Source organism: Drosophila miranda, chromosome 2 (genome assembly GCF_003369915.1).
Source record: "Drosophila miranda strain MSH22 chromosome 2, D.miranda_PacBio2.1, whole genome shotgun sequence".
Lineage (NCBI taxonomy): Eukaryota > Metazoa > Arthropoda > Insecta > Diptera > Drosophilidae > Drosophila > Drosophila miranda.
The window spans coordinates 907,175-1,043,548 of record NC_046675.1 but is presented as its reverse complement, the minus strand read 5'-3'; the positions used below and the strand labels follow the sequence as shown (position 1 = coordinate 1,043,548).

Sequence of the window (136,374 nt, the reverse complement as noted above, 5' to 3'; positions counted from 1 at the left end):
TTGTTGTTTATAAGTGGAGGAGCCCCCCTCTCCGTATCCGTCTCCGTCTCCGTCTACGAAGTGCAGCTGTACCTAATAATCATAATAATTGCGCCATGGGCGTCGACATCGTCGTCAACTTTAGCCAGACGCCATTGCCCATGGGCCATGGGCCATGGCCATCTCCGTGGACTCCAACAACAATTGCTTATAAAGTGCGTGTGACACATTAACGAGAGAAAAAAAGCGAAAGAAAAGCGAGGAAAAGCGGGCGAAAGCCGAGGAAAAGCGCGCTAAGAAAAAGGCAAATAAAACTCGCGGCCAGTGGGCGAACTTCAAAAGAAATAAAAGGAAAGAAAAGCGGGTGGTGGGAAGGGAAGGAAAGTCCTTTAATGCCGTGAATTTTCCGCGGGATTTCTATAAAGTGCAGCAGAGAGTGGGGTCCTGCGGTTTGTCCGCCGTAAATTGAAAAAATGTTCGTGCGTAAATTGGCTTTTGGAAGGGGACGTGGACGGAGGTCTCGGCTTCTGGTATAGGCATATCATCTACACAATTTAAATGGAAACAAGGCCTGACCACGCCCTGTTCACCTCCGGATCCGCGGCCGTTTGGCTTTGCCGTAGCCGTGTCCCGGGGTCGGGCACTTTTTCAAATTGAATTTCACTTCGAGAGGCCGCTCGAAGAAAGGAAAACCGAAGCGAACGAACAGCGGAAGCAAATTAAAAAGAAATTAAGCCAATTTGCCTGTAGACCCCTGGACCAGGACTCCGGACCAGGACCCTGTTCAGGAGGATGCCTTGTGTTGTGGCTCGTAAATCTTGGCCCATAAATACCACGACAAGTGTCCTAAGCCCCGACTCCCGACTGCCAACTGGCAACTGGCAACTGGCAACTGGCAACTGGCAACTGGCCGATGTCTTCATTTCCGCGTAAAATTCTTTAATCTCATCTCAATTCAATTAGTTCGAGTTGACTAGTTAATGCCGCTCCCGCAAGTGTCCGCCGGGCAGGAGGTGTGCTGCAGGATGCCCTTTCCCGCTCCTGGATTTTGTGTCACTGGGCATTAACTTTTGAAATTTATGGCTCATCGTAGCAAAGTGTGGCACACTGTGGAGGTTTATGGCTGATAAGTAGGCCGCTATAATGTCCAATTAGTTAAAGAACTTGGCCTGTTAGAGGATGCCCAAGAAAGCTATCTATCTGGAACTGAAGAAAGACTACACCTCTATCAAAGAATTCAGGACTGAAGAGGCCTTTTCTCTGCACATGAAGATTTAATTAAACATAATTTCATAATTTATATTTCTGTTTCTGTTTCTGTTTTTGCTGCTATTGATTTGGTGGGTTTCGTTTCAATCTGTTGTGGTTTTCGAGTCCTGTCTGGTTAGTCGCTGCTGGGGGCGCCATTCGGCTCCTGGCGGGGCGAGCATGTGGACGTGGTCTGGTTGGGACGCGGCTTGGCCTTGCCAAAGATCTTCGAGGCCTGCTCGGTGTTGGCCAGGGCGTTGATGGGGTCCGTCACAGTGCGGGGCTTCAACAGCAGCTTCGGGCGGTTGTCGTCGTCAATGCGGTTGGCGGAGCGGACGGACGTGGAGCCCGGGCTGTTGCCGCGGAGGCTGCCGTTGCCTCCGCCGTTTGGGTTGTAGTGGCCCCGACGGTCGCGATTGCGATTCTGGGAAAAATTAGTATAGTTTCCGTTTCCATTGACGTTGCTGCTGCCGAAGGCGTTGCTGCAGCTGTTGTACCGCTGACGATCCGGCGAGCGTCCTCCGCCGCCGCCACCGCCACCTCCTTCGTTGTTGCCGTTGTTTCTCCAACTGGAAGAGAGGAGACATATTTAGAGGGGACATATCTATCGGGACTCGATCTGGGGGATTACCGATTGAAGTTGCGGTTGCGCGACTGGATGCTGCTCGCGGACTGTCGGGGCTCGAGGAAGCCGATGCTGTTGTTGCGACTGCGCTGCCGATTGTCCTCCCTCTGGTAGCGGTTCCCCCCCTCCCGACCGTAGCCACTGGAGCGGTTGTTGTTGCTGGTGTTGCTGGTGTTGCTGGTGTTGCTAGTGTTGCTGTTGTCTCCGACCCGTTGAGAATTTCGCAGCGATATGGAGCTCTGGGTGGGGCTGCTGTGGGAGAAGGGCTGCTGCCCAGGGCCGTTGGTGGCTGCGATGGGGCGCACGATCTGGTGGGAGCCGACGCTGTCGTCGCGCCGATAGTTGCGCCGCTGGTAGTAGTTGCGGCTCCCCGACTGGCCATGTCCTGGTCCTCCTCCGCCTCCGCCTCCTCCGCCTCCGCCTCCTCCGCCTCCGCCTCCTCCTCCGCGTCCCAAGCCTCCTTCGGCCGTGTGGCGGCGATGGTCGGCTATGTCGATGCGCAGCGGAGCGGATAAGTTGTCCAGCTTGATGCGGCCGTTGCAGGCGATGGCGCGCTCCAGCTGCTCCACCGTCTCGAACTCCACGTAGCCGTAGCCCTTAAACTCGTCCGTCTCGCGGTCCTTGATCAGGCGCACGTTCTTCACCTGAAAGTCCGAGAATATCTTCATCACATCGCCCTGGACGAGGCCCTGGGGCAGGTTGCCCACGTAGGCGCTGAACGGCGGCTCTGTGGGCAGCGGCTTCTGGCTGTTGCGATCACGGTTGCGATCACGATCACCATTACGGTCACGATCACGGTCGCGGTCGTTATTGCGGAAGTCACGAGAGTCGCGACAACCGCCTCGGTCCTGTCGGTTCCGGTCGTCTTGATTGTTGTCCCGATTGTCGCGACCTCCGCGATTGTTGTCTCGATTATTCCCACGATAATTGCCACGAGCATTGCCGCCACGATCGTTGTCGCGGTTGTAGTCGCGGTTGAACTCTCTGTCGTACTCGTGGTCCCGGGGGTTTTTGCCACTGTCGAAGTATCGATTGGCCATCGTTTTGCTGAAACCCGAACCACTCAAAAGTTGACGCTTATTAAATATAGAAACGCTATCCAAAGCCCGATAAACGAGACGCTGTTGAAAAGTCTACGAGAGACGTAGAACTGGCAAAACACAAAGGGATATCTCGTCTGGCAATCGACTGACACACTGGAATGCAAGGCCTACTAGGTTTTGAATTAATTTCGAGTCTAGAGAGTGTCTAAAGTTCATTGTGGAGTGGCACTCGGCGCTGGTGTGTGGCAAGGTAAACCCATAGATGATTAATGACTGAGAAAACATGTGTGGAGCAGCTCCATCTTCGGTGGCAGTTTCGTTGTGCGTTTGTTTTGTGGATAACGATGCCAAAGTACATGGAAAAAGTCAACAGTAAATAGTGCAACATGGAGGGGCAGGAGCAGCAGCCACCCGCGAGAACTCATGACTCATTTTTGTACATTTGTCAAAATTTCAGCCATACATCATCTTTAAACAGTGCTTGCAACACAGAGAGAGTGCTCTGGCTGGTGGCTTCTGGCTGCTGCAAAGGTTGCTGGGGGCACACGAGACAATGTACTGGAAACGGAGCTAGAGATATATCGCATACCAGCAACACGGAATTAAAAACTGATGTAGCGATTAATTTATCACTCTCAGGGCGGCAGTGGCACTGGCAGTGGCAGCCCCTAGATGGCCAGCTCTTCTGGCAATATTTAACCAACAAGTTGGCAGGACAACTGCAGAGCTGCATCCAGGACAGGGCAGAGACGTTTGAATGGGTTCGGAGTCGGGCAGTAAATAAATTACGAGCAACAAATAAACGCGCTTCATTGCATCATCGATGGACACAGAAGGAGAGAGAACTCACAAAACAAAAGCACAGAGAGACAGATAGAGACAGGGATGGGGATTGGGATTTGTTAGTGGACAAACAAAGACAAGAAAACGGAAACGGAAACGCTTTCAGCTGTCGAATTTGTATGAGCTACTGTACTCCCCCCAATCCTTCATCTCAGGCAGCGAGAGACAGAGACAGAGAGTGAGAGAGAGAGCTTTTGTTGTAAGCGCTGCTCCATCATTTGATTGTTGCAACAGTGTGCGCTGCACCATCGATCAGAATTAATAAAGATTTTGTCCTCCCAGTGATTGACTGAGTGACCCACCTCGGCCAGATGGTGCACCACCCTCACCCTCACCCTCTCCGGGCTGTAAGCAGCATCGAATGGAGCACTTGCTGCTAATCGCCGCCGAAGACCCACTTGCGAGCCGGGCGGAAGCATTACACTACATTAGCGAAATTAAATTGATTTTGCCATTCGCCATTCGTGGGATATCCAGGAAGGGGGTACCCATCCCGCAGGGTTGACTGATTTCTCACCACCTTTTCACTTACCACTTTCCACTTTCTCTCCTCATCATCAGCATCCCTCTCCCTCTCTTTGACGTCGTAATGATGTCTCTCTGGCTTGATTTATGCCACAGCGCCCGCAAGTATGCAGCGTAAATATCTTTATGACCCAATATATGAGAGCAGCAGAACAGTTCTCCATTAGTGCACTTGTCTTTCGGCTTTCATGCGTATATCCTGAGTCCTGAGTCCTGGAGGACTGGATGGAAGGTCCACACAACACACCACTAATCATATTAAACGAAATTCATACGTCGCCGCATTTATGCGATTTACTCCGGGGAAACCCGCACCCAAAACAACAAGCGCGAAAGAGACAGACACCGGCTGCCAGGGTTGCCAGGGTTTGCTCTTCGTTCTGGCAACATTTCTCCCGTTGTCGTTTAAACTAATTGAGTGTTACAAATTTTATGTGCAAAATCTTTAAGCTAAATTGAAATTTGTTTTCCTTTTTTTCCTCTCCTCCTTTGTTGTTGTTGTTTCTGTCATACATTTTCCACATATGATGCTGCGGGTAGCACAATGTACACTACTATACGAGTATATATCGCGTATATATCGCATACGTAAGTGAACCCATTTAATGTTACGAGTATGTGCACATTTGGCTTGTTCTTTTCATACCCGTAAGTGCGTTGAACCATTTTAAAATGCTCAAAGCTGAGGTATGTTCGAATCCCCCGAATCCCCCGATAAATTGCCTCTGCCACGGATGAGAGTAGTGGTGGATGGGCAAGAAAAGTGTTTAGGGGAAGGGATGTGTACCAGCCGAGTCGCGTTTCACTTTCATTTTCATAATTGAGGTCGAAGTTCGAGCTCAAATATTTGCTAGGAAGGAATACGAGTATGTTAATGCCATTTGTCTTTTTTGGGTGTTTGTATTTCTGTGGTTGGGATTGAATATTATATATCTTGGCGTAGGAATGGGTATTGCAAAGCTGTGATAAAACCTCGATGCCTTTTCGAAGGTATACAACCAATCTGCAGCCTTTAACCTCTTCCCAGTCTTTGAATTTCTTGAGAATTAGGAAAAAGAAGAAGTACTCTTCTTGGATGACAAATAACACCCACTCCATTGACACTGGCGGATGGCTAATTAAACTGCCAACGGAATGTATTTTCGCAACAATTTACATAATTTACGATGCAAGCCGGAGAGCAATTGGCAGAGAATGGAGAGCCAAGGAAAGGCTTGCTTCTTGCAGGCCAATAAACAGAACAGAATTGCATATGAAGTGCCAGAGATTTGGATGAGTCTCCGAGTATGAATTGTGGCCAAGATAAGCAGAGCACAGAATCTGGCGACAGCCTGGGTCTCCGCCAAGGGCTGGCCCTCGAATGTGGGAAGAATAAAGAGAATTTATCATTTGTTTGGACCCGGGCCCATATATCAAGTGGCAGGCCAAATAATATAATATATGGCACTTGTTTAGGGCCCTGGCCAAAAGAAAACTTTGCAATTACCAGAAACTGTCGCGGCATTTTGAAAAATTAACATGCAGCCGGGCAAAAATACATATAGGGTTATAGTTCTTTGTATCGGACGATGCTAGATTTATGCCGATTTGAATAGCCCGAAAATAGTCAGCAGTACGACTGTTTCGAATGATGCTGATTTATGGGAAATACTCGTACGCTCCTACGCTCGAGTCGACTCTCTGGCGGAGGAGAGCCCATAAATAATGCCGGCGATCAAATTGCTACCTTCATGTGTCCGTCCGATGAGAGTTCCATTCCTTGGAAGCACTTCGGCACTTGAGCACTTGGTGCTTTGTTGTACTTCCAATTAAGGCAATTGATTTTAATTAGACCACCGCTTACCATAAACATAAACTCGGGCATACGAGTATTCCAAAGAAATTATTATTAAACACGCGACCAGCGCAAAAGCTGCTGGTGGAACGGAGCAGTGGAGGGTGCAGCCATTAAATGCTTTCCTTCTTCACCTCAAAGTAACTTAATATTTGCTCTATCCATTCCGCTCAATTAATGGGAATTACGAGTGTACGAGTATATATGGCCAACAACTGCAGCAGCAGCAGCAGCAGCAGCCCACATGTAATGCCAACTGTTGTACTGTTGTTTCAGGGAAAAGATGTATAAAAAAGAAAAGATATGAGAGAGGAGGAGCACATTGGCTCCTTAATTGGCCAAACGGGCAAACGGACAAACGGCGACGTGCCTCAATTGAGGTGATCAGCGTTAATTGAAAGCCAACCGCCAACCGGCGAACGGCGACCGGAGACCGGCGACTGGGATGGGAGGACGCTGACTCAGCTGCTGGATAATTAAGTGGATGGGAGGTTGGATGCGTACTTGTATCTGCGGATACAAATCGTGGCAGATCGAGATGAAAAATTAACATTTCGCGCATCATTAAAATTTCAATAGAAGAAGAGCTCTCTCTAGGAGGATGGAGGGGATGGAGGAGGCCTAGGCCATATGGAAATCGTTGACAAATGCCGCAGCAACGTGCTCAATGTCTCCATTTCCATTTCCACTGGCATCTACGGGTATGTGGTGCGAGTACTTGTTGTTTTTGTCAGCTGCTGACGACCGCCTGGCTCATTTGTCGCCTCAAACACACTGGCAATGGGAAATGGGGAAATTGTGGGGGAAAATGAGTAAAACAAATGCGTCAACACCGAATTTTCATTTGGTTAATGTGTGAAAGTGCGAGACTAGAACCAAAAACTACTCACAGTGCGGCCACTGGATCTCTGTATATCTGTATCTCTAAGATGCACGCACATCGGACAGGGCACCATCCGTGGAATAATAACATGAATTTATCAATTTGTCATGTTGATATTTGTTTGGCAATTTATTTTCCATGTGCGGGCCGGGACAGTCGTCGGACAGGCGGCAGGCAGGAAGGGAAGCGCAGGAAGGCAGCCAGAACTGGATGGAGTGAGGATTGCGATGGGATTGGGATCGGAGACAGTTCCGCTTTCGAATGGGGTTTTATTTTTGGAACACCCCACTCCCTTTCTCCCTCTATCTCTCTGTCTTTCTCCTACGAGTAGTGCAGTGCAGTGCAGAGCAGAGTGAGGCAATTGTGGCCCGTAATTGATGGCACTACTTACACACTTACAGCCTGGCACGACTGGCAGACTGGCTGAATGGCTGAATGGCAGACGGAGTTATAGAGAGGTTTCTCTGGGAGATTAGTCGCGATTCAATGGATAATTATCATCACAGATCATGGCTGTCCCTCTCCAATGCTGTCTCTCTGTGTGGCAGAGAGAAGGCAGCAGTTGTTTCCCTCCGAATGAGGAGTAGTTGGTATGTAGAATGGTTAATGGATTAAGAGGTTGTGGCATCTACAATATATGGCCTATCTTCTATCTCTTCCTGATATAATTATTATCCATCTACATATCTACCAAAATATTCTTCCAATCGGTAGCTCTTTTGGAGACTCCTTTATGGAGTGTGTCCTAGTAGGGAAGAAATGGTGTCTGCAATTTGAAACATACGAATCTCTTCTGTATATCGATTGTCTATCTATTCAAATGTATCCTAATCAGATAGGTATTCCCATCAGAATGATGTATAATTATATATTCTATCTTGCTGTCACCTATCTAATGATTCAATAATCATTTCTCTGGATACTCCCGGGTATTCTGGAGTTGTTCTCCCGCACGTTAACCAGATCGAGGGGTCTCTGTCCCACAAATCATTCAACGGCGCGAAACAAACAAACATACAAACGAACAAATGAAGAGAGACACAGAGTTTAAAGTCATTTAACTAAACATATTAAGAGAAGAGTACGAATACAGGGTACAGGGGGGAGCACTCATTCCGTGCTCCACCGAAGGACTGAGGATGATGATGATGTCACCTTGGGGCTGGGGCACAGCCTCGTACATACAATATAGTAAACAGGACCATAAAAACCATTAACATCTGGTGTGATTAACTCTTAACTCTAAGCTCTGAAGGGCGGAGGAGGAGGAGGGTGTCCCCCAGTGTCCCCTCCATTCACACGGCAGGCAGTGCATCGAGAGAGGGGGACTAGGAATTCCACTTGGAGTCGGAGTCGGAATCGGAATCGGAGTCGAGGTTCTCCTTCACTTTTCCCCTTCCCCCTTTTCCCTGTGGCTGTGTTTTGTGTCGCCATCGACTTTTGCTTTTGGGAAATTTATGAGTTTCGCTTGAAAAGTATTTTATTGCATTTATAATTGTGTGAGTGCTCGAGTGTGTGCGCGTGTATCTGTGTGTGGAGTCGACCGCCTGGGAAATGAATGCCACTCCCAGTCTGTGTCTCCCTCCCCCTGCCTTCCCTGTAAATGTTGCACATAAACTCTTTAACACTTTGCCTCTCGTTGCAATTAAACACAAAAAAAGAAGAACAGTCTACTTATTGACGGAGGGGCGGAGTGGCAGAATGTATCTGTATCTATGCAGGCGTATCTGCGTATCTGTCGAGTGCATTTGGGGCTGCTGCTGCTCCACTTCGGTGTTCTCCTCGGGGGCACCACCGCATCATTTGTTTGCGTAACTTTATTAGACTCTCGAATTGCGTGTTTAGTTTTCCGAGCAATTTATGGGATCCGCTGGGCTGCCGTCGGGCGACGAAAATGTGGGAAAACTATCTGTCCCTCTGTGCGCTCACATGTGTGCCCCAGACCCAAGTCGGGGGCACTAACAAGTGCTTCCATCAGTGGATCACTCAAAAGTGTCTAACAATCCGATGCCGCATCTCAAGCGTTCAAGTTTGAATTCGAATCTGAATCCCAGTCTGTCTTTTGACCTTTCCAGCCCCTGTCTGAGTTTCCCCGACGCTCTCCCAACTCCCTTTCTGATTAATAACCAAAGTAAATTTCGAAATTTTTGCCCCAAAAAGTACACACAAAAATTAAAACGTACAAATTGCCAGATATTTGTTTGCCCAGAACTTTTCTCCTTCGCGAAAGACGAAAGACGGCGGCACCTTTCCATCCCCATTCCAAACCCCAAGCCCTGAACCCAAACCCCAAACCCAGAGACGGAATGAGACAGAGAGAGCGCGAAAAAAAATTCATTTTCCACGTAATTACTCTGCTGTGATTAGTGAAATTAAACTTTTCTCTCTGGCATTTCCCTGTTGCCTTTTCCCATTTCCCTTTTCCTCTTTGCTGTGCGTGAGTCTTGGCTTTTCTTCGCTCTTTGGCTCTTCGGATCTTTGATTTCCCGCTGAAATGAAAAAATGGCTGCTGCGTTTGCCGCCGTTTCATTCTCGCAGTTTCATTTAGCGCTACGTTTTTCATGGGAAAAACTAGAAAAAATCTGAAGAGGAAAACGCGTAACGGCCAATTACAAGGATTGATTGTGTATGAAAATGATGTTTGCCTCTGCCGCTGCCACTGCCACTGCCACTGCTGGCTGGGAAAACTTTTCGGTGGAAAGTTGCTCGAGAATGCATAAGGTGTCTAATTTTTCATGGGGCACAGACAGCAGCAGCAGCGGCACCAGCGGCAGCAAAAGATTGACGGCCTTTTGTCGCGGGGCCAATGAAATTTTTAAATATAAAATGAACGAAAACGAAAAGAAAACACTTTTTTCGCAGCGACAGCGGCAGCGGCAGGCACTTTAACACTTGAATAAATATTTGTGCGTCGGTCGAGTGGAGAGGCAGAGGCAGGAGGCACAGGAGGCACCACCGAAAAAGGAGATTTTATAATGCCACAAAATCCAAACTAATTACTCAAGCCGCTCGAGAGTCGACTCGACCGTCGGACGCGCGCATCATTTCACTTGATATCCTGTCACAGGATGCCTGCCATGCCAGTTGGGCCTCGGCCTGCGTCTTCAGGCCCAGACAGCATCATCATTGCCCTCTCCAATCTCCCAAAAAGTTGGGGGAGAATCGCAGACAAAATAAATGTTTTGAAAATAATTTCGTGTTATTTTTCTGGACCGAAAGGGAGGCGGGCCTGCGACCGAAAGTGTCACTGGCGCGTGTGTCAGAAATTAATATTAATTTGCTATGTCAATGCATATCCGTCATACCGTCGTACCGTCAGTCGACGGCGGACAGGCCAGAAAGTGGTTATTTTTCAGAGACCTCATTATCATCATCGCTGGAGAGAGACTGGAGAGCGGGAAACGAGTTCTGCGGAGCCACAGCCACCGAAAAGGGTGGAGTGGAGCGGAGCGGTGATGCAATCCCATGGAGAGATGGAACGCACGTGCGAAAAAATGTTGGGAAAGTTATTCAAATTATTCTCACATTTTCTGGGTCTCTGTTGTTGTTCGGTTTTTGATTAAGAAAATTATTGATTAATGCGGGTTGTTTTGCCTTTTTTTTGCCTGTGCAATGGGTGTGTGGTGTGCAGGTGCAGGTGCCGACTGCCTCGTCCTGATAGTTGTCAGCGCATCGAGCACTCAACTGCTCTCCAGAGACGGCTCCCCTGCTGGGAAGAAGGACCCGGAGAGGGGAATGGGGGGCGGGTCACATGCCAAATGCCACACGTTTCTTGAAATCTATGCCGTGTTCAGTGCTAATGTGTGTTGTGTGTCTAAGGGGTATATCAGACATGCGTCAAAAGGAAGAATAGGAATTCTAAATAATCAAAGAAATATAGCAAAAGATGGATAAGATCGAATTGGTTTAGTACTTTAGTATATTTAATTATATATATATTGGAGGAGCAATTTACTCTTTCATATCCATCTTCAAAGTAAGAATACTTTCTGAACAAAGTCTCCCAAAAGAATATAAGAAAAATCATATCTTTTAGCCATGAAAATACTTGGGAGTACTCTAGAGCAGAAAAAGATCATTCTTTAGCCACGAGGAGCACTCATCTGATCCAAGAAATCATTCAGTGATAAACTTTCTGAGTGAAAAGATTAAGAATAAAGTCCGTTCTAGATTTGATTCCACAAAATAATAGTTCCGTCGTAAAAGGTATCCCTGAGTCGAATACTCACCACCGCTTTTCCTGCATTTTCCACCAGGGGGTCGGGGGATGTGACAATTTACGGTTGGCTTTGCTCATCAACACGCGACTGACTGTCGACAGCGGGAGAGGGAGAGCCATAGAGATGCTTAATTTGGGCGTCCTGCACGTGTCCGTGTGTACGCATCCCTATGCCAGGGCCCAGAGCCCAGAGTCCTGTCGCTGTGTGCGTGGAAAATGTCCTGTCCTGTCCGCTGACAGCAGCGGAGAGTGTTTATGCGCCTGTCCCCTGGGCACACTGTTTACATGATTCTGTTGTTAGTAGTTTAATTTAATTAATGTTTAAATATGCAGGCCTACGGTCCACGATTAACACAGGGAAACGAGGGATAGAAAGCGTGAGAAAGAGTGCTTTTCCACGAAGCTGTTGCATGAGCCCCCTTCCCCTGCCCCGACTGGGGGCATTCTGCTTGAATGCACTTGAGTTTGAGTTTGATTTTTCCGCATTTTCCTCCGACAGCTGGCAACTGTTTCATGTGGCAGCGAGGCGGCAAGACTGTGGCACCTTTCAGACGTTCAGACTAGTTTTCTCTAGTGTCTCTCCAAATATTTTGATTTGCTCGAGTGAGTTGTTTGTGGCACCACCTCTCGGGCCTGCTCTGGCTTTCCATTTGAAGACATGTTGCATTTGGCCCAGCACAAACATGTCCCAGAGGCGGCGACTCTCTTTGTGGTACAGGGGGCACAGAGGCAATGTGGTCAGGGGCTCAATCAAGTGACTGTTAGATCGAGGACTATCTGGACCCCTGCCCCACACAGCGATCCACATGTTTGCTTAAATTACATTTGACATTTACGAGTCTTGTAATAAAAACTTTTACAATGGCCGACGCCGTTTTACTTGGGAAATACTTTACAAGTGGAGAGAGGGGTACCCCCGCGGAGTGAGAGGGGTAAGGGTAAGGGTAATGGATAATGGATAATGGCCATCAAGTGCAGATCGCGTCGTAAAAGGCATTTTACAGTTGGCACCGCGCGATTCCTCCGATTGGGACATCCGAATCCTCCTCCATCGATGCCATGCCCTCGCCATGCCCTGGTTTTCCCTCTCAACCCCCCTCTGGTGCTCGTATGTGTGTGCATTTTTAATTAATTGGGTTTAGTTTTTATGGCTTCATTAATTACCAAACACTGCAGGGCAGCTGTCCCGCCCTAAGGAGGACTGCTGGGGGATGGGCGGACGACACAATCCTTGACTTGACGTCAGCATCCACTGAATAATGCATCATCGATGTCGATGTGGATGTTAATGTCGACTCCAATGGCTATAGATGGCTGTGTGTGGCGATATTTGTGTGCGGAGGAGCTGTAAATATCAATAATAAAAGTGCGACGATATGTTGTGCTGCGAGGGATAGAAGGACTTTGACTTCCACCAGGAACGACGAGTACGAGTGCGCGTACGAGTGCGAGTGCATTAAAAATTTATTTGAATCTGCCTGCGACGCGCGGAGGATGCCATGCCTTGGCCATAAAATAATAATCTTTATGATGGCAAAAATTTTAATACAATATTGGCGCTGCCCCGCCCTGATTGATAGCTCCTCCTACTCCGACTCTTGTATCCATTTATCTATGTATCTGTCATTGGAGGAAAAGATTCATAAATCCACTTTAATTGCTGCAGTGATTTCTGCCATTTCTGTGGGCCTTAGACCTAGCCCGTGGCCCGTGTCTTGGCGAGTGATAAAAGCAGCCCAAGTGCCTGTAAAAATCATCTTCATTAATATTCAACTATATAGATTTAGTGGCCCTGCCCCGATTTACGCTCGCAGATAAAGTTCGGCAGAGCAGCTGTCATTTCTAGGAGGGGAAAATCTAAGAGAAAACGATACGCATATGAGGAGAAAGAGTAGATTCCTTTGTTTGTACAGCTTTGAGAAGGTTTATTGGGTGGTATTCCTACCAAAGGAATTACTGATTACAGCTAAGAAGTGAAAACTATAAGGAAAACTCTCTCTAAGAGAAATGAACGAAGAAGTTTCTAGGAAAACGCCTTTGAAATTACGAGAAATCATTCACCCATTTCGAAACTACCTGTGACTCTTCTTACCTTTAGAAAAATCTAGCAAAAAGCTATAAAGACGTAGATTAGATCGCATAAAATCACTGAAACTATCTACTTCAATCTTCTATATAAGAGTCATTTGGTGGACCCCTTGGGCGCCAGAACAACACTTCCATTGATGCTTCGTTCAAGGAAACCCATTGAGAAGTCCATGATTTATTCAGATTCCTCTGTTTACTTGACATGCAAATTCAGTTGTAATTTATATTTCCATTGCACTTGTCCGTCCGTGCGGCTGGCAGGCAGGCAGCGACCTGCCCGACTGTCCGGCAAATTGTTCCATTGAGATCCCAGATCGCAGACCTTCCTCCGTTCGCGATGGATGCACACACACGCAGCGTGCCCCACAGAGGCGGAGACTTGCTTAGTTTCGACCATGCCTCATTTGCATTTATTTGCCAATTTATTTAACGATCGATCGTAAAGCGTTTGCCGCCTTCCACGGCCGCCTTGGACACTCAGATCTGTGACTGTTTTGGTTTCTTTTTGTGTGTTTTTTCTTACACTTGGAGAAGGGTATTGTGATTTGCTGGAGGTGTTTGTAGAGTGCATTGAAGTATCCCCTTGGAAAGATCTGTCACTGGCTGGATGCTGAAGATCGCCCATAGGTATGTCTGCGAACCATCGATCTTCAGGGGTACCAAAAGCTTCAGTGCCGAAGATACTCTTCTCTTCTGGTTGTTTTTCAATTTTCAGAGACTGCGTCTCTCTTGTTGATTTTTTTATTTCGAAATGGGAAATGGGGATCGAGGAATGGGGTTTGGGGAATGGGAGCAGCATTCACCCCAGAGAGGCAGAGAGAGCGAGAGAGAGAGGGCTAGTGTCTGTGTGGTGTTTGCGTTTTTAAGTGAATTTTCATATTTTAATGTTTGGCAACATTGTTGTCGCCTCAAAAGAGGCATCAATCGCCGCAGAGCGGAACGGAGTGGAGCGGAGTGGAGCGGAGCAGAGGCCCCTGGAGGTCGGCGGTCATAATTTCCGGCGTGGAATTCGTGGAAGTCTCTGGGGCACATCTACATGAAACTGTTGCAACACTCGATCATACCCGCTCCCCCTCTCGCCTCATCTCGTCTCTCTGTTGTGGCATCGTAAAGATCGGACCGTTTTATAGGGGGTGGTGGCACAAAGGTGTTTTCTCTAGTTTATGCTTTCTGGAGATATGTCAAAGCAAAAGCGGAAAAAATCATCAAAACCGTGGGCCCCCTTTGAAGCTCGTGTACACAAACAAATGCGGATGGTCGAGGCGCATTCCGTGGACACGAGTATCTGGCAGATCTGCCCGTATCTGTCCGTACCCACCCGTACCTACCCGATCATCATCTCCTTAATGGCGCCCATCAGCCGCGGATGAGCTTGAAATTGTATATGCCGCCGGCACTCGTCTGGCATTTGTGCAAACATTTCAACTAATTAGCCAAACGCTTCACTACGGATCGGATCGGATCATATAGGATGGGAGTGCCGAGAGGGGCAGGGGGTGCTCTGAAGAGAGAACTCTTGCACTTGGATCGCGGATCCCGAGTGGTGCGTGCGTTGGAGGCCATTAAAAAATTATTGAAATTGAATTTTCGTTGAAAAATAAACTGGAAACGCATTTCGTATTTCGTGTGGCCCAAAGTGTGGCACACGGCGCGCTTCATTTGAGCGTGTGGGCAGGGGCGGGAGGGGGAGGTGCCTTTGCCGTTGCTTCTTCCAGATCCAGATACACACATCGCCATCGATTAAGGCTGCATTTTCACGTTTTCCCAGGAAATGTGAATGAACAATTTGAAATGTAGTTTTTCAGCGTTTTCAGCGTTTGGCTTTTTCGCCAGCCGAGAGAAAAATGTAATTTATTGCCTGCCCCACGACTCGCCCCACGATACCCATGTCTATCCCCCCCCCTTGTCCGATCCGAATCGTGTACGTTGTATTTTTAAGTGAAAACGAATTGAAATGAAATGATTTTTCATTTATTTTCATTTTCCGACGTGGCGACGCCAACGAGACTGGGCAACGCCCCACCGAGGCGAGGCGGGGCGAGGCGCGGCACTCCTCAAAAATGCCAACGAAAATTGTCGCACCTCTCGGCTCTAGATTCTCGATTCCGCACCCGAAATTCTGCCCGGTGCACGGGGAGAAATGTGCCAAACGCCGCCGCGGCATTAAGTGGTTGCACCTTTCTGCATTGTTGATGCTGTCAGCATCAGCCTCGAAATCTTGTGGCAACATCAGCCTCGACATCGACAACGACATCGACATCGACAGATTCAGAATCAGAATCACCGTCAGCGCCAGTCCGAGCGCCACGGCCCCAAAGGTGTGACAATGCCGTCCCCGCATAGTGACAATAATTTGTGGGCCGTGCCACGCCATGCCGTGCCGTGCCGTGGCGTTTATTTTCCGACCATTGGGTACAGTGGATCCCCTGATCAGGGGCCTCTTATCTGGCAATTCTTGCATTTTAGAATGGAATCAATCAACGATCGGACCATGAGATGTTCTCCCTTAAGGTGACGTGGATTATCCCGCTCTCCCTGCTAATTGATCTATCCATCTACATTCCTTCAACAAGCATAAGGTGATTATCCCTGGGGAAGTATTCCTGTACTCCTGTTCTTCCTTTGGGTCTGCCAGTGAAGAACCTTCACTGTCTGGGGAAGTAGGTTGACGCCACCTAAGTATTTGGTTGCCCAAAGGTTTCAGCGCCCATTCGCGGAGTTTGACGTCCGAGGAGGGATTGGGAGTGGGAATGGAAATGGGAATAAACTCAGAGGTGGAAAATGGGGAATGGGAACGAGAGGTGCAGTGAAGATCCGACATGCTGGCGTCAGTGTCAGTCTGTGGTCTGAGGCTCCTTTCTATTCCCAGAGTCCGAGTATGTGTGTTGCAATTATGCAGACAAGATGTCGACGCGAATTGTTGGCATTCATTCGAAGAGTACAGGCAGCCGAACGCAGCTCTCCGCTCCCAAGTGAGTGGATGAATAGATGAGTGGCTGTGTGAGTGGATTCGCAAGGCATTCAGTGATAAGTGAGCATCTCAGCTGCGGCCTAGGTGCTAATGGTCAATAAATATGAAATTTTTATGGACTTACGCAACCAGATATCGGACATGGGGGCCGGGGATGCAATCTAAAATGCAAACACACATCAAGCACATCTTAACGGAGTTCTATTCCATCTTCCAGCAGCATTCCCTGGGCTGTTCTCACGTTTTTTCCGGGCTAACAAGCTAACAAGCTCCCTGGAGTGAAATAAAAACCGAAAGTGCAAAATCATTCGGGCCATCCACTCTGTGGATACACGGATACGTGATGCCATCCATCGATTGGGTGTTGGCTTTCATCGGTCTGCCTCGTCTCTGATTCGATTCGATTCGATTCGAGTCGGTTGTGGCTCGGCTTCGGCTTCCGCTAAGGTTGGGCCTTTTGGGCCAATTAGTTGGTCTGTCCTGGCTAATTGATGGCCGCTCTCTTCTACCTCATTTCGCCCATTGTCGCTGTCTGCACGAAATTAATCAAGACAAGACGCGGCTCCCAGATGCACTTTCTCAGAATGCGCCCCAATGCGTCGAGGCGTGTCCCAAGTTTTCGACTTTGTGGCTACATTGTCTGCGGAGGAGTCTGTAGAGTGCCCGGTGGAGGAAAGAGCCTCTGGGTCTTTGGGCCTTTGGGGATTCGGGATGGCCTGTCAGCACTTTGCCAATTGTTCGTTCGCTCTCCATCTCCATCCTGCCGCCATTTGGAGTTTTCCACAGATGAAATATGAACTATTTTAACGCCTACTTAATTTATTTGTTTGCCGTATTCCGTATTTTCAGTGCGTGTTTCTGTACCGAGACTTTTGTGCTGCTGCTATTATAAATTTAAATTAATTTAGCGTTGAAGTGAAAGTGTTAAGTGATTTGCTCGGTTTCGTGTCTATACCTTCAGAAGATCTATATATATATACTAGTGCTCTTGGGAATAGATGTATGTACAATCTGTTGTACTACATATATGTATATACTCGTGCCCCCATAAACTGCAGCTGTGGTACGAGTGTGCCTCGGTGTGTGTGTGTGTGTGTGTGTGGGTCCCGACCTAAATAAATAAAAACATGTTTATAGGCAGAAATATTAAAGACAAACAATGCTCTGGCCTGCTTTTGCACTGGCCAATGTCCGTCCACCCTCTGGGCCCTCTCGACCGACCAATTCATAAGTTTGCACTTAAAGGACATGGACAGGGACAGGGACATGGGACAACCTGTGCCCAAGGAGCACACACATAAACCCATAATAAAATGTATTTACCCCAGGATCAAATTATGAATCTGCTTATGGGCAGGACCTAAAAGGTGTGCTCCTTTTCCCTTCAGTTAAGAAAGCCGCAGGCTGCCTCCCTCTGTGTCCCTGTGTTCCTCGCCCTGGCCCTGGCCCTGGAAAAAGGACAAAACGCATATTTATGAAATGAACAAAACTATAAAGGACATCCCACACCCCCCTCCCACACGCCCAGGCAAAGGGAAGGACAACGTGCGGACATTGACGGAGATTTTCTTCCTTCGGGTTGTGGGCCATGAAAATTTGTGCACATTTCAGCAGAATCGCAGGGCCTGAGGTGATGGCGGACTCCTTTAAGGTGTTGGCACCGTACTTGGTCCCTTTTTTGGGACCAGATTCGAGAGTCCAGAGTCTATTGCTGGAGTTTATGGCGCACGCAGTTACACCTACGTCCCAGCCCCTGCCCCTGCCCCTGCCCCTGCCACAGCCACTGCCCCAGGCGGCAACATATGGTCACCGCAGCGCACCACCCAACAGCCCAACAGCCCAACAACCACTCGTTTTCTTTGGGGACAGTCGCTACATTTTATAAAGTTTATTTCGCCTTCATTGTTGTTGTTGGCATCATCAACAGCCATCGGAATCATCATCATCATCATCATCACCATCGTCGCCATCCTCATCAGTCCTTTCTTGGACGGCAGGCAATCCTCGAGTGACATCTGCCGCCGCTCCGTCTGAATGTGCCCCAGGGTGTCCAGGAGTCGCTTAAGTATGTGCGTCACATATTCCTTTTCACTCCCGCAGTCGGCTCCGTCCAGGGGAAATCACCTTTGGTGCAGAATTCGGAAGGACTTTCGGGGAGAATTACCTAGAGACGCCTTCCAATTGGCCACCTTCTCGAATCAGCTCACGTATCGTTTTATTAGTCAATCAAAGGATACTTTGGGGGCGCATCTCATTGGAAAAGTGGCACCAAACGAGGCCGTGGGAGGAGTAGGAGGAGCCCTCTTAGCGCCTTTGACTAACGAGCGAAGTCTTGACCGATAGACACCAGTAAAGAGCATCCTAAAATCCTGAATCCTTGGCTACCTGGCCAACAACTGAACCGGAAATCAAGGATGAGAACAACGACGATCGCAGGAATTTCATCTATTCTTTCGATCATGGAGCTGGAACGTTGTGAACGCACTTTCACGCACTTGTCACGAAAAAAGCTGATCCCAAAGAAAGCTGGTCTCCAATGAGAGTCCCAACCTGTTGTGTCTTAGGCCTTGCTGCTACGCCGCACTAGGAATAGTTTTAAGCAAATTAAATAACCAGCTAAAAGCTTTTCTGATTAATTTCAAATCGAAATGGCTTTTCAGAGATTTTTAATATGAATTTGGCAGCGAAAGATGAGGAATTAGTGGATAGAGGAGAATGAACGAATGAATGAGTGAATGGTGCACTTTGCATTAAAAATGCGCTGTCTAAAAGCTCAACAATTAGCAACAATTTCCAAATGCAAATGGAGGCGGAGAAGGGGGCGGAGACTGGCAGCGAAACGAGTGAAATTAAAGCAACTTAAATGGAACTTATTAGATTTGTATACTTTTAATTTGCATTCATAACAGACTGGAGAAGATACCGCACCCATCCCCGTTCCCATCTTCATCCTCGACTTGTCCTTTGGCGGAGTCGAGTCCCTGGGAGAGAACCCTTTTCTTGTCTTGCCGCCAGTGGACATGACGTATTCCTTGGACTCGGTCCACAGTCTCCGTCTCAGCTTCAGCTTCTGCTTCATTCCCTTTCCCCCATTTTTGGGCTGATTTAAATTTTGCCTTTTGCTGGAATAAAAGAAAATTAATTTGTGCATATTTCTCGAGCTGCTGGCGGACCGAAATACGGCAAATGGGAAACGGGAAATGCGAAATACGAGCGGCTTCAGCTGCTGGCTGGACATTTATTAAAAGCCGAAAGCCGAAAGGAGTTGGCCCGCAATGGAACCTTTCTCTTGGCCAATCGCCGAAATAATAATAACAGCCAACAGGAAAATCAAAGGAAGGGGAATACCAAGTGAAGAGAAATTTAATAAAACGAAAACAATTTGCCGAAATGAAAGAATAATAAGAAGCCAAGTCGCAGCCAAGGAGTGGAGAGTGGGGAGTGGGGAGTGGAGTGGAGATCTCTCTAGCGAAATAGAAACCGAGGGAATAGTGCCTGTTCCCACACGAAGGATTCATAATTGCACGGACATTAAAGCTGCATCCTTTGGACGCGGAAACGAGGACAACACACGTGCCGGGGCCTGAGCCGATGACAGCGCTGATATCATTTCTGGATATTGATATACAATCGAACATGGATCGGCTCGAGCGGAGGGTGGGCGGTGTGCGGCGTCCATAAATCCATTAGTCCATAAATAGTATTGATATGGAATGAAAACAAAAATAAAATAAAATTATTTATACGTTTCGCACACGGCGCGCGACAAGCAGGAAAATTAGTCCGAGAACCGGAGACACGAGACACACACAGGACACACACAGGACACACGAGACACACAGGGGATGATCCGATCCGCGGGGAGTGCCGCGAGAGTGGGAAAACGGCAAAGTTTTTCCTCAATTGGCGATGCGCTTCAAATGATTCCGAGATATTCGCGAACAATGCGCGGCGCACATCCCGACAATCGAACAACTGTATCGAATTACCAATCACAAAGGACAAAGGACAACGAAAGCAGAGCGAATCAGCCGAAACAGAAACAGAATCAGAATCGGCAGCAGGGTTGCACTGCGACAAGTTGTGGCAATCGAGGAGGGGGGCGGGGGACTCACCTCTGAACCTGTGCCGACATTAGGGTTACATCTCTAATCCTTCTCCTCCTTCTGGTGCTGCAGGAGCCTCAGCCTCCCATACTCCTGCATCCATGTGGAGCCATCAGAACCATTATGAATGCTCTTTACTATCACTTACGACGCCTCCTTCTGCCGCTAAACAATTGAATCGAAAGGATCATCAAATGAAGTCGGGGGAGGTGGGGACATCTTGGCCAAATTGCCGACAATTTGGGTTAACTGTAAAATTGCTGCAAGCCAGAGAGCAAACAGTAAAACAGTAAACAGCAAACGGCAAACGTGCAAGTTTTGACAAGTACAAATGTGAATGGCGGACACTAAGCCCGGAATAGGGAGTGCGGAATCCGGAATCCGGAATCCAGAGTCCCCGCAAAATGAAGACATACTCCGAGAGTAGTGCCTCCTCCATAAAACCCATTGGGGCGTAAAGGATGCGAATGCCGTTTAATAATAAAATGAGAGGAAAACTACGCCGCCCAGGACTGGGCAGGACTGGGCAGGACCGAGAGTCCTGCATAAACTAAAACTAAAGCCTCTTGTCTATGCCCAGGCACGTCTTAAATGTTCAAATTATGTAAAATAAAATGTGCGCCAAAAAAAAGGCGAAAGCAAGACTAGGGAAAAGCGTTGGAAAGGGAAAGGCAAAAGGCAAAGGGAAACCGGAAAAGCAGGAGAGGGAAGGGCTGACGTCAGCCCTGAGTGACAGCGGAGTGACAGCGACAAGAGCGGCAGAGGCATAGGAGGCAGATGAGGAAGGATTCACTTCACTCGATTCAAGGTGCAAAAAAGCAGGACATCGTTGACACTTCTCCTTCGGTAGAAGGACGGCGTGGCTGTCTGCCAGCCATTTGCATGCCCCAAAGCGGATCCCGCGTGTCCCGGCTAATAACCGTGAGTAAGCAAACAGGTGCAGCTCTCGACGAAGGCTACAAGGCTCGAAGCCTCGAAGGATACTGGCTCACAGCCGCCGACGCTGTGATCAATCTTGCTAAGCTTTTGTTTTCGCCGGGTCTTTGTTTATGGACCAAAAAGGCACCCAAATGCTCGGACGACAGCTCTGGCTGGGGGTCTGGGAGATGCCTTAGAAGTAGTCCCCGGGATTGAGACATCCTTCGGACGGAGTGGAGCGGAGTGGACTGGCTGGCTGGCTGGCTGGCTGACAGGCAAACAACGGCGAGTCCTTTTTTATTGTGGGTCTGCGAGCTGTTTCGCCCTATGATTGATTAGCAATTAATTAGCTACACAAATAAGTGTAATTATATGCGATGCTGGGGACGAAGGACCTCTGATGTCAAGGGTCTCTCCACCTCCTCCTGCTCCTTCTCCCCAGAAGGAATGGGGGAGTATTACCTCGTATCGCTCGCTCTCTAATTTGCATTTTGTCTGTGCTCTTTTTTTATGTCCTAATGAAACGAATCTGCGGCTGCCATTGCCACTGCCATAGCCGTTCCTTTTTATGGCCTAATGACACTTTCAAGGATAGAATAAGATTCGTCACACACACACACACAGAAAGAAAGAGAGAGAAGGAGAGAGTGGAGTGGAGGTTGGGGAGGCCATAGATCTGGCTTCGATTTGCAGTCACCCCGAAAACTGTGGAGAGTCTTTCTTTTGTTTTAAAGGTCCCTCCCAGCTCCCATCTCCCATGCCCCTTCTGGCAGTCGAAAAGTTCCCTATCCGACTCCTGCTGCTGGTGCTTCTGCTGCTGCCGCTGACAGCTCGACAGTTTTTGGCCGGCCAACAATGCATGACTGACCCTGTCAATACTGGATGCCCTCCGACCCCAAATCCATTTAGTCCGTATGAGATATTTAATGCATGCAATACGAGTATGGATTGCACTGGCCGAAGGAGGAAAGGGCATTGTTTCGCCGAGTCCTCGAAGTGGAACTGCAACTGAATTCCCCGCTTTCTCAGCATCCAGCATCGCCAGCATCGCCAGCATCTCCAGCACTGACATTGAGTGCTCCGACATGCGACGTGTGCGTCGTCTGTCCCTAGCTCCTTTATGGCTGAAAGCTTTTGTCGCTGCCGTGCCACTAAACATGTCTCTCGCCCGTCTCCATCGCCTTCTCCATGGCCAGACTTTTCTTCTTTTGGATCTGCTCCAAAATATAACTTAAGTTTCTGGTCAAATGAATTTGGCAAAGGTAGCAGCCAGAGCCAGAGTCAGAGGCAGAGAATGGAATTTATGCAAAAGTTCTCCATCGGAAATCTGCAGAATTTTCGCAGAAAATGGAAAAATATGAACCGAAATCAGAGAACAGCAGGAGCCACCGCAATTGGCAGTTTAAGTGGCTTTTGTTATGAGCAAGTTTTCCGTTTGTTTTTCACCATTTTCCTTCTTTTCCTGTACTGTTTTTGCTTTGTCACCTGTTTTTGTTTTCCGCCTCCACCTCTACCTTCACCTCTACCTCCACCTCCACCTCCACCTCTGTCTTTCGACTTCTGTCGAAACTTTTTACGATCTTGTCAAAATTTTGAGTTGAGTGCATTTTTACGCCTCGCATCGCACCGCATCGTGTGGTGTGTGGCCTTTGGCGCCCCCTGGCGATGGTGGCCTGAAAGCAGTAGCGGATTTCCAGGGTTGCCAGGGCTGCCAGGGGCTGCCAGGGTGCGGGGCACTAAAATCGAAAAGTAATGCAATAAAATTCGCTTTCATTAAAAGCATTAAAATAGGTTTTTGACATGCCATAAAAATTGTTTTCACGTAAACAGGGAAAAACTGCTGCGACCACACTTTTCTCTTCTTGGGAGGTGGGCGTTGGGCGGTGGGGTGTCTGCCGGGTGTTGGAGTACGCGACTTCTAAATGGGAATTTTATTGTTCTGGGAGCTGTGGCCGACGCATCGCCATTAGCCGCTACACGGCGCTCGAACGACGGGCTCCAAGCGAACACCTATGGCATCGTAAATCGAGAAAAGAATGAGATTCTTCCTCTTCAGGGAATCGCGGAACTAGATATGATACATGACTGAGGGTTTTCCAATGACAGAAAAGCTGTAGGAGTGGGGCATGTGGGGTATGCCTCGCCGGAATTGATCACAAATTCATAGGCAAAAGCATTGTTAAATCGAATTTTCGTCTGTCCCCAATATAAACCATACATTTCCCACAAGTTATGACGGCATACAGAGTGAATAGAACGAATACATATTCAAAGCAATTAACAGCAGACTTTATAGGTAGTCCACGATGGTCATGTTTTTGGTCGGACAATTGGGAGGGCGATACAAATCGAATGGGGATTTTATTTCAACGTTATTAACTTCAAATTACACAGAGAAAAGCGTTGCGTTTGTGGGGGCTATTGGAGAAGTCAATGCTCGGTTTGGTCCTTAATTGCCGGGCGACAGGACACACACAGGACACAAGCGACAGCGTGTGGCGAAAATATTTTGGTCGCTGGCCGGCCGGCCCGGGAAATACTCGCATTTTCATGATGTAATAAATGAAATTAATTTCAATAATTGCAGCGATTTCGGCATCGAAAAGATTTCTCATATTCTCCTCTCTCTTCGTTGGCTTTTATTTAGGCCACTTATTTTATTTTATCTCTCGACCATGATTCCGAGTCCGATTCCGATTCCGAATCCAAATCGGGGGCGAGTGCGCGAGACGGGTTCGCGATGACCATGAAAACTGCTTAATCGGAAGAATGAATATGAATATGTTTGGGCCCCTCCTCCTGCCCCACCCCTGGAAAAATATGGATAATAAGCAGAGAACACAACGCATACGCGCACAACAAATAAACGACGAGAGAGGAGAATAAATGTGGAAATCCAAATGTTTTCCTTTGCCGCTGTCTTTTTTATACATATTTCGATGCCACTCTAATGTTCCATTCTCGTAGATACCCTGGCAGTGGTATTGGGTCTAAGGGTATGCTGTGCTCGTGGATCAGCGGATACAGCCATGACCGTCACCGTTTAGGAGACTTTTGGTAGCCGAGGCCCATCGACATTTCGTAGATACTGAACTCTACATACGCCTGATATACGCCTGTATACCTGAAAATTATTATATTATATTATCCCCACTATGACGATCGAATGCTCTCCAGACATACCTCTCCCTCTAATATCTTCTATTTCCAAGAGCATCCTTTTCCGAAAGATTCTTCGTAGCGGGTATCGCTTAGTCGGAATATCGTTATAATTATTTTGTTTTTGTTTCCTTTTTTTGCAGCAACAGCAGCATTTTTAATATAGCGAAATTTGCTGTCATATTCTTCGTCCTCTTCCGCCCCGCGAAACCCATTCCCCTGGACGACTTTTATTGGATATAATGGTAGAGAGTATTTTTCGCATTTATAATGCGGGGCCATATATTTTCATGAACACTAAATTGAGCTGAAAAGCAGGTCGCGGAGTAGGGGAACCGTCCTAGAGAGAGAGCGGGAGGAATCGCTAGAACAGGATTCCTTTGAAATGACAATCATACGGGGGCACAAATGGGAGACACATTTACATAAAACACACCCAGAAAACACACACAAAATACAGAAGATTTAAATTATTGTATATTATCTATAAGAACTCAATTTGTTTTTCTGCCATGGACGAACAGTCGGATTCTAAAGGCTCTCACCGGCCAGCATCCCGTCGAAGATTATGTCCATCCAAGCCAAAGAAGCGGAGGTCCTGCGGCTCAAAGGGATCTACCACTTCGCACGCGGCTAGCTCGACGATCCGGAAGACATACCCTCTGCGGGCATATGCCAGCTATACGATCCGGAATAAGTATCCGGGGCCCCTGCAGACCTACGACGGGCAGGCCCGCGGCGAGAAGCGTCTCATCAACTTCTCGGATCTGACCGAAAGCTACCTTTCCCTGGTGTTCAAGGAGGTCGAAGAGGAAGAGGCGAAAGAGAAGGGAAAAAGGCTGTTGGAGGAGAAAAAGTCAAGTGGCTTGGTGAAGGAGAAGGAGAGCAAGTGCCGGGGGCAAAGTCCGGAGAAGAAGGAGGGATCTTCTGCAGAGAAGAAAAGTTCCAAACAGTGCCTGGAAAAGAAGAAGGAAAGCTGTCCAGAAAAGAAGAAGGAAAGTTGCGTAGAAAAGAAGGAAAGCTGTCCAGAAAAGAATAAGGAAATCTACGTGGACCCGAAGAAAAGGTGTCCAGAAAAGAAGGAGATCTGCACGGAAAAGAAGGAGAGCTGGTGGAGTAAGTTTTTCTGGTGTGTGAAGAAAAAGAAGAGCTGTGGAGGGGGGCAGGCCCGGTCCCGCAGTGCACAGGAGATGGTCAGGCAAGAAATTTGCGCCAAGAAGTACTACGAGATGGGGCTGCGTAGGAGCCGCAAGGATGGGGCGCCTTGGCAGTCACTCAAGCACGAACAGAAGCTGCCCTTCTACTGGACAGCGCTCACCGGAGAGAGGCTGCGGGCCACGGCGTACTCCAACTTCCAGCAGAGCTTCATGCGGCGCTTTCGGCGAGAGCAGCCGCGGGCCTCCCTCAGGCGGGTGCGCTTCGAAACGCGCTCCGAGTGGTATGCCCTGGACCGGTGCCAGCGACTGCCTTTCGTCGTGCTGGCCATGCTCTACCACGTGAGCACCGGAGCCGTGGATCTCCTGGATCAGTGCGCTGTCCGGGCGAAGTTCACAAAGCTGAGGGGCAGGAATTAGCACGAGAAAATGTAGCCTTTTCCATCTCCCAATTTCAATTCTGCATTTCAATTTACAATTTGATTTTCTTTTCTGTTTCAGAATCTTGTACGAGAAACAGATGTTGCCGCAGTCTATTTTTGGGCCAAGAGTTTCCAAATCTGCGACTCTTTCCAGCTGCCGGTGGCAGCAGCTCCTTCTTTATGGACTGCCGCCCTTGAACCACATTCGAGGGAATAATGGATCGCCGTTCCTCCACAGCCATTCCATACTTTTCGCACATGGCCCAAGGTCGCTCCGTTGACATGGCCTTCGGGGGAGGCACTTGATTAACAATTAGCGGTTCACGATTCACGATTCGCGATTGACGATTCGCGGGAAACCAGCCAAGGTCGGTTCCTCCACCCATTCCCCTCCGTTTTCCCCACAGAGCGAATCAATTTCCCATGCGCATACATTAGCCATAAAAATCTGTTGTACAAATAAAACAAAAAGCAAACGAGAGCGGAGAAAGTTTTTAAAATGTAATTTCGATTCGCTGGCAAATAAATAAAATTGTGGCAAATCGAAAGTGAGTTCGGGAAATCAGATCTCTGAGGCCAGGAACCAGGGATCATCCCAGACCGAGAGCCAGACCCAGAGCCAGACATTATGCTAATGGAAATGAGGAAATGAGGGGAAAGTCTGCGGCTGGTGTTGGGTTTTATTGAAAAGTTCCCTTTATGGCCCTGGCCGTGGCTATTCGTTCGTTGACAACTTTCGGCCGGCATAAAACGAAGCGAAATGAAATGGAAAACTAAATCAGAAAATCAGGAAAACAGTAAAGGAAAACTTGATTCGCCACGAGTACGATTCGCCCCCGGACTCCAGCCGATGCTCTGGCTCTGTAACTGAGATTCGCAATTTATTGTTGTTGATATTGACTTTTATAGTGGACCCAAACCCCCGGCACCACTTTCTTTGAGCTCCCACCCCACTGCCCTGTTTTCACTCTTTACACGGATTTCTGCGAATCGAGAAACAATTGGCATTCGGGAATTTCGCATGCCTGCCACTCTCAGGACTCAGGACTCAGGACTCAGGGCTCTGGAGCCTTCTGTCAGTCCCAACCCTTCGTTTCCAAACTCTTTTCTCCTTTTTTTATGGCCTAGCAGCGAGCGACTACTGTTGCAAAGATTTTGTTGTTTTGATATTCGGCAGTTTTATTGCCTCGACCCGAGTTCGCACCTCAATTTGTCTTCGTAAATGTGAAAAATGTGGAAATTAGTTGGCGGTGGGGCAGTCCACAGCAGTGGCGCGGAGTTCCCTTTCGTTCCTCCTCTTTTCGGCTTCGGTTTATGGCCAAACATTTCATCAATCACCCACGATGTGTCACACCTATCAGGCATGAGATGCCATGCCGCTGACGCCACGCCCCGCCCCGCCCTGCCTCGCCTGTGGTCTCGTATCAGAGGCAGATCTGTGCCGAATCGTTGTAAAAAAAGGAGTGCGACTGCCACGCCCCTTTTCTTTGCATTAAGTGTCCTGAGAGTCCCGAGGTTGAGTGTCGTTAATGGCTGCATACTTTCGGGCGCCTCAGTTGAGTTTCAATAGGCAAAAGTTTGGGTTTGTTTTGGACAAATTTAAAGCGATTTATGTACAGATATGAATTATATACAATCTTGTAGGTTATTCGCCCATCATGTAGATAGAAAACATTACAATCCTGTCGCAGGATTGCTCATTCCAACTCCCATTTGCTACCCCAAAAAGTATGATATGTACATAAGGAATATTTTGAATTGCACGAGTACTTAGTGGCGCTACTCCATGTTGTCCGTAATTCAATCAGAGACTACTGTCCAAGTTCCCAGCAAAAGCTAATCCCGGAACCCACTCCACTCCACACTATGCCCCGACTGGGGTCCATTTTTATGCAAAGTCGCAGGGCAAACAGGGAAGATGACGTGGAAACCGATGGACAAACAACATTTGGCGATGGCCATGTCCAAGTCGATGGCTGGATGGCTGGATGGCTTTATGGCCGATACCCAATCAACCCCGATAGCAGGCACGGCCCACTCCGCCCTCGTCCGCTTTCCCCATTAACATAACAATAATTATGGCTACGTTCTGCGTTGACCATTCAGCCCGGAGACATTCGGCAAACACACATCGAGGAGTGGATGGATATATACCCCCAAACTTGCTCGAATACAGAATGGGATTCCGCAGTCATAAGCAGAAACGGCGCTGACAGGCCCGCTGCCGGACAACAATCGACATCCTGGCCAGCGACGCTATGCATCCGGTTGAATTGATTTGGATTTGGACTTGGACTTGGCTTCGACTTGGACTCCATTTCTTGGCCCAGAGGGTGGCTACATTTCGAATGTAAATCGTCATTTGGAACTGTGAATGTTCCACGTAATTAACTTCTATTGGAATTGGGGCAAAGTGCCAGAGAAGAACAGGAGCCTGTTTTCCATGTTCCTGGGTAGCGTTGGCGTTGCCGTTGCCGTTGCCGTTGCCTTTGGCTTGCAGCAGCAGCAGCTCATTAGGGGAGCGGACATAAATTTCGATCAAAAATAAATTGACAGGCGTGCAGATTTAAGATGCTCGATGCTTAACTCGCTTAGAGCTGTGGGCCCTGCCCTGCCCTGCCCTGCACCCAGCAGCATCCAGGACCAGCAAATCCAATTTCCGCGCAGGACTTGGCAGAGGATGGAAACAGAAGATTGCGGCTCACGTACCGCCAGGCAGGCAACACTTTCGGCTCCCACTGCCACTTCCACCGCCGTTTCCACTGCCAGGACTTGGCCATTTATGTGAGCAGGTCATGTCGCGGTCATAAATACAACAATGCCGCCAAAACTTTTGAGAGTGTCGCGAGCGCCATAAATTTTGCTCGCAAAAACTCACGGATTTATGTTTGCGAAACGCACGCGAAGGACATGAGGCAGGCGGACAGGCCACAGGCAGGCAGGCAGGCAGTCAGGAGATAGCACCATGATGTCGCAGGAGGAGGACATCTACGAACGTAATCCACTTTAAAGTTTCGTAGCTCCAGCATCAGCCTCGGCTTCAGCCTCCGAATCAGCCTCGCTCTCAGCCTCGTCTTCAGTCAAGGATATCCGCCAGGATATCTTCTGCCTCGCTTTTGGCAGCCCCACATGCACAGCCACTGCCACTGCACGGCTCTCGAGTCCTCCACGACACAAGCCATCTTATCCAATTTGCATTTAACGCATTTTTTTGGCCAATTTCATTGGAGTCCCACCCTCCATCTCCATCTCCCTCTCCATCTCCTATCCTTCTCCAAAATCCCATTTGCAGCTATTTGCATTTAAGGCGGTCCGTGAAATTGAGACGCGCTCTCTCACAAAAATTAATAAAAGTGCGCTCCGGCTCCGGTCCGGCGTCGGCTTTGGTCCTGCCGGCAAACAGCAAACAGCAGTCCGGACGGAACCACAAGTAAAAATGTTCAATAAACGTCCGGCCAGCGCTGAAGAGCGCCAACCGCAAGCGCCTTCAATGGAGGAGCCACACCCGTTCGGAGGGGCACTTGGGTGGGCGGCAGGGCAGTCTGGCAGTCAATTTGGAATTTTGCACATTTTTAGACGCTCGAAAGGAACAGCTGACTTTGACAGCGGCCGCCCGCTGGCCGTTAGTTACTCCTAGTTTGCGGTTCCCGGACTCCCAATATATTTGCGGGCCCCAAGATGGAGGACAGAGGGAGCTCTTCAATTAAAAGCCGGAATGGAAGGCCAGAATGGAAGGCGCGCTGAAGATATCCATAGATACCCTTGAAGATCCATCGTTCGGATGGAATATGTACAACACTACGATATACTCTTATAGGGCCATGGGGTCTTCTGGCACAGCCACGCGCGAAAAGCAGGAGCAGCTGCCCCTTGGGGACGCTGGGGAGCAGACACGAGTGGGATGAGTGGGCGGAGATGAGGGCACAGAGCGAGACCCATTCCATTCTCTTTCCGTCTTGGCCAACTATTAATTAGGTTGTTAATTTTGCATTTGGCGTGCGTCGCTGGCTTTTCCCGTGAAAAGCGCAGCAGCAGCAGCACACGTGGAGAGGGGAGGAGAACGACATGCGGCATGTGGCACGATGATAAATCTCCGCATTTGTGCGACACCATTGGGGAACATGTGTCGCAGCTTGGCCGCACTTCCCGTGGCCCCCCACTCCATGGGGACAGCCACTGGCACTGGGACTGGGACTGGCACTGCCCCGCCCCCAGTGCACCTGTCTCAATTAAGCGTGCAAATCGCATGCCTGTCAAAATAAAATGTTTCCCGTGTAGAAATAGTCCCCTGGCAGCCAGCAGAGATCTAAGGGGATCATAAAGATGCAGAAGTCCCCCCAGTACCCGCCGCAGTACCCGTGTCCGAGGGACACCAGCCACCAGCCACCAGCCAGGCGCAGACCCAGACCCAGGAGATGTCGCTGTCAGTGTCGCTTTGATCGTGCCTCAGGTTGATTATTTGCGTTGCATTTGCAGCTTGTTCCACATGCCTCTTCTTCTGGCAAGGAATGCCTTTTCGAATGACGTTCATGCGTGTTGGAGTTTCGTGATAATTGACTCGGAGGTGGGGTTGGAATTCACCCAAGTGACAAATTTAATTGGCCGCAAAACTGGGCCAAATCTTGACTGATCTGTAAGTGTTGTTGGGTTCTAGAGATGGTCTATAGGGTGCTACTATTGTACATCCCTAAAGATTAAGGTTTTCCAGAAATCCCTTCATTGCGTCCACAAGATTCAATGGTATTTATATTCATATTCTACTCTCTGCTTACCAACTTCTACTACAATTCTTTCAACATCATTTCCCCATATAAACTCTCTCTTTTATAGAGCTCCCCTTTAGTGTCTTTGGCCTGCTGTTCGTTGACAGTTTTCGCTGATGCTTTGATAGATCTCATTTGGTTCTACTCGAAAAGTAAATTGAGCAAGACTCCACCGACTCCTCCGAATCAAATTGATTTCGTTGCTAAATAATTCCGTCGAAATGTGGCATCAACGCCTCGTTAATTAGAGGATGCTCTCCTGCCGAGTGGCAGCTAAAGAGCCGTGACAGGCTGCAGAGCAATTGACATTTTGATAAATACTAGATACGGAGAGGAGTACGGGTGGAGTATCCGTCCAAAGGAGTACGAGCAGTAGGACACATGTTCTCGTCTCAGATCGGATTTGGGAATGGCAGAGGATGCGGAGAAGCAGTGCAGAACTTAATGATCTGTGCCTAAATGAAGAGAGCCAGAGATATGACAAGTAAAAAAGAATTTATGGCTCTAAACAGCCACAACAGGAGCGGTGCGAGGGGACGGGGGTGTAGACCAAAAACTAACCGGGAACCCACCCCGCTGCTGAGGCCGAGGCCGAGGGCAACCCTCCGACAAGACAACTTTTATCAGAAATTCGCACAAATCACGCAAAAATGTTGCACACTTAACGTGAGGCACTCACTCGCGTTAGGGGTGAATCGCCGAGGGAGGGAGAGGTTGACAAGGGTGACCCTGCCCCTGCCCCTGCCCCTGCCCCCGACCACACCAACATTCGACTGATAAGAACTTGCAGCCTAATGCAGCACGGGAGGCCATGGGTGTGGAGTGTGGGCTGTGGGGTGGCCGGAAAGGAGAGTATCTGGAAATGGGAACGAGCAAATTTTGCAACAATTTCCGGCCAGCAGCCAGGACAAAGGACAAAGGACTCACTATGTCCAAGTGGCAGCATTTCAATTGCCCCGAAATTGGAAATGGAAAATGCTAAAATGGAAAAAAGCGCCACTGAAAACTCATAAATTGTAGATCGAAGCGGCATTTAGGAAGCGTTCACCATGCGTGACCAATTATTGAAATACGACTTTAATTGAATTTCAATAAAATGTAGAACATTTTGTGTATTTTCTGCATTCTGGCCATTCTGTGAATAGGAAATGTGCCCTAAACCAGCGGATGGAACCAGCGGAACCAACGGAACCTGCTCCTGATTTTGTTTCTGTTTCTGTTTATTTATGGCAAAATGGCGAAATGTTTTTGTATAACTCTAACAATTGTTTCCCTCCCCCCCGCCATTGTTTCATTATTTGCCAACGCATTTTACGGATAGAATAGAGAATAGAGAGAGTGCTGCATACGGGCATCAGGGGAATGGGGAAATTTGCTTAGAACCTGATGTCCACGACTACAGATCACGCTCCCCCGTTGATTTATGGCCCACAACCCGTTGGCTGTGTCAATAGTTCTCTCTTTTGATTTATGTATGGTTGTGGCCCCTGGAAAGGTGCTCCATTTGGGGCTCCAAGAGAAGGGGAAATTATGATTACACCTCAACCATGCATCGATGAAGGCAGTCGACTGCAAAATGCCAGGCCCACCCGCAGAGCTTCCTGCAGGACTCCGGTACCCCCAGGACCCCAGGACGCAGAGCCAAATCAACGGATTACAAGCGACACACCATTCACAATTCCACAATTCCACAATGAACAACAATAACGAGCGCAATCGTTGATTGAAGGTGGAAAGCCGAAATGCTTCTGCATTTGGGGTGGAATTGAGTGGAAAACCTTTGGCATTTGGCAAAGGGTTCGGGCATTGGGCATTGGGCATCGGGTAATCGGCGGGGTATCGGAGTATCGGGGTATCGGGTGTCGGGTGAATGAGTGACATCGGCGCATGACAAAAGTCACATGGCATGCGGATTAGTTACACCTTTTGCACAGGACACAGGGCACAGGACATAGGACACACAACACACAGACACACGCGCGTTGCAAAGGATGTTGGCTGTTGGCTGCTGTCGTTGTTGAGGCGGACACGGAGACATTGTTGCTGCCCGCTGAACTGTGAATGGAATGCATTTTCCGGGGCATACTCTGAACCTAGGGCTGTGCCATACTCGTGCCATGATTTATTCCCGATTGTGCAGAGATTAGCGCTAATGGCTGAGGATAGCCCACAGCCCACAGAAACAGCCTACAGCCAGGACTACAGCTGTCCTGCAGGAGGAGAAGTGGATGGATGGATGGAAGGGTGGATGGGTACATAGATGGGCGGATAGAAACCTTTCAGCATAATTGAATTTGGCCATTCCTTCGAGGGACATTCACCTACTTAAGCCCCCAAAAAATGGCCTCTGATAGCTAAGCCAAATATTAGCCAGGCCAGGCCGAAACGAAGCGAAAGACAAATGCCATGTGTGTCAACAGTTCATCGAGGCGTCAATTACTTTGCATAACTTCTAAGGACGGAGATGGAGATGGAGATGTCGTGAGTGAGAGTGAGTCCTTCAGTTGCTTCAGACAACAAATGAATTTTAAGTGTGGCCACAAGAAACGGCCCAGAAACGTGTGCGTACGACTTAATCTGCTCTTGGCCCGCTTAGCGGGTAGCGCGAACCCCATCTGGAAGATGGAAGATGGGGCAGAGTCGCAGGATATGTGTATTTCTGGAAGGAGCCTCTCTCAGATATTATCCGCTTATTTATTGCAGTCGTTACCATATCATGGCCAACTGGAGTTTATCTTTGAGGCAGCTGCTGTGGAGCCCGGGAGTTAAATGAGCCAAGATCTGGACAGGCACTACGATTTGGGCCGGGGACTAAGTGAAATTGTTTAGTTTTTGCACGACTCCATCGCAGTGCAAGTGAAAGCGGAGACGACACATGTCTTATGCTAAGTACGTGACGATTTGTATTATTTTAAGCGAATTAAAATCCTAGAAATCAGAGTCTTAGTCGAGGATAACTTGTGGCCTACTTAGAGCCACTGGCACTCCTCCAGCATTTCAATTTCGGGATGAAAGTGAATTGCAATCCCCCCATACCGAAAAGGGGTTGGGTATCCCTTTGACGGCAATCAATAATGAAGAGTTCTCCAGAATAAATGCCAGGGCATTAGGCCGCACCGCAGAGGCCGCAACATATTTAGAAAGCCATTTTCACATGCCACTGGAGGAATGGATGTCAATGTCACCGCCCTGGCAATCCGTAGGATAATGATTAATTGTCAATTTAGGTGGGACAACAGCCTGGCCACAGGCCGGAGAAATGGCCAATAAACGGCTCGGTCGACAGTTTACCTTAAAAGCCAGCAGCCAGCAGCCCACAAACGGAGCTTCCGGGATAGGCCTACAACTATTCGAAGCCCAAAAAGAGCCACACACTCACATGTCCATCAACATCAACATCCAACCTCCAGCGTCGGGCAGGAGGAAGTCCTCGATGCGGTTGGGCCCTGAGTCCTCCGACTGGCTGACATGTAGAAATAAATGTACTAGAAAATTACCAACTTATGTAATCTTGGTTAGCATCATTTATCAAGTGGACGTTTTGCAATTTTTCTTACTTTTGCAGAGACCCAGAAGCGAAGCAGAAGCATCAGGACATGCCAAAAAGTCGGCACAGGACACACACTCATGTGCGTATGTGTGCATGTGTGTTTGCGTGTAGACTCAGTTCCAGACTCACAGGAAATGACCATTTCTCAGCCTTTCTCTCGCTCTCTCTCTCTCTGGGGGACTAGAGAGTGAGGTAAATTTGTCATACCTTGAGGTCTGCTTTGAGGAATGTCCTTCTAGCTAATTGAAACTCCTTGGGAGGAGCGGAGAGCTGAACAGAGCACAACTTTGATGGGCTTCGACTCAGTTGTCACTGAAAACCAGAAAATTAATGAAATTCCAAATTCTCAATTTGTTGAGCTGCTACTCTGCCTCTTCCGTTCTTCACGCAGTCATTGGTTGCACTCTTTCGTTCGTTCCAAATCGGATCCCCATACGTCCCTACATTCCTGGTCCTGGCCTATATCTGGCTTCTAAGATGCGTGATTATGAGCCAGCAGCAGTTTCAGTTCAACAACAAGGAAGACTACAACACCACCCTCGACGCGATGAGCAAGGACTTCAATGAGCGCTGGAACAAGCAGACGAAGTCCCCCTACACCAATCTGGAGAACTACGTGCAGCGAGCGGTCCTCGGGAATGGCAGCTTCGGCACTGTGGTGCGCCCTCAGAAAGTCCTGACGATCCCCTCTCACTCCTCGAGACTAATCCCTTGACCATCAACCACCCACAGCTCCTTGTCAGAGAGAAGGGGGGCAAGAACTACTATGCCGCCAAGATGATGAGCAAGGAGGATCTGGTGCGGCTGAAGCAGGTCAATCATGTTCACAACGAGAAGACGGTCTTGAGCGCCACCCGATTCCCCTTCCTCATCCACCTGATTGACTCCTCCAAGGACTTTGACTACCTCTATCTCATCCTGCCCTTCGTCAACGGCGGCGAGCTCTTCTCCTACCACCGCAAGTGAGTATTCCCAGCTGCCTGTGGGTCGAGCTCTGAGTCCTTTATTCCCAACACCTAACGATGGCCAAGAATGCGGAAGTTCAGCGAGAAGCAGTCCCGCTTCTATGCCTCCCAGGTGGTGCTGGCCCTCGAGTACATGCACTACATGAATCTCATGTACCGCGACCTGAAGCCCGAGAATATCCTCCTGGACCTGAACGGATACATCAAGCTCACGGACTTTGGCTTCACGAAGGTACCAGTACTAGTGCCAGTACTAGCTAGGACTATATTTCTACCTCTCGTAATATCGATCTGTTTGCAGCGCGTGGAGGGACGCACCACCACCCTGTGCGGCACTCCCGAGTACCTGGCCCCGGAGATCATTCAGCTGAAGCCGTACAACAAGTCCGTGGACTGGTGGGCCTTCGGCATCCTGCTCTTTGAGTTCGTGTCCGGCCGCTCGCCGTTCGCCTCACACAACCGGGACGTCATTCTGATGTACTCGAAGATCTGCCTCGGGGAGTTCCGCATTCCCAATTACTTTAGCGCCCACCTGAAGACCCTTGTGGAGGCACTCATGCAGGTGGACACGTCCAAGCGGTAAGTGCAAGGAGCCTGCCACAGCGTCGGCATCTCATTCGACAGCTGTGAAAGGTGTTCTTTCAGCCTAGGCAACTCGCCGGAGGGGCCCGCGGACATCAAGACCCACCCGTGGTTCCAGGGCGTCGACTGGTTTGCGGTGCTCAACCAGGAGGTCACGCCGCCCTATATTCCGACCGTGACCAACATCGAGGACCTCTCGCACTTCGACCACTTCGAGACTAAAGCCAAGCTCAAGTCTAGGATCAATCGGCATCCGGAGTTGTTTATGGATTTCTAGGATCTGTTGTGGATGTTCCTTTTTTGTCAGTTTATAGTGTCTGAGATTTATCGAATACAATTCAGTTCCGATCCGGAAGCGTGCCTTTTGGGAACTTTTGAATCTACAAAATTCTAAATTCGAATACAACGGAAAGATGGGTCCCCCTCCTGGCGAAACACCCATGCACTTCAGCCCCAAGACGGACTACCTCCTGATCCTGGACAAGCTGCGGGAGGACTTCAACAAGAAGTTTGCGCTGAACGTCCCGTCGCCCGGAACGGGTCTCGACACCTTCGAGGTCAAGTCCACTCTGGGGGCGGGCTCCTTCGGGAAGGTGCAGCTGGTGCGGGAGAGGGAGTCCGGCCAGTACTTTGCCTCCAAGCAGCTGAGCAAGGACCAGATCGTCAAGACCAAGCAGGTGATGCACGTGATGAGCGAGAAGAACGTCCTGCGCTCCATCCACTTCCCCAACACGGTCTACCTGATCGCCTCGTTCAAGGACTACGACAGCTTGTACCTCATCCTGCCGCTCATCGCCGGCGGCGAGCTCTTCTCCTACCACCGCAAGTGAGTCCTCGCTCGCTCTGGTTGCTCCCGTACTACATGGAGAGTATCTTGCATCCTGTATCCGTCTTTCAGGGTTCGCAAGTTCACCGAGAAGCAGGCCCGCTTTTATGCGGCACAGGTCTTCCTCGCCCTGGAGTACCTCCACCACTGCAGCCTGCTCTACCGGGACCTCAAGCCCGAGAACATCATGATCGACAAGAATGGCTATCTGAAGGTGACGGACTTTGGGTTTGCCAAGGTTTGTATCAACCATAACACATGGTTTGGTGTGACCAAAAATTCCCTTTTGTGTAGAAGGTGGAGACCCGAACGATGACACTGTGCGGAACGCCCGAGTACCTGCCGCCGGAGATCATCCAGTCGAAGCCGTACGGCACCAGCGTGGACTGGTGGGCCTTCGGGGTGCTCGTCTTTGAGTTTGTGGCTGGGAGCTCGCCCTTCTCCGCGCACAACCGCGACGTGATGGCGATGTACAACAAGATCTGCGAGGCGGACTACAAGATGCCCTCGTACTTCAGCGGATCCCTGCGGCACCTGGTGGACCATCTTCTGCAGGTGGATCTGTCCAAGAGGTAGGCCAAGCCATAGCCAATGAAAGTGTTTTCTAATCCCTGCCAAATCCTGTAGATATGGTAACTTGATCAACGGCAATAAGGACATCAAGGAGCACGAGTGGTTCAAGGATGTCGAATGGATACCGCTGCTCAATCAGACGGTGCATGCCCCCTATGTGCCCAACCTGGCCAACTCCGAGGATACGACCCACTTTGACAAGATCAACGAAAAGCCGCGATCCAAGGCCAAGAACATGCGTCACGAGGAGATTTTCGCGGACTTCTAGCTTGATTTATCCTCAATCTTCGTCTCTTGATTCTAGTCTGTAACATTTTTCGGAAGCATAAAAAGCTAAACATTTCCACTCTACGCCACTCGATCGGCGATTGGGGATCGGGGATCGGGGGTGACTTCTGCTTGACAGCCAGCTGGTGCTCACATGTGGACTGGATGGAAGCGTAGAAGATTTCCCTGGCATTTTCTGGGAAAACAGCTGCTGCAGAGTACTCCCTCGATTTCCCACACTTGTTGCACGCCCTCGGCTCCCGATTCGACAAACTTCAGTTGTAATTAGACTTGTGGCAGTGCCATAAATCTCCCACATCTCGGGCGACGTCTTTTGTTGAAAAGATCTTTGATGCAATTGGATGGATTTATGGCCACTTTTGTTTATTTATTTATCTGGGCGCCCCCTGAAAACCGAGTGGGAGTACACTCAAGCAAGAGCATCTGTATCTATGTATCTCTCGAGAAGAGTTTCGCAGTCATCTCTTTTGATGAAACTTTTGCACGAAATTATGTTAAACAATATTTAAACGGGCGCTGCTCCGCTCCGCTCGTCCCCCGTCTAGAGAAACGCCATAAATCTTTTATACCTTTTTCTGCTCTTCTGCTCTTCTGCATATCGGGCAACATTGATTTATATGCAAAGACTTAATAAAAATAGAGCAGACAGCACGGGAGAAGCAAAAACTAGACGCCAGACCATGGACCATGGGCCATGGGATACCTTTTCTGCCTCTCCTTTGTGTCCTGTGTCCTATGTCCAGTGGCTAGCAAAACAAAGAGCCACCGAGGATGGGGCCATGGGGTATCCAGCAGGAGAAAGGAAAAAAGTTATGATTATCATAATTTTTGTTACGTGAGTTTTCATGTGGAAAAGATGAAACATCATCGTCTCTGCTCTGGTCTGTTCTTCTCTACTCTCTGGTCTTTGGTCTCTGCAGCAACGTCTGCCCTGCCTGCGTCTCCTTGGGGTGGTTGGTGGCTGGTGGCTGGCAGAAGTCGTCATCACTATAATCATGGCACGCATTTACTCCTGTTTTTACCTCTGCTTTTTGGCGCCCGCCAGGCCGGCGCCAGGACACCAGGACGCCCTGCTCCACCGCCAGACAAGACTCTGACTCCTCCGACCACGCATCTTCGTCCCCAGACACATTTTCCTCTCAATGTTGTGTTTTACTTGTGCGTTTTCGGTGGTTTCCTTCCTTAAGGAGAGGGCTGGTGCTTCCTGGCCAGACGGGGCATCGCAGAATCAGAATCGGAATCAGCAGCGGACTGTGCTTCACTGTACCTCACTGACTCTGACTCTGACTGAGTAAGACATCATGCATTCTAATGAGAATTTTAATTGCAGCCCATTGACCACTTGAAAAGTTCCGTCAGCTTTCGTTCCGGCCCAAAACGGGACACGTGGCGGATGCGCCTCACGCTCGACTAGTCTGAGAATTGATGGAAGGCCATGGCCCAGGCCCAGGCCCAGGCCCCGTGTGCTCTGTCCTGTGTCCAAGTTCGTGGCTCAACCCTCCTCGCAATGCAGTGACAAATTTGCAGCACGGAGGAAATTAGCGATGCCCGCCGTCAGATACATTTCACATTACGGACAGACAATTGCGTCCCGGGGGTTGGTGTCCTTCCCGTATCTTCCCGTAGCACTTCCCCGAGAAGTAAGCGAATTAATTGTTGTTTTGATTGCACAGAATGACGACGAAATCTGAGGATGGGTCCTGAAGTGGCTGGGAAAATCAGGAGACGCGCAGAACGGGTTTTGGGAAAATGAATTGTACGTTTATTGATGCATGAAATGTGCATGTGGATCGGTGAAAATTCGTTACGAAACTTAGAATCTAGAAGGAGCACCAGTCGATGCCCAGGACCTACGACTGTTCCAGCTCAATCTCCACAGAAACACCTGGCAGATCATCCTTGAACTCTGGCGTGTAGACCTTGCCAGAGGCGAGGACGAACTGCTCCTCGCAGTCCATGATGAAGTAGGCGAAGGGGCGGTTCACCTCGAACCGCTCCACGCCCGGCTCCGGCTCCGGCTCGGGCACGGGCAGGACAGAGGCGGAATCCTCTGCAGCCTGTGGAGAGCGGGCCTGGGTGGCCGCGGAGAGGGCGTTGGCGCTGCTGCCGCCCTCGTCCACGCGGACATTCACGAACTGGACAATCTCATCCACATGGACGTCGGGGTCCTCCGAGAGCAGCCCCAACTGGGCCTCGGTGCGGGAGAAGAGGCGCCGCAGGCCCATCTGCTTGAGCATCGACTCGGAGCGCGAGGTCTCCTCCACCTGGAACTTGGGCAGGGACACGTGCATCTGCCGGAGCTGTGCCTTCTCGCGTCCCAGCTGGAAGTCGCTGGGCTGCATCTGTGCGATGACATCGTGGAGGCCCTCCGTCTCGTCGGGCAGCAGGATGCACAGGGCGTAGCGCGAGGTCTCGTAGGGCAGCGACAGGACGCGGGCCCTCAGCTGCGGCAGATCGGCCACCAGGAACTGGCCGCGGGCGTGCATCATCGGAGCCTTCATGGCGTCCTCGTTGGTCATGAAGAAGAACTCGTCACTCCCATCCCTCAGTTGGTAGAAGGGCGTGGCCCAGCTCCCCCTGTAGTACAGGCCGTTGAAGAGCAGCATCTTGGACTTGGCTCCGGCGGAGCGGCCCGTGATGGAGTTGGCGCTCAGAGCAGAGGTGATGTCGTCCTGCCGGAACAGACTGCGGGCTCCATAGACCTGGAAGAGAGTGCTTATCAAAGGATAGCCCAACCAGGGAGCATTCTTTCTTCTTACCCGACTAACCGCTCCCAGATGCGACTCCACGGCCAGCATTATCTCGTCGGCACCGCCCTCCTTGGACGCCGCTGTGTTGACGGCGCTTTCCAGTTTCTGGAGTGGTAGACGCACCTTCTCGGGTTCACCGGCGGTCACAGCCTCAGAGCCGACCACTTTGCGCAGCTTCTCCTCTTCCTGCACCGTCTCGTTCTCCTCCAGATTGAGATTCTGACTTTTATTCTCCTCGTTGTCGCTCCTCTTGTTCTGCTGCTTCTCCACTGGATTTTCCCCAGCTGCGGCGATGGCTGGTTTTTCCTGTTTTTCCACAGCCTCTGCTGCTGCTGCTGCTTCTGCTGTTGCTTCTGCTGCTGCTTCTGCTTCTGGGGTTGTGGCCTCCGCTTCCGCCTCCGTGGTGGTGGTGGGTGCCGCCTGCTCCCTTTGCAGCTGCTCGGCCTCCGCCTGGGCAACTGGTTTTTCCACATACTGCTTGTCGTCCACGTCGCGGTCCAGCTTGGAGGCCTCCTTGTCCAGCACCTCCTCGCCGTAGGTGTCGGCGGGCACTGACAGCAAATCGTCGTCCAGGTTGATGCGCTTCAGGGTCTCGAATCCGATCACATCCTTGCTGTTACTCTGCTCCGTGCTGCTGAGGCTCTCCTCCCCGGCCTCGGAGGCGTCGGATCCGCTTCCCTCTGGCTGGAGCTGGAGCGATGTGTTGGGCTCGTTCCAGTCGTAGTCCTTCCGGTTGATGTCCTTCACATCCACGAAGTAGTGCTGCTGCAGCAGCTCCTTGAACTCCGCCCGGGCGCTGTGGTTGCGGTAGATGTAGAACCAGGTCTGGAACGAAGGCAGTGCCACGGCGGCATCTCGGTTCTGGTAGCGTCCTAGCACTCGCCGGTACACGTCCCGCAGCTGGGAGCGATCCTTGGGATACCCGAAGACCTTGCTGAACTCCGCGTAGGTCTCGCCCTCGGAGGCCTCTGCCAGCACTCCCAGAATGGAGGCCACTCCCAGGGGCGAGTGCACCTGGTTGGCGTCGATGTCTTTGTTGAACTTCAGCAGCTGCATGGCAATCAGCTGCGAGGTCGCACTGGCGAAGGAGGCGCCCTTGGAGGAGCCCTCCTTCTCGGCGGTGGGCAGGGAGCACACCAAGGCCGCTAACAGGGGCAGCACACAGAGAACCGCTTTCATTTTGGGTCGTAACGAACTGACGGATCGCGCGAGTGGAGCGCGAATGAAGCTCAAGAAAGTTGGCCAAAGACTTTTTATGAAAGCCAAACAAGAATCATTTGAATCCGCATCGAGAACCAAGCAGCAACGGCAGCGGCCGCGTCGCCGACTGCGCCTCAAACTGGTTAGCAGAGAGTGGCAGAAGCAGTGGGGAGGGGGCCTCTCTTCCATATAGGGTCTTGGAGCGATCGATCGTTGGTTTGACAAAGAAAGTCGCTTTTGCTCTACTGCGACTTCTGCGACCCCAACGAAAGTGGAAGTGGCGTGGGCCGTGGGCTCTCGAGCACCTACAAATGGGGCAAGCAAACAAACAATCGTTTCGGTATTCAAATAATCGGATGTACGTACACCTCCCCCTCCTTCCAGAGTTCAAAGTCATTGAAAACCCCAAATGGAAGACCCAGTCCCTCCTCCAAATGGACAGTCAACAACAGGTTTCCACACCCGATGACGGCTACGGCTACGTGATTGACATTATACGAGTACCAGTACGAGTACGAGTACGAGTATCTTCTGGCTGGTTAATTGTTAATTGCATTTTCTTGTCTCGTGTGGCAATGGCAATCGTATTTCCATGAATCCGAGATGGGCTTACAGATTGCCTCACAGCATCATCTGTATCTGTAAGATATCTGTAAGTAGGAGAATTTTGCAAGTCCATCCAGAGTTCTCGAGATCCACTACCTGGCCACGCTTGACGCTTGCGGCTTGACCCAGTTTCTATGCAAATCGAGTGGCGAGACACGGCCAAATCGAGCATTTGCTGGCCCAAAACACACAGTTTCAACACACTTGGAGGCCACTGAACTTGGCCGTCGCGTCGTCATCATCATCATCGTTGGCTGCGTCGTGCTTCTGATTACCAAATAAGACTCAAAGCACGGCTCGAAGCCAGGGGAAAGCGGCCAGAACGGAGAGGCACAGAGACAGAGCCAGAGCCAGAGAGCCAGTATACGTACACCAGGTGCCGGCTTGCTAATACAAAGTGCTAAATTTACACGCTGCGGTTAGGCAGCAGCAGCATCGCTCGTGTCTCTACTTATGGGGAACGAGTTTTCCATTTCCAGAACAAGTCTCGGCAAAAAAGTTGCACAATTGCATCAGGCGGTGGTGGCGGGGGGCGGATCAGGGAACTTTCCAGATAGCCAGAGAGCAGACTTACAAAGAGGCTGGGATGCTGGTTGGGTTATGTAATTTATACAACAAGTTCCGCATTTGTTCGAGATACAGATACTCTCTCAGAGGAGCGCAGGTTAGTGAACTTTGTGATTAATCAGAGATCAATTAACACAAGCGGAGGGAGTCTTCCAATGAACCTGATATTATTCGCTTTGTGCTTAATTTGTTTCACTTAAATATAGATTGTGTATTTAGCGTTGTTATTTTGTAGGGCATGGAATCCTCGACTCTTGAGGCTTCTAAGAAATGGAAAAACGGAACAAGTTTATTGTATTTTTATGCCTATGAATAGATTTGTCCAAGTCAAAGGTGAATATCTATAATTACGATTATAGCTATAATTATAGATTTATCGATTAGAATATTGATTTTTAACCTGGCTATAGATACGTATATCTCAAACTACGAAAACTATTGATTGGAGGTTAGATCTCTAGTTCAAAGTATCTTTTTTGGGACTCCAACGATTATTCTGCATATGTTAATGGTGTTTTTCTGCTGTTTAAGGACACTATAGAACCATATCCCAGTTAGCTGCAGAACTCTCCATAACTTTCACACCTCCTGCAAACAGTCTTTATCAGCCTGACATATGATGGCTCTTGAATTATGTAATACTTTATAAAGGTAAAAAGCTAACTTGTTGTTCCTTTCTGCTAAGCGTATTCCATCTTCGGTTCAGCCAAAAAGTTATCAGTACTCTTTCATTTATTTGTTGTCACCTTGGATCTTGGGGCTGTCGGTTTTATTTTGTAACAAGAACAGAAACGGATAGTATTTTGTATTTGTATTTTTGTGTGGCGTACATAAATTTCAATGCCCAAAACCATAAATTAGTGCGTCGTAGTAGTGCCCTGCAGAGTGGTTGAGTGGTGGCGAGTGGCGAGTGGTGCGGTGGTTGAGAGAATTCTTTCCATGTGGGCAGCAGACCCCAGACCCCAGACCCCGAAAGGGTCGTGCGGGTTAGGTGAATTAGAAGTTATTATGGAGACAAAAAAGGAAAGAGAGCAAGAGGAAACTAACAAATGTCGCATAAATTAGAGGAGGCATGGAATCCGGCAGGACACGGACACGGACACCTTCTCGACTTCTTGTAAGACGAGGCCCAAACGGCACCGCGGGGAGACATTAAGAATTAAGAGGAATCTTTATCCCAGAGCTGGACAATAGTTTGGGAAATAGTTTCGGTCTTTATAGAAGGGCGTGACTAATTGTTTGATTTATGCAAATGTACTGCAAAACTTGTTTCGTTGCCTGCTCCTTCGAGGCAGTAATTAGTGACTGGGAGAGATACTTTCTTGAAGATACTTTCCTCTACTATAAATCCTTTGGCTTTAAGGAATCCCATACCGCCTCCCTCTCCCTGGAGGTGGACTGGTGGCTGCTGGCTGTCATCTGTCAGATGTCAGGACGGTGGCAATACATCATAAGTCAAAAGGTGAGCCCTGGCCCCGGGGTCGCCAGCAACTTGCACAATAATTAAACTTCTGTTTATTCTCTCTCTCTCTCGTGGATCTCTCTGGCATAGAAGTTCTTAATTATGTTTGATAAACTAACATCCTCCCCCTCTCCAGAGCCCACGCATCCACACACACACACATACATGTCACGTTGACATTTGGCACTCGACAGGCCTCCCTCCGGGAGAATGAGAGATGATGAATCTCCCCTGCTTTCGGTTTTGTTTTTGCCTCCAGGGCCATGTGTGTGACATAATTACAGAACAAAAGCCTCTCTAGGAGGGGGGAAGTGGGGAAGGGAAAGGTGGTTGGGGTCTTCTTGAAGTCTTTCCCGGAATTCACGCGCTTCATTTGCTTCGCTTACTCCTTGGATCGCGAACTTTTTCCGGCACAGGCATGGCACTTCATTTAGTCACGTTTTAAACTTTAAAAAGAGTGGAAAGTGGAGCTCCAGGAATGGCGCAGGAGCAAGAGCCCATCGTCTAACAAGTTGTTTGCTGTGAAGGCGCAGATCCTGCCCTGACACGCGGGCGGAGCGTAGCGGAGGGATGGCCGGGGAGAAAATCCCACTCGTAATTGATTTATGACATCAAAGACATATTTTTCGCAATGTTGCGTGGCCTACGTGCGTGACAGTTGCCGGGAACCAGGACCAGGACCACGGCCAGGACCAGGACCTGGACCATGGCCTAAAGGACTAAAGTGACTAGGACTTGGGCTGGTCGTGGTCCTGCTCCTGCTCCTGGTCTTGTTGATAATTTTGACTTATGGCCAGGCTCGTGTCGGGTCTGCTTCTGTGCAGGATTTGTCACATAACTCGTTGTCACTGGGCGAGGAGCGTCTGTCAAAAGTGCTACACGAAGATCTGCCTCCAGCCATTGCCTCTATCTCCATCTGTATCTCCATCTGTATCTGTATCTGTATCTCCGTTCGTGTATATGTATCTGCGTGTTTCTGTGGCAAAGTTTTTCTATTAGGCGCAATTATTTCAAGGTATTATTGCTTTTAATTAATTCAATTAAACGCTTCATAAATTTTTACTTTTTGATTTCGTTTTGCCTGCGGCATTGGCGGTCGCCTGGCGCTTTCCTTTAATGGAAAAACTTTGCCCATGGTTGGCCAGAGGATTTCCACCCAAAGGGTTTAATTAACGGCAATTGCTGGCAAGGAGCAGCAGGAGGAGCGGCAGGCGGAGCTGGAGAAGGGAATGGGATGGAATCTGTTACTTTTCTCAAGATTTCCGTTGTTTATTGAGATTCCCGTGGATTCTCGTGGCTTTGGCTCATCGTAAAATTTGATTTGGGCTTTGAATGCCGCTTATTGAATGCCGCGCGGGGTTCGCGTTTATTTGCATTTTTGTGTGCATGGCTGGAGAAGGAGTCGTCTCGAGGAGGCAGGAGTGGGCATTCCACAGAGTACTCTGGCCCCCTGGCTATTAAAAGCAGGACTCTTCCCACCGATGAGTCCTTCCCTGATCGAATTACCTACCACCCAACACAAACCAACAACAACAACAGAAAGGAGCGCAGAACAAAAACTCAAAGTTCGCTTTCTGGCACTTCAATTAAAAGGTCATCAGCAGTCGACACAGCTGCTGCACAGGGGATATCCTCGAGGACCTCCACCTAAAACGTTATTGATATGTAAGAGGCATGCTCACACCTTCCCAGAGAGCGAGAGAGTGCATGAACGAGGGGGGATGGATGCTCTCATGTGAGGACTGGACTTCCATCATTATCAGGGACAGACGGGGAAAGTTTTCCTGTTGTCCTGTCCTGTCCTGTCCCGTCGGCGTCCGGTCGGTCAGGGGCCAACCCTCTGGCAAATAATCGAACTAACGTAGAACAACAATTTGTTTTAAATGCCAAAAGGGAACAATCAGGCAGCCAATCGAACCCCTTAATAATTTATGAAGCAAAGGTGCCAGGGATCTGCAAGGAGCAAGGAGCAACGAGCAGGGAGCAGGGACTGCTGCTCTCCACATGTGGGGGATGTCCGGGCAAAAGTTTTGCCATCTAATAGAGATTAAATGCATGTCGAAAAGGCAATTAGTTGGAGCTTCTGTTTCTCGGGGATCCACCATCCACCCCTCTTCCTCGCCCTCTTTTCGACTCCAACTTTCGACCTTTGTCCTTTGCTCATTGAATCAAAGTGTTGCTCAATTTTTCTTTTGGCCAAATGTGTCCAAGGTGTTGTGCCTTCAGGGGGATGGATGGACGGATGGATGGTGGATTGCTGGATGGATGGATGGAGTGGCAACTGCCGGAAGCAATTTAACCGAACCCTTCTCAAAGGTTTCCTTCCTCGAACATCGGACCTCGAGATCAAGATGGGAATCAGAGGCGCAACGTCAATGCTAATTAAACTCGCGCTGTCGCCGCTAATGAGCAATGAAAACAACGTGTTGTTCCTCTACCCCTTGCAGGGACTCCTGCACAGGACTTCCTCCATCTGGCTGGCCATCAGGAATGGTCTGATAAATCCGGCATCCGCCATCCGGCATCAGCGGTTCTCAGGTTAAATCAGCCATCAAAATAATGAAGGCCCAACCCAGTCCCAGATTTCTCATTACTTTTAAATATTTTTCCAGCAATTTTTCGGGCACTTTTTTCTCTCGACGGTCTTAAGCCATTTAAAAGGATTAGTTGCCTGATGATTTTTTCAAAGGATTCCTTATGGCTTATGAGGGTGGTTTACCCTTTCGCTGCTACCTTTTTCGTGGATATTTCAGGACTTTTGCAGGACTTTTATTCTTTAAAGTACGTGAAAAGAAGTCGCTTAATTCAATTTGCTGCCTGTTTCGAGTGATGATAAGAGCAAGGATCTTTGGAGGGAGTCTAAAGGGTTTCTAATTGACAATCGGAGTAGGAAAGTGCAATCCAGGGAAGAAGTGTTGCCTGTTCTCCTGATGTCCTTCCTTTACCCCCCGAAAATAAATTCACACACATTACGATTGTCATTTTTATGGAGCCCAAAAGTCAAATGTTGCAAGAGAGAACCAATGTTACCTCTCGTTTCCCTCTGTTCGACTCGGCCACACTCTTTCTCCTTCCTTGGAGAACTCTTTGGGCTCCACCTGGCTGGAAGGATGACAGGCTGAGGAGTACCCCAGGGCTATGGTAGGGTATGCAAGGGTATGTAATTCATATTGCGTAGCACTCGGCCATAAAAATTACAATTGACTTTGAACTCTATGGCTCGGGCTGGCAGCGAAGAGCAGCAGGACATTTCCACATTTGCACATTTCCACATTTTTACATTTTGTCAGGCAGCCAACGGGGCAGCGATACATGGAAACAGACTCAACCTCAGACTGGAGTCTCGCTCTCTGCAGTCCTTCCGTCTCCTTTTATGACACCAAGGTACACGGTCGAGACGACGCAACGACAGCGACAACGACAGGGACAACGGGACAGCGAGACAGCGACAATGGAGATGACGGCAATGCAGCTCCGCTTCCAAGTTCCAAGGTGGAGCGGAGCATCGTTCTCCTTTCTCCGAGCCGAGTCCTGGCCAAAATGTTATGGCAGAATTATGCGACGACGACGTTGCCCCTGGTGTGTTTATGGCCCCCCAGCGAAGGGCGTTGATGAAGAGCAGAGTGGAGTCTGGTGCTGGTCCTGGTCCTGGTCCCTGCGAAAATTATAAATTATAACAAAATGCTGTGGGCTCAGAAAGTAGTATTTCTCTCTCTCTCTCTCTTTGTGAAGAAGAGGTTTTTCTTTTTTCCGTGCAGTTGAACACGAGATGCATGACAAATGGCTCCAGCACTCCACTCCACAGTGATCCCTGTCCTGGCAGGAGAGAAAACCCTTTAAAGTTTTCCATTTATCGTCACCGCATCAGTTCATTAGTTGAGCACAAAGATTCCACGGCTAAACGAGTACACGGATACGGGATACGGAATACGGATGCCGTGCCAGATTAATTGCCTCGCTGAGCTCTCCAAGTAAATATTTAATTAATCGCCGATTTGTTCACTGAGCTCTCTCTCTTTCTCTATGGAAACAAATATATCTCCCACTCTTCCACTTCCATTTCCCCTTCCACTGTCTTTTTCTCTCTTAGCTTTGTCTCAAAACGGAACGCTTTGTAACTAATCGAAGCCATCAATTATGTTGATAGATTGGTCCTGGCCAAAGCCCACGTACAGCAGCGGAAGTAGTTGCAGACCCCTGGCCGGGGATTGAGTGGAGAGGGAGGTACACTCGGCGAAAAGAGAAGGGTGCTCGAAATTGGGCAATCGTGAGAAATGTGGACTTCGAAAACTAAGTTTTTCCCAGTGCAGCCAGAGGGAAAGGGACAGTTGCTACTCTCGTCGCTGGTCTCCTTACAGTTTGTCACACAGTTGTGGCAGCTGGAAGATGTAGGATGGCTTACCGCTGCTCAAGGTACTTGTAATTGAATCCATTCGGAGTGTCCAGAGTCCCTTGGGGAGGAGTGGCATGGGCTGGCCAACCTTCCGTACAGCAGCAGGATAATCAAAAGGAGTTCGCTTATTCATAAGCTTGCTCATGCAAAATGGCAAGTGGCTGTTGACAAAGTTTCAAGTATTCCGCAACCTAAAAAAAACCGAAGGATAAAAAAACCACACACACAGGAGGAGAGGGGATAGGGGGTAGGGCAATGGACAGACGTGTGTCTGATCTGAATGCTAGATAAAATTATTACCCTTTTTATTCACGCTGTTCTCTCGCTGGGATTTGTCCGAATTGGAAGCCGTGTCGGGTGCCGCCGGTGCCCTGGACAGGAGATGGCTATGGGCCGTGGATATGGAAGGAAGCCGTTGTCCGAGTTCGAGTTCGAGTCCAAATCCAAGTCCGAGTCGCCGTCGCCTGTTTATTTCCTGTTGGACACTTTCCGTTTGTCGTTTGTTGTATAAAAAGTCGCCATCGCCGCTGCCGTTGCCTTTCTCTGTGTCCTCTTTCTCGCTTTCTCTCTGCTTTTTTATGGCTCACACAATAAGCATCATCAACAACAACAACAACAGCAAGAACAACTACGGCACTCGACGTCATCAGCAGCACATTGTGCTCCAGAAGTCCAGAATCCAAGGAGATGGAGACAGAGAATGGACTCGGAGGCGGAGTCGGAGTCGGAGACGATGGCCGCATGCCGATAATGTGCGGCCATAAGGTAATGAAAATTTTATCTGATTCTCTCTTCTCGGCCATAGTTGCACCCTTTTTCTTTTTCGGTTGTAGCCTTTGATTTGATTTCGGCCAAAAATGAAGGGGAAGGGGCTAAAGATATCCCCGAGCGAGTGCGAGTGCGAGTGCAAATGATACAATACTTTGTGGTCGGTCAGCATATGTGCCCAAAAGGTGCCCGGGTATTGGTCGCATTTGATTGAAATTTGAATTGCAACCACCCCCCGTCTCTGCCCGCTATCCTCTAGTATCCTTACAAAAGGATTGTTGTCATTCGTGGTGTGTATGGAAGATGGGTGTGCGCATACTTTTAGGGGCCATAGCCGAGTACGTGCTGCGGCCAGGCGACAATAACGAACCAACACTATTTCATTTTAGATTTTAATCAATTCCGTTTGATGTGACACCACCCCAAAACCCCCCAGGCCCCCGCAAGGTCTCTAAGAAGGGAATAGGGATACGGATCTGCAACATATGCAGAGAATGCCCGCCAGTTGCCGCCCCGCCTAATGAAGGTACAAATACGAATACAATCCCAGGGCTTCCACGAATAAGGAACAGAACCCATCGACTCGGAGATTGCTTCATTATTTGCATTATTGTTGATAATTCGCTTTTGAGTTGGGGGTTTCTGTTTAGAATGAGGGTATATTGTTTTGGATTCCATGAGGTATATGTAACAGTCGCTCAAAGACTATAATATATGTACATATTTCTGCTTGAAGATTAAATTCGAGTGGAGAGTTGCTTGCAGTTAAAGTGTATTTTTGCTTAACAGAAAACAAAAACCCCTGACTAAACACATGTCATCCTCTAATCGGGCAATTATCTTGCACAACTTCCATCTGCAGGAACCATTTCCACCCCCCAAGAACCCAGCCAACCCAGGGAACCCAGAGAACATCCATCGCAAGTATTAAGAAATCCCATAAATAACAAACCAATTGAGCAAAAGTCCACTCTTTTGGTATTTTCTGTGGAGTGGAGTGGTGTGGAATGGAACTAGTCGTACAATAAATTCCAGGCACACACCTGCAACTTCTTCAGCAATTATCGGAGGAGGTCCCGGCAGAAGTCGAGTCGAACAAATCCAATAAACTTCACAATCGAACAGCACATAAATATTAAACGATGATTGAGCTGCAATCCCCACACAAACAGAGAAAGAGAAAGAGCAAGGGAAAGGGAACCCCCCTCGAAAATGGAGAGCGAGAAAAGCTTAGGGAAAAATTACAATTTATTGGACATTTCCGGGCTGTGACAAAAGTGGACAGTGGAAGATTTATGCGATGCTCGGAACGATTTGCTCCCAGAATTTATGTGGCCAAGGCGAGGGACCCGGGGGGACAGGCCGCTTAATACCTGATCACTTAAGGTTAAGTGGAGACCATCATCATCCAGGGGCAGGGCTTCCACGGGCTTAAAGCCAGGGGCTTTAAGAGGAGCGTTCCGGCCTAGTCCTGGCCCATGGGCAAACTCGATTATTATGCAGGCACCTCAATTGCATTTGCAGTTACTCAAATTTGCATATCATTCCGCACTCCACTCGCCACTCTCCGCTCTCTGGAAAACTGAAAACTGTAAACTAAACTAAAACTAAATAAATGCCAAAACAAACCCAAAACTTTACCCCGGGCTCTGCTCCGTCTAACTTTATTATGAGATCAGCAGTGGAGTGGGAGAGTCCTGGAGTGTCCGTCCGGGGAGTATCTCTGCGGCTGGCCATCGCTCAGAAAAAGTAAAGCGCTCTGATTCTCCGGATTCTATGCTGCCGACATGTGTCACTCTGCAGTCCAGCAGGCATAAAGATTTGCGGGCCTCCACTCGACTCCACTCCACTCGATCCATTGGCCAGTGGCCAGTGGGCAGTGGCCAGCATCCTGCATCCTTCTTTGCTCCTTTCCAGAGCTGGGGAAATTTGCATTTTCTAAAAACTGCTACCCCGTTCAGTAGCAGCAGCAGCAGCAGCAGCTGGAGTGGGGTCTGAGGTGTGTGTGGAGCTGCTGTCCGGAGCAGGACGAGGCTCAGGATGGGCCTTGGTCTTCCATCATCGTCGCAGTCGCACTAATTCCTCAGCAGCAATTTATCAACAATAAACAGTTGCAGACATTTTGCTTAGTTTCAGAAGCCATCCACAGAGCCGAGTGTGTGGCAGTGTGGCAGGGGGGGAGGAGCAGTATCTGTAGCTGTATCTGTGGGTGTCCCAAACAGGGATGTATGAAAAAGTTTCCATTTTCCCGCTGCTGCGGGCGGCAGGCTTTAAGTGCCACATGATTTAAGAGGAACGGAACGCTGTTCTCTGCATATTGGAATTCCTTTCTTGCCAATCGTCTGTCGCCTGTCGCTTTCTACAAAAATGTCGCGCTAATTCGGTAAATTAGCCAAATAATTCGCACATTGTGCGACACGTAGCGCGGATCGTGTAATCCAATAAGAGATTGCATTTAGCATTTAATTCCATTTGCGCCTCGCCTCGTCTTCGTTCGATTCCTGTCAATGGATGAATAATTTGTATGGCAATCGGAATCGGAATGCCTTGCCTCTGGCTCTGGCGCTTTTCTTTTCGATTGATTCGATTTGCAGTGTCACACAGGGAAAGCGATAGGTGGGAGGCGGAGTACCCACTCGAGTGGGGAGAGGCTAATGAAATTCTTCGTAATCATATCCTTGGCTTATGCTAATGAGCATATGTTGTCGTGTCCTGTTGCCAAGGAATCATCGTGACGAGGCAGCATTGACTGGCAGCGAGGCGAGGCGAGGCGAGGCGAGGCGAGGCGAGGCGAGGCGCCAGGCCTCTGTCTGGGACACCTTTGGGCCCGATGGCGCCATCATTCGATGTGGATCTGGATCGCTTTTAATAAACTTGTCGCCCTGTTAACTTTATTAAGATTAATGAGCGTGTGCACTGGATCTGTGCACTCTGCCCCACCATAGGGGGCATCACGGTGCGGGGGGATGTGGGGCGCATTGGAAAGTGTTCCTGTGACTGCCATGATTTCGTCCTGTCTGGGTGCCCGCAATAATAAAAGCACATTTCACTTGCTTTAATGACGTCATTACGTGGCATTTACTTGCGTCCTAGTCGTCCTGGCCTGTTCATCGTCCTGCTGCTGTTGGACGTCCTAGTCTGTAGCAAAGTCAAGACGTTAATGTGTCCAATAATTTAATTTTAAGTACCTTGCAAAAAGAAATACGGCCACATTTTTACAGACAATTTCCTTTAACGGTCGGCTGGAGAGAGAGCGAGAGAAGCTGCAACCGAAGTCGAACCTGGGCCAGCTCCTGTCGAAGTAGAAGGACATTCTCCTGTCTAGTCCGGGGGGCTTTGAGCGAAGGTAATTGCATGGAAAAAGTCAAAGTTGTGCTGCAGTCTGGCATCGGCATGGGGCATGTGGCATGGGGCATGTGGCATGTGGAATGCGGGTGCTGCGCTCTTCGTCTTCTCTGTAATTGAAAATTTAATATTTATTTTTCGCAGTTAGTAAATCAAAGTTTCAACGCAGTGGATAACAGTGCCATTACATATTCATCATACGCCCCGTGGGTTCGTTCTCTGGTGAAATCTCATAAAAAACGAAAGGATCTGGGAGTGTGGGCAAAGTCAAGCACATGTGGATAGCACAGGACCAAGGCAAGGGCAAGGGCAAGGCATCGCATCGCTCTCTGGCCATAAATCAAGTCAACCTTTGCATGAGTTTCGCTTTCGATGTCGACTCCTGGAATCCTCATGAGTCAGCGGAAAGTAATAAAGATTCAAGGGGAGTAAAAGTCAAGTCGGAGATGGAGAGAGTGGTGCTATAAAGGGGGCTATTATTCCATTACATTCTCATACACGGATTAGTGTTCAATATTGCCGGAGGGCTTTTCAGTTTTTCTGCTTAGTTTTTTCCGCTGGTCAGTCCAGCTGTTGCTCCTGGCATACGTTTTGGAGCTACGACCGTCTGAGGTGTTAACATGTGGGAAAAGAGCATTCAAGCAGCGTATAAATATAAATAAACCCACACCGGGGACAGGGCACGGGCACAGGGGACAGGCAGGGAGTGCAAATAATTCACCGAGCGAGAATTTTAGCTGCAAAATCATAAATAACAACATGTAAATAGCTTTTATCTAACAACTCTCGTCAGTGCCGGAAGCGGGCAAAAAGAAAGCCTCACCGAACGCATCCGGAACGTCCGGAAAAGTTGCACAAAAGCCGTGCAGTGGCAGTGGCATGTCCGTGGTGTGTGCTGTGGGGCAGAGGCAGCAAATGACGAGAGTTTTCGTGGCAGAGTGCGAGTGTCCGAGGCCGACACTTCAGCCTGCCTCTCGCTGCTTTTGCTGCCGCTGCTGCAGCTCCTCTCGCATCAATTAAACCTAAATTGTTGCAGTTGTTAACACGCAACAAAATTGTCCGCCGCTGCCGCCGCTGCACTGCAGCTAAAAAACACAAAAAATATGGCGAAAAGAAAAACCAGCGGCAATTGCAACAAAAAGTGTCAACAACAAAAAATTTAACCAACTGGGAGATGATAATGACGATGAAAGTGATGGAATAGGAGATACCCAAAGGGAATGCAGGAGCTTAAGATGCATACTGATGTCGAAGAGCAACAAATGGAGCTAGGACTAAAGTGGAAATTTCCTGTCTTTGGGGGGATCAAAGAACTAAACACAATTACAATGTGGCAAAAGAAAGGGCCACAAAAGAAGCTCAGAATTTGTGGACACCACGCTATAGTTGATTATCAACATGGAGTCACTTAAAGAACCACCTATTCGGTAGCTTTTTATGAAAAATCTTTACTTTTCTCTTTAATAGTGGAAAAATGAATTGCAGCAAGCTCCATGAGAGAAAAATACGACTAAAAGGGGCATTCACTCAACCGAATGGGATTTAAGTTGGATTCCGATTGATGCGAAACCTATAATTAAATTCCAGTTATAGAAATTGAAGATGTGTTAATTTTTAAAGCCAGGGATTGATGTGGGTATGACAATTATCTTGTCTTTGAAGTAACTTCAATGATTACACTCTGGTTAACTGTTCATTGGAGTCCCCTCGTCCAACACACTCTCGCGACTGCCATAACTCCAGGGTGCAGTGTGCCTGTGCCTGTGCCTGCCACAATAAAAAGAACTCTTCTGAAATTGGTAAAACGTCAAGTGTGAAATGGCATAGAACTGCATAAAGCCGCAGCTGGAGAGGATGGGAGTGTGTGCGGGTTGTTTGAGTGTACTTCTGCAATGGGATTTATTTTATGCTGCCCCTTTTTTCGCGTTGCATCTCCGCTCGGCATCGCGTGCGGAGTGGACCGGGTCCAGAGCAATTACGCCGCTTGAAATATTGACAATTACTTAAATTTATCTTTTCTAAACGCGAAACGAGTGCACCTCAGTGTGCTTCAGGCCTTAAGCCCCTTCCCCATGTGCCTGGGTGCCATGTGATTGTGTGGGGGCCAGGCATGGACGTTTGTCAATCAAACGGCAGACAGGACAGGACGCGCTTCACGCGTGATATATTTGAAGTGGCCAAGGGGGGGACGGGGCAAGAGAAGGGGCACCATGCCACAGAGCAGAGCCTCCTGCCACCTGATGCACTCGACTGTGTAATTTTTGCATATTCCAAAAGCCCAAAACTCATGGCGCAGGGCGCAGGGCATTCCAGGCGGCTGCTTTTCACCTGCGGATCGAAACGAAACGAAACTGAACGAATGAATGCGCCGCCAGTGAATGGAATGGATGAATGGATGAGTGGGTGGATGAGTGAACGAGTGTTTGGGTGTGGATGTGTGGATGTGGCTGTGGATGCATTGCGGTGAAGGTGGCTCTGGGGCACCCGCCGCCGGCGGCTGTGAAATGGCCTGGAAATGATTTAATGCGGAAATTGCGGTCGGGACAGAATTTAAAATTTATTCGAATCGTGCTCTTTCGGCCAGGTGAGAGAGAGGTTCAGAAAGAGATTCCCAAGCCAAAATAAATCACTCATCTGCAAATACAGGAGGGATTCGCATTGGAATTGTGGCTATTTCTGGGGCTACTCCGATTTTCCCTGGCAACTAATTAACTCTAGAGTTGGGACTGGCACTCTTCTGGACTATTTCTGGCACTCTCTTGGCTTTGTGTGTGTTTCTAGTAATTAATCACTGTCTGCCTCGAGTGCAACGTGCTAACAAATTAACACCAGAGGAGGAGGCGCAGGAGGGTGCTGCAGGATGCAACAAGACACGGCAACATTGTAGCCAAAAGAGTCCCAAAGAGAGAGAGAGAGAGAGAGAGAGCCGCAGAGTCTCCGAGTGGAAAGTGGAGTGAAGAGTGAAGTCTAGACTTCAAAACTCATTTGGGCACGGAAAATTGCAATTTGCAATTGCGATACTTTTCCCTGACTTCTTTTTTGGTTGGCATTTTGAAAATGCATTTCTCATTTTCAGGCAGCATTTCCCTTCGTTTCCCATCCGTATGAGTTTCAAAAAAGTCATTTGCCCAGCAAGAGCTCATTAGACGGACAGCAGCCGAAGAACCGCGACGAACCGGCTCCCATTCTGACAGTCTATCCCCCGAAAAAAGGGCCCATCTCTGTATCTGTATCTGTGGAGTGGAGTGGAGTGGGATGGGGGGACAAGGCAAGGAGCCAAAAGCATCTTCACAGCTGCTGATGGGCGACTAAAATAGACATCAGGTTGTGTCCACTGGAAAGTGAATAGGAATGGGAATAGCAGGACCACTGGCCATTGTCCATTGTCCGCTCTAAGAGCTAAACCACAGGTCAGGGTGGGGGTTTGCCATATAAGACCCCTTTCCACCTTTCATTTCTAACAGCCGCATCATCGTTTCCATTGTGTGGGCATTTTTATGAGCATTTTCAATGCCGGGCCGGGGCAGGGAAGGCGAAAAAAGCACAATAAAATCAATGAGGTGTGTCTGTGTCTGACGAGCGCGTCTCTGGGAGCTGCACCTCGGATACAGCTCCAGGTCCAGGTCCTGGATGCTAGGTGGGGGGGCTGGGCAAACAATTGGGTATCTGATGGATACACAGACGCAGAACAGCTAAACAATCAAAAGCAGGCAACGTGGCAAGGTCCATGTGTAGTCGAGCCGAGCCACCTACAGTGCAATCAACGATGGGGGCAGGGCAGGGCAGGGCAGGACAGGGCGAATCAGCACACCACACCATGGAGAGCAGCCTCCAACTGGGCATACCCTGTAATGAAAGATGGTTATGAATGTAGATATGTATGGTTCTCTAGAAGAGAATGTAATACCAAAGACAATATAAATAGTGAGAGGAGTAACGGCCATACCCACTTTGAGATATAATAAAAGAGGCCTCCACTTCCTGTAGCTTCTATCTTAACCCTATCCTCCTTTTTCCCTCCCAAATTCCATATTTTTCTGTAAGGTATCAACTATTCGTTGCTGCACCTGCGAATCTCTCGCTCAGTTGTTACCTATTCATAGGTTATTATTATTATCCTTGCACACTCAGCCACACACACACACACAAACAGCCTCTGACAGAGATAGGGAGGGAGACTAAGCTTGCGTAACACGTTATCCTTCTGCCCCTGGCCCTGTCCTGCCTGCCTGCCTGCCCCTATATCCTCCCCGCTTTGTTGAGCACTTTGCGAGCCGAACAAAGAATGTGCTTTATTGGCACTTTTTGCACAATTGCCGTTGCCCCATCATCCCATCCACTTTTCCCCAACTGCCCCTTCCCCCAGCAGCAGTAAATGAGCGTGGCAGCAGGAGAAGGAGTTGTGGAAGGAGCCAGAGCCGCCTCCATAGGCCAACAAGGTAGAGGTAGACGACTCCAACGCCTCATCAGCATCGTCTCATGGTCCTTTGCTCCTTTGTTGGCAACAGCCGGTCTTGATGTGTGCCACGCCCCTCACATCCTCTGCAGCTACCGCCGAGGAGGGGGTACCCGTGGGGAGGGTAGGGTAGTCGCTGGCAAAGGATAAACACATTCATGGTGTGCAATCGATTGGCATAATGTGAAGCATTTTATTAAGGTTATCAATCGGCTATGAATATAGGTATACCGTGTCCGTGTACGTATACTGTGTACGGATAGAGGTAGTAGAGGTTATCCGAGGTGTCTGTGTTTGTGTGCACACCGTACACATGTGTGTGTGTGTGGGTGGGGGTGTATCTGTGGCCCTGGTGTTTGTGTGGCGCAAACAGGGACAGGAAGTGCGACAAAGGACGCTTATCGTGCGGCAAGTGACGCATAAAACGTTCAACGTTCAACCATCGTTCCATCGTGCCATCGTTCAGCGTTATGAATTATGCGGAAATTATTAGAAAGCATTTAAGCGGAATTATTAATGAGAAAAGAGAGAAAAGAAGAGAAGAAAGGTTTCCTTTCTACCAAGATGAGGTGTCATGCGCGTGACTTCTTGTTGGGGAAGAGAATCGAGGGGCAAGAAGATGTCCCCAAGTGAATAATGGAACCATTGACGTTGCATCCATAGGGTGGCTTTTGTGGGGAGTTGATTTGATTGAAACCTAATTTTGTTCCTCTATTAAATTAAGGGATATTCACAGGATGTTTTGGCTATCAAATACGAGTAATAATCAAATTATTTGTGCAGTCTGCCAGGACTCCACACGTCCCGCTCTGGAACAACTCCCGAACAAGGCCAATCCTGGCTGGTGTTTTGCAGTTTACAATCCCAGAAATCGAACCAAATACTCGCGATGTTGGCTGTTGTTTTACCTTTGGAAAATCAACCGAAATTTCTGGCTGGCCAACAGAATGAACAGGGCATCCCATAGAGGGGCCAGGAGAGCAGTGGAGTGCAGGGGAAAACACAATCAAATGCATTCGGCCGGAAAAGCGGCTAGCAAAAATAAATACTGCACATATTGCCAGAGAGAGCTGTCCAGCAGGGATGGCCAGCACGCAATTGGATTAAAATTTACATGCCATCCGACCAGGCGCACCATTATCCCAGCGGGGGCGCAGCGGTGGGGCTGGAGCAGGAGCTGGAGCAGGGGGGAGAACAGGGTATCCACAATGCGTGACTGCGTTAATGTGCTTAACAATAAAATGCAGCGCATTAATTGATAAAGAAACGCACTCCATATGGACGCTGCCATTCGATAGGGCGGACCATCCGTCCGTCCATCCATCCATCCATCCATCCACCAATCCGTCCATCCGTCCATGCAATCAATTAAAAGATCTGCTTGCAGGGTGGCCCGAACCTGAGTCCCACTAAGCAGAGGACCAGGAACTGCAGCCGCCGTGGAGGCTGAGGACACTTCAGTTTCATAAATTGCAGTCAGAGATCTCTGCAGTTGCCGCGAATTAAAAACACTTTTGCATATCATTTTGGAACGGGGCCAACAGACAGACGGACGGACAGAACGGAGGCGTGCAAAAAATTGCTCATTTAATTTGGCTTAATTTCGCTTTCGTTTTAGCCAAATGCATCATCATCATTAGAGCACATCCCTCATTTGATTGAGGAAGCCCCCGAAAAATCAAAACTCATTTTCCCGGGGCCATCTATTAAATGCCCATAAAATGGGATGCATTACACCAGAAACAGGGGGCGGGAGGGGGCATGAAAACACATGTAAGAGGGGGCACCGCATGGCATGCAAGAACAAAGGTCTTAAACCTCAAACGTGGAGGTTAAACAACAGTTTATGACTTCAATAAATTCGCTGTACGCTCGTTTATTTTTTGGCAAGCCCAAGGTGAAATAATAGGAAAATTATGCAGAGACTGCGGCATAAACCACAATTTCCTCGGGGAGCCTGCTCCTTTTTTTTATACCCTCTTGCCGCCTGAGGGTGTATAGCACTCTTGGTGATGTATGTATCAGGAAAGGGAAGGGAGAGAGTGTAAGCGAAAGAGTACACCTGGTGAAAGACTGTTGTATCCAAAATCATTGAATATATTCCGTAAATTATGCTACCCCGCAAAGGGTATCCTTCAGTCTTAACAGTTTTCTTATATGGTTTTTGATTAGATTGTGAAAAGAGATGCCAAGCTTTCATTAGCCGAAGGTGAAATGAGATTGCCAAAGAACGGAATTTATGTTTACGATGATATAGGGTACGTTTTTGGGGAAAATAAATAAATATCCAATCTCCTGATTCGATATTCGATTATTCCGCCCAAAAGTATGCAACGGTGGGGAGCAGGGGCGGAGGAGCAGTGGAAGCCGCCATCAAAGCCACGACCGCCGCTTAGCGGTCGATTTTCGGGGCAATTGAAAAAGTGTCAGAGCGGCGAGTGGGGAGCAGAGAGAGGATTTGTCCTCGTATGTGGGAGCGCACTGCAAATAGATAATAATAAATTATAATCAGAGGGCGACATAATGCGAACAAATCTGGCCACGAGCGCGAGTCGTAAAAAGTGCTTAAAACCGATCCAATTGGTGATTTGATGGCGATTTGTGTGCCTGGGGCCCTGCGCCCTGTGCCAGCCCCTTGCTCGAGTTTTATTTATTTATTCGCAGGCAAACAAATTGATTCGCCTGCCAAAACTAAATCAGAGACTAGAGGAGACTAAGGCAAAGCATAAAGTCGTAGAGCCCCCATATCCCCCCTTTCTCGGTGAAGGCTCTCCTTGTTGTTGCACGCGATAAGTTGCAAAAAAAATAAAGAGTTTTTACATCGTAAACAACAAGAAACAGCAACCCTTCCACCCCCACCCACACATCCCCATGCCCCCTGCCCCATCTCGTGGCATGAATATTGCACGTAGTATTTCAGCATCAGATGGGAGACTGGATGCGATGCTGAGAACGGCTTATCCGGGGCAATGAAAATTTATACAAATTCGAAAAAAGTGACAACATTTTGCTTTTATTGGCCATTAAAACGACTTAGCGACTTGGCGGACTCCGACTCCTCTGCAGCAGCAGGCAAAAAGGAGTGAAGGGAGTGGAAACGAAACGAGATCTGGTGTGATTTGTACCTTGTACTGTCCCCTGCCCCGGCCCCTGGCTTCCCACTTTGCATATGGAAGGATTGGATTGGATTCCTTCCACACATTGTATCGTATCCGTATCCGTAACCCCTGACCAGACATAAGCGGAGTTTACGATGCCCCAGGAATCGGATTGGGAATTGCAAAATGCAAAATGAAAATGAAAATGAACATGTGGATGCCACCGATAAGCGACAGCAGAAATCAATTGCAAATTTTATGTGAATAATTGCACACAAAATGCCAGCCATTTGTCAATGGAATGAAACTCATGTTTCATTCCTGGAGGAGGACACCTCCTGCTCCTGCTCCTGCTTCTGCTCCTGCTCCCCATCTCTGCCTCTGAGGCTCTCCATCTGCTTGTGGCAAGAACAATTTCTTGTGGCACATTAAGCAATTTTCTCCGATTTTGAGACAATGGCCAGGAAGGTGTTCGAGGAAGCAAATGAAGCAGGAGGCTGAGACTGAGGCTGTGCCTACGGGAAAATTGCTTATCGGCGGGAAAATGTTGCCGCAGCCTCAAAGCGGGAGTTTATTGAGTGGAAAATGCTGCAGCTGAAAGGAAAAGGCAAAGGAAAAGCCAAGGAACGTGAAAGTGAAACTGCTGCCTGCTTCGTGCTGCGGCGTCAAATCCATTAACCTGATATTTACTTTTGCACACTCGCACATGAAGGGAAAGTGCTTCTTGCCCCATAACGAGCCATGTCTGCCCTTGCCATACGCCACCCACTCCCTGCTACTGCCAGGCATATTTCCTGTTGTTGTTTTTCCTGTCTTCGGTTGGGGAAAACTCTGGAAAAGGGAGGAGCGTGGAGGGAGGCCAGAAACATGATATTTTTACGTTTAGTTTGCAAAATTGAATAACACGTAAATGTGTTTAGACGTGGGGGAAGAGGCAGTAAATTAAGCTCACTCTCACGCACACACACACGAGAGGGAGATTGTAGTTGAGGTAAATTACTTACATAACATTAGCACGCGGCAGGGGCAAGGGGCAAGAGGCTAAAAGACCTACGGGAAATGGACCAGCAGCAGGAGCCTATGAAACGCAGCTGTTGATGGTTTGGGCCATTCTCTCCGCTTTATTACCAAGAACACACCATTACTCCATTGGCTTTAAAGGAAAACAAAACAAACATTTAGCCGTCTATTTTCTTTAGTTTTCTTTACATCCCATACAAACTTTTGAGAACATTTTGCACAAGTCCTCCCACTCTAGTAAATCCGTCTACATCCTGTACAGAAGGTGAAGCATACTTTTAGGCTCAAATATAAACACATCTCAGAACAGAAGCTATTTTTAATTCATGGATCCAAGCCAACCATTTTCATCCACCTTAACCCGTTAAAAAGAGCCCCCCGTGTCCCGAGTGTGTCTCCCAGCAAAATCAAATTAGGAACCGAACCCGTTGAAAAGTACAAAAATGTTGAAAATAGGACAGACAAAAAATTACCTTGTACCTAGAAAATTTACCCCGTTTTTCCACTCTTTTTTTGCGTTTGTTCGAGCGGAGGGGAGGGGGAAAAAGCAATTAGACGCACTTTTTGATGGACACGCGTTCAATCATTCGGCCGGCTGTCAAGTCGATGGCTGCCCCAGAGTACCGCATCCTCTTCTTCGTTCAACCCGCGACGTGCGCGCCGCGGCATGGGGCAGCATCCAACAAACAAACAAAAAAAAAGGAGCAAAACTCATTACGGGAACTGAAAAACGGGGACCAAAGGTGCGCGAAATGTGGCCATTTTTCAAGTATTTCGAAATGAAATGAACATGAATAATGCCCAGAAAGAGGCATGGCACCAGAGCACTTGAAATATACATGGAATCTACAGAGAATAGAGAAACAGACACAGATCTCGAGCTAATTGTATCAAATGGCTCATCAATAGTTCAAAGGCTTCGCCATTAACGGGGCCACTCGGGACAGCTGGGGACGGATGGGGACAGCTCGGGACAGGTTCATGTCCTCCTCCAGTTTTATGGCTCCGAAAGTACAGGGAAAACTTTCGCTCAAGTGTCTTCCGCTTGTCATAAAAAGTTGTGCGCTCCGCTCCGATCCCGACAGCATATGAATCACGGCAACGGCGATGGCAACGGCAATTGGCATCCGTTTAATAGCCAAACTTTAGCCATACTCGTAGATGTAGCGACAAATGAGTGGCTCTCATTGTGTGAGATGGGATGTACCCCACTCCATGGAGCTCCAGTCCACTCCACAATCGATCCCCATCAAAGCACGCACTTGCATCCACTCTGGTTCCTCCTCCTTGGTTGCTGCGGCCCCGACGGCCGCCAGGCTACTGAAGGCCCTGCGAAGTACATGGCCCAAAGAGCAGCCACATCACGCAACAGAGAGAAAGAGAGAGAGTGCGTGTAACAGAGAGTATGTTAGCAGCTAACAGCGACTGTTGGGGCCAGGCCAACAGCATTTCCCCTTACGATATACGGAATGGGAACAGAAGTCTTGAAGCATCTGCTCATTACCCAAAGAGCTAGGGGTTTCCCCCCTCCATGGGAGATATCTTATAATTTCCATACATATGCTCTCCCACTATAGTGCTATATTTTAGCTCCACTTTTTATAGTGCACGGATGGCCATGAATTATGGGGCACTAAATCATTTATTTATTTACGACTGCGGCCATTTAATGCTGTTAACCTTTGACTCGATTTCGGTTTCAGTTTTTCATTCATTCGCCATTTGATATTAGATTTTTATGCCAGCGAAACAACATCCACATTAACATCAACATTCGGTAATTGCGCAAGAATATGAATCATTTTTGCTCGGCGTAAACATTTTCCACACATTTACGAGGCGCAATGTGCAAAATATAATAATAATAATAATAATATGTTTCGTTCGATATTAGCCACAAATGATAAATAACCGCATAAATTGAGACCCAGTCCATCCCATCCCATCCTTGTACTTCTGCCTCCCATTCGCCATACGTTCTTTCGGGGGCCCATTGTATTAATTTGTCATAAAATTATACAACCCCTACAGTGCCATCCTCAAGGCAAACAGAGGAGGAGACCGCGAGCCCATAAAAATGTTTTCGTTTCGACTTCGTACAATATATAAAAAGTGTTTATCAATGTTCCCCCTGCCTGACACAAGTCGGAAAAGATGATGCCTTGCCACCTGCCTTGATGGCGGTGGCCGGGAGGGGACTCCTTGTTCCAGATATTCCAGCATTCGAAAACACGAGTGCGCGAGTGTACGAGTGTATATTCCCACATAAACAAGATGCCAAGCGAATCAAAACAGAATGCAGCACGTACGGGCGTGCCCCAAAGGTTCTCCTCTGCTGCGCCACGATTCGATTCTCTGTTTAGTTTGTGGTTCGACGGAGAAAGACATCGACAATTGCAAATTGCAATGTAAATACCGTGTAATACTACGAACTAGTAGTGGGAGTGTGTTTGGGTATTATTTGTGTTCGGGGAGATGTAAAACTGACGAAATATCTCAAAATTAGCAAAGATTGAACGAAATATCAGATTGTGTATGGAGTATCTGGAAATCTAGAGGTATCTCCTAGTCGTCCCCTCTTGGCATCCCATTCCCCCTTTTGCATGGCATCTAGTGGGAGGGCTACGGGCGACCGACCCATCATCAACGTTGGCTGATGGCTAAATTTAGATGCAAACGGATGTTTTGACGTTACAAAGTTGGGGCTAACCCATATTCTAGTTCAGATGCGGAATGCGGAATGTGAGATGCAGGATGCAGGGGGGGGGCAGCAGCGCGGTTGTCAGCAGCTAATTAAAAGAGCATTTCCAATGGGCATAACTTCCACGGCAACGGATCTGCATGCGATCTGCATATGGAGCCATAGCCATAGCCATAGCCATGCTCGTAAACCGGAATGGTTGTGCCGTGCACTGCACGGTTTTTGAGCTAATTTGGCTGCGGTTTCCCATTTTCATTTCTTTTTATGGCAACAAAACAACAAAGTTGCCCCACAGGGGGAGGCAGGGGGACCAGAGAGATGCGAATCGTAAAGTCGGATGGCATTAATCCGCGCATAAAACTCCGCCACTCGGAGATTCATTTGTCGACAATGTAGAGCCGTTCGTCCGTCCGTCCCATTACCTTGATTCACTCGCTTGTCAGAACGTCAGATATTGTCAAAGATTGCCGGAGACCATGTCAAATTAGAATCAGATGATTTGTCAAATTTCAAATACGTATATTATTCAATTATTATGTACTGTACGGCAACAGACAGTAAAACAGCAAACAGCAGAAGACGAAAGGACAAGGAAAGGGGGAGGAGGAGAGGACAATGGCATGCAAATAACTTTCGTGAGGACAAACGCTCATTGGGGAGCAATTTGTTGTTGTCGGCTGATGCTGCTATGTGGAAAACAGAACTCAAAAATCACCTATATAGAGCACAGCACCCCCATCCTCCTGTCCTCCTGCCCCCCTCCTTTTGTGTGTCGGAGCAACCCTCGCCCTCGCTGTGTGGCATGTTATAAAATTCAAAACGACAACAAAAAAAAGCACAACCCAGAAAAAATGACAACAGATAGCGGGGGGATAGTTGTGGAAGTCGAAGTAATAGACACCCTAGAAGAAATTTTGTTCGCTAGGGAGATACATAAGCGAGCTACAGTTTAGAAACCTTCGAACATCCGAAGAACTTTCTTGTGGCAGCTATCTGTATTCCAAACTGATTAGATCTAACGATCTACATCATACTGCAAACTGTATTTAAGGAGTGCAAAGATTTAACTTTAAAACTTTGGATCGCTTTCTCATAGAGCTATCATAAATTTATCCATAACATCAACAATATACATATTCAAATTGCAGGAAATGCTTCTTAGTTCCCGGAGCTACAAGGATCTACTCCAATTAGTAGTAATACTCTCTTTAAAGAGTATAGACAAACGAGCAACAAAAAGAAGAGTACTCCAAGATCTAGTGGAGAGTGGAAAAAGGTATGAAAATGGCAGCAAAACCCACTTGTTTATAACTCCTGTGCAGAAAAATCTGACAAGTCAAGGAAGGGGCAGAAGGGGGGTGGCTTTATAGAGGTGGAGGGGGGAGAGAGTTTTGAAATTGGCGCAGCAGCGCAAATAAAGCAATTTGTATTCAAAATATGAAAGCAAAGGAAGCGACAAACTGACACTGACTTTGGTGCTGCCACCCCACCCACCACTCCCGTACCCCCCTTTGGCTGCCATTTCCCCCCTCACCAAACTGGAAATGTTCTTCCTTTATGCGGTTGCAAAATAATTTGCTCGTTCTTTAAAGTAAACTTTCGACTCCGGAGGCGGACGGACAGAGTGGCGCCAGGGCAAAGATTGAGTTTTTGATCCGGAATGGTCGATATACATACTATATATACTATATAGAACGAGAGAGGGAGCTTTAGCCTTGATTGCAGGCACACGCATCACGCATACGCCGCGTTGTCTACAGGAGGGGAGCACCAGCACGAGCAACGGCATCAGCCTGATGTTTGGGGTTTGAGTGGGGAGAAATCAACATAATTAAGCCGGAAATACTCTCTCTCCTTCCCCCCAGAGCACTGCCCTACCAATGTAGAAGCCGCGCTTGTTTTTGTGGCTCATTAGCAGGCAAATTAACGCCGCCATTGTCGCCTGTGGCCTGGTCGCCTGTCGCCTGGAGTCGATGTCTTGTGCAGGTGCTGGAAAGTATGCTACACTTTGGGCCATAAATTAGCGAGACAGCAGACACTAGCTGTCTCTCCCGCTCTCCGGCTCTCTGCATGGATATGGGTGCGTGTAATTACCGCACAATTTGCGGTGCATAATATATTTTGGTTGATTTGTGACTCAATTAGAGTCAACGCGAGGTGCACGAGGCTCTACAGCTCTCCCTGGAAGCCCCCGCATTAGCAGGCGGCACTCTGGCACTGTCAGTGCACTCGGCACTCAAGTGGCTTTGTTGGTCAGAAGCCAGTCTGGACCAGGCCCGAACGGCAGTGCAGTGCAGTGCCGCCGCCGCCTGCACTTTTCATCTGTGTGTGTGCAAAAGCTAATTAAAGCGGTTAGCCCAAAATGCCACATAATGAGGCACGGGGCGCACAAGTGCTGCCAAACACCGTTGAACATTGCCAGTCATTTGTCAACAGATGTGGACACACACAGAGAGAGTGCCACGTCCTTTCCTCCAGCCTCCTCTATCCATGTGTGTGTGTGTGTGTGTATGTGTGAGGCTGTTGAAAGCACCTAATTGGCTGTGAAGTGGCTTACAATTTGGCCTTGACACACGGCATTCGGTATTGTAATTGTGTCTGTGTGGGCTTAAAGGGAAATTAACTGAGAGCCTGAGGCTTAGTTTGCAAGGGAAAACAGAGAGGAAAAGTGTCCTTAAGCCGTAAGCCTGTGGAACAATTAGTATTCTCAGGCACAGATCCCAATCTGTTTGTACTTCTTTCAATGGATTTAATAGTGTTTGACATCCTCCTAAAGATTGACAGAGCTGGATACCCTCTACCTTTTCGTGTCCCCAGAAATGTCTTTTAAAATAAAAGAGGATAAAGTAGAGCATATATTCGTAAATAGATTATAGCTTTGCACCAAAAGGGGAGAGAGAGGAATCCTTAGCTGTGACTATGACTCAACTGATTCTGACATAAGTTTCGATATAATATGACACTAACTATGCAAAAACACAGCCATACCTGTTTGCTATCCACTCCAACACATACAATATATATAAGTTTATATAGTGCTCTCCCTTATCCCTTGGCCAATTGCAGCTTAACTCAATTGAGACTACCCCTGACCCATCCACACATCCATACCCCGTATGGAGCATCCACCTTCACAGCCGAACTTTAAGCCAACTGACAAATGTGTCAAACGACATGTTCACATATGTTCCGCATCGATATTATCGACAGGAGCAGCAGCAGCAGGCAGGCGGGCAGGAACCAGAAAAAAGGAGAGCAAAACGGAAGCAAACTTTCCCAAAAACTTTGGCTCTCCCCTTCCCTACCCCTCTGGCTGCAGTGTCAACGTCACCTTTTCAATAAACTCCATCGAGGGACGAGGGGGAGGGGACAGACCAAAGTATTAATCCCGAAACCGTTTGCCAGCCAGCCCGCAGGACGTGGCGGAGGCCGAGGCCGAGGATGCGCAGGCAGACAAAACGATTGGGCAACAGCTGTCGCCCTCGACCTTTGTCCAGGGATGACTACTCTACTGGGCTGCACCCACTGCCACTCCCACTCCCATCCTGTGGCTGGAGCTCCTGGAACTCCTGGCCGTGGGCAAAAACAAAAGCTGCAAAATGCCAATGGTCAGCAGAAATGCGCATAACTTTGGAAAGTTCACATGCTGGGCAGACAGGCAGGACAGAACAGGAGACAAGGACATACCTACCAAAGGGGCGGAGAGGGGAGAGAGTACGGAGAGTACCTCCTGGTCATAGATAAACTTCGATGTGCAGTGCTAATGTTCGCACATTTGGGGCCAACAGGAAGGAAGGATGCTTAGGACAAAGCGACATTTAGTTACTCTTTTGAAGCCAAAGGGAGAACTAAGAAAAGACCCCTGCCGCTTTCGATTAAGGGCTAAGATTCATCCATGAATGGGAAACGCTCTTCTTGAACAGACTGGAGAATGATAGACGAAACTCCTCCCCCTGAAGACTGGACTTGATAACATGGATATTTCGCTCTTAATCAGTCTGAAGAACACTGAAAGAAACTCTTCTCCGCGAAGAGCATCCCAGAGTCAGCAAATGGTGACCTCAGAGGCAGGACTTCGGTTATGATTCCATCCCTCAGAATTGGAGTCAGGCCAGGGTCTGCTTATCGCACACCCGAAAGAACCACAAAACGGCAACGGAATTACCTGCTTACAACATTATTAAATGCCAGACAGTGGCTCCTTTTCCTCCGTCTCTGTCTGTGCCTCCTTTTCAATTTTCCCCCATCTGCCTGAGCAGGAAGAGAAGAGAGTGAGGGGTAGGGCCAGGGGAGAGTGAAATTTCTTGGCAAACTTTTTAATGCTCGCCACTAAAACGACGCATTAAATTATTATCTGTGAGATTATGAAATGTTTTAACAGCAGGTAATAATCGTAGAGAATTTGTTAAGCAGACACCCCCCAAAGAAGGCCCAGAAACCCCCAGGAACCAGGCAGTACAGATCCAAGGATGAGCCAAATGAAAGACAAACATTGAAGTTCCAAATTCCCCCGAACCATTCCGCTTCTCCCTGTGGAAAAACTTGAATGCTTCGCTGAGCAACTTGAAACGGCATAAATGAGCGGGGAAGCGGCTCGAATGTAACCGTAGCAATCTCCATTGGCCCTCTTTGGCGGGGAAACTCTCTGGGAAACTGAGGTAATTCAAAAGTTTCCTCGAAGGCGGCTCACATTAAGTGCCACTCCCCCTGCCGCACTCTGGAGATGGAAATGGAGGTATTTCTGGAATGGAAATGACAGCGAGAAGTATTTCACTTCAGACTTCAGCCAACAATTAACTCTGTGGCCATGGAAAGGGGGCTCTGTGTGTGCGAGGGGGACTGTGTGTGTGGCACTTAGAATCCAGGACTTGGGGTTTGCCTTTACGCAGAAAAAAGTGCAAGGCACATTTCAGCGACATTTCCTTTGCGGCAATTGGAAAATTGCTTTTTCCTTTTGCCTACGTGTGCAATTGCAATTGTTTTTTTGTTTTGTTCCTTCTGCGAGAGAGAGAGAGGGTTTTTTTTGCCTGAACGAGCGCCTGCCATTTCTTATCACGTGTCATTGGGTTTTGGCTCAGCCTGGAGCTTGGTGCTGGAGCCTGGAACAACCAGAAGAGACTCCAAAGAGTAAGAAACGACCACCATAGTACCCTAAACAGGCGATGAAGGACCTCGAGTGGGTACAAAAATGTAAGTTCTACGAGATTTTAATATAAATATTGATTTAATCCTTGATTTTTGTGTATTATATCAAGCATTTCAATCACATCGCCATCATATCCTTCGGATACCCCGTAAACTTTGCCTATAATAAAACGCTGACATGTTGCACAGACCATGGACCAGAGTCGAGTAATTTGCACTGAACACAACACTGTGCGCGGGGCATGCGACGCCCACAGACAACACATGGATTCCCTGCTCCTGCTCCTGCCCTTGCCTCTGCATTGTATCTTCCACTACCAATACCGCAAATGAACGTTTGTCCGGTGGCCAGGAGCAGCAGGGGGAGGAGGGTGCGTATGCAACATTGACATGAAGTTAATGGATGTTTTATGACCGACTAACTTCCCCAAAATTCTCCCCAACGATAAATCGGTTTTCCATGAGCCCCACCAAATTGCGATTTGATTGTTTCTGTTGGACATGCAAACAATTTTCGTATCTTCCAGTCTCCCTGTCGATTTTCATTTCGGTGAAAATGAATGTCAAAAGTGAGCCAAAGTTTTTCCTCTTTTTGAACAGGCAGAACCTTGATTAAAGGTTCTTCAGGCAGAGCAGAAGATCAATGACCGGTCCTCCCCCTCAGGGGCAGCCACTCCCCCATGGAGAGCGGCAGAAAAAAACCGAAATATGAAATAAATCAAAGTCCGAAATTTATGAAAATTTATTCAAGCAATGCCTTTCGATTCGCTCTCGCAAGATTTGCATTGTCCGGCATTGTCCGGCATTGTCCGGTCACCATCCTCTACCCTCGTTCCTCCTGCCACATCTCTATCATCCCTGGCTCACCTTTTGTTGTAATACACACATCAAGTGGCAGCTGAATTTATGCAACATTTGGCTTTTGTTACTGTCCCCCCTTCAAGGGGAAAAAGCGAGGAAAATTCATATGATAATGCGTGAAACAGAATTTGTTTTGTATCCTCGTATTTTTTGTCCAGCCTGACATTTTCCTTTCATAGGTAAATTTTCCGAGTGATTTATGGGCGGGCCACAAAGCCACAAAATGAAATGTTCGCCCAAGTTTAAGAGAGAGACTCTTTAAGAGGTCTTCTTTGCCTAAGTCCCTTGTCGGTGTAATCGCCTTTTCAACATCAATTTATTTGCTATTAATCCTTCACCTCTTTATCGACGTATCAGCCCTGGGTCCTGAGTCCTTGCTGGGTCCTTGGTCCTGCAATAAGTAGTCCCCAGTGGCCCCTGTATTGGGCTCGTATTTGTTCTGTCCAGGCAATTAGATGTTTGCGCAGTAGAGAGTCCTGCCTCCTGTTCGTTCGGAGGTGAAATGAGCTCACGGCTATTGCCAATCGATTCGTGTCCTGGCATCCTTCGATGGGGCAACGCCCACAATCCACAATCGAAACGTGTTCGCCATGGTTTGTTGCATGTTACCATCAGAAGAGGATGGGAATCGAATGAGGATAGGAACGAGGAGTGGGTCTATGGGAGTGTGGGAGTGTGGGAGTCGACTCTTTCGCCTTTAATCTCGCTGCTTGTTTGACAAGCTCTTAACACTAATTGAAGACAGACACACAATCGAAGCGCACCAGCACGCTCTAGGACGCTCTTTCAACTCTTTTGTCTGTAAGCCAGAATCATTCCTCTTGGCTCTGGCTCTGGCTTTGGCTTCAACTTCAAAAGGCGCTGCTCAAAGGCGCGTGATTTATGCTGCATTGCTGCTCAAACAGATCTCTCTCTGAAACGAGAAGAAAGAAGAAAGCTGCGTGCTTTTCTATAAATCAGTTCAATATGCCGCCACTCCATTATCCATTATGTGCCTCCTTCATTTCCAATAGTTCGTTCTTTCAACACACAAATTGGGAACATCCTCCCGCCATAAGCCACGAGGCTTCCTTTAAAGTTGACTCAAAACTTATGGCTCCTGCTACTGCTGAACTTTATGAACTCACGCGGGATTTACTTGTACCTTTGATTGAATTTCTTTCATTCAGAACTTTCCTCTGGCCACAGCCGCAGCAAGGAGCACCAGGAGCACCGGGAGCAGCAGCAGCACGTCTCAATCCGATAAAAAGCATTTCAAAAGTTCCAACTGAATGCCGAATACTCGCGACTCCTGCCTGCTGCCTGCTGTTTGCTGTCTGCTGTGTGGAACAGATGCCAGACGCCGCAGCCTCTAAGGAGATGGGGCTGGAGCCCGCTCTCTTCCGAATCTCAATCTCAGCAACGGGAATTAGTCGTTTCCGTTCAAGTGGCCCCGGCTAACAATTCCAAAATTTATGCCACCCATAAGGCAGGGTCAGGGGCAGGGGCTGCTTCTTGATTGTGCAACTGGGAGAAGGACTCCACCTTTGGCAGGACGAACGGACGGGCGGGCTTAAGTGGCCGCCACTGCCGCTGCCACAGCCGCTGTTGGGCCGCCAGCAATTGGTCGGAGACTTATTTCAATTAAGGCGCATTACGATCTTTGCTCGACTTTCGGGAACACGGCAATGATTGGATGGAGGCTTGGTGGGGGCCCGGGAGCTTGGGGGAAAGTTTTTCTGGTTTTCTGGCCAGGAATTCCATTAAAAAGTTTGCGCTGAGGTGAGGTCTGCAGCCAGTTCTGGGAATCGGTGGGGCTTCGGAATAGTTTGTGCCGCCGACAGCGAAAAGCGGCGAAAAGTAATTAAAATTCAAATAGCAGACAAACATTTACATTAGCGATTGTGTTGGTTGACTCTCTGTCTCCAGGGGGAGAGGGTACAAGTGGGGTTCTGGCCCTTTTGTCTTGCGGCTGGCGCCAGTCTGCGGCGGTCTGTCATCGCCTTCTAGGTAAAAATCTATAGAAATCCAGAGCCCGTGTGTGTGGCTGCTGTTGCTGCTGTGTCTGAGGATGAGTGGATGACTGATGACTCTTGGCGGGTGCTGCTGTCGACACACCCACCACCCACTCTGGATCCACATCCGCCCACTCCTTTAAGAACAGCCCGCACATGTGAGATTATTAATATTGTATTTAATATCCGAGTATCTGAGTATCTGAGCAGCAAGCGAACGAGCGAACTGTTTCAACATTTCAGCCTTTGTTTTCCGAAGCCAAATGAAGAGCAGAAGCGTGGGTGTGTGTGTGTGTCTGCCGCTTGTATCTGTGTCTGTTTGTAGCTCTGTTTGCGGTGGAGTATATGTATCTGCTTAGCTGCGTATCTGTGGACCTGCGTGTGTGTTCAGGTTTAATGACTGCGTGGGCGCATTGAAAGTGGAGCGAATGAATCTTCGCTGAAAGGATTTTCCCACATGTAGCGTCTTTATGAAGTGCCAATCTTTAAATGTGGTCTTCCCTTACTGCAATCTGTGCTCAAACTCATATGGCAGCGTCATTCCTTCATTAAATGTACAACTTTAAAGCGTTTACATACACCTATTAAGAAAGAGATGCGGGTAGGATAGAAACACTTAAATCTAAAAATGTGCGATACACCAATATACTCAATATACTATATATACCAATATACCAATATACTCTCTTTCTGACGTTCTAGCGTTGGTGCTGCTGATCTGCTGTTACTCTGCTGTTACTCTGCTGTTACTCTGCTGTCACTCTGCTGTTGATCTGCTGTTCTCGTTGCTAATGTTCCTTCAATGGACCAGCTTGCCCTCTTCTCTTACTTGTATAGTCAAACACTTCAATAATCAATTTGTACAACTATTGTCATCTTCATTTACTTCTGGCCTTCCCTTATATATGACGGACCTTTCAAGCTTCTCTTCTGCAGCATCCATTCTGTGGTTTTCAATTGGATTTTCAGTTTCAATGATCATTCAATCACATTTGGGTTATCCTCCTGCTCCTGCTCCTCCTGCTCCTTCTCCTCCAAAGCATAACCATTTCATTAGGGAATCGGAATCTCTGTCAACTGTAAATCACTGTGAAACGGTGATCACGCCCATGCCCATGAACTCCACTCCTCTCCCCGGATAGCCGCTGGTCAGGGCCGGCCGTATTTCATTTCGCGGAAATTCAATATCAAAAGCGGAGGGCTGCCGCCCACTAAGCTCCAAAGTTCAACGCGAAATGAATGGAAGCGCGAGAGAGAGAGCTCCAGGGGCACAGCGTGCAACGGAGAGTCCTGCTCCGCATCCTGGTCCTTCTGCTCCTCCGCCCCATCTGCTGCCACGTATGCAGAGCACGCGCTGATAACGTAAAGTAGAGGACCCGTAGCCGTACCCGGACTGGACCCCGGCACAGCATGGACATAATTAATTTGAATCCTTTTTTCCTGCTGCTCCTGCTGCTGCTGCTCTCCTTCTTTGTGGTTCCCTTCCGTTCCTCTCTATCTCTCCCTCTCTCTGTTTTGCTTTGCATTTTTTCGCGCTACTTTTGCGTGCAACCAAAAATTAATCAAGTGCTAGTTACGCGAAGCGCACAGTTTTTTAATTAAAGCGCAGCAACAGCGGCAACAGCGGCAGCAGCATCAAAGCAAAGCAAAGCAAAGCAAACTTTTCATAGGGAAATATTCCGGCACATACCATCGACCATATACGAGAGCCCTGCTCGAGCAGGGATCCTCTGCCTTATGGACGAAGAGCGGAGCAGCTTTAAGGCAGAGCGAAAGACCGACACTTTGCTGAGGTGTTGAGGTCCGTGGCGCCTCAGGGCTGCGTCTCTGCGGCTGCGAGAGTCTCTGCAAAATGTTCGTAATAATACAAACCAATTTCATGCTGAATTAAGCAGGGGGGTGAGCAGGGGGAGAGCAGGGTGTTCTCTATAGTCTCTACAGCTCTGTGGCAAACAATAGTTGAAGTATCCTGTCAACAGGCGGCAGAGCAATTACTGGCACAACAACCGGCTAGGCGAGGAGCGGGCTGCGGGGAGCCACGTGCATTTTGCGCTTTTTAACAAGGGGAATGCCACACACTTGGCCTTGGGCGAAACGGACCCCAGCCACCTTAAACTGTACTAAAGGGTAGCAGGAGGGTAGCTGCAGATTGCTGGGGCACAGGCACACATTGGTTTCCTACGAGGTATGCCACGGCTCGTAGGGATTCCTTGGGGTTTGTCTAAGAAAACTTTTGCCGCCCTTGGATTATCACACGTATACTCCGTGGCACTCTCCTGCCAGCCAGCAGATGGGAGTCCTGCCATGAGTCCTGCTCCTTGCTCTAAGGCACCTCAGGCACACCTCCAGACACCGAGACACCCGTCCAGTCGAACCGCTGCCTCTGGGACGACGTGTCTCGCATAATTTGCGGCAAAGTGCACAACAATGGCAACGCCCTCTGTCGTCCGCCTGTCACGGCCAAGCAAAGCATTAGCATTGCTCGATGGAGGGAAGGGATGACGCGTGAAATATTAGAAATTAAAAAACACATGACAAGCCGTGCTGGAGCAGTGTTTGGTTCCTGCACTTTGATTTGTCTGCCAGCCGCAGACAATGCCTCTGTCGAGGCCCCAACTCCTGTTTATATCCTTCGCAGGAACAATCGCTGGAAATGCTGTGGCAAGAGGGTGGAGCGGAGTGGACTGGAGTGGTGGGGCAAGAGAGAGCAGGGTGGGGCCTGCAGGGCCATGCCAATAAATTAGGAAACACCTGTTTCTGGCCAAGGAGAGGCAACGCACTGGCGACAGATGTCCTTTCGGAGCAGGGGAATCGAAACTGTTTTTGTAATGAAAATATTACGAGAATTATTCCGCTGCTAGGTATATAATTTGTGGCACTCACCCCTTGCCCCCGTTTGGGGTTTGTGTCTGTAATTTATGTTACGCTTTTTTCTCTATTGCTGCTACTTGGCCGCATTTCGCGGTTTTTTATTGCTACGTGCGGGGACTAGAGAGTAGGAGAAGGAGAGAGAGAGGGAGAGGGAGAGAAGTAACACAGGAACAGGAGCAGACCACCGCCATAATGTCGTCATGACAGACGCGGCCATAAAAGATAATTATGATTCCGGTAATAGGTTTTATTTTTCGCATGTACCTCTTTTGTTCCCCATACAGCGAAACCATTGCCAAAAAGTTGTTGCTGGAGGGGGATGGGTATGGGGATGGCTCGGACTTTGGCTGGCACAAAGGTCGAGTCCCCTGCCCCTGCCCCTCCCAAATGTCTGGGACTTTCGCAGTGTCTACATTTACTTTTCGGTGACCAACGTGGCATAGAAATTATGCGCATTATACGCGGCACGGCGCGCTCCAGCGCCTCGCTAAAAAATTATATCCGCGGAATTATGCGAACCCCAAGCCAGGGAAGAGCCCGAGAAAGCGGGAGTGGGAGATAGAGTGAGAAAATTCCTTTGGACTCCCAGATACCCTGGAGAGAAAGCCTAGATGGACATTCTTTGGCAAGTTGAAATTATTAGCAGCTTAATTAATTTTACATTTATGCCGCTAAAGAACTATAGTCTAGAGATAAGACCTTACCATACAACGAAAAGTTTAAAACAAATGTCAAATTTGATATCTAGCTTTGGCTAGATATATCTTCAGGTATCTTCAGATATATCATATGACAGATCATACAATTTTCTTTTCAATCCATAATCCATAAACTTTTAAGGATAACAACGCTTCTAGTGCCTAGTGAAAAGTCATCATAAGTATAAGTATGGCAAATTCTGGATAGAGTCTCTATTTTAGTCACGCAGTGGTCTGTTTTAAATCGGTATCAATATACCCCTTAGGAATGCCAATACCCTACCCATCCAGCGCTCTCTCCTCTCCTTTTTTTTTCATTCTCTGAGCCTTTTGATAAATTGCAGGCAAACACAGGGTGGGGGCGAACGGATTAAGATGCGTGTTACATATTTAATTAGCAGCCCATCAAGGGGTAGCACCACCAAGTGGGGGGTTTCAGTGACGTGTTTCCCCCGCGATGGTATTCCAATGAAGTTGTCACTCTTTTATGAAGATTAATGCCACCTTTTGGCACAGTTTTCACTAAGCAGTTTTCCGATTTCCATTCAGTTTCAATCCATTCCGTTCCATCTTTCAATCAATCGCGCGACCCGCGGAGTTTCGCCGAGGCGGAAAATGCAAAATGGGGGCGGAACAAAGAGTAATTGTCGTAACATGATAATTGCTTTAATGACGAATGCAAAACGAGACCCCGTGGGGGGCGACCTGTCAGGGCTCGCGTCCCTTCGATGTTGATTAATGTGCTCCATGGAGCTCCATGGCGATGGCCGGATTGACCCAGTTTTCAATTAGAACGGGACTCTGCTGACAGGTTGGAAAATTGGGTATCGTAGCCCGCGTATCCTCCAGGAGGACGAAAATCAAACAAGGAGCAGCCGAAGGAGCAGCAGAAGGAGCTGTAGGAAATAGGGAAATGACAGTCCTGTTGATGTCTAATGGAAAACGTGTGCGGGCATAAAAATGGCCGCTAAGAAAATGCATAAAAATGTACATTTGTGTGCGTGTGTGATCCCAAGGAGCGTAGGAAAGATGGAAGGACATGCAAGGACAAACGGAAGTCACATACGCAGACCACTCTCGCCCACACGAGGAGAGCACAAAGTAACTTTTCCCCGAACCAAAGTCTATAAAATATTTTTTATACACCAGAGATCCGAGGCAGATACTCGAAGGAGAGAAGGAGTTCTGGGCAGAGGCATACCTACACGTAAATGGAGCTGGAAAGGATATCGTGCTCTGGCCTGGGCCCCTGGCCTCTAGTCCGGGGGAAATTGTTTACACAAGTCATAAGCATTTTTTAGCGAGCCATCGCCTTGGACCTCCTCGTCCCAGTCCCAGTCTCCGTCTCCGTCCCTGTCGATGTCGATGTCCCTGTCGATGTCTAGTGTTTGCCGTATAAAAGCGTTTGGCATTTGCATAAACCTTTCCCGCATCGAATCTGCTGTTTGCCCAGAACATTATGATAGGAAGGAGCTCGGCTTCAGCTACTCCCACTCCTCCTCTCCTCCCACACACCTCCCCTCTCATTCCCTGTTCGCCGAAAGAAACTTTCGACAACTGCAATAATCATAGCTGCAGCAACCGCTCGACATTGATTTCAAATTTGAAAAGAGATTGGCGAGCAGATACATTCCTATTCGCATTGCCCCATCTTGAGCGGCGGGCGCCATTAATGGGGCATTGTTTCACAAGTCGTTCCGAGGCGTCTCCGGCGTTTGACTGCTCGCCCGCTTTCCATTTGAGTTTCCACTTGATTTGGTCGGGCCATAAAGCATCTCTCTCTCTCGGACTCGGTCCCGGTCGAAACTTTCCCAAGTGGCGGACGGAAAGCGGCCAAAAGTTTGGCGCTTTAAGTTTTATGTGGAGCGATTCCAGTGGGTCACCAATTGAAACCGATATGCCCTTCCCCGGCCAGCCCTTCCCTCGAAGGTGCCTCTGCCTCTGGCTCTCCCACCGCTAAATGCATTAGCTTTGTGTGTGTGTTTAGGTGTACCTCGTTCAACATTTGCCCGCCACAGATTAAGCGGGAGAGAGTTCATCGGGGGATGTTCTCCAAAGCGGGAGGGAATTCCCTTGAATTCCACTTGGATTTAGGGCGACTGTGGGGTAGTGAGGGGAGTCTTGCAACGAAAGTAAATAGGTTTTTGTGTGCTGCTGGCAGTTTAGGTTTAGGTTAAACGATATTTTGTACCGTGACATGTTTGTGCCCGCCGAACGTTGTCGCTGATTTTGATCCATTCGCCGATGATTGATGACACTTAATTGATGAACATCCCATCCATCCAACAGCTACCATCTCCCCTCCTGCAGGACACACACTGCAAATATTTGCTAATGTCTGGCTTAAAGTGGCCCACCGCCAAAAGGAGCTTAAAGTCTGCTACCAGCTGCTGACAGGAGCATAATCAGGAGCAGGAGCCACACCCGTAAACCGTAGACACGGACATGGACACGGTCTGGTTCTGGTTCTGGTTCTGACTCCTGGCTGTTGGACACTTTCCAGGTCACAGGTGCTTTTGTTGTCCGCATTAGATTCGGTTCTTCTGTCCATCCCCCCACTCGAACCCCCACACACACATACAAATCTCTGGGCCCCCAGCCTCTGCCCTGACATTTGCTTTGCATTTGGTTGTGCTTTTTGTTCGGCTGCTCTGCTCTGCTCTGTCCATTTGGCTGTAAAATTTATTTCATTTGTCCAAACCCAAACCCAAACCTGAACCCCATCCGCATACGATCCCGCACCCCGCATAGGCATGACGCTGACAGTTTTATGGCAAAGTTAAGCCGATATCAACGGCAGGACATATCGTCCTATGACCCGCCTGCGTCTCCATAAAAGTGTAAAATTTAAAGCCTTTTCCGGTCATACGGTCGTACTTGTACATATGTATGTATGTACATACGTACTCGTGCTCGAACTCGTACCTTTGGGCACACGCACAACAAGTGGAACGGCAACGGGCAACGGACCTCTGTTCGTACACAAAATGGTATTGTATTTAGGTTTATCCACAAAAATGGAATCCCCTTTTCAATGGATTCATTCATGGTTAAAGCAGATAAAAACGACTGAGACAGAGAGAGAGAGAGAAAAAGAGAGTGAGTGAGAGAGAGCGCGCTGTGTGACCAGCCCAACCCGATGATTGGGTCAGCAATTGTTCCCAGCATTAACTGGTTAAGCTCTCTCTCACGCTATAGCTATAGCTTGAGCTCTAGATATTATTCCCCACTAATCAGATATACTTCTTTTGTGTTGTGCCCTCTCATAATTCCAAATTAATTACAGCACTTTTCTAATGAGAGAAAGAGGCATTCGAAATGGATGAATACGAAGAGGCAGTCATTAACTCTGCATCTCTATCTTTTCAAGTTTGGACTTCCACAGCTACGTCCGTGACTCTGCATTTATACCCGATACTCAACGTTAATTTTATATACCATGGAGTACAACGTCAAGCGACATGCAGCATCTACATATACGTCTATACATTGATTTGTGTGTTGGTGCAGAACTCCAAGAACCATTCGTACTTCTCCAGCATACCGTGGATCCAGCGGCCAAACACATACAGTGGGATGGGCAGGTACTCGTACTCGTCTTCGCCGCTCTTGCCGTTGTAGTACGTGGTGATCTTGACGTCGATCATTAAAATGGCATGCAGCATGTACAGGATGCCGCAGGTGAGCGAGGCAATGGACTGGCTGCGCATGTAGTGGAAGAAGGGGTGGATGGGCTCGTCCACATCGTACTCTGCCTCCCCCTCGGGGGACTCCTCGCCCGAAAACATGAGATGGAAGTCGTGTTCTGCATCCCACATGGTGGTTATCGAGATCAGGGTGAAGGCGCTGGCGGCGGCCGAGGACTTGATGATCTCCATGCAGACGGTAGGCGAGTGGCCCGTGCAGACGCTGATGCTCTGGAAGAGGGTCAAAACCATGAAGACGTAGAAGGAGCACATGTAGCAGTACTGCAACATCTGCTTCTCCACCGGGAATATCTTTAGATCGACGGCCATGAACCCAGTGATGTGATAGGCCATGCAGAACATGTTGAACACATTCTCCAGGGTGTAGAACACAAAGAGAACGGGCCGCAGGGCGCCAGCTGACACTCTGGAGACAGCAGTGTCCACTGGCATCGTGTTAATGTGTCTCCTAAAAATTTGATTTGATTCGTGAGTGTTTCTTGGTGTCTCTTGACCGGAACTATAAGATATGATATATTTCCATATTCGATAGATCCATCAGGGCCTGCTCCGTCATCGATCAAACGCTTCCGCTGCATTCCATTGCCAGAAGCATCTCTTCCGCTCCCACGAGCGGCACGTTCTGTGGTGACTCTCTGCCCGCTGCCTGCTCTGCGGTCACGTCTGCGGTCCGCTCAGGTGGGGCTCTGCGCCGGTGCTCTTCGGTTTAATTAAATCGGTGCGTGTCGCTATCAATGCGCGCCGCTTATCAGTGGGCCACAGACACAGCACAACATCAGAGCAACAGAAATAGCAATGGAAATACCAATAGCAATAATAATCATGGTAAGCATTTATCTTTGGCGCCGAAAGCGACAGTTGGCTCTTGCAGTCAGACAGAGCAAGACGCCACAGAGCGAGCTATGAAGTGGAGGATTCTGCTTTTCACACTGATCGCACACTGGGGATGGGTACAGGTCCAATGTCAGGTCGAAGGGGAACAGAGCCACTCCACATCGGTGGCGGGAATGGTGAAGCTCCTCAAGGTGGAGGCACAGCTCATTGATGCCCTGAAGGACTATGCGGGGGAGCTCGAGAAGAAGCTGCAGGCGGTACGCAGGTGAGCCTCCATTCTTGGATCCTCGATTGCTATCGGATAACTAATGGATATTTCTTCTTCTCCAGTGGTATAGTCAGCATGCGGCAGGAGAGCAAAAAGGCGCAGGACACTATGGAAGAGTACCTTTCGAATCCGTTGAACTCCTTCAGTCTCATCCGCCGCATGCACCGCGACTGGACGCTGTGGCAAATGTTTTTGGAGGATCCGGTGGGCCCGGCGCAGTTAGATCGCATTCAGGAGCTGCGAGAGCAGATGCCCAGCAGCACAGACCTCGAGGAGGCCGTCACCGCCTTGGACCGCATTCAGAGCACCTACGGACTCGAGGTGGCGGACATCAGCCGTGGCATCCTCGACGGCAGACAGTACAAGTGAGCGACTGCCCGATGGATGATGAAGGATGATTCTCTGGAGGATTCTAATCTCTGCTCTGGTCTTTCGTTAGTGTCAGCCTGAATGCCTTGGACACCTATGCCATGGGGCAGATCCTCTTTGACCAGGCCAAATACGTGGCAGCTGCTGGATGGCTCTACCAGGCCCTGGCGTGGCTGGAGAGTAACAGGCTGCCGGTTCCCGTGGAGGTTTCCAAAGGGGAGGTGCAGGCAGTGTACGCCGAGACGCTCTTGAAATTGGGTAAGTCCTAGCATCTGGCTCCATTCCCTGACCTTCTAATCGATGGCGAATGGCCCACAGACAGGCACGCGGATGCGTTGAAAGTTGTCAACATTGCACTAGGGGGCGATAAGAGGCATGATATTAAATTGTTGCTGAAGAAATCTGAAATAGAAACGCTGATAAGGACGGGCCCCAACTCCATCGGCATAGCACCTACGGTACGTATATGATAAGGTTTCGTATCGTATCGATGGGAGCTAAATTTACCCACCATCCCTTTCCAATCCCCAGTTGAAAAGCACCGCACAACCCTTGGGTGAGTATGAGCGAGGATGTCGCGGCCTGTTCCCCTCCCCGTCCAAGGATGGCAGGCTCCACTGTGTCTACAACTCGACCAACTCGGCCTTTCTCCGCCTGGCACCGCTCAAGATGGAGCTCGTGGGACTGGACCCCTACATGGTGCTCTACCACGACGTGATCTCTGCCCCAGAAATCAGCCAACTCCAGGACATGGCCACGCCCGGGCTGAAGCGAGCGACGGTCTACAAGGCGAGCGGTCGCAGGAGTGAGGTGGTCAAGACGAGAACGTCCAAGGTCGCCTGGTTCCCCGATACCTTCAACGAGCTCACCGAGCGCCTGAACAGACGCATCGCGGATATGACCAACTTCGATCTGTTGGGCTCCGAGATGCTCCAGGCCATGAACTATGGCCTTGGAGGACACTACGACAAGCACTACGACTTCTTCAATGCGAGCACAGTAAGTGGAGGATCCCTAATGATCCACGGATTCCATTGATTCAATCATTCCCTCCCCCTTTTAGGCCTCCAATTTAACTCAAATGAACGGCGATCGCATTGCCACTGTCCTCTTCTATGTGAGTTATCTTAGAAATGGTGATCTTCCAATGAGAGTTTAACCGTTTCCTCTCCTTGATAGCTGACGGATGTGGAACAGGGCGGTGCCACAGTCTTCCCAAACATTCGGAAGGCTGTGTTTCCTCAGAGAGGATCGGCCATCATCTGGTATAACCTGAAAGACGACGGCGACCCCAATCCGCAGACACTCCACGCCGCCTGTCCCGTTCTTGTGGGCTCCAAATGGGGTAAGGTTCTACCCCAAAGAGGAAACTTTTCTTTCTGATTTCACTCTGCATCTTTTCGTCAGTGTGCAACAAGTGGATTCGGGAACGTGCACAGCTCTTCAAGCGGCCCTGTCTCAAGAGGGGAAGTGATTAAATGCTCATGGACATCGAAAATAGTATTACAATGAAATTACCTCATGCCGGAATGAATCTAAAAATAAATAAAGCCACCATAGAAATCGGACCTGCTGTCAATTAAATCCATGTCCAGCTGATTCAGACGATAAGGGCAATCACAGTCAAAACTCCAACAGTGCGTCGATAACCTATACTACGAGTATATTTTTCAACACTCTACAAGAGGCACCCATCCATTCATCAAAGTCTGGGCAAGTTGAAATACCTGTCACATCAAAGGGGTGAATCAGCAAAGAAAGTATAAAAACAGTAGCAGCTACGTGATGCATAACTTATCTCGGTATTCGTATACCCGGTACTTGAAGAATTTGGGGCTATGTATATGTACATTTTTGTTTTGTAGTGGATGTGTGTGTGTGTAAAACCCAGGAGGAAGCGTTTTCGATTGCGCTGCGAGAAGGATCGAGCGGATATTCCTTTCAGGTGGGGGTCGCGGAGAGAGAGGACGAAGCCAGCAGCCAAGATTGGGTAACCGTCGGATGTGGTAGCACCTTTTCTTCTCCTCTTTTGTACTTTATTCTTCTTCGTCGATATAGCGATGTCTAACTGTTTCCGAACGACCGTTCTCCCGATGAGCGCCTAGAGCTTACGGACTATAATAGCTAGAGCAACAAAATTTTTTATCCAGACTTCTGTGATAGCACACTGTTGCAAGTGTGCCCTCAGTTTCACTGTGCCAAGTAGTGGTAGTGAAAATAAAGAGCAAAAATATGCGAAATAAATAATGCCAAATAAATGACGATGAAAAATACGTATCTTTTTGCCATCACTATGATAGAATTTACAGCAATATATCGTACATCACTACCCGAAAAAAGCGGCATCATCGCACGAAAGTTGGAAGCAGCTGGACAATTAGAATCTTTGAGAAGTCACTGAAGAAAAAGATGGCGCCCAAGAAGCAGGCAAAGAAGCGTCGCAGCACTGTATGTATCAAGGAGGAGCAGACCGGAGGAGCCGCTGAGCCCCCCAAAGAGATTTCGCAGCAGGTTGGCTTTCAGCGTAATTTACAACCTGACGAGATATCATGGGCCCAGCGCTCGCAGGACCAAGTCATGTACACGATGAAGTGTAAGGGCAGCGACATTGTCGATATGGTGCCAGCCAAGGAATCCAGAACACGCTGCCCCCACATTGTCATTCAGTTCCTTGAGGAGCGCATTAAATGGGAGACTGATACCAAAGACGAAGATACCGCTGCCACTGCTGGGGGAACAGACGAGCCAGAGGCCGAAGCCGGTCCACGCACCAGCACCAATATCTATGAGGACCAAAATCCTGAGCAAGACGAAGAGTTGCAAACCATTGAAATCGATGACTAAAAATATTTGCAATAGTCGAGTCGAATAAAATAGAGTGCTAAAAAATCACACACATCTGTCTCGTCTCTCTTTGCTCTCTTCTTTTATCACCCCTTCTGCTGCACCTCCGTTTTCTTACTACTCGCAAGGTATATTCGGAATCGATAGGCACTGCGATATTAAGTCGATAGGACACCAGCAAAAGTGTAAACAATTGGCAAAGAAATTCCTATTGACGCTACTTTTGATGAGGTCTGGATCTTGGATTACGGGACGGCAAAAGGTGAGTTGGCTGGCTCTTCCACACAATCCGATTTCCCAGGACCACGTGGTGGTTGATTTCTGGCTGTCAAAGTAGGCCTGCGTAATCAAAGCATACGGAAATTATTTATTTGTCCAGCTTCCAGACGGGAAACCTATCCCACATTCAAGATGCAGATTCAGTGCTGTCTACTGTCTTTATTGCTCCTGCCCCTTGTTGCAGCAGGATCTCTTACCGGAGCGGAGTACTCCCTCTCAGTGGTGTCGATGAAGCCACTCGTGGAGCTGGAGACAAAGCTGATCCAAAACCTTGGCGACTATGTAAAGGCCCTGGAGCACAAGCTGCAGATACTCCGCAGGTGAGGGAAACTTCCGTGCACAAGCGATTCAGGTGCAGATTCTGTAAGAGATTCCTTCTGCAGGCACATTTCAGAGATGCGATTGGAGAACGAGAAGGCGCAACGCAATGTAGTCCTCTATCTGTCCCATCCACTCAACGCCTTCGCCCTCATCCGACGGCTGCACCTCGACTGGGTGCAGTGGCGGAAATACATGGAGCAGCCCGTGGGAGGGGCGCAGATGCGAAGCTTTGACGCCTGGCGGGACCATCTCCCCACGCAGTTGGATCTGCAGGATGCGTGCAATGGGATAGCCCGCATTCAGGACATCTACGGCCTCCAGGAGAAGCATATCATGAGGGGACAGCTGGCCGGCATTAAATACAAGTGAGTACAAATACATGGGAAAAGTGATATATGTATGCCTGATTCCCACACGTATATATCCCTGCAGCATCAGCATGTCCACTGGCGATATTTTCGCTGTGGGCCAACACTTGTCGAGGACCACAAACGCCAAAGAAGCCGTTCCTTGGCTGGAGGAAGTGAAAAGGCGCCTGCGAAACCAAACGCCCGGACCCCTGGCTGTGGATAAAGCAGAGGTCCTGTTGCTGTTGGCAGAGACGTACATCAAATCGAGTATGGAGGATCCTTGAAGAGGAACTGCTTCAACTAATGAACCCAATGACCTGATTTTCCAGAGCACTATGCAGAGGCTCTGCCCATCCTTGATAGGGCCCTGAAGCACAACATCGCCGACGCTGTGCTCCTGCGTCGCAGGGAGGAGGTCCAGCAGCTGATTACGAAGGAGCCCAGCACCGTCTTGGATAACGTATGTCCCGGGATCATCAATCATTACATTTTATAACCCATTCACCCGCAGGGCGAGCCCAAGGACAATTCCAAAGTGGCTATATTGAAGTGGGGATGCAGAGGCTTCTCCAGAGAGCAGTCCCCTAAGGCACTCCACTGCTGCTACAACTTTACGACTACGCCCTTTCTCCGCCTGGCGCCCCTCAAAATGGAGCTACTGGGGGAGCATCCCTATGTCGTGGTCTACCACGACGTCCTCTCCGACTCGGAGATAGCCGAGATCCTCGAAATGGCAGAGCGAAGGATGGCCAGGACTTCGACCGTGGCGCAACCGAATCGGACTTCGTCGCCGACCCGCACAGCCATGGGCGCATGGCTGAAGCGCTCCAGCAACGCCCTGACGCGTCGCATCGCTCGGCGAGTGAGGGACATGAGTGGCCTCCAGTTGGAGGGATCGGAGCGGATGCAGGTCATCAACTACGGTATCGGGGGGCACTACGTGCCCCACAAGGACTGGTTTACCCAACATCCGAAAGTGATGGGCAATCGCCTGGCCACAGTCCTGTTCTATGTGAGTCGAGCACCTGCCACCGATCTCCTTTGCTAATCCTCCACCTTCCAGCTCACGGACGTGGAGCAGGGCGGCGCCACCATGTTCAATAAGGCCGAGCACAAGGTGCTGCCCCGTCGGGGCACCGCACTCTTCTGGTACAACCTTCACACGGACGGGGAGGGCGATTGGTCCACCACGCATGCCGCCTGCCCTATCATCGTGGGCTCCAAATGGGGTCCGTACTGTCCCTGGATGTGGTTGCCATCTGCTATATCCCTCCCTTTTATTGCAGTGTTGACCCAATGGATACGCGAACGTAACCAGATCTTCATCAGGCCATGCCTGGGCCGCACCTCCGACTAGGATTAGCCCTCATTCAGCTCGTATTTGGCACACAGACATGGGTAAACGGATACTAACAGGGACACGGATGCGGCGGAGCAGCGGGCGGGAGATCATAGACAAACAAATTTCCGGCATAATCACTTTACACACTTAACAAAATCCGACAGCAGCCCCCAACCAGATCCAGCTCCACCCAGCAGCTCCATCTCCTGCTTAAATGCCTTTTAAAATGCCAACACGGAAAAAATAAAGTGCTGAGTGGTTGATAGTCGTCGTCCATGGGATGTGGCTATGGCTATGGCAATTGCTATGGTTCTAGGGCGAAGGTAAACCCAAAGGCAACCGCAGCCACATTTTAGCATACTCCTAGAAGGAGGCCGCTGCCACTGCCACTGCCACCGCCACTCCTGGTACTCCTCCTGGCGATGGCGTCTAGTGTCTGACACCGCGTACGTGACGTGCAACTTAATGTTTCAATTAGAGGTGAAGTGGCGCCCACCAGTGGGGCATGTGGCATGGTGGCATGAGGTTATCGTTACCGTTTGGCACCGTATCTCCATCTCTCGGCACGGGGGCCATGTGCTTTGGGAGTATCTCTATCAGTCTCTGCACTTATCTGCTTTTAAAAACTTTTAATAATGAACTCTCGCCCACCGCCAAGCGACGTGTCAGTGGCAGCCATCAGACCTTTGGCCCCATCCCCTTCCCCTGACCCCAGCACCCACGCTGACTCTGCAGTTTTGTTTAGTCTCCAGTCTCCCGAAAGCACCTTTTTGCGTATTTGCATGCAGTTTGGAGTGCTATTTAATTAAATGTATTTAACAAGAGATTCCATTAAAGGTCGCCAGACTTCAGTTGCGATAGAAGCTATCCTCAAATATTGCTCCATCTGGGAATCATTCTAAAGATCTCTCAGTTGAAGCTACAGTATCAAAGTGGGCAGAGAGAAAGGTTACCCTGGCCTTTGCCCAAACACCTTTTAATAAAGCGAACGCACTGTCTCTCAATAAATAAAAAATTGCCGACATATGCGAAAAAGTCTTGCTGCTGAATGCTGAATGAATCAAGTGGCTAACGAATGAGCCACCATCCAACCAGAGGGACTTCCAGGAGCACTTCTTCATAGCAAAGGGCAAGCCCTTGAGGGAAGCGTCCTGCTGGCAGTCGGCTATGCCTAGACTAGATGTTCGCACACCGGAATTGTACCTAAAAAACGAATTTCGTTTTGATTGTGTGCACTTTATGTGGTGTCCTGTGGACAGTATCCTTCCCCCTGGAGCCACAGAGCCACATAGATGATTACATATGCGCAGACCAATAATTTTGCCCAACGTGAGAGAGGGAGAGAGAGAGAGGGAGGAAGGAACGTATCCTATCCAACAAGGTTAAGAAATCCTGCAGCAAGCGGAGGCTGAGGCGGAGTCGGAGGCAGCATTGATTGTATAAATCTAGTAAAATGTTTTATATGCGCATCGAAGACGAATGGGGGCGAAAAAGGGGCAGAAGGAAGAGCGGAAAAGGGTTACATTTTGTGGTCAATGAAGGAAATATGATTTGGATTTTCGTTACTTTGATTACACACATTACATGCGAAAAATGAAAAAGTAGCAGACCCACCCGCAGACGCCCAGACCCCAGACAGCGGAGAGACACACACAGGCCAAAGGGGTCAACCGATGCAGCTATATATATGAACATGTCGTCCATATATATACGAGTGTATGCGTATACATATGTATTTGGATATCCCAATGTACACGCCACAACGTGTGTTAAATTTCAAGTTGCGGTCTGCGGCCCATCGTAAAGCATTTGATGGGAGGAAATTGAGTTTTTCTTTTTGAGAAGCAGCTGCTCGAAGGAAAGAAAAAGCAATAGACATGCCTGGCCCCCTGCCCCTTCCTCAGGGTCATTTGGGTTGCGAAAATCGATAAATCGATTCGAACACATTTAAATTTAAATCCCAAAAGATATCTCAGCGATATGCCAACGATCGATCGACACCTTTCAACACCTTCAACAGGCCGCAAGGTGAGCTGTCGCTATTTATACCTGAACAAATCAATGAGGTGGGGGCAATGCGCCCGATCAATCGATCGACCGACTGACGAATCGTTCGGAGGTGCTGACAGGTGCCAAGGCTGCAGCCGCCCAGAGACGAGAGCATTGTCCCCCCCTCTCGATCGATCGATGGTCTCGATGCACTACACAGCGAAAAAAAACTTTCGAAAATCAAATTTATCTGAAAATTAAGTAAAAATCACTTGAAAAATTCAATATTTGGGGAATCTAACATTAAAAAAAAATGGGTTTTGAAATGAGTTGAGATTCACACTAGACCAGACACTCCTTTTTCGTCGAATCAAAAGCCTTCCAGTGTTAAAGAACAAATTCTGGATCTTATGTGCAGGTCCACGGTTCTCATATCCTCTTGTCCCATAGTGGGTATCACCAAAGACCAAGGAATGTCATCTAAATTTTGTTTTTGGATTCTGTGGACCGACTCAGCTGCTTAGGCATTGGTGAGCAGACGACGTCGAGTAGGCATCGAGTCCGCGGTCAGAGACAAAGCATCCTCTGTCCACGGGGCATCACGAAAAGCTAATGGAAATCTATCTAAAAACTGCAGTCTGACCCCTCATTGTCTGATATTAGACACATCTTAGCAGTATTTGAATTAGTTTATCTACTTGACTCCCCGTGGAGGGAGTATTTGCCATCAGTGTGGGCCACGTCAGACAATTGGCCGGAGAGTCCGAGTCCAAAACTCAGTCCCGAATACCGTTTCAAAATTGATTAAACGTACAGTCAGTGGAGTGGACGGTCGACGGCTTACAATCAATTATGGGACGACAAATTTGACATGTGTGTGTCCCGAAGAGAGAGAGAGTGGAATGTGGAATGGAGACTGATTGCATAATCTGGGGGCAGTGGACAGTGCCTCACAGTTGCATACAAATCGCAATCAGAATAGAGCCAGTCAGTGGAAATCAATGCCAAAGTTGATTTACGTGTGCGGACTGACGGACGGTCGGAGGGACGCGTTGACGGAGGGACGGCCAATTGTCCTCCAGTGGAGCGCAACAGTCAGTCGTCGCATGGCATGGCCATATCGCAATGATTCGAACAGGGACAGACCGAATGCAGCTAAACGAATTATGTCTAATGGCATTTCAGGTTGAAATGCGATTAAAATGCAATTTGAAATGCAAAACATTTCCCTCTCCCTCCCCTCTGCGAATGTGCGAGTGGGGAGGAAGGACGACTCCTCTTGTTCGACACTTTAAGAGTCTGTGGCGTTTGGCGTCTCGACATTGTCTGGCCAAAGCCAGAGGCTGGCCGTTGGCCAAAAACTACTCATTCTTCAGGTCTATTCTGTTTTTGTTCTGTTCTGTTCTGCTCTGGCATCCAACATTTGTTATGTGTTGTGGTCATGTTTTGTGCTCTGCGCCCTACGGCTACGTCTGGCACCTGGCTGACCGACCGACCGACCGACCGACCGACCGAACCATTAAGGGGCTGCGATAGATTGACTTCAAATGTTTTAGAAAATCTTAAATCGCGCAGCGCAGATTTATGTGCAGTCCGTGCGACAATTAAAACTCCATTGCGCTGACAATGAAGCCAGTGATGCAGGGTGGCAGGGGGAAGGCCAGGAAAAACCAGGGAAAACTATTTTCACTGTGCCAAGAAATTCTGTTGCCAGTTCTTCCTGGGTTTTGTTTGTACCTTTTGTGTCACCTCAGACTGCGGCTTCCCTCCTCGACGACAACGAAGCATAATTTATGCGTTGGCCAGACGCCTTGGATATGGAGATGCAGTTGGAGATGGAGAAAGAGGATGGGGATGGGGATGGGGATGGGGATGGGGATGGGGATGGGGATGGAGATGGGTATGCAGAGACCTAGCCAGCGGACACATTGCTAGACAAGCGAACATGACAGCGGCTATGTCGCTCGTCGTCTGCTTTGTTCGCTCCTCCCCAAGCTTCTGGGGACATTCACGTGGAAAAAGTGCAGCCAGCAGCAACAAACGTGGAAATTATTTTAATTAAAGCAGCGGCAAAAACACCCAGAACTAGGAAGGAGAACCAAAAGGAGGCAAGTCGAACACTAAATGCCCTGGCACTGAGACGGGTAGATCATCTACAAAGACAGGGAGAGTCCCAAGAACAAAGTACAGAATATTGCATCACAAGAGACTGAGTGGTAGATGAATACTGATTTCTTCTCTACTCCAAGGCACATGTCTCCTTGAAGCTATTGCTTTTCCCTATTGAATTGTAAGAAAAATACGATTATCTATATATATATTTTATAGGTATATGGTACAAATAACATTGATCCTAGAAATCCTGATAAATTATACAAAACAAAAGACATTATCCCGAAAATATGAACAAATCAAGTAAATAATTTGTACAAATAATGTCAGACAATTAGCGGCTTATCGTATTCGATATGTGATCATGCTATTGAGTGCCATCTCTAGAGCCAGCGATACTCAGAGCGATGCCAATTAGTGGCATCCCACCTTCTAGGCAGCAGTCGTTGATAGAGTATCTATATGTACCCCCTATCCCCTTTCCCCTTAGGTAGACAAGACAGAAGCAGACAATGGGCCCGAGGTGTGTGCCAGCGGAATGGTACGTATACTTTTGGGAGAGAGAGTAGGGTATGGGGGCGGGGGGTGGTATCCGCATGTACGCTCGATTTACGCTCTGCATTTGTCATGATCTGTTTGTTTTGATGTATGGCCAAGTGATTAATTTAGCCAGATCGCGGAGTTTGTCGCCGAGTCGTTTGCCGCAGGCGCAGTGCAGGGCCGCGCAGAGGCCACTTGATTTATTTCGCTCGATTTGCACTTTGTTAGCGGAGTGCTCTCGTTCTCCCCTCTCTACTCTCTCCACCCGTGGATCTGCGGATCAGATCTACTTGCGAAATAAATGCAAACTTAATAGAACACTCTTCTACTCCTCCCCGAAACCATGCCACACGATTTTCCTCCTGCTCCTCCCCCTCACAAGGGCGGTGTGTGTGTGTGCTCGACATATTGATTACAGTTTTTATGGAGCCATCACCTGCCTCCCCTGGTCTGTCGCCCCTCATTTGCATATCTATAGACTCGACAGACAGGCAGATACTCCCCTCGCCAATAGGTAAACCGATTCCGAACGGAATCAAATCAAGGCAAATGCTCGCCCGGCAGCTGTGTCCCGCGCACGGAGCGAGAGCGAGAGACACCTTCTTCCAGGGCGAAAGTATCTTCGTGTGCGAATGTATCTGCGCTGTGGTGTAACATCTGCACACACCTCCGCACACAATTTGATTTTATGTTTGCACACGAAGCAACAATTTCATTGTTTGCAAAATAATTGCAAACCTTACCAGCAGCTGCGTCCCGTTCCGTCTCCCCGGCAAAATCTCTGAATCCACTCCGAATCCAGCAGTTCGCAGGAGAGTGGAGGATGGGCTGTGGCACATGCCACACTTCTAGAGTGGAAATAAAAAGAGAAAAGTCCCAGAGAGCAGCCCCAAACAATTAGCACGGAAACAATGGATCTGCAGTCCGATATTTTTGGTTTCGTCTGATGGCTCCCTAAAAATGGATTATTGGGGGCATTGCGGCATAAATTCAGATGCACTCGTTCCCCCACTCGATGTGTGGCTTTCAACAGGCGGAAGTTCAGTCCATTTAATGCACGAATTTCGCGCCACTCCCGCCTGCCCCCAAATGCGTCTGTGTCTTTTTTTCAGCCACCGGATGGCCGGATGGCGGGGAGTGTCACAAAAAGGTGAACCGCAGAATGGTTTTTCGCCCGGCAACAAAAAAATATTCGGCACTGGAAACGTTTCCGCTCTTTGGGGCTTCCATCTGTACACAGAAACAGAGCCTCCGAAAAGTGGGTCTAGTTTCGGGGCCCCCAATCGATACGAATCTCGAGAGGAATGGCCTGTGATTCTCCTCCAATAAAGGAGCAATAATCTTCATAAAACTCAAGTGACTTTTATGGGTGCCAGACCACCTTAACAATTAAGCTTAATTTGAATAATCAAAAGCCAACAAGCGGCGGCAGTGGCAGCAATAGAGGCAGAGGCATAGAGGCGTGCAATAAAAACTTTTGCCAGCCATCGAACCTGACGATAAATTTCCGAGTGAAACAAAAACAAGCGCAACTAATGAAAGGAAATCCCTCCATCCACCAGGAGGCAGAGGTATACGAAGGGGTAGCTGAGGGGTGGCATGGGATGAAGGTTGTTTTGTAAGAAACTTAATTGAAATAATTTTGGCAGGCGTTTCCCCCGGAGAAGGCGGAGGGGGAACCACTCGCCAAAAGTTTTACGACAAACTGAGCAATCAAAGGGTCCAACCCAAGGGAGTATGAGTGGATGGATGGGTGCATGGATGGGTGGATTACCTTTAATATTCGATAAACATCAATGAAGTGAAGGATTTGAAAACTTGTGGAACACATGTAAGTCCCATACCAGGGCGAACTTTTGCAGACAACCAACTCCTTCGGAGCCTTTGGCTATTTGTGCGCCAAACTTTGCCCGTTCTCAGCCTCCCCCATCCTCTCCGTGGAGCAGAGCATCCCGCTTTGTTCTGCTGCTACCTCCAGAGGGAACAGAACAGAACGGAGCGGTACGCGTTGAAGCGCAGCTCGCATCGCGGCTAACGAAGCGCCGGAGGCCGCCAGATACGCGGCGTGTCTTCTGCAGCTCATTAGAATTCATTATAAATTTTGCAGGAGCAGCCACAGGAAACAGAAACAGGGATACAAGCCATAAGGGGAGGAGGAGAGTTCCAGGGGGGACGTACAATCCTCAGACAGATAAATAATCAACACCTGTTTGCCGTTGGCTCTCTGTTTTTGCGCTGTTTCCCGCATCACAGAGTACCGGTGACTATTCGCTAAAAATCGCAGATGGGATAGGGTCAATGGAACTGCAACACAAAGACAGAATAAACAGATCGAACATCCACAGAAAATATATGGAAAAAAGGTATATTTTACATGAATTTCCTATTTTTCTACAGTAGAAACTCTAAACTTTATTCCAGTGTACTTTTAGTACTGCTCCTGTGGTCATTGTCCATAGCATAATGTTTCTATTAGCGGACTTCATGGCTCTTCTGATTTATGCGTCTCGTTTTGGCGGAGTCGCGTTCCACGCTAACAAATTGTGGCACGAACATAACAATTATGAGAGTATTTTTCCTGAAGAGGAAGCTTTAAGTCCGTAGCAGAAATTAGTCAAGAAAATGAAAAGGAGCCACAGAAACAGGAGTAGAGACAGAGACTGGAGACTGGAGACAGGAGACAGGACTCGCATGGCTTATTTAACTTAAACGCAACTCAAAGAAGGAGACAGGAAGAGATGAAGAGATGGCGAGATGGAGAGGCAGAGTGGAAGAACTGCCGAAAAGTCTGTGGCAAAGTAAACGATTAAAATATGCACAACACGAGTAAACATATTCTCAAGAAGTAAATATCCTGAAGGAACAGCAGTAGCAGCAGCAGCAGCAAACGGAGCTCAGGAGCGCATGAAATGTATTTAAAATATGCCAAGTGGCAGACATCCCAACCCCTCATCCCGTCTTCCCTGTCCTCTGTCCGGGAACAGGTCTGGCCTGAGAGGCACGTAGCCAGGGAGCGACGACAGGGAGCACACAATTGGGGAGCTGAAGTCTAAGGAAGAAAAAGGCCAAGACGCAGAAGGAAACGAAACTTGCACGTGGGCACAAAAGGCGCAAGGTAAATAAATATTGTAGCAGAAGATGCCTTTCCTTCCAAAAAGGCACTCTTCCTTCCTCTCTCCCCCCTCCCCTGGTGGCACGTCCTGGTCTTGGGGTCCTGGTAAGATACTTACAAGGATTAAAGAGTCACTCAAGTTAAATGCATTGAAAATGAACCAAAAGAAGCGTAAAAATGTTGCGCACTCTGACGGAACTTGTTCTTCAGCAATGGGAAAGTCGGGAATCGGGATTGGGAAATGGGGAAAATGTCTAAGGAAGCGGTCTAAGGAAGTGGGTGTCCTGTAGGTGTACTGTGGCTGTTCTGCTCTAGGTGCTCTCCTTACTCTAGTACTCGTGCTCGTACTCTCCTTCTGGCACTTTTAATTTTACTCACAGTTTATTCAATCTTCTTGGTACGAGTATCGTGGTATCTTCGAGAACGTTTTCTGTCTCCGTTCTGGAGATTGCCCTACCCTCCTGCCTCTGCCTCTCCGCTGAGTGGCAGTTGTTGATTTAGCGGTGCTTAAATTGAGTCGTATTAGTGGGAGTCGGATTAAGGCCCCAGAGCAGCTTCCGGCTTGCGGTTTTACTTCTTCAAGTTTTCTTCTGAAGTTGAGGCTGGAGAACCCGTGATGGGTTCAATTCATCAGGAATAAGTGCATTTTGGGGTGTTTAACGTTCAAACATTGTACCTACCTTTTGATGTTTTAAGGAATTTCTGATTCACTCTTTCTCTGCTTTTCTCTGAATATTGCCATTGCTATTGAGCTGTTGAAGCTCAATTAAAGGTCGAGCTTGTTCGATTCTTAGATGCACATTTATTGGTCAGAGAAAGTGAAAGTATATGCTTTCCCTTTTCGCATATTACCTCTTACCGTTTTCATTTGAGTCGCTTAACCCTCGAGTAGGCGCAATTAAAAAACAAACAAAAAACGAACCCCCAAATGCCAGTTGGTGGGTGGGGTTTCCTTTCCCATTCCCTGCACTCGGGGCTCCACTTGCATTTTCCATTTCCATTTGCATTTGCACTCGCAATGTCTGTTATTATTGCTGTTGATAAAAGATTGCACAATGTTTACTCCCCTTTTGTCCCTTCTCCCTGCACGTTCCACCAATGTGTTGCAACATTTTTCCCGAATGTGCAATGCAAATTTGCGGCCGATGCGGGGTAATTGCCGCTCATTATGGTCAGGCAAATGTGTGTGGCCGACCATTTGGCCATTCCATTGCCATTTGCCAGTCCCAGTCCCAGTCCCAGTTTCTAGAGAAGAGGGATGGCCGAGGACCAGAACCAGAACCAGGAGCTGATAAGACAAATGCTGCATCCACCTGCCACTCCCACATACACACACACACACTCTCCTGGCCATCCCCTCCTCCGATGGCACTCGCTTTTAATGCAATTTTTACATTTCTCCCGCACCCAAAAGGAGAGGGGGAACGGGACGAGGACGAGGTCTGCGGACAGTGCATCGGAACGGAACGGAACGGAACGGACTCCCCGACTCATAAGTCACTTTAATGGGCTTTCAATGAGGTGTGTGCCCCGGGAGGAGGCTGTGGCAGGGGGCGGGGAGCGGGGAGCGTGGCAAACATTACGCAAATGCATTAATGGCATTTTAATGTTGAGGTATTCCAGCCATAGGCCACTGTCCATAGTCCACAGTCCCCAGTCCGGGGCACACCCCCACCTGGGGGAAAAGTCCTCCCTCTCCCCCTTGGAAGAGAGTTCTCCCGGAATTCCAACAATTCCAAAATTACAGAACTATAAAAACAAGCGCCAGGCGGCGGAAAAACTTTAAATGACGATAAAACAGTTTGACAAAACTTGAAACCACACGAAACCCTGGAAAAGGTAGAAGGAACCCCTCCTTCTCACTTGCAACCGCAGCAGCCATCCACCACTCCCCCCTCCAACCGTGTGGCACAACCAGGGAATTTTCACACACTGAAATGTTTCAGGGAAAAGCGTAGGGAAAATGATAAATTATTTCTGAGCAAAGGCCGCAAGAATTTTCTGCTAAGAAGCCAAAAGTGCGACATTCTCCAGGAGGGGGTGTACTGCAGGGGTGGGGGGCATAGTGGAAATGTTGGGAAATCGTTTTCCATGAGATTTATTGTGGAAGCTTCGGTTAACCGAAAGGTTCGTTGTCCTTTTGGCCCAGGAATCTGGAATTTATGCGACTCCCACAGCGTTTGTCATGTCTGGGGATTCATCTATGAATGGAATGGAATTCAAGACTTGCACCTACAAAACTACTCTACTCTATATCTTTTGATCTGCTTTAGAATCCCATAAATATCGCAAATATTTATTTATTTATAGAATGATAGAAATATATAAATGTGGAGCTCTAAGACTTATCAAATCTCCCACTCCATCCAGCCCACACCGATCTCATCCCACAGAAAAGCTTAATTTCCCGGAAAATGTCCACAATTAACGGGGGGGGGGGGGGGGGGGGGGGGGGGGGGGGGGGGGGGGGGGGGCGAAACAGCGGGGGTGGTTTGGCATTGGAATTAATTCACAGCCACAGCCACGGAATGAACTTTGACACCTCATGCAACAATTTTGCGGTGAACAAACCTTTTTGGGACTTTCACAACTTTTATGTGGAAATCTCTCTACGTTTTCTATTTTTTTGTTGGGTTCGTCTCCTGCTGGCAGCATTTGCTGGCATTTCACTTGGCATTTAATGAGCCCGGACCGATGTCGACAGCAACATTATTATTCCAAATAAAAGCGCATTATGCTGGATTATCAACTGAAAAAAAGGGAGGGAGAGAGAGAGAGAAAGCCCCGAAATGCGAGAATCCCCATATGGAAGGAAAGGTAGGAAATGCGAAAACTTAATTTCCATGTGGTATGCGATGGTCCCCCCTGCAGCGCCGCATTCCACTGTCCTCCCACTGGACATGGGACACATGGGACACTTGACCAGTAGTCGCCCCATCCCACCCTTCTGGCAGGGGTTTGCTTAATGAATGTGCCGAGTGTCCCGTCCTGTCCCGTCCGGAATCCTCTTTCATTCTGATGCTGCTACTGCTGCTGTCCCCTGTATCTGCCTCTGCCTCGCAATTAAATGTGAAAATGTTGAAAATAATTTGCATTACGTATGCGCCCCGTCTCCCGTACTACTTCAGGACACCCCATCCCCTGGCCCTGGCCGAATCTAACGGCTTATCGCATGCAATTAAGGTAGTTCCCCGAGAAAAAGGGTTTTATTTGCTTTTTTGGGGAATTTAATTACTGCAAGGATTTAATTATGTCATCCTGCCTCTCTCTCTCTCTCTCTGTCTCTTTGGGGGCGAGGGAAAGGCGAAGCTTAGTCCACTTTGGGGCATATGTCAGCAGGGATAGAGCCTGGAATCGGACTCAAGGACTGCGTTAAGCTCCCGGCGAATTGTTCAATGAATCGTCAAGTATTTTTATGCAGCCTTTGCATGGCAGGAGCAGTCGAGAGGACAATTTGTGGAGGACAAAGCCCGGGGATCTGCCACAGTCAATTTACCTGCATTGTCCTGCAGCCTCCTGCCTCCTCTCCTGATCCTGGGGCTCCTCTGGTGTTTTTTTCGCACTTTGAGGATTCTTTTCATGGGTTCTGCTCTGTTATTTTAAATCCTGGCTCCACAGAAAAAAGAATCAACTCCTGCGCTGCACTGCGCTGACAATGAGCGGAAATGAATTATGTTTGGAGGCTCGACACCTAGCCAGGACCTCCTCCATTCAGACTCCTGCCGCTCCTGTGCATTGTGCGAGTGCATTTCGTTGCGTTGTTGCACAGTGCCTGCCAGTTTATTGTTGCACGCAGCAGAGGCAGAAGGGGCAGCAGCAGCACCACCAGCACCAGTAGCAGACAAATAAATCAATGACAGCGCGACTTTATTGTTTCGCTCGCAGAAATATTGCCTTTATATAAAATAAAACAGAAGCCGCCAGCCTCGAACAGGAGCAGGTCCTGCGATCGTGAATGGCTGATAAATAATAAAATACCTATAGGCTGTGTCTCCTGTCCCCTGGGTGTCCAGCGGCAGCTCCTCCTCCCTTTCTATATACGATATATATTAAATGGCCTGCGGTCTGGGATCTGGGCTCTGGGCTCTGGCAGGGGTTCGTTCTATTGACAAATTTTGAATGATGAACGGGGCAATAAAAATGCATTAATTGTGGCTGCCAGACCAAAGGATAGCCAGGATACCCTTCAAGCCAGTATAACTTCATCTGACAGCCCCACTTCTAAATATGATTATCCTCGGCAACACTTTCACTCTCCCCGAAAGAGGAAACGGAAACATCTGGCAGAGTCCACTTTTAGGGGCAGGAGCTGCGGCAGGAGACAAGTTTCCAAGTGAAAACAAACTCCGGGAAGAGCTGCTCTCTATTGGAGAACTCGAAACTTAAACTCAATTTTTCGCACAACAATGCGCTCATAATTACTACGGGCAGGCAGGCAGTATGTCTGTCTTTCACTCTGAAAGATACAGGATGCAGGAGGTTTCAGGAGGTGGCTGCGGGTTGAGCAAATCAAATCAGAAACTTTAAATCTTGAGGAAACAGGACACTACTACTACTACCCCTTCCAATGCCTCCTTCTAATACACGACAAATACACGAGAGAACTCATTCAATCGTCAGTTCCAGCAATTACACGCATTTTGCGCAATTTAAGCCAAATGCTAACGACAGGACGAGCCAAACGACCGACCAGCAACCGACAAGCGACAAGCGACAACCAGCAAACGACATTCGACCTTTGGGCTGCACCTTCGAACAGAAGAGGAGGGAGCTCCGTGGGGGAGTAGGGGCCGGGGGGGGGGGGGGGGGGGGGGGGGGGGGGGGGGGGGGGGGGGGGGCACTCTTTGATGAACAAAAAGTACCGGAGTGGCAGCATACTGTAAATCACAAAAGTAACTTCTTGCCATACGCCTGCCACACGGATACGGATGTCATCCGTTGCAGATCGTTCGAGCGCAAAATTTAACAATGACACACAGACGCACACAGAGGGAAAGTTTGCTCCGAGGGAAACAGCGGGATGTGGGTGTGGGTGTGGGTGTGTGGATGGACCAGAGAGATAATACCTAACACACCTAAAAACCCAAACAGAGATACAGATACAGAGTGAGAGGCGGAGTGGGGCTGTGTCAGGGGGGAGATACTTTTGGCTTTCGGCCTTTTGGGCCAGGCAGCAACATGTTTGCCTCTGGATAGGGGCAGAGATTCGCATTCGCTCAAGCAGAAGCTGTCATGTCCAGCAGCAGGGATTCTCTACAGAGAATCTCTCTCGTTCTCTCCACAGGAGAAAGGGGTGCAAATGAGGAGCATGGTGGATAGGGGAGTGTGTGGCAACACTTAAAAGTCACACGGGCGTGGCAAGTTAAATGAAATGCACAATTGATGTGGCCATTGTCCATCTCTCCCCCACACATCTCTCTCTCTCTCTCTCTCTCTCTCTCAGTGTATCTCTGTGTTAGGTCCTGCAAGTGACAGGATGTGCGTGTAGCACAGAGTTGGGGGAGGGGGAGTAGGAGATGGAGATACCTGCCTGAGGAGCGAGACAAATGCAAGGACAGCAAAAACGGAGCAGCAGCAACAGCAACAGCAACAGCCACAGCCAAGTAGCGGCAACAGCTGTCGCCTTCTCCTGTGGCACTCCCCCACCTCATCCTCCCGACGGCAAGCATCCATATGTGTGGGAACAGAGTGTACAAATTTCAATCAATAACCGTAACGATAACATTGTCAGCAGGAGCACAGCAACTCACATTCCACCGTAAAGAAGGACGAAGTAGAGTCAGAGAAAACGAATTCCAGATACTCTTTTCATATATTGCAATTAAAGAATACAGTTGGATGTACACATATAACATAAAGGTGAGAAATGTATAGACTTAGCCAATGTGTCTCCCAAAACTTTGATTTTTTTGTGTGTCTCGGTGTCTCTTGATCTGAACTATAGCTTTTGATATATTTCTATATTCGGTAGATCCATCAGGGCCTACGCCGTCATCGATCAAACGATCAAACATCGATCAGAAGCATCTCTTCCGCTCCCACGAGCGGCACGTTCTGTGGTGACTCTCTGCCCGCTGCCTGCTCTGCGGTCACGTCTGCGGTCCGCTCAGGTGGGGCTCTGCGCCGGTGCTCTTCGGTTTAATTAAATCGGTGCGTGTCGCTATCAATGCGCGCCGCTTATCAGTGGGCCACAGACACAGCACAACATCAGAGCAACAGAAATAGCAATGGAAATACCAATAGCAATAATAATCATGGTAAGCATTTATCTTTGGCGCCGAAAGCGACAGTTGGCTCCGGCACTCAGACAGAGCAAGACGCCACAGAGCGAGCTATGAAGTGGAGGATTCTGCTTTTCACACTGATCGCACACTGGGGATGGGTACAGGTCCAATGTCAGGTCGAAGGGGAACAGAGCCACTCCACATCGGTGGCGGGAATGGTGAAGCTCCTCGAGGTGGAGGCACCACACACCGAAATCAATTGACTGTCAATTAAATCCATGATAAGAGCAGTCTACAGTCAAACTCCAACATTGGGAAGGTAACTTTAATTAAATTTGGGAGCTGACTTCATCAACGTCTGAACGTCTGGGTATACCAGTCATTTTAGATGATCATTGTATACTCCGTGTGGTGCCCAGGCTCACGCTTCAGGAGAGTCTCGGCGAAGGGATTCGCGTCTTTGCTGAGCCACTAAAGCCGCTGGTGCAGTCCGAGAAGATTGACTTCAAGCGTCAGGGGTCCAAGCCGTAAGACATATACATTTGCACATACGTATGGTTGCTTTGACTGCTTCTTGGGGCACTTGAGGTGCTCCCCTGGGTCTCACGAATTCCTTCCTCTTTAGGTAATATTCAGTGCGTTCGTTCAGAAAACGATTGTCCTCCACGCATTTCACGGAAAATAAAAACGTTTCAGGAACGATTGCAAGTAAAGATTTCTTTTTTCCAGCTGTTTCACACTTTTATTCGATGCTTCTTTTTCCGGATATAGCTCCGGATATTGCTGTAAATTCTATCATCATCAGAGTATATCCTAATCTTCCATAGTCTACTTATCTTAAAGATATATTGTGAATATAATATAATGTTACAGAGAATTTTGGGTTTTTAGGAAGTACTATGGGAATCTTCCGAATTTTCCAAGTTCGGTCAGGCTGCTGCGACTTTTTTTTTCAAAAAGGAATGAAACTAAGTAATCTATGGAAACCCCAACAGAGTATCGCCACCCCTTTCTGGAAAATTCTTCCTTCTGGCTATGGCAAAAATTTAATATACCACATCTTGATGCTCTATGAGTGCCTATTCCCTGGCCGATAGGTGGGCTGGATAAACATTTGATCCAGCTCGTGTATCCAGCAGGAAAGGACTGCAAAAGAGATGACAAATTTTAGCTGGAGGAATGAAAACCCACAAGAAATACTCACTTGTTTTGGTGCCATCGATGACGGGGCAGGCACCGTGAAGGGTTCGACTGTCCAGATCGTGTGTCTCCCCCCGCATATTGTACCAAAAGAGGACCTTGCCCCGCTCCGAGGGGACCTTAAGCTGTAGATCAGTAAAGGCAGTGGAGCCGCCGTGTTTCACATCGTTCAGCTTCGAGGGAGAGAGAGGTAATCCTTCAGTTATCCTTCAAAAAGAGCTTCGATCAGACTCACGTAGAAGAGGACAGTGGCCATGCGGTCGCCTCTGGCCTTGTTCAGAGAGGAGGTATTAAAGTAGTCGAAGTGGATATCGTAGTGGCCACCGTAGCCGTATTTTATCAGCTGCATGTCCTGACGATCGTTCATTATTAAGCCGGTTAGGTCGTGTATGCGCCTGAAGATACGTTGTATCACTGCCCGGCCCGAGACGTCCATATTATCGTCGGGGAGCCAGGCGCCCAGGGCTGTGCGCCTCTTGCTGGTGGACATCTTATTTCCCTTTCCATCAAACACGACACTGCGTTTCAGAAGCGGCTCAGTAACTCTCTCCACTTCGGCTATTTCCGCGTCGGAGAGAACATTGTGGTAGACCACGATATAAGGATCCAGCGAGAGCTCCTCCATCCGTAGGGGGCCCAGGCGCAGGAAGGGAGTGGTTGTGGTATTGTAGCGACAGTGCAGACGCGAGGGTTTATTTTGGTGCGAGGAGCGGCAGATCTGATTGAATTCCTCGGGAAGAAAGGGCATCAGTTCCCACGAAACAGGGACGTGTCTCGTGTTTCTGTAGAGGGTGAGCAGACGCTCCGAGTGCTCCGCCAGAGCTGGGTGGCCCATCAGTGTCGTTCGAGCGTCCTTCTCCATGTCTGATAATGAATGAAAGATAGATCTTCAGCATAGGAATGTCGGATCATGATCATTTACCCATCTCCACGAGGCAGCGGGCCAGGAGCATGAAGACTTCCCTTGAGGCCAATCCCAGCACATCGTAGACCGAATAATACTCTGGATTTACCAGATCGAAGATGTAGTGAAGCCATTCGTGGGCATTTTCGTACTCCCCCCACTGGAAGAATAGGGTTCCCAGAGAGAGGCAGTCAATGGCTGAAATGCTACTACTGTAGGAGGAACATGGAATGAACGGATGATACAGAGTAATCCTGCTGGAGTTATACTTGTACTGCACGCCATCGATTAGCCCCTGGACAAGATCCGCTGGCTCCACATTATAGGTGAGAATAATCCGATAAATAGCCTCCGTGGCTTCCTCAGTCTCTTCTACTGAAGGAAATTTCGTTGCCTTGTTTTTGAGGATATTAATCTGATCTGAATAGAAAGCGTGGCGATTATATCCATTATTCTTTCGAAGATTTACACTCACCCTGCCCCACAGGCTGTCGCATGAACTTCTCCAAATGCCGCCAGTCCTCATGCATGTGTCGGATGAGTTGGAAACTGTGCAGCGGATTCGATAGGTACTCCTCCTCCCTGCCCTTCGAATCCTCCAGAGGTATTTGCATCGCCTTTGCACATCTGTGGGAGCGCCCAACACCACCCAAGTGATTGAAACGGTTCTCAGTAGTTATCTCGAGTCTCACCTCTGCAGCACGTCGACTTTTTCCTGCAACTCTTCAGCATATTGCACTAGGTTTGAGATCAGCTCCCTGTCCAGCAGGAGCAGCTCCATTCGATCAGCCATTGAGGTCATAAGCTCCTTGGGTGGATAGGAGCTCGTTTCGGTGCTCGTCTGACTCTGACTCTGACCAGCAGCACTCGTGAGGATTAGGAGGACCAGCAGTGGCAGCATTGTAGTGTTGGATGTGATAAGTTACAAAAAGTCATCAAAAGCACAACATATCATCTGAAAAACAGAAAGGGGTTGATATTATTTATATTCCGCAGTTTTCTTAAGTGGTACTAATATATGTATGTATCTCGGGACCAAGTATTTTTCTCAGGGTATTCTTTCGTTGCCTTCTTTACAATTTACCGTTTGTTATTATCCACTGTCTGTCCCATTGCTGTGTAGGTGTTAGTGAGAGAGTGCGCAGGAGAGAGACGACTCGCTCAGAGAGGATCAAAGGGGACAAAATGAAGCAAGCGCGCGTTGAGCGTGTTCCTCTGCAGCAGTGTGTATGGGTTAGAAAGGGAAAGAGCGACATGGTTGTTGGGTAACAGGCAATGATTGTCTTAGAGGAATGGTTTGTCAAATCTCAGAGAGCAGTATTCACTGTTTGAAGATTGCAATGGAAACTGATGTGAATTATAATAGAGTTTTTTCGGTACCTATAAATTTGACTTGGAACTTGGTACACTAGAATTCTAGAAAGTCTCACAAGGAACTGTTTTATTCTTCATAAGCTGTTGATCGTTGCACCTCGGCTGCGGAGCTTAAAGCTTCTTTCGGCTTCGGCTTCGACTTCGGCTTAAAGCGTCAGCGTCGTTGACTTTTTGAGAGCGGCTGATAAGCGATCGGCACGTTGGCCTACGTGTGGGAGGCGGTGGGACGTGCGTCGGCCTGCATAGAAGGCGCGACTGCAGCTGGCGATCGGTGTCGGATTGCGTCTGGAGAACGCACTAGGGCTCTGTATTGCATTGAGACTTCCCGTTTGTTTATGCAGGTAATCGATTTGAAAATGTGTTTGTTGCGTTCCTGTCATACTCCTCTTTATTACATTCCCCGTAAATCAGTGGCATCACAATTCAGTGCTTATCAAGCGTACTTCCAGCTGTGGTTTGATACAGCTACATATTTACATCACTTTTTGACCGCAACGAATGCCCGATGACATGCTATTTATGCATCGATTTTCCATCACCCACTCGCTGGCAAAGCGATACTCACGAAAGATGACTCCCATAATGCGGATGCTGGCACTTGGACTCGGCCTGGCCTCCGTGGCTGAGGGCTGGTACGATGAGACTGTGAAAGACCACACCCACCGCAAGAACTATGTCGTCTCGGAGCAGAGCAGACTGCAGCTTGTGGAGCAGGACTTCGAGCTGGCGGCGAATCTCAACGCATACGCGGAGGAGCTGCAGAAGAAGATCAGTGTGCTGAGGAGGTGAGTTAAGGGGGAGAGTTTCTTCTGGGACTGGTCTTAGATCTAATCTGTGGTCTTAGAGTGGCTGAGAATTGGCGGCGGGCTTTGGACGAGGCAAAGGGCAGGGAGGAGGAGTACCTATCGAGTCCGCTGCACAGTTTCCCGCTCATCCGCACGTTGCACGAGGACTGGGGCCCCGTGGAGAGGCTCATGCAGCAACTCGTGGGGCAAGAGCAGATCGCTGCGTTGGAGCTGATGCGGGAGCATCTTCCTGGGGCGGACGATGTGGCAGAGGCCATGTGGGGAATTTTCCGCATTGTCCACACGCATAATCTCGAACCGAAGGATGTGGCCGAGGGAGTCCTGGATGGCATCCAGTACAGGTGGGTACCGCTGAGAGATCCTGTATGCAGATTGTTGATATTCCTCGCTCTTAAAGGGGTCGGCTCTCTGCTTTGGACTGCCAGGCGCTGGGGAAGTTCTACTTCCACGTAGCCGACTACCAGACAGCCATCAAGTGGCTGACCCTGTCCCAAGATCTGATGGAGGAGCAACCTCTGGAGTACTACGAGGAGCTGGGGGCCACGAGCAGTGGCATTACCCTTCTGCTGGCCCGCTGCCTGGTGGCCTTAGACAGAATCGACGAGGCACAGATTCTTCTGAGGGGGGACAAGACGTTCGGGGACAGGGCCTACCACATCGTATCGCACTTCCAGGAGCATCCACCGCAGCAATCCATCAACATTGGGAGCAGGGCCTTCACAGAGAAATTTAACCGCCTCTGCAGTTCCATGAGCAGACGGAAGACGGACGGATCCGCAGCCCACTCGAAGCCTTCGCGCCTGCATTGTCGCTACAATGCCACAACCACAGCCTTCCTGCGACTGGCCCCCCTACGGATGGAGGAGCTCTCCTTGGACCCCTACATCGTGCTGTACCACAATGTCCTGAGCGACGAAGAGATGGCGAAGCTGGAAAACATGAGCACCCCTCTGCTACACCGCGCGCGCGTCTTCGATAAGGAGACAAAAAAGCCCAAAATCTCACCCGTCCGCTCCGCCGATGAAGTCGGGATCCCGAACCCCAAGTTGGTGACAGAGGATATACAGCTGGTGGAGTGCATTCAGAAACGAATGACGGATCTCACGGGCCTCGTGCTAGCGAGCATGAGACGTATTCAATTTCTAAAGTACGGCTTTGGCGGGATCTACGTGCCCCACCACGACTTCTTCAGCGTGCACACAGAGACCTCCCGTCTCCATGGTGATCGCATTGCCACCGTGATCTTCTACGTGGGTACTCCCAGTGGAATCCAAAGAATTTCGACTCATTTCTCTAGATTATGTTTGCACAGCTGAACGATGTGGAGCATGGGGGGGCCACTGCCTTCCCCAATTTGGATCTGGTGGTGCCCACGGAGCGGGGCGCAGTCCTCTTCTGGCACAACATGGATGGCGAGACATACGACCTTGACTATCGCACCCTCCACGGCGCCTGTCCCGTTATCGTTGGCACTAAAATGGGTGAGTCGGGAGGATGTATCTGTATACTCGCGTAGATAGTATGTCGACATATAACTATTATTTTTTCCGTACAGTGATGGCGCGCTGGATATACGAGTGGGATCAGATGTTTGTGAAGTCTACCTACCATCCACCTCGGCAGAAGGACTATAGGCAATTTAATTAAGACTTCAGCTGTTGAATAGCGCACGGGTGCAGCGACTCAAGTACTGACTCGCTGATAATATTTTTGAAGAGCGGCGCTCTGGGAAATCTTCTCTTAGCTGTTAAGAGTAATATATCCTCTAAGTGAGGGTAATTTGAGTGGGAACAGAGGATTAAAACACTTGCTTTGAAGCTAAGATCCCAACAAGACAAAGATTCAATTACGTGCTTGTACATAGCCCACAAAAATTTGTTGAAAATTGGACCACTATATCATAGAGTATTGATGGTAGGCACAAAGGTTGCTGATAAAACCAGAGCTTTCAAAGTTCTTTCAAATCGCAGCATCACGGCTTCGCTTTGGGCTACTGTGTGCGCGAGGCCATAAAAAAGATCAAATTTATCCGAGATGAGGTAGAATTGGATTAAAATCATTGGAATGTATTAGAAACAGGAACAGATTAGATACAGGCACTAAAGAACAATGACATTTAAAAGGGATAAGTCATAAATTCCACAGTTCTGGCATTGTCCAAAATTATTCGGCGGGAGTGTTACTCCTTTCAAGTGATTTTAAACAAACACTTCCTCACATTTGGTGGCCATGCGAATAGGCTAATCCATTTTTCACCTTCTTCCCAAAAACCCACAATTTTGTAATCGAGATTGTATGAACAATATTCAAATATACTGTACAAAATGTAAACATAATCAAGTATGCTTTGATCTATTTGTGTATATGTGCTACGTGTTTCGTGACTGCGAAGTAAATAATTAAGAACAGCAATTTGTTGAACTTTTGCGCAAGGAAAACTTTTTTGACTGTCGACTGTAGGAACGAACAGGAAGAACAGACGAAAAAATCAAAGATTACGAAAATGTGCGTGTGAGCACGTTGGTTGGCCCCACTCCCACTCCCGTACCACGCATTACTTCTTATCGAAGTCACAAAGGTGTCCGACACCTGATAGATAGATTCTATCTTTTGAAACAAATCTAATGACAAATCTTATGTGCTCTAGTTCCATTTAAAATGACCAAAAGCCTATGTATTTATTTTAATCTTCAATAGTCTGCTAGACATGATACACTTTTAATGGAATTTGGAAGAATTTTTTCATAAAGAATATATTGTTACAGAGAATATTGGATTTTCAGGAAGTACTATGGGAATCCTCCGAATTTTCCAAGTTCGGTCAGGTTGCTGGGACTGTTCGTTTCAAAAAAGAATGAAACTAAGTAATCTATGGAAACCCCAACAGAGTATCGCCACCCCTTTCTGGAAAACTCTTCCTTCTGGCTATGGCAAAAATTTAATATACCACATCTTGATGCTCTATGAGTGTTTATTCCCTGGCCGATAGGTGGGCTGGATAAACATTTGATCCAGCTCGTGTATCCAGCAGGAAAGGACTGCAAAAGAGATGACACATTTTAGCTGGAGGAATGAAAGCCGACAAGAAATACTCACTTGTTTTGGTGCCATCGATGACGGGGCAGGCACCGTGAAGGGTTCGACTGTCCAGATCGTGTGTCTCCCCCCGCATATTGTACCAAAAGAGGACCTTGCCCCGCTCCGAGGGGACCTTAAGCTGTAGATCGGTAAAGGCAGTGGAGCCGCCGTGTTTCACATCGTTCAGCTTCGAGGGAGAGAGAGGTAATCCTTCAGTTATCCTTCAAAAAGAGCTTCGATCAGACTCACGTAGAAGATGACAGTGGCCATGCGGTCGCCTCTGGCCTTGGTGATCGGAGAGGAGGTATTAAAGTAGTCGAAGTGGATATCGTAGTGGCCACCGTAGCCGTATTTTATCAGCTGCATGTCCTGACGATCGTTCATTATTAAGCCGGTTAGGTCGTGTATGCGCCTGAAGATACGTTGTATCACTGACCGGCCCGAGACGTCCATATTATCGTCGGGGAGCCAGGCGCCCAGGGCTGAGCGCTTCTTGCTGGTGGACATCTTATTTCCCTTTCCATCAAACACGACACTGCGTTTCAGAAGCGGCTCAGTAACTCTCTCCACTTCGGCTATTTCCGCGTCGGAGAGAACATTGTGGTAGACCACGATATAAGGATCCAGCGAGAGCTCCTCCATCCGTAGGGGGCCCAGGCGCAGGAAGGGAGTGGTTGTGGTATTGTAGCGACAGTGCAGACGCGAGGGTTTATTTTGGTGCGAGGAGCGGCAGATCTGATTGAATTCCTCGGGAAGAAAGGGCATCAGTTCCCACGAAACAGGGACGTGTCTCGTGTTTCTGTAGAGGGTGAGCAGACGCTCCGAGTGCTCCGCCAGAGCTGGGTGGCCCATCAGTGTCGTTCGAGCGTCCTTCTCCATGTCTGATAATGAATGAGAGATAGATCTTCAGCAGAGGAATGTCGGATCATGATCACTCACCCATCTCCACTAGGCAGCGGGCCAGGAGCATTAAGACTTCACTTGAGGCCAATCCCAGCACATCGTAGACCGAATAATACTCTGGATTTATCAGGTCCAAGGAGTAGGCTAACAGTTCTGCAGCCTTGCCGTACTCGCCCCACTGGAAGAATAGGCTTCCAAGAGAGAAGCAATCTATGACTGAAATGCTACTGCTGCAGAAGGATTTTGGAATAAACGGCTGAAGTAGAGTAAGCCTGCTGGAGACCTACTTGTACTGCACGCCATCGATTAGCCCCTGGACAAGATCCGCTGGCTCCACATTATAGGTGAGAATAATCCGATAAATAGCCTCCGTGGCATCCTCAGTCTCTTCTACTGAAGGAAATTTTGTTGCCTTGTTTTTGAGGATATTAATCTGATCTGAATAGAAAGCGTGGCGATTATATCCATTATTCTTTCGTAGATGTGCACTCACCCTGCCCCACAGGCTGTCGCATGAACTTCTCCAAATGCCGCCAGTCCTCATGCATGTGTCGGATGAGTTGGAAACTGTGCAGCGGATTCGATAGGTACTCCTCCTCCCTGCCCTTCGAAGCCTCGAGAGGTATCCGCATCGCCTTTGCACATCTGTGAGAGCACCCAACCCCACCCAAGCGATTGAAACGAGGGTCGGATCCCGTTATCTCGAGTCTCACCTCTGCAGAACGTCGACTTTTTCCTGCAACTCTTCAGCATATTGCACGAGGTTTGAGATCAGCTCCCTGTCCAGCAGGAGCAGCTCCATTCGGTCTGCCATTGAGGTCATAAACTCCTTGGGTGGATAGGAGCTAGTTTCCGTGCTCGTCTGACTCTGACTCTGACCAGCAGCACTCGTAAGGATTATGAGGATCAGGAGTGGCAGCATTGTAGTGTTGAATGTGATAAGTTACAAACAGTCATCAAAAGCACAACATATCATCTGGAAAGCAGAAAATACCTTTTATTTTGTGCTATTTCGTTTGTTTAAAAAGTGAAGGCCGACTTGAACGTATCGTTTGAATGGAAATAATAAGGTGTTTAATTAGTGAGCTTCGAATGCTGTGAACCAAAGCCAACGGTGGCTGAAGTAAATCGGAGTAATGATTATTAGCTGATTTATCGCCTTTTTTGTTGGAACTTCGGGAAAATCAAATGGAGGAATACATTTCTACACCCTAAGACACCTTTCCATTTATCCCACATATGTCCCTTGCATCCCCTCCTCAAAATCATCATACCCCTCTCTAGACACGCACCACACACCGAACACATCGAAGAACTCGTGCAACTCATTTTGGCGTACATTTGCAATAAATTTTGCCGCCTGTTGACAAGCCGCAAAGTATCCTTTAAACTGGCTAAGCCCGTGTCTCCTTCTTTTTGCCGTGCATCCTTTTGCTGGAGGAGGAGGAGGATTCTACATTCTAGATGGCAAAAAGGAACACCAGCCTGGCAAACGCGATTTTTATCGCAATTCAATAGAGTTTCCGTTACATTACGCTGCTCCGATGTCCTTCGTCCTCCGTTTTGTATCCCATGTCGTGGTCCTGGTCCTGGTCCTGGCCCTGGTCCTTTGTCTAGCTGCGGAACTAACAGCGCCACATTTTGTATCCGTGCGACGTGTCAACGTGTATTGCTTCCGTTTCTCCTGCTTCTTCCCCTTTCTCTTCCTGCTTTTGTACTTTTGTGTGTTATTGCCTCTCGTTTGTGCACCTTGTGGCACGAAAACAAGAATGTTATTGAAATTTTATGTTGTCTGCGATTTCTTTTCGCTTTTCGCTGGGTTTTCTGGATTTACATTTCCCTGGCAGCTGATTTATGGCCTGACGTGTGCTCCTTAGGGGTAGGATGTGGTGACGGGGAGACAGGGGCAGGACCTGCTCCTCAAAGGATGGTCCCATAATTAGCCAGCCGCAGATAATCCTCCCATCCCACTCCATCTCCCAATCAGAAATGGAAAAGGGGTTGGCTTTTTGGAAAACTTTGCGCCTTTTACTTTTATTTTTGTTTCAGCTTTCAGCTTCCGCGGAAATTGAATTACGGGCCTTTGCTCCGCTCTGAAATGTCAATCTTTGAGGTAGAGAGAGAGAGGCAAAGAGAGAGGGTTGTGTCGCAGAAGAGGCAGAAGTCACCTTGAGTGGAGGATTCCTCTCATTAGGATTCCGTTTCTGGATGCTTCGCTTGTTTACCTTGAAATTAAAAATGCGAAAGGAGATTCCTTGAAGATGCCTTCGCTTGAAGGAACCATCTCAGCCAGAAGCCTCGTGCAGAGGCAGATTCCAGTGAATTATTTATGGCACTTGCTCCCTCCCTTGTGGCCCCGCCGAAAGCCGAACGGGAGACACAGAAACAGATTACAAGATTAAATTATTGTAACAAGGGTATTACGCAACTACTTTGCATAATTTACCACAAAAAAAAATGGAGGAAAACTGTGGAGAAAAAGTCAAGGGGCGCAGAAATAAAAAAAACATTCATCTTGGCAGCAAAGGAAGTCCCAAGGACTTCTTGGGAGATAAAATAAAACACTAGGTAGGACTCTCTCCTCTCCTCTCATCCTTTTAGTAGGTGACAGTCGAGGGCCTTCCAGTATCCTTCCTGTAGGTCCCCCGAGGCGTATACGTAACGATTCGGTGTTTACAGCAATTTGTCACTTTTTGGTAACCTGCTGCCGCTCCTCAAGGACCTGCTGCCAAAAAGGAAGAAGGGGAAGACTGCAATCCAGACGACTCTGCCACAGCCACAGCCACAGGAATGCCTAATTTGCATTTTAATTTAATTTTTTCCATACCGCGAAATGTCAACAGACAGGGGACTCTCAAGACACAGGACACAGGACTCCTCAGGACTCAAGGCTCGAGTCACTTGCAGACATCTACTTCGAATCAGGCCAGACGGTGGCTGTGGCTGTGGCACCCCCCTCAAAGGAAAAGGAGTTCGTTTTTGTTTGTCTTTCTGTCTTTTTCTTGGCGCACTTTTAATTGAGCCCCGCATATGCATGAGGCACGGGACACGGGGCATGGCCATGAGGCACAAAGGCATGAGGCCGTGGCGCAACTCAATTAAAGCGATTGCCACGTCGCGTCGCATCGCTTTGAACTTCAACCTCCACTTGAAGGCGATTCTTGCCTCAAGGAACAATCTGATCCGGCAAAAATCAATGCCATCGATTGTCCGCCCATAAAACTCTATGCGACATCGAATTATGGGAATCATAAAATTCGAGGCGATGCAGAAAGACAGAGAAAGAGAGAAAGGGGAAAGGGAGAAAAGAGGTTGAAACTCGTGCTGCAGCTGCGGTAATCCGATACATTGCACGGCTGCCGCCGGCTGGGGGGATTCACTGGGGAAATAAATAGAGCCCAAATAAATAAAGTCTTTTTTCATTAGTATTTCATAGAATTAATACTAATAATTCCATTTACAAAATAAAATTAGTGCTTATACTTTCACAAATAAATACATAAGTTTTCCGTCTTCAATTAAAGATACGATAGCTGCGACGTAAGCACGCGAATGGCAAAATAAGCTGGCAGATGGGCAACCTCCTTCCAGGTATCGTCGTGCAACTCTAGCAAATTCGACAACGACCCCGTCATCCAAGCAATGACTGTCAAATACTGGAAAAAGTGAGTTGTAAATTATACAGATATAGAGATCTAAAAATTTGAATCTTTCATAGATTTATTGGAAATATTAACCTACGAACATTTTAGGTAAGTATAAAATGAAACGAAAAAACATTTAAGAATGTTTTCCCTGGGTGTTGTGTCTGCCCTTCCTTTTCCATTTGGAGCTTGTAAATTTTCACAGAAATTGTCAGGGGCAACCAATCGTGCAACCGTTATTACCTGTTCAGGGCTCCCTTTTGGCACTCCCTGCTCTTCTCCTCCCTCTCTTTCTCTGTGTCCCTTTGTCTCTTGCTGGTGGACACCGACACGGACGTGTTGCCATTGCGGTTGCACTCCGTTTCCGTCTGCGTTACGGCTCATAATTCTTTAGATTTATGAAGTGTAACCGAAGAAGAGTAGAGCAGATATGTCTGTCGCCTGGCGAGACTCCAGGAAAGTAGGACCTTCAAGGGGCTATGCTCTGTTTGGACGAAGAGCCATAGCCAAAGTGCTGCATTGAGGAGAATTCTAATCTGCTCCTCCTCTTTTCTGATCGAGTTCAACCTCCTTTTGGAGCTACATTTCCCCTGTATACCTACCCCATCGTTACGGCCACCTTCAGCCTAATTTTCAGCCTCATCTTCCTGCCACATCTTGTGTCACGTGACGACACTCACCTAATTTGAGAGCAACAGCACTTAATCCAATCCACGACGCCACGAAGCACAATGGGGATAAATACCTTTGTGGCGGTTAACCATCGCCCCTTGCCAACCCACCCACCCCCTCCGGTTCTTGTGTAATCCGTGGCACTTGGCACGCTCCCTAACTGCCACTTGAGGCAGATTGCTTGCTACCAAGCAATGCTAGACTGTGGCACGAACTGAAGCTCTTCTTCGCTTATTACCTGGCGAGAGGAGTTCCCTCCCATCCCTGAAGGTCGCTTATCTCTCTCTCCAGATTGTTAATGTATTAATTTGAATTCCTTATGAGAAGGGGCAGAGTGGGAGGCAAGAGCAGGGCAGGACTCTTCCTCTTCTCCTCTACCGTCTGGAAAATATGTTTGACGGAGCAAATTTAGTGGAAAATTGCCGCATGTCATTGGGCAAATACTCGCACGGGTCTGGGGGGCTGATGCAAGTGAAAGTACTACGTGACTGCCATTTGCAAAAGTCCTATGAAAACAGGGAAACCCCTGTTTCACGGAAGGAATTCCAGGGACAAATTGGCCAACTCCTGGCGGAACTTCCCTCAAGGAGTGCCCCGGAAAATTTAAAAAACAAATCACACCTCCAAGGACCAAGCACCAGCCGCAAGACAAATTTCCGGGGCCAAAAAACCTTCCACACAGACGTAGGAAGTGCACACAAAGGACACACACGTATGGGAGTCCTGAAGTCCCGCCGGTAATGGAGTGGACTTTATTTGCGCTCCTTGTTTGTTGCTGGACATGCTTCGATGCTTCGAATGGTACCACCCTCTATCCTCTACCACCTTTTGTGGCACACTCCGACATGCGAAATGGGACATGGGACGAGCGGCGCATTTGTCAGCCACTGCATGTAGAGTCCTTGCCCCTTCCTCTTGCCCCTGGGCTCCTGTGGGCAGCATTCGAATTGGAATTCAAAGCAATCGAAGCAATCATTTCACGAATGTCAGATGTTTTTGTGTTTATCGAAGCAGCATTCCATTCCTTTCGTTTCGTTTCATTTGGTTTTACTTTCCAGCTAGAATAAAATTATAGAAAAAAATATACAAAAATATATACGAGGTATGATGGAATACTGGCTCCAATTGGTCAACGAACAGGCGCTGAAACTCCTGCCGGAGGTGGAGGCGCAGAAGCAGGAGCTGGAGCAGGAGCAGGAGACGACATTTATCTCTGTTTTTAGCCACCAGGGTTCCCCCATTATTCCTCCTTTGGTAAGAGATGCCAGAGAGTATTTGAAAACCCATTCTGAATAATCCTCAAACCATCCACAGATGACGCCCCAGCGACGGCGGGAGATGCAGAATCATCGCTCCACCGCCCTGGCCATCGAGGGGTATCTGAAGGAGAAAAATGGACGCAAATCCAAGGTTCGCTCTCTGCGGGCACCCGAAATGAAAAAAGAAGCTCCCCCTCTATTTGTAGTAGGACGCTTCCCGCAGCAGCTGCAGCGCTCTGAGACGTTGATCTACGACAATGGCCTCAACAGGATCATCAAACCCCCGCCACGGACTCCCCCCTCACCGCCCTTGGTCATCCGCATGTCGTCTTCCGTGCTGATCGAGGACCCTCCTCTGATGGCCGTCCAGCGGGCGGCGGTGCAGCTGTGCGCCCCGCTATTCGCGAAGCCCAACAAAAGCCTCGTCGCCCGTGCCACGCCTCCTGCGAAGCCCCTGATCGTTGGCCCCCCCAGAGCCATGTCGAAGCTGAAAGAGCAGGAACTGGAGGAGGAGAGGAAGGAGAAGTGGCGGAGGGAGAGGGAGAAGCAGCAGAACCTAAGCCTGGAGCACAAGCACACGATGAAACTCATCCAAGTGGCCAAGGATCTGCCCTGGGGTGTCCTCCAGATAGCGCCTCTGCTGCGCTCCAACACGCATCCCGTTCTCCGGAGGATGCCACACCGCCACACGGAGGCCAACTTCCACACGATGCCGCACCGCCACACAGAGTCCAGTCTCCAGCGGAAGCACTCGGAAACAGAGTCCAGTCTCCAGCTACACCCACAACTGTGGAAGCGGGAGAACACCATCGTCTACAGCTGTCCTAATTCTCCAAGGAGAAACCGTTTTCCGACAACGAAAAACCAGGAAAAGGAGACTCAAGAAGAGGCAAAGAAAGGACCAGAAAAAGGGGCGAAAGAAGAGCCCAAACAGCGGAAGCAGAGCCTGGAGAAGAAACCCAAGTCCAAAGGGAGATTCTCTTTTTCTCCGAGACGCCCTGCCCCACCCCACAATGTCTCCTGGAGCGGCCACAACTTTGCTTCATCGATGAGTAGCGTCACGCAGCGCAGGCGCAGCTACGACCCACAGGCCTCCCTCATGCGGGACGCTAAGCAAAAGGTGGCGGGAAGGCAGCTTCCACTCAGTCCGAGGCAGTCCGCTGCCTTTGATAGGGGAAGGGCATCGACGACTACTCATCCTCCCTCGAATACTCCCAAGGAAACGCTGTCTGCCCTGACGATCCATCAAGCGGAGGCGGAGGAGCAGCGCCAGCGTTTCCTGGCACTCGTCTCCAAGCAGGCGGAGGAGCAGCAGCGCCTCCAAGCGCAGTTCGAGGCCCAGCAGCAGATCCTCATCGATCAGATGCTCGGCGAAGTAAAGAAGCTATCAAGCCCTGCTGCCGACTAATCCGACAATCTATTCTTATTCCTAATGTCTCTTCTACCTGTGCATGTGCGAAAAGCTGCTAGTAAAGCCATCAGACAGCATCGGACAGCGTCATAAATTCATCTAATCCGTTGCTAATCTCCAACGGATGGGGCATGGGGGAGCTTCGCCAAATATAGCGGTGGGGCATCTCTAATTGCGCCCAATGTCTGCTGCTGCTCCGCTCAGCTCTGCTCTTGCCACACAAGTTGCCACACATCGCGGAGCAGCCGCCACCTGCCTTAACGTCTCACTCGCTGATGTCTCTATAGGACGTTGCGATGTCTCCTCTCCTGAATTTTCGCTTGCCTTGCCACATCGTTTCACTCGTTTCACGCCCATCACTTGCCGGCCTGTTATTAAGTGTAAGAAATTATAATTTCATAAATTGTTATGCTTTATTTAGAGTGCGGAGCGGAGCGGATCGTATACCCCGATCCTCCTCTAGCGCTGCGTGTGGCACATCGTGGCTCGTGTGATTTGCTCGCTTCGGAAGCTGCTGGCGGCGGGCGATATTGAGACTTAAGTGGACACACGAGTAATTAAAAGCACTTAAGAGTCGCCGACTCCGCACAGAGACGGAGATAGAGGTTGCCCCACTGCCGGCAGAGATATAGTACGAGACAGAGATATGTTATAGAGGCAGACAGACGAGGTGCAGATTCTGCAGTGGGATGTATTCTGTGAACATTGGATGTTGGCCAAGTTTCCCAGCAATTGGCAGAGAAAGAGACTAAGATCTCAGACGATGCTTCTGTCGATCAGGGAATGTTCGACGGGGGATCCTTCTGCATAAAGTGACCTCATTTTCCATTAAAGAAAGATTAAATGTGGGAGAGGAAGTCGCAAATTAAGTTAGAAATAGCCTCATAGCGGATTAAAGTCAATAGAAAGAACTTATACGATGACTAAGGACTTCCAGATGGTACTAAGAAGGGCCAATGAATACTCGGGGATAAACTACGCATAACTCCCCAAATGTCTTTTGTAACTCCAATAAGTTATATTGCAGATGGCAATGAATAGATCAGGCAAGTATTATAAGAGTTAAGTGGGGATGCGTCTGCCCCAAAACTCACCTCCAGTCTTTAAAGAACTTTCCAGAGTGGAGGTAGAGATGGGGACTCCTCCATTCGAGTGTCGCAAATGAAGTTTGGAAATAGTTGCCGGGCCTAATCTCTTGTTTTTTCACTTGGCTAATCACACAAAAAAACAGCAGCAGAGCAGAGTAGGCAAAAATGCCATGGAATGTGTCTACGAGTATAAATATTCGCGGCTCCACTCCATACCCACGGGGTGGGGCCATGGGATGAGAGTCTTATTAAATGAAGTGCACATGAAACGGGCATTCGAACGGATTTCCATGACTAGAATAAACATAATCAAAGTAATAACTCCTAACCCTCTCCACTGCCCCTGCCCCTGCCCCACCTCGTCCTCCTCCTCCCACCCCATCCTTCATTCCACGGAAAACATGTGAAATTAATCTTGTTTATGTTTGTGGGAGGAAAAGGAAAAGCGAACGCCAGAGAAAAGCAAGAAAGTTTTCATGAAAGTTTTCTTCGGTTGCGTTGCCTTTTTGCACACAAGTTTTCCTCTCGAACGAAAGGAGATGGAAAGGGGGACGGGTAGAGAGGGGGTGAGAAGAACTTTTTGGAGTGAAAATAAATAAAATCGAATGATTTCACTTTTGTTTCGGGGCACGTAAATAGTTTCTGCTACTTGCCACTTGCCACTGGATAGAAAAAACCATTCAAGTGATGAAAATTCGAAAATTTAATTAAAATATTTTTGCGAGACGTTTAAAAACGCCAGAAAACCGCTCGCATGAAAGCGGCATACATATGTAAATATCAGGCATTTATAAACGGTAAAAAAAACGCTCGAACGTCCCGCACTTGAGTGTATAGGTTTAAGACGTTTAAAAACGCTTTAAACCCATTCGCTCTAAAATCACCTTTGTATGGTAGTAGGCGTTTAAAATCGCCAAGAAAACGCATGCTCGTAACACACATATGTAAATGGGGTTTTAAGAGTAGACAGGGGACAGGGGTGTTTGCTCTTATGTGGGTTCCGAGACATAGGGCTGTAGGTGTGTAGACAACCCCCTTGTACCACCCTTGTATCCCGCTCGTATTTCTGTATCGTCGCGGGGCGGCTGTGGCATAATCAGCTTATTCCTGCAACATATTCGTGCGAGTAAGTGAAAAGTTCTGTCAACAAAAAATCGAAATCACGAGCGAGCGAGAAATTTGTTTACCGTTTAAATTCGATTTTGATCCTATTTATCCAGTAAATTGCAGCAATTGAAAGGATTTGCACAGAGCCAACATTCGAACACCGAAAAAGGACGCATCGAAGGCGGCATCATCATCGTCCTGGCGTTGTTTGATTTTCAAATTACCTTTTTCATGGTTCTGGAGGAAGGTCCTAGAGAGTGAATCATGTCGAATGGAGTGATGTGTGATGTGCGATTTGCGGCTGAGGGTTTGGGCATTTGTTAAAGCTTAACCATAGGATCTCTAGCTTTAACAGATACATTCGTGCCCCCTCCTATCCCCTGGGTATCTATCCTCATTCCCATTCCCTTCCCCCTGGAAGAGGCCCATTCCCCTGGAAGGGGGCAAAGACATACGAAAGACAGAAGATATTGAATTTCAATCGTAGCTGCGCTGCAGCTGCAGGAAATCACTTCCTGGCGACAAAGTAGACGACGGGAAATGGAAATCAGCAGCAGCCAGGAGGGGGACAGGAGGACAGCAAGGAACAAGGATGCTCGGACCAAAGAAATCCCCAAAGAAAGTGCGGGTCAAAGAAAATAAAACTTTATGCAAATGCCGCCACTTTGGCCGTAAAATGAAATAGTCCCCCCGGTCTCGGAATTATACCTTGATGCCTGATGAGGTCCCGGTCCCAGCCAATTGTCCTGTGCCATGAATTGAAACAAAGGGACTTCCCACTTCCCTCCTTCCGTGGTATAGTTTGGGAACCCGTGCAGGTGACTTTAACTTTAACTTGGGGAAAACTTTTGCATTTTCCAGCCAACAGAATTTACCTACATTTCGCTTTGGGGAATCGAAACTTTTTCCCTGCTCCTGCCTCTCACTCCGACTCCGCTGCTGTTTCTGCTTCTATGTCTGTCTCTCTGCGACAATGAAATGTCCGACGAAGTCCGACTTCATTCCGGAAGTTGTTACGGACACGTTGTCCGCCGTTTGGCGTCGTTCTCCGGGTCTGCCGTTTGTCCGCTGCGGATGCAGATTTTTGGCAACTCGCCTGCCGCCTCGCCTCGCCTCATTATTAATATTATTATTATAATGCTCCTTATTTTAGGGCATGCACCATTTTTGCACCGGAAACGGATGCTGTTATTAATTCACATATCCGTGTTGCGGGTGCAAGTGTGTGTGTGTGTGTGTGTGTGTGGACAGCAGCAGGGTCTATCCCATCATCAGGTATCCCTGCTTTTTGGTTTCCACTTCTTTCTTTCATTCGTTTCTTATTTCCTAATTAAATTTCCGCACTTTATTTTGTGCCACTCGCTCTTTTTTCTTTTTCCATCTCTCATTCCCTGTGCCCATGCTCTTTCTTTTCCTGCTGCTGTCTTAATTGTGTTTGTGCTACTCTATTTCATCCAGTCACACAGATACACAGCGACACACAGACACACTCGAAGCGACTCGAAGAGAACTCATTTATGCCACACAGCAGCTATCCTTCCCATCCTCGCATCTTCGAGGAGTCTCTGGCTCTGAGACTCTCTGGCTCTGAGACTCTGAGGTGGTGCCGTGGCTCTCTGTTTGCGCTAAAATAATTGAATTAATAATTGCTGCGTGTGGTTTTCATGCTTTTCCAGCTAAGAAAAACCCCCAGCTGAAGCAAAGTGCTTAAGCTCCAAGAGTCGTGTGCAACTTTTATCTTCTGGCGCTGCTCCTGCCACTCCTGCTACACACAAACTTGCTTCAGGATGCCTTTACTTACTCACTGATTTAATAAATTAACGTTAATTAGCTGTTGTGGTCGATGGCAGCAGCAGCACAAGCAGCGGCAGGAGAGGGTGTGGCATGCCTCTTTGGGTTAGCTGAAAAGACAATAATGCCAGTAAAATCCATGCCCCAGCGAAACTTTCTCTCCGTCGGAACGTGATTTTCGCGCTTCTGCCAAGATTTAGCCCCGACTTTCGATATGTGAATTATGAGGCAACCATCGAGGGGGGCATGACGGTGTGCTATATGCCACAACCGAACCGAACCAAACCGATAATTCATAAATGTAAATGGATTTCCTTTCATTTGCGGGGGGGTTGGGGTTCTGGCTGTTTGCTTATGCCATTTTAATTAGCGAAAATGAGTGGCCAAAGATCTCTGGGAAAAAGGGATTCATTTCGTGAACGAAGAATCATGCAGGAAGAGAACAGCAGGAAGAACAGGAACAGGAAGCAGTCAAGAGAGCAACCAAAAGATAGAGCTAAATAGGGGCAGGAGCAGAGGCAGAGTGTGTGTGCCACAAATGAATTCATTTCAATCTTTGAGCTCGAGTTTCAGTGGCACAAAGAATCCAATTAAAGTCAGAAATAGACTCCCAGAGTCAAGGCTCTGCCGCAGGCTCCCAAATGCAATTGCAGAAGAGGTCAAAGAGTGTTGGCCAGTCAAGGAAGTGGCCAAAAGTGGACAAAACTTGAGCTTGAGCTTGAGACATTCCATTCCCAGGCACACACACGGACACGGACACATGCTAAAAGGGAGCCATATACCCTGGGGCTGTAGCTAAGGAGAAGTCCAGGCTGTCGAGCATTTAAATTGAAATTAACATCCTGTTGGCTGTTGGGTACTGGCTGCTCCTCCACATATTCCAGGGCAGCAGGGTAGCAGAGTAGCAGGAGGAGCGCTGTATGCTCATTATTGTGGCCAGAACCCAGAACCAGTCGAAAGTCAAAGTCAAAGACGGAAGACGTACGAAAAAAAATAAGAAGAAGCCAAAAAGAAGAAAAGTTCTGCCCAACAAGTGTTGGCCACAAAAGCAAGCGGCAGGGCGGCAGGACAGCAGGCAGCCAAAGGAAAGTGTCAGGCAAACATCTGACTGAACAAACACATACTGCCTGACACACAGATACACCACACACATGCAGGCACAGATACAGGCGTAATTAAGAGGCCATTGTTATTTCGCTGACAAAAGTGAAAGATGCCGCCTGATGGATAACCCACGTTGCCTGTCTCCGCTGTCTCTGCTCTCTCTCTCTCTCTTTGCTTTGCTGCTGTCGCTGCCTTTGCCTGTTGACACTTCAAAAGTGTGAATGTATCTGCGTGTGTATGAGTATCTGTGTGTGCTCTTTGATGTAATCTGCCTTTGCCTCTCTGTTTCTCCGCCTCAATCATCGTCTAACTTGACACATTATTCCCAATCTTGCAATTATTCTTACCTCAGCCTTTGACGACAGCAATTAAAAGGCTCACACACACACATATCCTTTAAAGCGCTCTGGCTTGGATGTATGTGCATAAATATTTAATGTGTTTGCCTTGTTAGTGGCCTGGCTCTCTGCGTCGGTGGCGGAGGAGGAGGAGGAGGAGGGAGAGCCCCGCGCGCTATCACTTTATTCTGCGGAAGGATTAAATTAATGCCAAACGTGTGCGATACACCACTCCCTCCCCGCCTCCTGTAAACACCCCTCTCAGTCTCAGGCTAAAGCACAGTGTGGTTGTTGTTTTAGGTGGCACAAAGAGAGTGTGGCAGTGGCAGTGTGGCAGGGTCTGTTGGCTGGGGCATACGCAAACAGATAGACATGTGTGTGTGGAAACCGCTACTTACACTACTTACTAGTTAGCTAATCAAATTAGTTTTATTAACACGTACCACACAACAACAACAACAACAACAAGTACTGGAGTAAACACACAGATACATATATGGACGTAAACATGTGGGCATATGGGTGAGTGCTTTACGTGTTAATTGGATGTTAAATTGTAACTGTTAGAGTCCTGAGCAGATGGGGAGACGACGCGTCGCAACGTCACTAAAAACTGTTGCCTACATTTCAGGGCATTTCGAAAGGATATTAAGGGTAGGAGAAAGTGTGTCTTTGAAGTGTTTTCATGAAAGGATTGAGCTTTCGAAGATTGGAATTGGAGTTATCGAGTATTATTCACACTTTTTTGGAGAATAATTTCACCCTTTCCAACATTCTTGGGGGGTATTCATAGATTGAGTCACCGAATGTGTACCGGATGTACATATGTTCATGTAAATGTATGGTGGATTAAACTCTATAGAGAATTTTAATAGCCGATTTCAGCTAGTGAAGGCAAGGGACTTATATAAGTCTTATATTCCAAGTTAATATTCAGAAGAAGCAGAAACTCCCCGCCGCACCCCTGGATGACCAACGAACGTGTGGCATGTGGGATGACTCTTCTGGCAAACAAATTGCCAGTTAATTAGGGGCATCGCTGACATCAGCACAACCCCAAAAATCAGAGACGGACGCTTCTTCAATTACACGACGCGACACGACGAGTGACCACAAGAGCACACCATAATTAATGTTAATAAATAATAAATTTACATAGAAAAGCGCTACCCCCAGCCGCCCCAACCGCCCCTTCCCCCCAAAACAGAAAAACATGTGAGACGTAATCCGAGATTCCAGGCAGAGAGCGGATGCCGCAGCGGCATACAAATCTCCATAATTAAAGGCCTCCCTCGGAGAAAGAGGCAATGCCCGATGCCAGGACTGCGATAGCACATGCAAAAGAGAAAGCGAAAACTTTCCTTCTTTTGCGGCGGCAAAACCGTTTAATTAACTTGTTTTGTTCCCCGTCTGAAGCACTCGACCGCTCTGCCATTCGACCATTCGACCATTCGATTCATATGCGAAGCAGAGTCCTTCCAATTACCAGGAAGGACACGCAGAAGAAATCGAAAGTGTGCGGGTCATAAATTGTGTGGCTAACCCCACAATCCGAATCAGATATGGCTCGTACTTGGACTTCGAATGGCCGCAAATTGCATTAACCCCAGGCCGACCCACACATTTCTGGCCCACCCAAAGCCACAGGAAACTTCTGCAGCGTCTTCAATGGGGAGTGGGGGCGAGGGGCAGAAACTTCTTCTTCCATGCCAAAAAATCAACCGCATCTCAAAGAGTCGTTGAATGCAACCGAGTATCGCAAGACGCAAGTATGTGTCTATCTCTATCTGATGGCATTTACAGCATTTTACAGCATTGTTGCCTTGTTTCATGTGCCTTTGGCCAACTATTTCCCTGTGTGTGCCACTCATACACTTGTATTTTGGGAATTTGGCAAGTTTTTCAATTAGGAAATTGCCCAAAGAAAAGGGTTAGCGGGTTAGATTCGGGGAGCGAGAGAGCGAGAAAGCGACAGAAAGCAGTGGCAGACATCAATTTTGAGCGTGAAATGTCGTGAAGCGTGAAGATAAGAAAAGCAAAAGCCTCGTCTGAAAGGAAAAGCAAAAGCAAAAGCAAAAGCAAGAGCGAAATTAATTAGCATCGTATCATCGTCTGCCCAATTGAGTTTTGTAAATATTTCATTAATCGGCGATTAATCGTCTGGGAATCCTCGCGGAAATGTCTCTCCGACAGCACCAAATGCAGGACATTAATAAGGTTTCACTTGATGGATGGATGGGTCACAGTCACAGAATCCTTGAAGGATGAGGAACCGCAGAGTGAGGCTCATCTTAACGTTGAAGTTTAAACGGGCGAACTTCGTGTGTGATTGAGAACCAGGGGGAAATATCCTTGCAGGAATCCTTAAAGGTAACTTGAGAGAAAAAAAAACTGCTAAACAGGCTCCCCGTTCGAATAGGAATCTCCAACCAGAGAACTCGAAAAGAATTCGCCTAAGCCAAGGGCACTCCTTACTCCAGGGTTCCCCCGAGGACCCTTCCCCTTAACCCTCCCGCACACCCTCCTACATTTGGCCAACTTTTAATTTGCTCACATTCTCATTTGCTCTCATTCTCATTTGCGAGAACAAAGTCACTTCGGTGGCGGCACAACAAAAGATGCCAATTTAATCTACTCGCCGTCGCAGTCCCGTAGTCCTGTAGTGCCGCAGTTCCTGCCCTTGCCACATGCCACATGGGACACTTACTCGTAAAACCACTGGACCACCGGAGAGCAGGCTGCTGTGCCTCTGTGTCCCCTGTTCCCCCTGTGGCACACACACAGGAAATGACTTCAGTGCCGGTCCGCTCCACCGGAGTCCCCATCCCCCTCTCCACTCCTGAGAGTAGGGTGTGTGTGTGTAGGGGTGTCCTTTTGAGTGGTCGTGTAAGATGTTGGCGCCAGCAGGTAACTTCCGTTGTAGTCAAATTGAAAATGGCAGGACAGCAGAACCCCCAAAGGACACCGCAGCTGCTGCTCCACTTTCCTGTGGCCAGAGTGTAAAGTCCTCGTTGTCGATGGGTGTCCTGCAAAGTGTGACAAATTAAATTAAAGGCAAAAGTCTGACTCCAACTCCGACTCCGTTCGTTCCTTCAGTAATTGCTTAATGCTCTTCTCGATTTCTCGCTCTCTTTCTCTCTCTCAATTAAGCAACAGAGAAAAGAGAGCAGAAGGAGTGCAAAGAGAAGGAGTTAAAGAGTGTTTTAAAAGGCAGTATAAAGAGTAGTAGAAATAGTAGGAGTATGTAGAATGGTAGTAAAGTGCTTTCTCCCCTTTCCTTCCTCCGTGGCACACGTGAGGAGTCGAGTTCTCGAACTGCGGCGACCAGCACTTGACTTATGACATCTTAGACATTAGACACAAACGCAGACACAAATCTTTATGAGTCGCTGGCCTCCTGGCGGCTCCTGGCTCTCCTGCCAGGACATAAGTAAGAAAAACTACAGTTTCCACTTAGCCACACACGCGAGAGGACACACGCGAAAGGACACGCTGCAAATGGCAGCTGCTGCTGTGGCCAGTGAGTGGACGTGGACAGTGACAAAAAACCCCCAGCAAGACATACACTGAGAGAAATGAAAGGAGTAAGCTACTACTACTTTTCACAGAGAGAAAGATCTCTTTTAGAGAGCATCTAAAGCAACAGAAAGAAGCACAGGCCTCTCCCGGCATATCCTGAGCTCCTCAGCAATCTGAGACAGATCCTCCAAGGGAGTCCAAGTTCTACATCCCTTTCTTCATTCATATTTCCTCTCAGTGTAAGCTAGCGAGTGTCCAGCAGCCATACTCTGACGCATTCTTGTGGCCATAAGTCAGGAGTCAGGAGTGCGGAGGAGATCTCTTCTCTCCCTCTCTCACTCGAACACAAAAAAGGAACCTGTGCACTGACTTGAAAATCTTAAAGATAAATAAAGACTCGAGAGAGCTCCGTAAGGGAAGAGATAGGGGGGGGGCGTCTGAACTTTGACCCCAAAACGGCAACCGCTAAAGGCAGAAAACACACACAGGCACGAAGGCAGAGATACAAAGAGAAGAGAACGAAGAATAAAGAGAAGAGGAAAAGATGATGAGCAGGACAGAGGCCCAGCGAAGCGCCACTGATGAACGCCACTTAGGCGACGAGGTGTCCCTGGTTCAGGCCTCCCCGTTCCTGGGCACTATCCTGGCCAGTATCCTGGGACAGTGCAGTGGTCAGCCTTTGGCGCTGGCAACATTTGCCGTTGACAGAGAAAAAAGAGCTGCTGGAGAGGCGGAGGAGGATGAGGAGGAGATGTGTTGTGTGGCTGCTACTTGGGGTCGTCTGGACAAACATTACCCATCGCCAAGGATGTAGAAGGATGGCGACCGAGACGAAGGCTACGGCAACCGGACATGACCAAATGAAAATGTGTAAAAAGGAGGCTGCCCCGCAGCGTCGTCTCGTGGTCCGCACAATTATTACTTCAACTTTTCATTTGGGTTCTCTCTAGGTGGTTCTCTCTCGCTCTCCCGCACTCTCTTCTCTCTTCTCTCTCTCTCTCCCTCTCTCTCTTTGTCGTTGAGTCGCGTCTGGAGGTGCAGCAGGAGATTGCAGGATACTCAGCCTCCGCATCCGCATCCGCCTCCGTCTTGGATTTGGTGCTGGGGCCAACGAGTTTGTAATTTCGTTTCCTGCGTCTCATTTTTCATATTTTAGCGCTGCTTTGAGCGCCATTTGGCTCTCCATTTGGCAAGCTGCAAGCGGGGCGAGGAACCGGGGGAATGGAAGCGGTGGAGCGGCGACTGTTGGCCAACAAGGTAAACAGACAATTTCTCAAGCGACTAATGCCCTGACTTATTGTTGAACGGAACCCAACCACTGCGTGCCTCAAGTGGCAGAAAGGGTGGAGGAAGGGATGCAGTCAGTTTGTGTTTGTGTGTGTGTGGTTGTGTGTGTATGAGGCATGTTGCTTGTGCCAACAGACAAACCTCAAAGTACGAGTATCTTCGAGAATGGGAATGGGAGCGGGGTATGTGTGTACTTGACTCCCAATGAACACGGGGTCAAAACATTTTTGAGGATTTTGAGGATGCCAAAATTAAGCTTTGATTGTAGGAAAAAATCAGAGACTAAATAGAAACATAATTACAAAAGCGAAAGAATGATATGATATTGTTCTCGACTGCTATTCACTTTGATGGAGTTTTATGTTAAAATATATCGAAATACTGCAATTTCTTCCGATTCACACTCACTAAAGTATTACTAAAGATTAATTGTTACTATGAATTAAATATTCTTTAGAGATCCGATTTGAAAGATTGTAAGCCAATAAAATCAATAATTAATGAAATAATCATTATATCATATCAATACCATATTTAATATTACTAAATAACAACGAAAATGGAGCAGAGATTGCATTATTTTTATATAGCATCTATTCAAACTTAAATTTAATAGATTTATACCAATTAATTTGAGCTGAGAATGTAAATTGTAGCACAGAAAGTGCTTTAGTAATTTCACAGTGTTTTATGTCTTTTTAGTATGGAAGTATTTAGTTTAAATTTTTTGTAGTAGTTTATGTTTAAGCCAAAGCTGAATTAAAATTAATTTCTCTATACTTATACCTAAACACTTAATATTAAATATAAATATGGGTACATAAGAGGCGGAAAACGTACTAAAGACTGCTGCCATTCTTCGCTATGTGTATCTACATATTTTGTAGATAAATCCCAGTAATAGATTAGCCAGAGATCTGTTCATTTTGTGGTTTTAATTTTTAAACTAATAACTACCTAGTAGAATACTTATCCCAAAATCTCGACTTCTTTATGAGCTGTACATGGATTCCGGGAAACCCACTAAAGAATATGCTAACCACACCAAAGAAAGTACCCTAAAATCCTTCAGAGAAACCAATAAACTTATCAGCAAAACAATCAGTAAATAAAAGCCAGACTAATCCTTGATCTGAATCTATTCAATCCTATAGATACCACGATATCTGATTATGATGACCCCATCGATGGGATACCATTTCCACCCAAAAAAATAAGCAGTTCAATAGCAGACCGACGATGGGGTATTGGAAAGAGTCGAGTTCAATGTCGAATCGACTGACCTCTGGCAAAGGGCAACAGATTGCGCATACGACCTGTTGACGGAGGAGCCCAAAAACATCGCAGAAAACTCGAAGGAAAAACGCAGCAGCCTTATAAACAAAAACCGCCTACAAAAAGGGGGGTAGGCGGAGAAGAGGGACGAGACGAGGCCGAGTGGGAGTGGGAGAGCCTAGAAAAACCAAAGTACAGAAACACAGAGAAAGTACAGAAAAATATGTGTACAAGTATTTGTATGCCAAAGCGAACCGAAGGTCATATTAAATTGCTATAAAATGCCATCGATTTTATCTGCAACAAAAGATGCGAGACGGAGACGAAGCTCCGGAACGGAGGGAGAGAGGGAGGGATGGAAAATATGGGAAAATCGCTGCGCACAAGCCAGCGGGAAAATGTTTCAGCATCCTCTAACGAGGACACTGACACCGCCAGGACCGTCTGGGAAGGAGAAAGAGAGCGAGCAGAGGGGGAAATGGCAGGAAAGAAAAGAATGGGAATGAGCGAAAGAAAAAGAAAAGAAAAAGCAACGGGCAGTCGGAAAAATCCATAAAGAGGCGGCCATGGAAGGGGGCCTTAAAGAGCAAGTTTTGTTCTCCGCATGCTCCTATCCTGTGTCTGCTCCTACCGTGCCCCACCCACCCTGTTGCACTGTTGGCTAATTAGAAAAGTTTTCCCCCCGTTCCCGTGGCAGAAGGCGCGGGGGCGGCGAGGCAGGAGGCAGAGCTGAACGCTCATAGGTGCAAGAGCCGAGAGTTGTCGCTGCCCGTCCGTCGCCATTTTTTAGCGCACGTGGGCTTCTCCACCGAGAAGGTGGAGCGTGCTCCAGTCACAGAAAGAGACAGAGACAGACAGAGAGAGCCAACTAACGGTCTTGTGGCACACCTACCACACGTATCCAGAGAGACGCAACCATTGGCTGGCATAAATCACGCTCCCCTCCCCCCAGTCTTACTTCCCACTCCCCTGCACCCACCGATGATGATGCTGATGCGCACCTAACGCACTCGGAGAGACGACACACCTTCAAAAAACCCAAAGAGAACGACCGAACGGGTGGTGATGGTGAGGGGGGGGCGCACCTGCTGGCTCTCTCTCTCTCTCTCTTATTCGTGCCTCTCAGCAGAGATGTGCTGCAAGGTGGAGGAGCCGCTACTGCTCGGGTCTCATTTGTGTGTGTGTATGTGTGTGAGTTACCTAAGACAGGAGGAGGAAGCACAGCACGGTAAAAAGAAGGAAAGGAAAAAGCACGAAACGAGTACCTAACGAGCGAGGGGCTGGCTGCGCGCACCTCTAGACCTGCGCTACACACAGCAAAAAGCCACCTCCAGCCGAAGCGAGAGTACCCCACACGCAGAGACAGAGACGGAGACAGAGAAGCAGCAGAAGCAGCAGGCAGCAGCTGAGACAGAAGCATCAAGCAGCAGGCAGCAGCATCAGGCAGCAGCGACAGCGTCAGCAGCAAGGTGTAAGCCGAACGAAGGAAGGACGGAGATGAGATGAGACGAGACGAGAGTACGACGACGTTGACGGCGCGCACCCGACGACGACTGACGTTTGATAAGAGGAGGTGGAAGGTGGAAAGAGGATAGAGGAAGGAAACAAATGGTAAAAGAGAGCAGCTGCGCAGCAGAAACGGTAAAAGGCAGCGCAACGGTGAAAGAAAAGGGGGGGCGGGGAGGTGGCAGCAGTCAAATGAGGTTTTCTAATCATTTTCTGAGGCGTAATTGTTTTATGGAGCTATAAATCATACACAAAACCCCCAAAACCTCAAACCATAAAAAGGGATACAGTAACGGCTACGGCAAGAGGTTCTTCTCTCCCTCCCACTCTTAGATTGCACCCCTACCCCTACCACCATCAAGGTGCTGCTCTGCTTTGGTTGGCTGCCAACATTTTCGTTTACCTTAAAATACCTACATATACACCTATAGGTGGGCGAAAGAGAGAGAGAGAGGAAGAGAGCAAGCGAGAAAGCAGCAACCTGTGTGTATGAGTGTAGGTGAGAGCGAAATACGAACGAAAAACGCACGACGAATGAGAGAGAGGTGAGAAATGAACGCAAAACAACTGTTACTTGCGGTTGTCATTGGGGGAGAGAGGAAGGGGGAAATGGTTAAAGGAGTGTGGGGGGTGCTACCCACGGCAGGTACAAGTGAGAGAGGTAGTGTCGCTGGCACCTACCACTCAACGCATGCTGCACTCTTCCAACAGAGAGAAACGACGACGGCGACGACGGCGCTGCCAAACGAAGACGAAGACCGGACCCCCCTCCCCCCACAAACACCTAAAGCAGGTACAGGACGAGTGTGAGAGAGAGAGAGAGAGAGAGAGAGAGAAGTACATACGGCAATAGAAGGGGGGCGGACATCAAAGGAATGGGGGACTGACGCAGGTAGATTGGTGGATGCGTAAGGTACAGTACATTATATATACGACGGAAGACGAAGAAAGCACGTGTCGAGACCCCACCGCAGAGGTGTGTGAGTGAAAGAAAGAGGCATGCGCACTCGGACCATCAAGTCCCGTGAGAGTGAGAGAGTGCTAACAGCGAGAGAGTCGTGTTGGTCTGTTAGCCTAACAGAGAGCTCGCACTGTTAACCTTTAACAGAAGGGGAAATGAAACCATGTTAACAGCTTACAGAAATGCGAGAAATGTTAAGCACTAAAAATCATAAATAATGTTAATTTATTTTGCCACTGCAACTGTCTGCTTCTCCTTCTTATTGGCCTACTCCTCCTGCTCCTCCTTCGTCTTCTGGCCAAGAGTGTGCTGACAGTTGGCCAAGAAGCGGCCATAAAATACAGCTCAATGTAAATGTGTATGGGAGCGAGTGTGTGTGCCCTTTGTGTGTGTGCGAGACATTGACCCACAAAATGAATTAACATAATTGTTGATTCTGGCGTTTTATTGTCGAGGAGTGCGTTCTTGTTCTCGCTGGCCTCTCGCCTCTGGCCTCTGGAAGTGTGTCCTTGTGTCCTGCGAATGGATCGATCGATTTTATGTAAAACTTCAACCGAAACCGAATGCTGGCTGGTAAAAATTTAAGAGATAGAGTGCCAAAAGTCCTTTAAACAAATGCTAATCAAAATCTCGCATATTAAGCTATAAGATCCTATAGAACACCATGTTTTTGTCGTTTGTATCTCTTCCATCATATCACAATTCACAGATCGTTAAATTCTTTTTAAACACTTTTCCCTCTCCCCCCCTCCCTTTGCAGAGTACCAGAGCGTTCTTGCGGAGGTAAATGGCTCGCTAATGGAATTAAAAAACATAAATCTGAATCTAAATCAGAATCAAGATAAAAACAGAACTCGGAACAGAGCAAATGAAAACCGCATCGCGGAAAAAACAAAAGAAAAGCAAAGGCAGGGCAAGCGAGGAAAACGTAAATGATTTAAGAACTTTATCGGACGGACATCAGCGACCAGCAGCAAGGATAGGAAAAAAACAAAAACAAAAAGTGAAGCCAAAGCCAAGAAAAACTCCACAAGAGAGGGAGGAGTTGGAGAGCAAAAGACACTTGCCAGGAGCTTACAATAAATGGAACGCTTGTAGGTGATTATGCAGCACGTAATTTATGCAGGACCAAAAACACAGGACACAGGAGCATCCTACAGCGAACAATGGCAGGAACAGGGGTTATGCCAGTTAGGCCAGTGCTGGACCCGACGCCAGTCGCCAGGGGAAACTGATTTAATTAAGCAGGTGATTAAAGTTGATGCCCCGCTTATTTGTAGCAGAGTCAAAAGAGCAAAAAGGATGTTGGAGCTGGAGCTGTGGCTGTGGCTCCTCCTGTTGCTCCTTTGGCTTCTCTTTGCAAAGAGGATAACAATGCAAATTTGGTTTGCTTTCGAAGTTACAACCTCTGCAACGCATTCTCTCTCTTTCATTTTGGCTTTCGCTGCATTCAAAATGTCTTCCAAAAGTAAGAGCTGAAATCAATGACAATTAGAATTCAATTAGGAGAAGCTCTTGAAGACGGAGAGAAAGTGAACGCACTCAGACTCAGGGATCGATACTGCATCCACGATCGCGTGCATCGCGCCAGCAGCTGGTATAATATAAGTAAGTGCTTCGCAGGTGCATACATTACCGACATCGACTTCCCGTACCGCGAATAGGTTTCTCACCTATTCATCTCTTCCATTGGCTTTTTTTCCAGGCTCTTCTTCTTTATTTTGTATACCCTCCAGCTCTATTGGCCAGGAACCTCTCTGGCCACAAACTGCCATGCCGCGATCCGCTCCTCATACCGCAACAGGTAAAGTTAATTAGTCATTAGTTATTCATTTACCTTATTTAACCTTTCCTTTCATTTTAGTAGGTCGCCCCCTGCGTTGGCCAGGAATACCTCTTGCGTTCCCGGGGACACCATCGTTTACCAGGGTCTTCACTCTTCTGGTCTTCCGGTTGATATGAGCGAGTGTGAGTTCGACGACGGCTGTCCACTCCAGGCGCCTGACCGGCTGACATCGCGAACTCCACGCCGGCTCCTGCACACGGCTCCCCGATTCCGTGCGCAGCTCGAGACACGATTACTGTCACGCGAGCTGTAGCCTTTGGCCTGGGCAATCCTTGGGTCCGGCCAATTCCTTGAGATTTACTATTTATATGCACTAAGCTAAGTTTTGATGAATACAACTATTGAAAAATCATCCTTGCAAAGATTCGGAGAAAAAAGACTGGCAGGGGTTGTTTGAGTCCTTACCAAAGGATCACGGATACATATACACGTGATGTGGTCCTCCCCTCGAAAAGGTGCTTTCGGGAGACTGAGCACTAAACAAAACTGCAGAGCCAGCGTAGGTGCTGGGGTTAGGGGATGGGCGATGGGTGCCAAAGGTCTGATGGCTGCCACTGACACGTCGCATGGCGGTGGGCAAGAGTTCATTATCAAAAGTTTTTAAAATCCGATAAGTGCAGAGACTGATAGACATACTCATAAAAGCACATTGCTCCCCATCTCAAAAGGTGGAGCACTGCTCCGCAGTATCCGTGTCCCTGTTATATCCGTGTACCCATGTCTGTGTGCCAAATGCGAGTTGAATGAGGGCTAATCCTAGTCGGAGGTGCGGCCCAGGCATGGCCTGATGAAGATCTGGTTACGTTCGCGTATCCATTGGGTCAACACTGCAATAAAAGGGAGGGATATAGCAGATGGCAACCACATCCAATGACAGTACGGACCCCATTTGGAGCCCACGATGATAGGGCAGGCGGCATGCGTGGTGGACCAATCGCCCTCCCCGTCCGTGTGAAGGTCGTACCAGAAGAGTGCGGTGCCCCGACGGGGCAGCACCTTGTGCTCGGCCTTATTGAACATGGTGGCGCCGCCCTGCTCCACGTCCGTGAGCTGGAAGGTGGAGGATTAGCAAGGGAGATCGGTGGCAGGTGCTCGACTCACATAGAACAGGACTGTGGCCAGGCGATTGCCCATCACTTCCGGATGTTGGTGCCCGATGCCGTAGTTGATGACCTGCATCCGCCCCGATCCCTCCAACTGGAGGCCACTCATGTCCCTCACTCGCCGAGCGATGCGACGAGTCAGGGCGTTGCTAGAGCGCTTCAGCCAACTCCCCACGCAGTTGGATCTGCAGGATGCGTGCAATGGGATAGCCCGCATTCAGGACATCTACGGCCTCCAGGAGAAGCATATCATGAGGGGACAGCTGGCCGGCATTAAATACAAGTGAGTACAAAAACAAGGGAAAAGTGATATATGTATGCCTGATTCCCACACGTATATTTCCCTGCAGCATCAGCATGTCCACTGGCGATATTTCGCTGTGGGCCAACACTTGTCGAGGACCACAAACGCCAAAGAAGCCGTTCCTTGGCTGGAGGAAGTGAAAAGGCGCCTGCGAAACCAAACGCCCGGACCCCTGGCTGTGGATAAAGCAGAGGTCCTGTTGCTGTTGGCAGAGACGTACATCAAATCGAGTATGGAGGATTCTTGAAGAGGAGTTGCTTCAACTAATGAACCCAATCACCTGATTTTCCAGAGCACTATGCAGAGGCTCTGCCCATCCTTGATAGGGCCCTGAAGCACAACATCGCCGACGCTGTGCTCCTGCGTCGCAGGGAGGAGGTCCAGCAGCTGATTACGAAGGAGCCCAGCACCGTCTTGGATAACGTATGTCCCGGGATCATCAATCATTACATTTTATAACCCATTCACCCGCAGGGCGAGCCCAAGGACAATTCCAAAGTGGCTATATTGAAGTGGGGATGCAGAGGCTTCTCCAGAGAGCAGTCCCCTAAGGCACTCCACTGCTGCTACAACTTTACGACTACGCCCTTTCTCCGCCTGGCGCCCCTCAAAATGGAGCTACTGGGGGAGCATCCCTATGTCGTGGTCTACCACGACGTCCTCTCCGACTCGGAGATAGCCGGGATCCTCGAAATGGCAGAGCGAAGGATGGCCGAATCGGACTTCCTCGCCGACCCGCACAGTTTTGGGCGCCTGGCTGAAGCGCTTCAGCAACACCCTGACGCGTCGGATCGCTCGGCGAGTGAGGGACATGAGTGGCCTCCAGTTGGAGGGATCGGGGCGGATGCAGGTCATCAACTACGGCATCGGGGGGCACTACGTGCCCCACAAGGACTGGTTCACGCAACATTAGGAAGTGATGGGCAATCGCATGGCTAGTTAGAGTCTAGTAGCCCCCGTAGCCGCTCCCTTGGTTGCCATAGTCAAAGTCCTAATTGTCGATGGTCAGGTCGAGGGATGACGATGGTTTGTTAGGTTCGGATCTTGAAAGGGATGCTTCCTGCTGTCCTGCTGGGATACGATTCTGTCTGACTGGGAGAGGCTCTGTGTCGAATACCCCTCGGCAATGTTTGGATAGAACTCCGTCTGGCGAGGGGCAACCGGATACGAATCGCTTCGTGGCAAAGCGTACGCAAGTCCTCCACAATTATAGACTAATTAACATACAAGTCTCGAAGCTGAAGACCACCGTTTGATTCGGCAGCGTATGAACATCGGTCTCTATATTTAAAACTCCTCGTCTTCCTCTCTGGATTTTGGTCCACCTAGTTATTGGTACTTGCGCCTGGACCGGACTCGTCTTCTGCTTCGTCTGTTCCGCCAGCAGTGCCACCGCCACTGGAAGTCTGTACGCTATTGTCACCACTATCAGTATCACACACAAGGTGCTCCTCAAGGAACTCAATGACAAGCTGGGGGCATCGCTCTTTGGCTTTTTCGGAAGGCACCATATCGACATAATCGCTGCCCTTCCACTTCATCTTGTACATGAGTTGGCCCTGCGAGTGGTTGGCCCCCAATATCTTGTCAGGTTGTAAGTGACGCTCAAAGCCGACCTGCTGGGGAATCTTTTTGGCGGGCTCATCGGCTACTCCATTCTGCTCCTCCCCGATGAGTCCAGTGTTGCGACGCTTCCTTGCCTGCTTCGTGGACTCCATCTTTTTCTTCAGGGACGCCTCGAAGGCCGCAATAAGTTCATCGCACTCTAGGTTCTCCTCTGGCTCCCACGAGTTCTGACTCCGTGGGTAGCCCTTCCACTTTATTAGGTATTCTATTCGGCCGTGCAGCGAACGTCTATCCTCTATGCGTTCAACCGAAAAAGACATACCAATACTTTTGAATAAAGAATCTTGTTTGCCAGCTGTTTCCGGCTTTTGTGCGATGATGCTGCTTTTATCTGGTAGTGATGTGCAATCGCTGTAAATTCTATCATAGGGATGGCAAAAGGATGCGATTTCATTTGCAATCAAAAGTGTTGTTATCGATAGTATGTTATCGATGTGAATGTGGAGCCCGCGTCCCTAAAGACGGTGCCGGATATACAAATACACGAACAGTATACGGATGTGTCAGTTCATACAATGAATATGCACCAAAAGAACGATTAAGGTTAACTGTTTGAAGTAGTTCGTTCACTGCAGTGAGTAGTAGTTCTCTTTTGTTGGTTCGTCCCAGCCCTAAGAAAAATAAAACCGAGTGACAAGAGATATTTGTGTTCCGTTCCAAATTGTACGTACGTAAGATTGAACTTGCGAGAGAAATGTCGCTCCTACGTCGAGTAATGTGCAGGACTACCGCCACCTCCTTGCAGTTGTAGGTGAAATATTATTACTCGCCCTCACACATCTTTGAGATGCTAACCGTCCTCGTTAAATCGTTCAATTGTTTTGCTGTAGATTTACTTCCCGCTGCGCGTCTTCTAAAGATACCGATGCTCCACTCGACCTAAATACGGCCTTGGCCCGTCCCGAGGACTTGGAGAAACACAGCAAATTGAGTGGAACGATCACCGTGCCCACAGCCGTAGATCTGAGTCCCATTTCAGGTGTGCCCTCGCAGGAGCTGAAGGAGCGTCGTGTGCGCATCCACATACCACCCAAGAATGCCATGCAGAGCGGCACAAACTACCTCAACAAGTGGCTGATTGAGTTCGACAATCGGGAGCGATGGGAGAACCCCCTAATGGGCTGGGCCTCCTCGTGAGTATCGCGATCAGACCCAGTAACTAATGGCCTAGTACTAGTCCTAGTCTTGTCCCGCATTTTATCCACAGTGGCGACCCGTTGTCCAATCTAAATTTGCAGTTCGGATCCAAGAACGAGGCCATCACCTACTGTGAACGCAATGGCTGGCGTTGGTATGTCGACAGAGACAGCGACAAAGGACAAAAACCCAAGAAGCAGCGCTTCAAGAGCTACGGGGTCAACTTTTCCTGGAACAAGCGCACGCGTCTCTCCACCAAGTAGATTGGAGCTTTGAGGGGATTAACATGATCACTCGATGAACCATCAATGTACACAAAAGACACAAAACGAAATGAATTACACCATAAATACAGATCGTGGCATACAAAAACATTCGATAATACTCGCTAAGGAGAGCACATATTACCCATTTATATACTATAAGAACTGAAAACAATTGAAGTGTATTTATTCCTGTTAATATACCGACACACACATGTGCCCATATATCTTCTAATGAACACCTCTCCCGTTCCACATATCCATCTTTTCCTATCGATATTGCTTTGTTTCCGGTGCTGCAGAGAAACTACAGAAGCAATTAGCGGAGACACTCATTGAAGGCGGTCGGAGGTTAATTGGCAGCGCCCCTCCCACGGTCACCCTTGGACTTTCCCCCTCCCTTTCTGGCTCTCTGCTTCCTTTGGTTAATGTAATGGACCGCAATTTACGTCAACTTAATACTCATTTCATACTGAGTTTGGGGGGCAAGAGGTTTAGTGGAGATGGTGGGTGGCTGCCCCCCGATACGTGCGGGTGGGAGTTGATTTGCTGCTCCATTTCCCCCGCACCACTCGCCCCAGACACCAAGGTAAGATTTATGCCCGGAGAGGGAAGGACCTCCTCAAGTGTGCAACGCAATTTAGTGAAAATATCAAATTTCAGCCACACAAAAACACTTTCACTCGGACATCTCCTGCTCCTGATTCCCTTTTCCCTTTCCCTCGTGTTTCGAGTGGGTGGCTCCTTGTGATTTTTTGCGGCTGCTGCTGGCTCTGGCTCCTGGCTTCTGGCCTCTGGCCTCTGGCTGGACGTAGAAAAGTAAACAGAAGGTTAATGGATTTGACACACGGTTCACACTCGGGTGCCAGTCCACGACCACCACACGGCACTTGTGCGTGAAATGGATATGCTTTCAGGACACGCATACACACATACACACATACACACTCCCACAAACAAAAGACACAGGGCAGGAGAGATTGCAAGGGTACGTATATTAAAGCTCCGGTTACGCTTGTTTTTCAGGCAGTTTTTGTGGCACTTTCACGCAACTTTAACTCGGATTCCCATCCCCTGA

At 48.5% G+C, this 136,374-nt stretch overlaps 17 protein-coding genes across 24 annotated transcripts; 10 read left to right on the top strand and 7 right to left on the bottom strand.

Moving 5' to 3' along the window:
* Positions 1–1,233: 1,233 nt before the first annotated feature.
* Positions 1,234–3,018, bottom strand: LOC108156029 (protein no-on-transient A). Its single transcript, XM_017287281.2, has 2 exons — positions 1,859–3,018; positions 1,234–1,796 (listed from the first exon to the last, which is right to left on the bottom strand). The coding sequence occupies exons 1-2, from the start codon at positions 2,890–2,892 to the stop codon at positions 1,364–1,366; spliced, it is 1,467 nt and encodes a 488-aa protein (XP_017142770.1). The 5' UTR covers positions 2,893–3,018; the 3' UTR covers positions 1,234–1,363.
* Positions 3,019–24,851: 21,833 nt separating this feature from the next.
* Positions 24,852–26,498, top strand: LOC108156030. 2 transcript variants are annotated; one of them, XM_017287282.2, is made up of 2 exons: positions 24,852–26,026; positions 26,097–26,189. In XM_017287282.2, exon 1 carries the CDS (start codon positions 24,954–24,956, stop codon positions 26,013–26,015), a length of 1,062 nt encoding a protein of 353 aa, XP_017142771.1. In that variant the 5' UTR covers positions 24,852–24,953; the 3' UTR covers positions 26,016–26,026; positions 26,097–26,189. The 2 variants fall into 2 exon arrangements, with proteins under 2 accessions (XP_017142771.1, XP_017142772.1); XM_017287283.2 differs by having other exon boundaries at positions 24,853–25,557; positions 26,097–26,498.
* An 8,122-nt stretch (positions 26,499–34,620) lies between these two features.
* On the top strand, positions 34,621–36,232 carry LOC108157657 (cAMP-dependent protein kinase catalytic subunit 2). 6 transcript variants are annotated; one of them, XM_017289810.2, is made up of 5 exons: positions 34,621–34,988; positions 35,063–35,292; positions 35,362–35,527; positions 35,597–35,874; positions 35,929–36,232. In XM_017289810.2, the coding sequence occupies exons 1-5, from the start codon at positions 34,818–34,820 to the stop codon at positions 36,152–36,154; spliced, it is 1,071 nt and encodes a 356-aa protein (XP_017145299.1). In that variant the 5' UTR covers positions 34,621–34,817; the 3' UTR covers positions 36,155–36,232. The 6 variants fall into 6 exon arrangements, with proteins under 6 accessions (XP_017145299.1, XP_017145298.1, XP_017145297.1 ...); XM_017289809.2 differs by having other exon boundaries at positions 34,621–35,003; positions 35,941–36,232; XM_017289808.2 differs by having other exon boundaries at positions 34,621–35,003.
* Positions 36,233–36,269: 37 nt separating this feature from the next.
* Positions 36,270–37,627, top strand: LOC108157658 (cAMP-dependent protein kinase catalytic subunit 2). Its single transcript, XM_017289815.2, has 4 exons — positions 36,270–36,703; positions 36,776–36,941; positions 36,998–37,275; positions 37,331–37,627. Exons 1-4 carry the CDS (start codon positions 36,291–36,293, stop codon positions 37,542–37,544), a joined length of 1,071 nt encoding a protein of 356 aa, XP_017145304.1. The 5' UTR covers positions 36,270–36,290; the 3' UTR covers positions 37,545–37,627.
* Positions 37,628–39,303: 1,676 nt separating this feature from the next.
* Positions 39,304–41,542, bottom strand: LOC108157659. Its single transcript, XM_017289816.2, has 2 exons — positions 40,324–41,542; positions 39,304–40,266 (listed from the first exon to the last, which is right to left on the bottom strand). The coding sequence occupies exons 1-2, from the start codon at positions 41,491–41,493 to the stop codon at positions 39,415–39,417; spliced, it is 2,022 nt and encodes a 673-aa protein (XP_017145305.1). The 5' UTR covers positions 41,494–41,542; the 3' UTR covers positions 39,304–39,414.
* Positions 41,543–78,903: 37,361 nt separating this feature from the next.
* Positions 78,904–79,754, bottom strand: LOC108154469. The gene has a single exon (XM_017284740.2). It carries the CDS (start codon positions 79,636–79,638, stop codon positions 78,982–78,984), a length of 657 nt encoding a protein of 218 aa, XP_017140229.1. The 5' UTR covers positions 79,639–79,754; the 3' UTR covers positions 78,904–78,981.
* Positions 79,755–80,046: 292 nt separating this feature from the next.
* LOC108154309 (prolyl 4-hydroxylase subunit alpha-1) lies at positions 80,047–82,245 on the top strand. The gene is made up of 8 exons (XM_017284565.2): positions 80,047–80,305; positions 80,371–80,673; positions 80,748–80,935; positions 80,996–81,135; positions 81,209–81,676; positions 81,741–81,794; positions 81,857–82,022; positions 82,085–82,245. The coding sequence occupies exons 1-8, from the start codon at positions 80,109–80,111 to the stop codon at positions 82,153–82,155; spliced, it is 1,587 nt and encodes a 528-aa protein (XP_017140054.1). The 5' UTR covers positions 80,047–80,108; the 3' UTR covers positions 82,156–82,245.
* Positions 82,246–83,086: 841 nt separating this feature from the next.
* LOC108154064 (chromobox protein homolog 1-like) lies at positions 83,087–83,521 on the top strand. Its single transcript, XM_017284155.1, has one exon. The coding sequence runs from the start codon at positions 83,087–83,089 to the stop codon at positions 83,519–83,521; it is 435 nt and encodes a 144-aa protein (XP_017139644.1).
* Positions 83,522–83,764: 243 nt separating this feature from the next.
* LOC108157852 (prolyl 4-hydroxylase subunit alpha-2) lies at positions 83,765–86,078 on the top strand. Its single transcript, XM_017290056.2, has 8 exons — positions 83,765–83,783; positions 83,901–84,120; positions 84,184–84,486; positions 84,554–84,738; positions 84,801–84,931; positions 84,983–85,483; positions 85,535–85,700; positions 85,758–86,078. The coding sequence occupies exons 2-8, from the start codon at positions 83,933–83,935 to the stop codon at positions 85,826–85,828; spliced, it is 1,545 nt and encodes a 514-aa protein (XP_017145545.1). The 5' UTR covers positions 83,765–83,783; positions 83,901–83,932; the 3' UTR covers positions 85,829–86,078.
* A 13,284-nt stretch (positions 86,079–99,362) lies between these two features.
* Positions 99,363–103,375, bottom strand: LOC108154070 (prolyl 4-hydroxylase subunit alpha-2-like). 2 transcript variants are annotated; one of them, XM_017284162.2, is made up of 8 exons: positions 103,275–103,375; positions 102,587–102,849; positions 102,370–102,521; positions 102,164–102,314; positions 101,913–102,106; positions 101,226–101,854; positions 100,995–101,163; positions 99,363–100,936 (listed from the first exon to the last, which is right to left on the bottom strand). In XM_017284162.2, exons 2-8 carry the CDS (start codon positions 102,793–102,795, stop codon positions 100,860–100,862), a joined length of 1,581 nt encoding a protein of 526 aa, XP_017139651.2. In that variant the 5' UTR covers positions 102,796–102,849; positions 103,275–103,375; the 3' UTR covers positions 99,363–100,859. The 2 variants fall into 2 exon arrangements, with proteins under 2 accessions (XP_017139651.2, XP_033245640.1); XM_033389749.1 differs by lacking the exon at positions 103,275–103,375 and adding an exon at positions 102,979–103,095.
* Positions 103,376–103,781: 406 nt separating this feature from the next.
* Positions 103,782–106,379, top strand: LOC108154069 (prolyl 4-hydroxylase subunit alpha-1-like). The gene is made up of 5 exons (XM_033389747.1): positions 103,782–104,053; positions 104,113–104,415; positions 104,472–105,324; positions 105,387–105,555; positions 105,630–106,379. Exons 1-5 carry the CDS (start codon positions 103,788–103,790, stop codon positions 105,719–105,721), a joined length of 1,683 nt encoding a protein of 560 aa, XP_033245638.1. The 5' UTR covers positions 103,782–103,787; the 3' UTR covers positions 105,722–106,379.
* Positions 106,380–106,721: 342 nt separating this feature from the next.
* On the bottom strand, positions 106,722–109,109 carry LOC108157754 (prolyl 4-hydroxylase subunit alpha-2-like). The gene is made up of 7 exons (XM_033389748.1): positions 108,769–109,109; positions 108,549–108,700; positions 108,343–108,493; positions 108,092–108,285; positions 107,402–108,033; positions 107,171–107,339; positions 106,722–107,112 (listed from the first exon to the last, which is right to left on the bottom strand). Exons 1-7 carry the CDS (start codon positions 108,975–108,977, stop codon positions 107,036–107,038), a joined length of 1,584 nt encoding a protein of 527 aa, XP_033245639.1. The 5' UTR covers positions 108,978–109,109; the 3' UTR covers positions 106,722–107,035.
* Positions 109,110–113,389: 4,280 nt separating this feature from the next.
* LOC108157819 lies at positions 113,390–115,118 on the top strand. The gene is made up of 2 exons (XM_017290018.2): positions 113,390–113,625; positions 113,686–115,118. The coding sequence occupies exons 1-2, from the start codon at positions 113,476–113,478 to the stop codon at positions 115,036–115,038; spliced, it is 1,503 nt and encodes a 500-aa protein (XP_017145507.1). The 5' UTR covers positions 113,390–113,475; the 3' UTR covers positions 115,039–115,118.
* Positions 115,119–130,112: 14,994 nt separating this feature from the next.
* Positions 130,113–132,248, bottom strand: LOC108155702 (prolyl 4-hydroxylase subunit alpha-1-like). The gene is made up of 5 exons (XM_033388303.1): positions 131,965–132,248; positions 131,748–131,913; positions 131,269–131,690; positions 130,560–131,181; positions 130,113–130,492 (listed from the first exon to the last, which is right to left on the bottom strand). The coding sequence occupies exons 1-3, from the start codon at positions 132,181–132,183 to the stop codon at positions 131,620–131,622; spliced, it is 456 nt and encodes a 151-aa protein (XP_033244194.1). The 5' UTR covers positions 132,184–132,248; the 3' UTR covers positions 130,113–130,492; positions 130,560–131,181; positions 131,269–131,619.
* Positions 132,249–132,283: 35 nt separating this feature from the next.
* LOC108154063 (prolyl 4-hydroxylase subunit alpha-1-like) lies at positions 132,284–133,209 on the top strand. Its single transcript, XM_017284154.1, has 3 exons — positions 132,284–132,500; positions 132,563–132,693; positions 132,745–133,209. Exons 1-3 carry the CDS (start codon positions 132,284–132,286, stop codon positions 133,207–133,209), a joined length of 813 nt encoding a protein of 270 aa, XP_017139643.1.
* Positions 133,210–133,507: 298 nt separating this feature from the next.
* LOC108154062 (chromobox protein homolog 1-like) lies at positions 133,508–134,355 on the bottom strand. Its single transcript, XM_033388302.1, has one exon. It carries the CDS (start codon positions 134,154–134,156, stop codon positions 133,596–133,598), a length of 561 nt encoding a protein of 186 aa, XP_033244193.1. The 5' UTR covers positions 134,157–134,355; the 3' UTR covers positions 133,508–133,595.
* A 106-nt stretch (positions 134,356–134,461) lies between these two features.
* LOC108155700 (NADH dehydrogenase [ubiquinone] iron-sulfur protein 4, mitochondrial-like) lies at positions 134,462–135,535 on the top strand. Its single transcript, XM_017286678.2, has 3 exons — positions 134,462–134,643; positions 134,727–135,029; positions 135,104–135,535. The coding sequence occupies exons 1-3, from the start codon at positions 134,591–134,593 to the stop codon at positions 135,294–135,296; spliced, it is 549 nt and encodes a 182-aa protein (XP_017142167.1). The 5' UTR covers positions 134,462–134,590; the 3' UTR covers positions 135,297–135,535.
* Positions 135,536–136,374: the final 839 nt, after the last annotated feature.

What these genes read in the sequence shown, in the direction of transcription:
- LOC108154309 (XM_017284565.2), top strand. Translation starts at nt 80,109, where the DNA reads ATGAAGTGGAGGATTCTGCTTTTCACACTGATCGCACACTGGGGATGG. An exon ending in CGAGACGCTCTTGAAATTGG is followed by an intron (nt 80,936 to 80,995) that starts GTAAGTCCTAGC and finishes AATGGCCCACAG; the next exon opens with ACAGGCACGCGGATGCGTTG. An exon ending in TCTTGTGGGCTCCAAATGGG is followed by an intron (nt 82,023 to 82,084) that starts GTAAGGTTCTAC and finishes TCTTTTCGTCAG; the next exon opens with TGTGCAACAAGTGGATTCGG.
- LOC108155700 (XM_017286678.2), top strand. Translation starts at nt 134,591, where the DNA reads ATGTCGCTCCTACGTCGAGTAATGTGCAGGACTACCGCCACCTCCTTG. An exon ending in ACCGCCACCTCCTTGCAGTT is followed by an intron (nt 134,644 to 134,726) that starts GTAGGTGAAATA and finishes GTTTTGCTGTAG; the next exon opens with ATTTACTTCCCGCTGCGCGT. An exon ending in CTAATGGGCTGGGCCTCCTC is followed by an intron (nt 135,030 to 135,103) that starts GTGAGTATCGCG and finishes TTTTATCCACAG; the next exon opens with TGGCGACCCGTTGTCCAATC.
- LOC108154070 (XM_017284162.2), bottom strand. Translation starts at nt 102,795, where the DNA reads ATGCTGCCACTGCTGGTCCTCCTAATCCTCACGAGTGCTGCTGGTCAG. An exon ending in CCGCTGCCTCGTGGAGATGG is followed by an intron (nt 101,855 to 101,912) that starts GTAAATGATCAT and finishes ATTCATTATCAG; the next exon opens with ACATGGAGAAGGACGCTCGA. An exon ending in TGGCCACTGTCCTCTTCTAC is followed by an intron (nt 101,164 to 101,225) that starts GTGAGTCTGATC and finishes TCTCCCTCGAAG; the next exon opens with CTGAACGATGTGAAACACGG.
- LOC108154062 (XM_033388302.1), bottom strand. Translation starts at nt 134,156, where the DNA reads ATGTCTTTTTCGGTTGAACGCATAGAGGATAGACGTTCGCTGCACGGC.
- LOC108154063 (XM_017284154.1), top strand. Translation starts at nt 132,284, where the DNA reads ATGCCTGATTCCCACACGTATATTTCCCTGCAGCATCAGCATGTCCAC. An exon ending in AGAGACGTACATCAAATCGA is followed by an intron (nt 132,501 to 132,562) that starts GTATGGAGGATT and finishes CTGATTTTCCAG; the next exon opens with AGCACTATGCAGAGGCTCTG. An exon ending in CCAGCACCGTCTTGGATAAC is followed by an intron (nt 132,694 to 132,744) that starts GTATGTCCCGGG and finishes ATTCACCCGCAG; the next exon opens with GGCGAGCCCAAGGACAATTC.
- LOC108157659 (XM_017289816.2), bottom strand. Translation starts at nt 41,493, where the DNA reads ATGAAAGCGGTTCTCTGTGTGCTGCCCCTGTTAGCGGCCTTGGTGTGC. An exon ending in ATCTGGGAGCGGTTAGTCGG is followed by an intron (nt 40,267 to 40,323) that starts GTAAGAAGAAAG and finishes ACTCTCTTCCAG; the next exon opens with GTCTATGGAGCCCGCAGTCT.
- LOC108157819 (XM_017290018.2), top strand. Translation starts at nt 113,476, where the DNA reads ATGATGGAATACTGGCTCCAATTGGTCAACGAACAGGCGCTGAAACTC. An exon ending in CCCCCATTATTCCTCCTTTG is followed by an intron (nt 113,626 to 113,685) that starts GTAAGAGATGCC and finishes AACCATCCACAG; the next exon opens with ATGACGCCCCAGCGACGGCG.
- LOC108156030 (XM_017287282.2), top strand. Translation starts at nt 24,954, where the DNA reads ATGGACGAACAGTCGGATTCTAAAGGCTCTCACCGGCCAGCATCCCGT.
- LOC108157658 (XM_017289815.2), top strand. Translation starts at nt 36,291, where the DNA reads ATGGGTCCCCCTCCTGGCGAAACACCCATGCACTTCAGCCCCAAGACG. An exon ending in CTCTTCTCCTACCACCGCAA is followed by an intron (nt 36,704 to 36,775) that starts GTGAGTCCTCGC and finishes TCCGTCTTTCAG; the next exon opens with GGTTCGCAAGTTCACCGAGA. An exon ending in CAGGTGGATCTGTCCAAGAG is followed by an intron (nt 37,276 to 37,330) that starts GTAGGCCAAGCC and finishes CAAATCCTGTAG; the next exon opens with ATATGGTAACTTGATCAACG.
- LOC108156029 (XM_017287281.2), bottom strand. Translation starts at nt 2,892, where the DNA reads ATGGCCAATCGATACTTCGACAGTGGCAAAAACCCCCGGGACCACGAG. An exon ending in CGCAACCGCAACTTCAATCG is followed by an intron (nt 1,797 to 1,858) that starts GTAATCCCCCAG and finishes CCTCTCTTCCAG; the next exon opens with TTGGAGAAACAACGGCAACA.
- LOC108154069 (XM_033389747.1), top strand. Translation starts at nt 103,788, where the DNA reads ATGCATCGATTTTCCATCACCCACTCGCTGGCAAAGCGATACTCACGA. An exon ending in AAGATCAGTGTGCTGAGGAG is followed by an intron (nt 104,054 to 104,112) that starts GTGAGTTAAGGG and finishes CTGTGGTCTTAG; the next exon opens with AGTGGCTGAGAATTGGCGGC. An exon ending in TTGCCACCGTGATCTTCTAC is followed by an intron (nt 105,325 to 105,386) that starts GTGGGTACTCCC and finishes ATGTTTGCACAG; the next exon opens with CTGAACGATGTGGAGCATGG.
- LOC108157754 (XM_033389748.1), bottom strand. Translation starts at nt 108,977, where the DNA reads ATGCTGCCACTCCTGATCCTCATAATCCTTACGAGTGCTGCTGGTCAG. An exon ending in AAAGTCGACGTTCTGCAGAG is followed by an intron (nt 108,701 to 108,768) that starts GTGAGACTCGAG and finishes GTGCTCTCACAG; the next exon opens with ATGTGCAAAGGCGATGCGGA. An exon ending in TGGCCACTGTCATCTTCTAC is followed by an intron (nt 107,340 to 107,401) that starts GTGAGTCTGATC and finishes TCTCCCTCGAAG; the next exon opens with CTGAACGATGTGAAACACGG.
- LOC108154469 (XM_017284740.2), bottom strand. Translation starts at nt 79,638, where the DNA reads ATGCCAGTGGACACTGCTGTCTCCAGAGTGTCAGCTGGCGCCCTGCGG.
- LOC108155702 (XM_033388303.1), bottom strand. Translation starts at nt 132,183, where the DNA reads ATGCGGGCTATCCCATTGCACGCATCCTGCAGATCCAACTGCGTGGGG. An exon ending in TGGCCACAGTCCTGTTCTAT is followed by an intron (nt 131,914 to 131,964) that starts GTGAGTCGAGCA and finishes TCCACCTTCCAG; the next exon opens with CTCACGGACGTGGAGCAGGG. An exon ending in CATCGTGGGCTCCAAATGGG is followed by an intron (nt 131,691 to 131,747) that starts GTCCGTACTGTC and finishes CTTTTATTGCAG; the next exon opens with TGTTGACCCAATGGATACGC.
- LOC108157657 (XM_017289808.2), top strand. Translation starts at nt 34,818, where the DNA reads ATGAGCCAGCAGCAGTTTCAGTTCAACAACAAGGAAGACTACAACACC. An exon ending in CTCTTCTCCTACCACCGCAA is followed by an intron (nt 35,293 to 35,361) that starts GTGAGTATTCCC and finishes ACGATGGCCAAG; the next exon opens with AATGCGGAAGTTCAGCGAGA. An exon ending in CGGACTTTGGCTTCACGAAG is followed by an intron (nt 35,528 to 35,596) that starts GTACCAGTACTA and finishes ATCTGTTTGCAG; the next exon opens with CGCGTGGAGGGACGCACCAC.
- LOC108157852 (XM_017290056.2), top strand. Translation starts at nt 83,933, where the DNA reads ATGCAGATTCAGTGCTGTCTACTGTCTTTATTGCTCCTGCCCCTTGTT. An exon ending in AGAGACGTACATCAAATCGA is followed by an intron (nt 84,739 to 84,800) that starts GTATGGAGGATC and finishes CTGATTTTCCAG; the next exon opens with AGCACTATGCAGAGGCTCTG. An exon ending in TGGCCACAGTCCTGTTCTAT is followed by an intron (nt 85,484 to 85,534) that starts GTGAGTCGAGCA and finishes TCCACCTTCCAG; the next exon opens with CTCACGGACGTGGAGCAGGG.
- LOC108154064 (XM_017284155.1), top strand. Translation starts at nt 83,087, where the DNA reads ATGGCGCCCAAGAAGCAGGCAAAGAAGCGTCGCAGCACTGTATGTATC.